Source organism: Varroa destructor, unplaced genomic scaffold, assembly GCF_002443255.2.
Source record: "Varroa destructor unplaced genomic scaffold, Vdes_3.0 BEIS01000002.1, whole genome shotgun sequence".
Classification (NCBI taxonomy): domain Eukaryota; kingdom Metazoa; phylum Arthropoda; class Arachnida; order Mesostigmata; family Varroidae; genus Varroa; species Varroa destructor.
This window is the reverse complement of record NW_019211455.1, coordinates 23,210,108-23,334,134: the sequence shown is the minus strand read 5'-3', so window position 1 is coordinate 23,334,134 and position 124,027 is coordinate 23,210,108. Positions and strand designations below refer to the sequence as shown.

General features: G+C 43.4%; 6 long non-coding RNA genes across 14 annotated transcripts in view; 3 read left to right on the top strand and 3 right to left on the bottom strand.

The window, feature by feature from the left end:
• Window positions 1-5,350: 5,350 nt before the first annotated feature.
• On the top strand, window positions 5,351-36,927 carry LOC111245757 (uncharacterized). Of its 6 annotated transcripts, none has more exons than XR_015321479.1 (3): window positions 5,351-5,941; window positions 6,815-6,951; window positions 35,001-36,927. It is a non-coding gene; the product is annotated as an uncharacterized LOC111245757 (long non-coding RNA). The 6 variants fall into 6 exon arrangements; XR_015321475.1 differs by lacking the exon at window positions 5,351-5,941 and adding an exon at window positions 5,948-6,099; XR_015321476.1 differs by lacking the exon at window positions 5,351-5,941 and adding an exon at window positions 5,948-6,099 and having other exon boundaries at window positions 6,815-7,000.
• Window positions 36,928-39,779: 2,852 nt separating this feature from the next.
• On the bottom strand, window positions 39,780-47,411 carry LOC147757538 (uncharacterized). The gene is made up of 3 exons (XR_015321539.1): window positions 46,649-47,411; window positions 46,132-46,349; window positions 39,780-43,811 (listed from the first exon to the last, which is right to left on the bottom strand). It is a non-coding gene; the product is annotated as an uncharacterized LOC147757538 (long non-coding RNA).
• A 9,469-nt stretch (window positions 47,412-56,880) lies between these two features.
• Window positions 56,881-59,794, bottom strand: LOC147757537 (uncharacterized). The gene is made up of 2 exons (XR_015320422.1): window positions 58,492-59,794; window positions 56,881-57,576 (listed from the first exon to the last, which is right to left on the bottom strand). It is a non-coding gene; the product is annotated as an uncharacterized LOC147757537 (long non-coding RNA).
• Window positions 59,795-92,127: 32,333 nt separating this feature from the next.
• Window positions 92,128-99,348, bottom strand: LOC147757536 (uncharacterized). The gene is made up of 3 exons (XR_015320913.1): window positions 97,884-99,348; window positions 92,867-93,106; window positions 92,128-92,573 (listed from the first exon to the last, which is right to left on the bottom strand). It is a non-coding gene; the product is annotated as an uncharacterized LOC147757536 (long non-coding RNA).
• Window positions 99,349-110,513: 11,165 nt separating this feature from the next.
• On the top strand, window positions 110,514-113,016 carry LOC147757535 (uncharacterized). Its single transcript, XR_015320427.1, has 3 exons — window positions 110,514-111,097; window positions 112,459-112,534; window positions 112,910-113,016. It is a non-coding gene; the product is annotated as an uncharacterized LOC147757535 (long non-coding RNA).
• Window positions 113,017-122,763: 9,747 nt separating this feature from the next.
• Window positions 122,764-124,027, top strand: part of LOC147757533 (uncharacterized) — a 99,277-nt gene continuing 98,013 nt past the window's right edge. For 2 of the 4 annotated variants that reach the window (XR_015320426.1, XR_015320425.1), the window contains exon 1: window positions 122,769-124,027. This exon is cut by the window's right edge. This is a non-coding gene — a long non-coding RNA (uncharacterized LOC147757533). The other 2 variants (XR_015320423.1, XR_015320424.1) reach the window with 2 other exon arrangements.

Sequence of the window (124,027 nt, the reverse complement as noted above, 5' to 3'; positions counted from 1 at the left end):
TATATATATAAAGGTGCTTTATTATCATCCCGATATCGTCAATGTCACTGTTGTTCTAGAGTTATATAACATAGCTCTTGGAATAAGTAGTTTGTATGCGTGTATTTTGTTTTCAATATTATAAAGACTATCTGTTTTTGTCGAAAATCCGGCGGGGGACGGGGGGTAAATATTTATGTAGTACCGCTCGTCCGCGCTACTACTTATGTATGTACGTGGTTCGCTTGTTGGGATACATCAATCTCCGACAAAAAAAAATAAACAAGAATAGGTATTTATTCAAGCGAGCTGATAATATGATAATCCAATGCTTACAGATATAATGTGTATGTATAAAGTGAATAGGAGCAAAGAGCCAGAGTTAACGTCTGGATTGCTTTCCCAGAGCAAAAAGCAACGACGACAAGCAGATTTTTTTGTGCGGGATGAGAAACGCAGCAAGAAATCATAGCCGAAGTTGAACGCTATAGAGGTGCCGATACTGTGAACAGATACACAGATAGAGGTACAAAGGGACTAGTATCAACGGCGGCTGTAACAAAAACGGCAGGCACAGCTCTAATGTTAATAGCATCCGCCGGGTTCGGTATTCCTGCGATAACTAGTGTTGGCGTTAGCAGGTCTGGCCCACTTGGCTGTTGGTGCGAAGGGCTCAGCGAACAAGTGCCATCTGTTTGCCAAATTAACGCCGCACTCCAAGAATTCCCCTTCGGCGACTTCGCCCACTTGGTCTTTTTTGTCCACTACCCACAAGAGCTGAAGCCTCCAACAGGAGATTTTCCGCTAAGACGGAAGGTATGCGTGTAAATGCCAGAAAGAGATAGGCAGTGGACCATTTCGCAGATATCACTGTAGAAGTATTGCTATACGTTATAGTGTTCGGAGAAGTTACACTTGCGTTAATCGCTCGACCCGGAGATCAGAAGGCCCGGACTCACTCTGAACGCGTGCGTTCGCATTATGTAAGAGCTGAATAAGACAGGCACCCGGGTGACAGTACATTATTTATCGCATATCGTACACATATAGGAAGTGCTGGCAGACAATTGGGACAGAATATCTTGCAACAATCAACAGCGAACGAACAAATAGATGCTCTATGCTGCGGCAGATTAAATGGCGTGTATACATTTGTTTCGCTCGGCAGTATGGTAATAAAATCCTTGATACTTTGAGGGAGTTCGCAGGGCGCTTGTGGCAACAGACCGATGATGTAATGAATTTTTTCATAGACACTTAGCGAACTATATATAATGGGCCATGAGTCCTTCAAAGAGGCGACCAAAGAAAAAAGCAAACTTAGTTATTAATTGTATATAATTCGTTAAGTATCTATGAAAAATTACGATCTGTCTTGATGCTTCTATAATACCGAATAGAACTCGCTCGAAACTAACTTATTTTTTGTTGTAGACAACAATTGATTATAAGTAAGTTGACGATAAGAACCAGATACTTTGCACAATGAAACGTGAATGGATTTCGATATGTGTTCCGTGCTAAAATCCGAGGTATGTATGTATGTATGTATACCTCGGATAAATTTAATCGGAGTAATTTTCCTGAATAGACAGATCAGTTAGCAATTAAAGGTGTGCTTTACGTGTGTACTGCGTATTTTACCGGAAAACGTATATATTTATGCTATTACGCTCAAGTAAGCATTGGAGCTGCAAATGAGATCGATGTTTTCCGGCTGGTTAGCACTGATCCTTAGCCGTCATCGGTTCTCAAGCACGTGCGATGTAAACCGGCATCTCTATTACAACACGCTATTAAAGCCAATTTTTTAGGGGTGTGTCGTTATCTTGAACGAATGACAAAAGACCGCTGTTCAACAAACTTGAACGATTAGATAGAAAAAACACAACGACCCGGGTCACTAACAGGAACAACCCGAGATGCACCCACCAACGCGACCACGACAACAACCACAACGACAATAACAAGCACGCTTGACCAAAATATATATCTTTTTCGAATTGAAAACTACTGCCATTGTTATCATGTCGTCCTATTGAAATCATTCGGTCTTGAACTCCTGTTACGCATGATATGAGACAACTGGCTTTCGCCCCAAGTACCATGCCTACTCCGCGTAGCTACCGTACAAATCAGATGTGCCCCTAAAATTTCTAAACAAAAACGACATTGAAGCATCACGAAGGCTTTCGTTTTAGTCAGTAAGCAAGGTCAAGTGTAAAGCTCAATACAATCGGTCTCCAGCATTTTATGCCAGTGTCCATTGACAGCAAGGATGGAATCACCGGCCGATCGTCGGCCTATTAAATGGTAAAATACAACTAGGACAAAAAATTATTGTTTATGTTTCGCGGGATTCAACGCTAGCTGGTCAAGCTATGTCATAAATTTTTCGATGATTACATTACCCTTCCCACCCTAGTATTACATGACTACTACAGAAATCTTCTCATTATTAAATGAGTATGTCGAGCGTTTGGTATATCGATTTCATACTATATAGCCACGGATTCTATTGAAATATCATTCAGAAAAAAAACACACAGAGTAATATATTAAGACGATTCTTTGTATCTACCCAACGTGCAACTCGGTACCTATATGGTTTCTATAATTTGACGGCATGTTCGGGCGCTTGTATGTAATATATCCTTCGAAAAATCTGTTCACTATTTCTGATGGATTTTACGTTTCTCTCAGCGTTTGCATGGGCATTTCTATCATCCATCACGGGTATCACCACTACAATTTCAATTTTTGCATACGTCGTCATAGCAAGCACGGCGTTTTCCTGCCGTGGGTTTCGAGTGCTTTTAGGTTTTTTGTTGTTGTTGCTAATGCGAACGTTGTCTTGATTGACGCCACGGTTGACGCGGCCTCTATTGTTGCACCCTGTTTTGCTGATGCTGCTGTCCTAACCAAACGGAGCCTCTGGCGCCGGCCCTTCCCCAGCGCTAAGTGTTTGAGGATCCCGCGCCAGACTCTGGAGGAGTGAACGGAAAAGAATTAGAGATAGAGATCGGCGACAGGCGAATGCTAAACCGGCGATAACTGCTGATCGGCTACTTTCTCTTCTCGTCCTGTCTCGCTTTCAACTCTCTGATCATCGCTCCTTCTTCTTCCTTTTCACGTCGTTGTCGTCATCACCATCATCATGATAACCACAATCAACATGTACACCATCGTCATCTAGAGAGTAAACGCCCTCCAGCATCAGCAGCAACAGTAACAACAACAACGCCAGCAACAGCGGCCCCAGTAGCTACCGTTGTAGAACCCACCGACAACAGACCCTGATCATCTGGAGACCATCTGGATATACTGGCTCCTAGATAGACAGAACGCCTTTTTCGGCTACTGCTGCAGCGGCGTCGGCGGTCGGTCGATCGCGACCACGACAGAACCGGCGCTAGTTGTAGGCAGCCGCAGCCGCTATCATCAGAATCACACTCAGGTCCATATTCGCATGGAAGCATTAAAAAAGGGAGGAAAGGGAATGATCGAACGACAGAAGGCCTAAGTGCCAAAGTGTGGCAGGCGAAATTCCGAGCAGAGATTTCAGCCAGAGAACGGAGAGCCACCATTGTCGTTAACCAGTTGGCATTGCCTCACATCGTAACCGGAGAGCGCTCCTTTGTCTCCGAACTTCGTCTTTCGACGCTTCCTGCCACTCGGAACCGTCCTAGTCCCTAATGTCGCCACTTCTGACGCCAGCCTCGTTGGCTGGCACCCAGTGCAACTGCGACTGATGCGTGTATAAATGAGGGATATGCCATCAAGGATTGTACACGCACAGGCAAGCGAGCAGTTCGCCAATATCGCATGCGAGTGTATACAGACGGTCAGGCACACACGCTCCCATACGTCCATGTACCCATATATATCAACGGACATACATCATACATAGAGGGCACTCGACAGGCGTTTGCAGATACTAACGCACACAGAGACTAAATATAAAGTATTTAGACGTTGAATACGCTCACTGTTGCTATCTTTCGCTTCTTCTATCTTTCACACACTAACAGAGCCTATTTGAGCAGCGTGTTCTTGGGACCGATTACCAAAGAAAGCTTAAAGACGTCGTAAGTGTTCAGCATACTAACTGTCCTTAAATTAACCATTCACAGAGCCAAAGCAACGAGTTGGTTAGCCAACGCTAGATCGTATTAGAATGTATGGAAATGTTATTCCTCGCACCTTAAACAATGAAGTGGCCTCTATATACGGACGACCTTGTTATGCACAGCAGGAGTATCTTGTGCCTACAAGAAGCGCCAACAAACCTGAACAATTCAATCGTCGGCCTTAACCTTCAAATCAGCAACGCTCTTGGAGCTACTATTGGGCCGTAATGAGGCCGAAACACGCAGTCATCTAGAGTACCAGTTTATATTCCTTCAAGAGACGATATATATATATATATATATATATACATAAAAAACAACACAAGTAAATGCTTTAGCTTAGGTAGCTAAAGATTGGAGACTAGAGGACAGAGTTCCTCGTTAGATGATACTATATATATATATATATATATATATATATATATATATATATATATATATATATATACTACACTTCATATTGCTTATTTATGAAAAGCATGTCAAATCAAGACTATTTGTATCGTAGATCATGTGAAAGAGGAGATGCGGCAGAATCCAAGATTAAAAGCTATCGTCTTTTTACAATCCGTTGGCCATAGCTAACATTGCCACGGGAGCGAATGTGCGAATTAGGTCCGATCGACGATATTGAACGCTTATGGAGACGATCATGATGTCGTTGTCGCCATTTTGAATGATATTTCAAACATTTTTCTGCATCAACTGCGGCTTCCGTTCCTGTTCATAATTCTTCTCCTTTCTTCTACTGGATCCACCGTTGTCGTTTTTCGTTGATCATTCGAAATCAATTTTGCCGCTCCTTTTTGCCCTTTCCCTATTCATCTTTTCATCGTGTTTTTAGCCCCTCTTTTGAATCCTCGCGCCCGACTGGACGAATCCATCTATCGTCCGAGTATTTTTTGCCGGCCGGTCAGCCAAGTCGTTGAAGCTCGTAGCGTTGAGGCTTGCCAGAGACAGCAGCAGAAGCAGCAGCAGAATCAATAACTAGAGAAACATCAACAAGTGGCATTGCACCCCGCCGAAACGAGGGCTGTCAGGCAGCACAACCACGATGACGCGAGTCGAGAGCGCGCACTAGAGCTCTGGGGCCGGGGAGCTGCCGCCTGTCCGGCAAGGCGCCTGGCTAACGATGCTTTAATCGTAATCTGCTAACAGGCGATCCTGCCAACTTAAGCGAAGGCTATTGAGACATTCCGACTTCAATTGGACTGAATTCGATAGCAGCACGAGGGTTTACAGGACAGGTTTATTCTGATGACTGCTTGACCGAGCGCACACTTTGCGCAAGCCAGTACTGACGGCGACCAAATACACAGCGTCGCGTCTGTCGCCGATGCGAATTCTCGTTCGCGACCGGCTATATCGCCTTGCTTCGATTTCCCCTTCCCAACGCCCGGGTCAGACCGCCCATTCGCTCAAAAATCGGTGATCAGCATGGCATTGGACGAAGAGGCTGTCACTGAGGACGGAGAACCTCTTGTTGTCGGCGGAATGCGCTTCAGCTCGTAGCACCAGCTGTTATCAGTTAAACAACAACAACCACAGCCATCTCGATAACAACGACAGCAACAGCATAAAGGACAGGTGGTGATTTTTTGTAACATAGAGAAGGATTCAGCCGTTCGATTTAGGCCTTCTCGATAAATCGACTTCTCTTCCTTTGATTGCGCGACTGACTTCAACTGCTGGCCTGCGCGTTCATGATCCCGTTTAGAACGTCGAACACTTTTCGAATTTTACCGCCGCTGCCGCCGCCGCCGCCGCCGCCGCCGCCGTTAGGGCGCGAATATGCGCAAACATTCAGCCTCGCCGGTTGAGAAATCAATAACGTAACTCACCAATACATATTGTACAGACGGCATGTAAAGTATTTGCTTTCACCATGAGAAACAGCGAGCGACCTTGTTGATGTCTATGCTGTGCTTTTAGATGGCATTTTTTTTGTTTGTCCAACTCGTTGTTGGCCTCGTATTGTCGACGTGAATATGTAAGAAAGCAACGGCGCATATAGAAAATCTCTGTATCTGTAGTAAATCGGCCGTTAGCTACCAATTAACTGATAGCTTTAACCGAAACGATTATACAAAATAACCCTTTTATAGTTGATGGTGTTAGTCTGTTGTTTACATTATTGTGTCGTGTTAGGCAGATTATGCTTGATGTTGTTGTTGTTTCTCACACATGGCCCCATCTATTTAGTGTTTTTTTCTTATATAATATAATGAGGGTGTTGTTTGTTAGCTCTTTCGAGATCATTGGTTGTCTAAAAAATCAGACATTCTCTTGTTTATACTGAGAAAAAAAAATCAGCCTTCTAACCGCCCTCCATGCACAGCTAAATGCTCCAGTCGTATTCCTGTGTTTCGCAGACTATTTTTGATACACTGTATGTACTATTGGCATTACTGTTATATGTACTAATAGCTGAAATCTTGCTTTACAGAGATCAAGTGTACTTTTAAACTTGTAGAATGGACAGGGGTTTTCGTGGTTAGTACCGAATAATCCGGTCAGGTCATTTCGAAAGCTGAAGCCAATGACAGACAGAGATGCTTAACAATACTTTACCTTAACTTCAGCCTTACACTGTAGATTGTTAATGATGAGAGACGTTACGTTGGTAAACGAGTTCTTTAAAGGTGAAAAAATTGGCCACTCAGTTGAAGTCTTCGTGGGTAACGAATCTGGCTGCTAATTTTTAGGGACTCGTTGTGATCGAAGTTCGAACCCGGACATAGACACGGGTCATTTTGTGCTGGGAACGAGCCATGTGACGAAATTACGCCCGACGACTCGAAGCATGAAGAAGTGCACACGGCAAAATCCCGCTGATAGAGTGGTGGGTAGCGCGTTTGCATGCTAAATGTGCGGAACACGTGGTTGTCCAGGTTAGAATCCGATCGCAGATACAATTCGTTTAGTGTTGAAGCAAGCTAGGGTACCGGACGGAAAACCCGAACATCTAGGTACACATGGTTAAGTCATGAAGGTCAGCGACGCAAGACTGTTACTTAACTTTAATAGCAGAAAATAAGGTTCACGAGCAATCGCAAGGAAGGTTTTATGAACCTTAAACGACGACATAGAGCTCACTTTTGGAGGCTGTTAACTAAATTAGTCATAGCTACAATGTTCCTGAGTGTTTTGTACAATTGGGTAAATGGGAAATGATGATTTCGGTTAAAAAAGGAGGCTTGTAGAACATGCTATCATTATTCTTTTTTATGCAGCGTATTTACGTAGAGACACATAATAACGTAGCTATTAGCTAAAATAGAAAAGGAACAAAAAAAGAGTCACAAAATATACTTATTTTTAACCAACGTTAATATCGTCGCAATTGGTGCAGAGAAGGACTTTTGTTTAACTGCTTTTATCTTAAAGTTCGAACGAGTTGAAGTTAACCAATCTGATCTCATTCCTAAATAAAACCACGTTTTCGCACTTCTGTTTCACACTAATTCTCGCTCTCAGTAAATCTCTTACAAGACGGCACCCCTGATAGCAAAGTGCACACACACATACACATGTAGCTGCTATATGTTATACGGCACGCAATAACCGAAAAGCCGTCTGAAAGCAGGTTCTCGAGTAACGAAAGTTGATTCACAGTCACCGATGACCCCACGACAAAGGTTCCGCGTTAGAGATTTTTCCCTTCCAATTACGTTCTTCTGTGGCATAATCTAAGAAAAACAGAAGCATCCAGAACCCCTTCGCTCCCACTTCCCCAATATAACAACAGTCATTCAAATACCCTATACGAACGATTAGCGAGCAGACGTAAGCAGCAGTGGTGTATATTCGATATGTTGGTTCTTTTTTTATACCTGGATTCTGTTGCGCTGGCGACTTCTGCCGAGTCACACGGATTGCTGTTACCGAATGCCCCACAGTCGAGCGGACACCTTCGTGCTTCCCGCTCTTGTCCTTACTTGTCTATTTCGTTCAACGAGCTCTATCCTTCCAAATGTCCTGTGTATCAGGGTGTGTGTGCACACAAACGAATATCGACCTATGAATCCTTATGCGTTATGCATTTGTATTCTTTATTCTCGTACTTCCATCCTTAGGATGATTTCACAGCCCTCTGCCGCGACTCAACCGAAATGCCTTGAGGTTTGCTTCAGTCAGATTCGATCCGATGGAATTCATCTGACAAAGCACGATTGAAGCGGAACGCCACCGTTTCAATGAGACATTGGGCACCAGGCGGCATAGCTCCTCGGGGAACCAAGAGAGGTTCGTTTGCCCCATTGCACTTCACATGAACGAGTCCATCATATAGCTCCGGACGAGGAAGGGAGCACACAAAGGCTCACAATTGGCGTTTCAGACAGAACTAGAAGAAGGCTAACGCGGCCCTAATCTCTGCACTCGATAAGGACACATGCTGGGTAGGCATCGTGAAAGTTTTCGACTGCAGTTCCTAGTCTAATGGAGACGTGCTGCTGGTGAGCGGAACCTGTCGTCAACAGAAGCGTCAGACAGAATGAGATAAAACGAGAGCGTCAGTGAGAGATCGGCTGGGCAGAGGCTGCCGTTGTTGTTGTTGCTGCTGCTGCTGCTGCTGCCGCCGCTGCCGCTGCTCAAGTCAACCCTTAGCACATCGGAGGCGCATTCTAGTAAAAAATGCCGTTGGTTCCGGGTTGCCGAGTGCTTTCACAAAAGGAAGAGAAGCGCTTAGCCTCGTGTCCAGTGCATCTGTCGCGTTTCTGTGGTGTCGTTAAGCGCCTTCAGCAAATACAGTAACAGCTGCAGGAGTGCCGCTTTCATTGCATTCGTTGCGTCTACGCTCCGACTGTATTACTATCGTCGACACAGCCAGGGTCGTCATGCTCATGCCAGTGCAAGGTGCATGCTACGTGCGCTGAGCCTCAACACAATTGTAGCAGCATCGACAGATTGTTCGATATCTGTTGAATAGAGAGAAGAGCATAAAGGACGGTTTGTTCTTCAACTTGTACGCGCTAATAAGCCGGCGAGGGTCATGACTAGCAAAAGCAGAAGAAGGTCACAGAAGACGCGAGTCAATCTAGTCCGGACGAAAGCCAAACCGACGAGAGAACAGGTCGAATTCCGTGGATTTTTTTACTGCTTGACCTGGCGAAGGTCGAATCTGGTCTTGCTCGCCTGTCGACGAGGCAGCGCAGATACATTTATCGAATGGTGTTCATCACGTGTACAGCAAGTTCTGCCAGCTTGCTTTGATCAGCTGATAGCACAAGGCGGAAACGAGCCGAACTAGGTAGGACGGGACGCTTGCGGTCAGACTTCAAGAAGAAAACTACTTGCTGGCTTTCATGAATGCCAGCCCCCCTTTATGCCCTTTCTTTGCTCTTGTCTTTTGTATCGAAGGCGAGTGAGGACAGACGTTCGCCATTGCAAAGGAGGGCATACTCCTTATGTCTGGCATAAAATCATTCTTAGAGTACCTATGATGAACCTTGTAGCCATTTGTACCTGTTGGCCGCAGAGTCACAAATCTGACCGGCTCTATTCGACTTTCAAGATTCGCTGACGTTATTTTTCCTAAATAATGATATTCATATGGTATACAATGTGATTTTGAGTATTTACTGACAACTGGAGTTCTGTCACAGCAGCTAATCAATCCAATTGAGGTCTGTGCTATAGAATGGAATGAAATCATGTGCTATGATCTGTCTATGGAATTTGTCTACCGGAATAAATAGTTATCTTTCGTTTTGTGTCTAGGGTGAACTAGACTGAAGGGATGCTTTGAACACAATGAGAGTACGCGCCGTTAACTCTTGAGGAAAAGTTCTTCGAAAGCTAAGTCTTTCTAGGGGCTCGTCGTTTGACGAATATTGAAGACCTAAAATCAACGTCTACATTTTCCTAATACTCAGAGTAGAGCTTTCTAGAAAATTCAATCATAATGTCAACTACGTATAACGTATTGCACGATACTATCGTATGCGTATCCCGTTCATTTCTACTAACGGTAAACATTGTTAGACTTATTATTATAATTAATATTTTAATCGCCACTCATTCTGCCAGCATCAAATCTACAAAGGGCATTTTAACTATTATAGGTTTTAGTAATGAAACTCTAAACATTAATAATAATAAAACGCGTGTCTTTTCCTTACGCTCGTCAACAACTCCTGTCTCTCGCTATTTTTTCTGGTCTTTTTCCGCCCTGTTCCAGATTGGCTTGTTTAGAGGCGTGTCTTACCAGGTGAATTGACTCGCGATCATTAGCCAAACGGAAGAGTTAGAGGCAGTATGCCTGCCTGTCAAGCGCGACATCAGCCGCTCAAAAGTAATCGGGAACTCCCCGGGTGGCCTCTGGTTAAAGCGTCGTTAACGGTAAGCTGCTGCTAACTAAGTTACGCAGCAACCTAGCGACTCAGTCGTGATTCACCCAGCCAGCGGCAAGAGGATAAGGGATCGTTGTGAAAAGAAGTCTCAGTCGAGCTGACTACTGAACTCTCGTCAAATCGTCTTCTCGGAGTAAATGCCGCAGCAGTCTTAGTTCCGCTGAAGTGGCTTCTGCGATGGACAAATTCACGGGGTCTCTGCAATGGTAGTAGCTGTTTGTCACATTTGTACCCAAGAGGATCGTTGCTTGCATCGTCCTTACTGAAGCACAAATTAGGAGATGCATATACTTGGTGTGCGTGTAGAAACAGCTGTCGCGATCCCATATAACTGTGTAACCGATTTGGTATGACGCCAACGCATTCAGACCTTTGTCTTATACAAACGCAATTCAATGGATCAACGTCGAGACAAAATCCGCAACGCAGTAGATGTTTACACTGGCTACTACTTGTAGCGACGTAGGTTTTTCCGCTGCTAACTGTGTGTGCACGTCAGTAAACGCCCTTGCAGGACGTTTAGCATCAGTTCCTCCGATGAAAGTAACTACAGGATATAGCAAGCACAGCTGGTGATAATGCACTAACAAGCTTAATAATAAACTAAATTAAAAGTAAAACAAATATTCAGAACGGCTTCGAGTGATGGCCGTTTGTCGAACATACATGTAGGCCCTCCTAGTCGACGCGAGAAAATTGCGCTTGACAATGGAAACTGGACTCTAATCTTCCATTTCTCGTTGCTTGTTTAGCAAGGTAAACGCGCGACACGAAAGAAAAGAGTCGCGCATTTGCTATCGCTCAAATCACTGGTGCTCCTCATGCATTTGCTGATGATTGCTGATAGTAGTTAGTAACAATGACGCTCTTGAGCAACAAACACCCCGATAATGGTACATGTGAGTTCCTATATCCTTTTGTCCTTAAGAGATGGAGTGATAAATAGAAACGGAGAGACAGAGATAAATAAAGTTGAATGATGGCTTCCTCCAGCTCCATTAGTTTCTGGCCATTTAGATTTCACTTTATCGTTTGTTAGGTTTCGGTTGTCTATCTATCCGTCTTGAGTACCGCTAAACATTGTTTAAAGATCTTCTGGCTTTGGTTCCGCATCGGATTTAGCATGCTAAACTACTCATCTCTCAAGCTATCTCCGCGGTAGCTCACTCGATATGAAATCTCGCAGTCGTAGCGAAGAGGACAACGACGTGAAAGCAGACCCCCAAAGAGACGAGAAAAGCAAACGCAATAGACAAGCTTGTAGAGTGCCGTCACGATTCCGCACGCCCCGATTGTATACGGAGCCATAATCCAGTTTTTGTCCATCCGGTGTTTTTGGTCCGGCGCAGCTCGACAAGCCGATTCCGACGGCTGCTTCTGGCAGCGAGTGTGGCCTCCTCCATCTACTAACCCAAAAGTGCTTTGCGTTCATTCATTCGACAGGGAAGACGATATTTCGAAACGATACTTTCTAGCTTCGTTAGTTCTATGTGTAAAACGCTATAGCAGCTTCATAGTATATTATGGATGATTGCATATGGATAAAGTAAGAAGGGCGCGACCGGAACATCACTCAAGTACATCAACTCATAACGTCCAATGTATGCATAAAAGAACATCTAGAAAATATAGTTGTGCCTGTTGTATCTGATCGAAAAAAAAAAGGTCATTGTGGTTAAGTACATGTATACACATATGTACATACACCATTTGTTGAGAGGAATCTTAGTAAAATTCAGGAAAACAGAGGATCAAATGGTTTGAACTATATATGCAGAATGCATAACAGCGACTGAATGCTGTTTAGGTCAAAGACCAGTTTCTGTCATTTTCATTTATATGCGTTCTTTTCTATATTTCAGCCTGTTTCGATTAATTAATTAAGCGAGTAATCAACTAATTAGCCAATGTTTTCGTAAATCTAGACCTTAACCTCAAGTGACCCCAAGAGCAAGCCTGAACACTGGCCTTCGCGATGATTTTTCTCCATGACAAGTGATGAATGAGTGTGAGAACGTAGTTTAACAGTTCTCATGCTGGTCCAACGTAGGTGCACGATGAACTTAAACTAGTAACTCAAGTAATTGGACAAAATGTTGAGTCTCAACTAAGAATTTCATGTTTGCAAGACATACATCCGCCCTAGCCACTATGGTACAACGTAAGTGATTTTAGCACATCTAAATAGAGATCTGTAATATCGAGCCATACACTAAAAATAAGAGATAGCTAGAGAGACCTAATATGTATGGTTTTTTGTAGGACAAATAAAGACGTGTTTTGTCATACCCATAGCCACCAATAGACATCCCGAATAATCTATATAGGTGGTTTCTAGGTTGCTACTAGAAATGGTTTCATCTAGCCGAAAAAGCCGGCTAGCATTCTTATAAGAGGCTCGTAAGGTTTATCCAGTGGGTGTCAATAGGTTGTAAGTCAATTCGTCGTCCAATCTGTCGTCGCAATCACAGTCTAGAACAAAGGATTGCTCGTATTTCTTTACTTGGCAAACTCTCAGTGCTAGTTTCCTTGTTATGCAACAATAGAAAATGTAGAGGTAGCAGCCCATAAGACGCGCATCTTCTTGGGTAACAATAATGTGGCATATTTACTGCCCTCATTCCCTATCCTGTCTGCGCTCTAGCCTGTTTCTGCTGCTAGCGGATGCTAACGTGTCACGGAATAGGTTTCTTCCCCGTGCAAGACATAGGGGAGGTGGAAGCGACGGCACGACAAACAGCAGCCAATCTATTCATTATGGATACAAACATATAGATCGGGCATAGAACATAACATCCCGTGTGTGCGCGTGTGTGTGTGTGTGTGTGTCTGAAACAATTGTGCCTATTGTTTGTAGACTCTTCATGTCTGTGTCGGACGTCAGTCAGCTGCTGTGAATAATTTTGCTTATGGCGTAAACTGAACATAGTAAAGCACCACCATATATCCGTGCCCCGTACGGGTAAAAATGCGATTAGAAATAGTACTGCATGGATATTCTTCTATAAACACTGGGAACAATAAGAAAGATAATAGTTGAAAAGCGAGGCATCGATTCAAACATTTATCTATGACTAAGCTTTCTGGATACTACAGTGGGTAGCCATTAAATCTAGATGTTTTGTACTGATTAAATGCGTAGAAGCATAATAAGAGGAAAAAGACGATGACGACAGAATGACGACTTTACAAAAGCCAGAAATCTACTTTATATTACATGTCTGCCGGTATCCACTACTGCATGCTCCCCGTATACACGCCGTACTCATGCTCTAGCGCTGTAGCTACGTTTTGCCTTGTGGCGCTCATCTCACTAGTAATAGTTGCAGTAATCACACAAAACACGAATTCATTTGCCTGTGCTCTTTTCGTTCCTATTCAAGAACCAAAGACGACTTGGCAAGTTTGTATAGCCTCCAACTCCCGCTATGCCGCTTAGGATCGCTGCATTAGTCCCAATGGGATGGGTCGACCAACCAATCGACTTTGTTTCTAAGTTACTCTGCTGGCATTGAAGCATACACACATAGACCGACACGCGTTATTGTGGATGCAGTTGTTCTTCACTGTCGGGGGGGGGGTGGGGTGGGGTGGGGTGGGGGGAAAACCCACTAGAACAGAGAATGACCATAACAATTACAATAAGAAAAAATAGCGAAATCATAGTTGTCATCTACGTCGTCGTCGTAGCAATTTGGGAGGCCACTCCGTCTCAACATGATTAGAAACATATCAACGCTACGTTCATATGGTTCGTCTCCTTCCACAGTAGCTTACTTGTGCTATAGCCAACGCAAAATTGTCATCGTCGTCGTAAAGATCATCACACCAAGCGTGGCCATCCGTAGAGGAATAGTGCGACGATCCAAGGAATAGTCGCGGCAATAACAGCGTCAGCGGCAATATCACAACTTTGAATAGTGATGGACGAAAAGCCTCTTTCATTTCTAACTAAGTTATGTTTAGATAGGCGCTAACCGACTGCTTTATTTCTGCTACCCTTTATCACAACAGAGTTCATTGTACAATACCGTGCGCTCTAATGCGTAACTGCCTACGTACGCTCTGATGGAGGGGGTATAGTAGTCACACTTGACGACCCGCTAGATGCGTCAACGGTGAACGTAATGCCTCAAACTGAACGACTTCCCTGTGTGTTATATCTCTGGCGTCACGAAACTGTGATGAGTATGCTAGAACGTGCCGTTTTCACTCTGTATTATGTTTTTTAAGGAACACACCGTACTGAACGGGCGCGCCAACGACAGTTATAGTAGGATTCATAATATATCATAGTAAAAAGTATAACTCTAGCAGTATAATGAACGCCTCAACTGGCTGTAGACGTGAATAAGATGTGCCAATGCAAAGAAGGTTGTGCACTTTTTTCGGACGATATGAACATGACATTGACAAACGATCCAAATGAAACTAAGCTTATCGTTCGCTTTCTCGAAGAGACTAAACCTGACGCCGTCACTAGCTCATCCCGTCAATTGTTTAGTGGACATTTAAGCGTATTTTGACATTTTATGTCCGACCACAAACACAAAAACTAATACCTAATAATCTCCAAAATAAGTATAAAAGAAAATAGTAAAAACGCGGATGAAGCTTCTCCGTACCGCCTGTGTAACTGCTCCTGCAAAGAAAATCCTTAACGAGGATCAGAGCTGTTGATATTAAGAATGCGTCATTTTCTCCCTTTTTCTAAATGCGTCTTTAGGCATTCGCACCTTTCTGCATCGTGAGTTGGGCCATTTTTCCAGGTTTCTCCCATTCCGCCTATAAGACTAGACAACTATTACAACTGAACAATCATTACTACTGGCGTCGCGGAACTGTGCGATAGAAACACGAGAGAACCGCTTCCTTCTGTCGAACAGGAATTGCTTTCTCGGATTTTTTTTTCAATCGGCCTCCGGTTTTTTCCTGTCCGGGCCAGTTATAAGCGAACAACGAGTGAACGAAAGCAAAAGTAATTACCATCGACCTTACAACCGTCTCATCTAGATCAAGCTTCTCTGGAGTCAAAATAAAGATCTGCCCCTGCTCACGCGCAAATGGAACAACACGGAACCAACTCACGTCATGCACATCTAATAGATCCGGACGGGAACTGTGTGCATACGACTTTCTAGGAAAACAGAGAGCTAACGAACTAAGCGATTACTACCAATCGAGGATACGCCTATCCGAACTGACGCGGTTTCGTGCCAGGACCTTCAGAGTTCGTCCTACAGCTGCGCGCAGCATCGTCCTAAGAACAGAACGTGATTTGTCGTAGCTTTGCCTGGCGAGGGGAACATCGAGAGAGAGAGAGAGAGAGAGAGAGAGGGGGGGGGGGGGTATATGAGGGAGAGCGGAGGAGAAAGGAAGAGGGGGAGGAAAGACCGCAGAATACTGCTGCAGTGCGTAAAATGTCGGCGAGTTAAAGATAGCATAGCCTTGGTCTTTAATAGTTGACAATGGTAGGGTGTTTGGCTCCGTACTAGTGACACTGACAGTCTTTCAACGGAAAGGAAGAACGATACTGCATCGGGGCCGGCAGCAATGCAGCAGCCACAAAACGCTACTAGACTCTTTTAGAAGCTAGAACAACTGGGCAGTGACGCGAAGCCATGGATAATTTTTCAAATCCGCACGCCGGCGTGATCTTATACCCGGGCCAAGTACCGGCGACAATGATAACGGGACGGCCATGGTCACCGCAGCCGCTCCCATAGAAATCGTTTCTTGTCATGTCCCTTCTTTTTGCTAGTCCCTTATTTGAATGGCCGGATGTTTGTCAGATACTGCCGTTAGTGAGCGCATCTACACAGACGCACACATACCAGTATCAGTTCATCGCCCTACAGTTATCCACCCTTGCCCCATCGGCCCTTTGACACTACAATATATAGAAGTATATATGGTGGGCACATACGGAGAGATGTGGGACCAGCGGGAAAGTTTACTTTAGAGTTTGTGGTAGCGTTAATAAAAGGTCGAAGACTAAAAAAAACACGAGAGCGAGCGAAGCTCAGTCATAATACATGAAAACCTATATTTGTGTGACTCCACGATACGTTCCTTAAGAGCAGGAAGTTGTTAGAAGTAGAGAGGCGAGAAACTTCGATCGAATTGGCTGGCCTGAGACAGGAGGGACCATATTCAGATAGTACGCGTTTGAACAAATCGATAATTAGGTTTTTTCGCACGCCTGCGAAGGCAACGACGGTAATATCTGACTGCTGTTTTCATACAGACAATATGCTTACACATATCAATAATTACAATAGCTTTTTTGTCATTCGCATGAGCTGAGCAAATGCAAGAAGCTACGCTCTACCTCAACAGGTTCTGAAGGCGACATGCGCACAACATCCAAGGATATTTTGTTATTAATGCTATGACTTGACAACATTAATACTAAATAGAATTAATTTTTGGCAAGGCAGTCCGCACATGTGTCCTGCTGGCTCGTAAATACCTCATGACATTGGAACCTTACCTTTCGGACGGGAAAAGTGTGTTCGAATTCAGGTACAAATGCCGTATGTACGTAACACTTTGGCGCAGGTGACTGCTTTCACTTGTCAGAGCTTTGGCCGATCAGATGCGAGCATAGCTTCAAAAAAATCAATTCATACTACAATATTTAGATAGTTAGCCGCTCAAAGCCTCTTTTGCTATTGGACGCCATGGCAAAAATGGCCGGCAACCTATAAGAAAAGATTTGTCTTTACTTGTATAGAGATTTGCCAGTTGTCATGGGCCGATGAAGTTTATCACTCGGCTTAATACGAATACGGCCACATCTTGGAGTACGGTAACAGACGGTATATTAATAGCACACTTACTAGCATGCGGCTAAGACTTTTTCCTAAAAAGTTCCTTCAAGTTAGCCAAACAGCAGTTCTAAATGTAGTTCCATTACGTTTTAAAATCGTTCTGGCTTGGATATCAGCGTAGCGGTGATTTTTAAGCTTGCTGCTGAAGTTCTAAATCGAAATATGGAGGATGATATATGGATGACACGTTTGAATTGCGATATGCTGCTGCATTACTATCCTCCGATTTGTTGAGTCAAGCATCTCGGCAGTGCTTTCGCAGCAGATAGGAACTTCTTTCTGTCAGTTCTGTAACGTAGTTTCTAGTAAAATGTAAAATAGAAAGCAATAAGTAACGTATCGTATTTAAGATTATGGGGGAACAGATCAAGTTCTTCATTGCGTTATTATAGCAACTATTATAAACATCACTATATCCGCGATGTCAACAATACTGAAGATTTTCTGGGGAACAAAAGTGATGACAAAGCAGACCTGTCACTGCACTACGAAATGCATTGGCGTATCTCGGACAGTCAGTATCGATGCGACAGTAGAAACTACCAAAGATGACATAAACTCCAGTTTCATAAATATGTCTGATCTACTTTTTCCTTGATCTCTACACCCTTGTGCAATCACTGCCAACATATATAACGGCTCCTTAATATCTCTTAGTGTGATTGATAAGTTTAGAAATTACCTTAAACTTAGTAATCGTATACTTTTATTATTATTAGTCCTCTAAAGTACACCTGGCGTATCTCTTACTTACCAACGCAAAAAGCGATAACACGAGCGCAATATCAGTATGGTACCCCATGAAACTGTGATTAGAGTGCCGGTATTTTCAAAGTCTTAAGTTGGTTAGCGTCAGTCTAGTATTACACGGATTGCCCACAGTGGTTCTGCCCCCTCCCTTTCTCCAATCAGAGAGATGAGTCAAGTCAGCAACGATGCTTAAGAGTTACGTTTCGTTGCGGTCCACCCTACAGTACCCCCAGCAGACCAACAAATGGCGATTGTCAACAGTTAGAGAAGGGAACAATACATCGCATATATTGCTGACCTGTGCAGACCTCTCTCTCTTTTTCTTCCTGTTTCACGCTTTCATTCATCGATCGTTTCACGCACCCCACCCCTCCATTATGTCATACATCAGTATTACGGCACTGCCTACGCATGCGATTATCTAGTTACCGTATCCGTCAATCATGGAAGAGGTCTTCATGGCCAGCTAGGATCGTCATGATTCAGTGCCATCACTGTATTTGTATGTTTGTGTGAATTCGACTAGCACGGTCTCTCTATAGCTGTGCACATACTGTCGTATAAATTAGGCTACGCAGTTTAAGCTTTTGTGATAGTAACAATAACGGTAGCCAAACATGACCCAAACTTGTCCTGTGTCATAGTAATTAGCTATATAGAAAGGTAAGTGTTTTTATAAAATGCGCTTAAGTATTAATTTTCGGGCAACGGTTGCACCTGTCGGCTCATAGAGGCTCCCTACGAGTATCCATATCATTGCAATTGAAACTCAACAATTCTACGTACTTTGCACTGATCGGTGATACTGAGTATTGAACAACACGATGCAGTGTTCTCTTCGCGAGTTGTTTCCCACTTTAGCTAGCCATTATTATCACTATTCGCGTTTTGTCATCGCCTTCTTCCAGAGATTCCTGCTTGGCGTATGTCCCACAATCTTTAGCCATCATCGAATTTGTGAGCAGTAATAATACCCCACACGATCACCGTAACCGACGCCGCAGCCTTTACGCATCAGCGCGACCGAGGTGGTGAAATACTTCATAAATGACGGGCAGTGCAAACAGTGGGGACCACACATACAAACCTATGATACATGCCTTTTCATAGAGGCTTGCGCGGCGCCGACGACACCCCTGGGGAATGTCTGCGCGAAAGCTAATGCTGTGATAGGGTACTGTGTGCAGCACGCAAGTATGTGCGTGTATGCGCACATAATGAAATATGCATGTCGCATCTCCGGTCTATGCCTGTCTGTCAAAATGTCCCACCGTTTTTTTTTCGATATAGTTTCGTCAGGTACACAGTGAATGAATAACAGCCTTAGCAGCAATTTTCTTTGCAGTATTGGGAGCGATGGATATTCTTGAGCCTGCCATATTCGCACTGCACACCGATTTTTAGCCCGGGTCTGAGTCTCTCGCGGAAACCATGCAACTGTTACCAAAGTGATGACTGCTTGTTCTAAAATGAGAAAGCCTTATTCTCTAAGAGCTCGACAACATCAGCGGCAAGCATTTGTCGTCACGCAACGCTGTCCGCGGCCTTTTGCTCTGCGGACATATCTAATGTGTTATTTTCGAGCCTTTTCTATCTCTTATTATTATGGCCGTTGGTAGGACAATAACGGAACAAACTGACGCCGCCACGCGGCCTGTTATAAGGTACAGTCTGAGCGCATAGTTGCCCGGTCGTTTTCTGTTGGTGTCGATCCATTGGGGTAGATGATCTGTGCTGATAAATAAAAAACACAAAAACACCAAAGAGACTTAGCTGTTAGGAGAGAAAAAGATGTGCCAACGTCAAAAACGGCCCCAACACTGAGAAATTAGGAACAGATAAAGAAACGAATCGAAGCATCAACATGACGAAGAAGCACGCTTACCTACTGTCGCTTGCTACCAAACACGTCCATGAAAACATGTGATTTGACGGTGGAGACCGCAAATAGGTAGCGAAGATTTGTTGTCATTAATGTTAATTGAAAAGGACCACTTCGCAGCGGCTTGACCATGAGGTACACAAGCCAGTTAACAAAGCTCGCGCGTGTACCCAGGCAATGATACAACGGGCCTCAACAAATGCATTTTTACAGTTTTATGTATATATATGTATATATATATATATATATATATATATATATATATATATGTGCTGGAAAGCATTCCCATTGGTTTACTTTGCAAAGATTATTCTTTTTCTTCTAAGAAATTTGCTTTGCGATGAAAAAGAAGGCTTCCCTCTGACACGTTTCCCCAAATACGTTTAATTCCACCGCTGCCCTTTCTGATGAGGCCTGCGCATACCGGACTCCGAATTGTTGCGCACCGGAAGCATAAATGATAACTACTTTCAATTCAAATATCTACCGCTTCACCTGTCTCTATCCTTGAAAGCCTTCTCCGCTGTTTTCTACGTTCATTTCTTTTGCACGCGTAAATATCAGAACCTGGAAGCCGTTAACGGCTACTGCTGCTATCTGCAGTCGAAAATCTCGTTCAGGTCACAACACTCTTCTATTTCGGGTAGTTTCCACTGCTGATCGGTTCTTTCCGAGTGGTAACCGAGTGAGGAAAACGTGTTATACTCTCTCTTTCTCTCGCTTGTTCTGTTCTGCCCTTCTTGGCTGATTGGTTCGTCATTGCGTCATAGTTGTATTTGGTACCGTCGCTAGATTCTTCGAGATGTCCAGGCTTCGCGCACGACAGCTGCTTGTCTGTGCCCTGCCTATACGCTGCTGTTGCAGTAACCGGGGACTGGTGCAAATTTATTCTCACCAGCCGTCTTCCTCGTAAAGATGATGACTTAATAAAGAAGAAAAGGCTGTCTAGTAAGCTAGCAAGATGAGAAGCTATCGTTGGTAAACGACAGCAGTCGCTTGTTGTTGTCACGGAGCCGACCATTCCGTTCTTGTTGGTGTTGAACGGCATTATGTTCTCTCCGCGCGGCAGTTCCCGTTTGCCTGCTGCCTGCCTGCCTGCCTGCCTGCCTGCATTCTCCAAAGGTCAACGAACAGCGATTTCTCCCGGTATCGCAATTTCTTTCCATTTCTTCTTTGTCTTCCTGCTAGCCTGTAATAGAACAGTTGTTGCCGATGCTGCTATTGCTGATACTACTGATGATGATGATGTTGACGCCGATGACGAAGACGTCAACCATCCGTCCCCAGAAGTGAATAAAATAAAGGTTGTTCGTTGGGCTGTTCATGGATGCCCAACGATGCTGGCGGTCGCCGACTTGTGTCGGTTTTGTCGTTGTCGCTTTCGTTGAGTGGCATTAATGATGAAACCGTACCCGCTGCAGTGACTGACAAATACATCCACGTCTTGTTCGTAAAGTAGCGACCTCGGTTTTGTTGCGTTGATGCGCCGAATTCCTTCTTTGGCTTTGATGATGTCTCTTCACTTAGCGGCGGCAGCAGCGACGACGAAAGCAGCGGCTATAAGTACCAGGAAATAGGAGCGAACGTGCATCCATAAACACGCACACACATAGTCTTAAAGCCCAAACTCGTCTCGCAGGCAGCGGTAGAACGAGGACTCGCAATGAATTCCACAATAGTTCACAGTGTACTAAACGCCGACTTAATGAACCGAACGGCAATCAAGGTACGCCTGCGTATTGCACATATATCTTGCTACATGTCGGACATGTAGCAAGATATATATCTATTACAGGCATACAATCAGATGTAATCGATTTTTTGTGCAGGTGCGCATATGCTACTGCCATTATCGGTACGAATGAAACCATTGATTGAATTAGCCCTCCAGCTACTTGGCGAGTAGTCTCTTATACGTCAATTGCTCAGAAACGTATAAATTCATATAGATACTTACTCCGGTTGTGAGACGATATTTGTGGTTAGGACTATGGCAAGTTTTTCGTCCAAGCGTCATACAAAAACAGTTGTAAATACCGCCCCTTCACGAAGTATAGCCAGCTCTTAGTTCATGAGGGAAAGTCATGCTCGATAGAAATTTGCAAGTACCTCAGATATGTTTTCAGGACAATATGTGATAGTCTACACTGAGGATGGTCAGTTTGGAAATAGTCTAAGTACGTATAAACTATACATAAACTATATGTACCGGCTTAACTTTCACACTGGAACTCTATCGTCCTGCCGACGCTCTCGTGTTTCGAAGCTCTGACGCGTCAAAACTCCCTGAGTTGGCTCGAGCCGTGCGAATCGCTTTTGTACCACCTGTTCCGCATAGTCATCTTTATGCTTTGGCGGGGCTGTATACACCTGGAAATAACGGATACAGCCAGTGTTTCAGGTTTCCTCAGCGTCACCATCGCCTCGGGGCACTCAAACACCGAACTCTGCAACAGTCCCACACTATAGCTATTGCCGCCATCGTCGTCGCCGAACATTTCCCTTGGCCAATGCTCCGTACTGCACAGCCATTTCCCAGTTGCTCCGATTCTGTTCTCATAAGCAAAATTACTGCTGTACTGTGCCGAGTTCTCACAGGACGCAACGACAGGACGTTATTTGCCCCATCGGTTTCTTCTGCTTTCTGCACCATCTGTGTTCCTCCATAGCCTAGTGCTCGTGTGAGGTGATCATTTTTTTTAACCACTCGTAAAAGGCTTACTATAGCTATTACGAACACTAGTATATTCCGAAAATTATAACGCCCTACTCAGCCCGTAGTCGGTCTCGAGCCGCTTTTTAGCCCATCGTAGCGCGTTATTCGACGAAGCGTATCTAGCTCAACAACCACTCTCTACCGGATTTTCGGTAGAGAGCTCTATTTTACGAAATAAGAACAATATGTCAGCTGCATACGACAAGACTTAGCACATCATACATACAACAACGAAACTACTCAGCAACATCATCCGGATCACCTCGGACAACAGCCTGCGGTTTCTAGGACAAATCGCCTCCGACTGACAGGCTGTGACACGTTGAGGCTTCGATGGACTGTCAATCAGTTCGAAACAGTATTGTCAAGTCTGCACACGTGTTTTAGTTGGCATCACATTTGACGATCTGAGTTTAAATAAACAGAAAATAGCGTGGCACAACGAAGATAATTGGCTGGCATATTGCCTTTATAAGTATAGCAGTAACTGACCCAACTAAGTAAGTGTCGTCAATGAGGATGGAAATCGAGCTGACATAAGTTAAGTTTGGCTACATTAAGTATCCAATGCCTTTTCATTTGACGACGATTTGGCATCACCTCTGATAGATAAGCCCGACCGAAAATCGATCAGCCATTTCAAGATACGTTTCGACCTTCGTACGCGTTACACCATGCCATTCAAATATGAGCAAATTTAAAAAAAAATCAAAATATATTCATCTACATATTATAATACGAATGCTACATAGCCTATGTAAATGAGTAAGGTCACATTGTAATACCATTATCGTTTCGATCCGTCTACGTATCTGTGACCAAGCGCCAAAAGAAATCGAGGACGCTTACGTTAACCAGATTGATACTGTATGAATGGATGAAATGCGTACACTTGTTTTGGTGCGTATACCGCTCTTCGCGAACCCTTGTACATTTGTTCGCTGGCGACAAATTAAGTAAGATCTGACGCACAAAGTTCGCGCCGGCCTCCAGCCCAGCGGTGCTCCAGCTAGACCCGTCTTCGTCGGGCCTAGGCGCTGCTAATTTTTTATTGAAGCCAAGAAACACTTCGCTCGATCAAATATTAAGGACATCTTAGTGAATGATCCTCAAGATGCGCTCAATGTTGTAGAACATAGTGAATACGAGCTCAGTTGGCTGGCGTAAATGACGCAAAAAAAAAAAAAAAAACGCAAATGACAAAAAGCTTCTCCATGGCATAAAGCGTGTATAAATATACGTTAAAAATTCGATATTATTGCTAGTATCTTTAGTAGTATATTTAGATATCTGTCCTAAAAAAGGAATAATTTTCGGCTAGCTTTTGAAACGCTGCTGTCCTTCGCTACAAAATTTAATATTCTATGTGGGCAACTTTAAAAAGTCTGTGCTCTTAACTCGAACATTAGAATCTGTAATAATACTAAAAAAGGAATGAGCTACAAACATGTACACTTGTTGGGATAGACGGCCGGCAAGGTTATCCGGATTATTAATTGTCATCTCTACCAACAACGTTACGGCCGCATGAATCTGAACTTTGGGATTGTATATTGTAACTGGCAATTTTTTTTTATTTAACTTTCTTTAACAAGTCTATCAGTTTCCATCTACTAATTAACTAACGGTTTACTGCCAATAAATTATGTAAACATGGAAAATCACCACACAACGCCGCATAGGACGGCGTTTAACTAGAGTCTTAAAAGGAAAAAAAAAGTTCTCATCGTCTATCTGGACGCACCATTCTGTTAACGTCTTTGTGGCTTCCATCTAAGTAAAGCATCAGATCCCGACGAACCCTTCTACAGAAAATAATAGGCAGAAAATAATAATTAATAGGCAGAAAATTGCATTGAAAAGATAGCAGTCTCGATATTACACCTATGGCTGAATACATTGTATAATTTTGTGCTCACGTCAACGATGCTTATGCTACCATCATCAATATCATAATGTGATTACGGGAAACTGAAAATAGCGTAATTGCTTGTTTCATAATTACGTTTAACCTAACACCGTACCCGATACTACTGATTGTTCCTCACGATTGGATGAACATTTGATAGATGTATTATAGTTGTTATTATTGGCGTCGTAGGGTCGTGCCAACGCGAACGAGCCTACCGGACTGGCTTGTAGTGGCCAGCAATTGTACAATAATTTACCCCTCTGGACTCTGCAGAGCATCGTTCTATAGCAATATACTATAAAGGGCTGGGGTACAATGGCTGTGAATCCAGCCAGACATTTAATTTGGAAATATCGACAGACAGCATAATGATCTTGTTACCTGGATGCGTAGAGTCAGTGAAGACCCTTTCGTGCACTGCTTTACGATGAGAACATATCCACGGAGTTTCTTCTCCAAAAACATTATAAGCCAATAACATATACGAAAAGCATCATTACAATATCACTAGAGTTAAATTCATGTTTAAGCCTGCACCGTGCTTGGACTTTCAGTTAACTGGATAAATTTATGTTGGATCCTTACAATATTAAGTTGGAGAATTCGTAAGAAATTACAAATAAAAAACCAATTTGCCTGATAAAAAAAACTTTAATGAGACATTTCTACCGTTTTCATAGCTGCATCTCAGTAAACTAGAAGTAGGCACATGTATGTATTGCGCATATAGATACGTAGTATAAAAGTTCTGAGTTAATTCTTTGGCCACGCCAAATAATCATATGTGATTATAATACAAGAAGCTACCTTTTCACTCGGCCCAGCCATTTAGAAATGAACTGATGCCCCGAGCGTACGATACGTACACAATAGCGCGTCACGTAAATGAGTGTGGATCAGTTGTGTGTAGCACGCTGTTTACCCCTCGCCCCATCTCTTTTCCCCACGCCTTTTTCTCGTTTCCTTAGGTGGCGTTCGACTTTGCCTATCTTCGACCTCTTCTGGCATTTCCATGCTACCTGACGCTTCACGTATCGAAGAAGCCGCTAGCGTCGTCCTTTCAAAGCGAGGTCTTTTAGCTTGTTTCAAGTCTCTGTTGTTATAGCAGAAACGACAGCGCCTGAGCCATCGTCATTCGAAACGGACTATCTACCCTATAACGGTACGACTAGCGGTTGTACGGCGATCGATACTGCTACCGCTGGGTAGTATTAGCTGGAGCGAAATCAACAACAACATCGTAGTTAGGTTTTCTGCTCGCTAACGTTACTTTTGTTGTTGCTTTTACCGTTCTTTCTACATCTGCTCGTTCTCTGGACCTATTATAAGAACGCTGCCTCTTCTCTCGTTTCGTTGACTTAGCGCATATTTCTCACCGGAGAAAACCGTTTGTTGGCTGCTGCTTATGTGGCGGCATATTAGTCGACCGCTATGTCTAAAGTCTCTCGTGTGTTGTTTTGTCGTTTGTTCTCTATTTGTTTCCCTTCGTATATCCTTTTTTTTCTCCTCAGTTTGTGCTTCATCGTTTCCGTGCTGGTTCGCTCTTCGTCCTGTAGTGGGGGGTGTCTTTTTCTTTTGCTTCGGCCTTACTGGTTGCCTATCTCCGCGAGTTTCTCCGTGTTTTCATTTTTAAATCCCTACCGGACATCATCACATCGTCAACCAATACCACTAAATAGTAGAAATAAAAGTTGTCGTCGTTGTTGTCATCATCATCGTCATCGTACAAGTATTTTAGCAGAATACCATCGCGCAGGACGCAGTCGGATCGGGTCTGATAGGAGCAGAGCGCTGGCGAGTGCGACATGCGCTCTGATTGGTCAGATTTGGCGGGCTTATTTTCAAAAAAATTCCTCGACGACGCTTCGGAGTAGCGGCGGCTGTTGCTGTGGCGACAACAACAGCGTTAGCAGCAACAAGGAACGCCGGTAATATTCAACGTGCTTTCTTGCTAGAAGCCTATGTTACCGCTAATGATGATCATGATGTTTGCTAGCTGCCGCTGCTACTGTCGGCGGCGCTAGTTGGCTTTGACTATGTGGTGTGTATGACTACCTCTGAGACTGTGTGAGTTGGTGTGTACATATGTGTGTGTGTGGTTGTCTATGTGTGTGTTTGTGTTTGTTTGTTTCTGAGTGTGTGTGTTTGTTTGTTTCTGAGTGTGTGTGTTTGTGTTTGTTTGTTTCTGTGTGTGTGTGTGTTGTGTGTGTGTGTGTGTGTGTGTGTGTGTGTGTGTGTGTGTGTGTGTGTGTGTGTGTGTGTGTGTGTGTTTGTGTATGTGTGTGTGTCTTTGTGTATGTGTGTGTTTGTGTGTGTCCGTGGGTGTTTAGGTGTGTGTGTGTCTGTTTGGGTGTGTATGTGTTTTTGTATCTGTGTGTTTGTGTGTATGTGAATGTGTGTCTTCGTGTGTATGTGTGTTTGTGTGTGTGTGTGTGTTTGAGCGCGTGTGTGTCTCTGTGTGTGTGTGTATGTGTGTGTGTTTGTGTGTGTCTGGGCGTCTCTGTCGGGCCGTCACATAGTCGCATCACTGCAGTGTGATGAAGTAGCGCTTCAAGCAAGCACTGCGTCCGTCGAATATACATGGTAACCTACGACGGCGACGATGAAGCGTAGCTAGCGATTGATAGCGTTTGATACTACACTAGCATTGCTGCCGTTGCCTAAGAGTGACCTTTCACCTTGGAATCGAACGGTAGAGTAACCTGCAACAACATCGACGGCAGCAGCAATAACGAGCGTCATAGAAGAAAACGCGAACGAAAACCAGATACGCTTAAGGGCTAACCTACCTATGAGATACGAAATGCAAAAATAAAAAAACAGAAAATAAAGAATACTTTTTTTTTTTTTAATTTCAGCATTGCTGTGATGTTTGATTTCCTTAAAACTTTTTTGCTATACAAAGTCTTTCAAGCGCGTTTTCAAGTTCAACTTTTTCTACGAACTCTCACTTTGGACAGTAAGATTCCAAGATTTAAAAAATTGGCGCTACAACCTCTAAATGCCGATTTTGGATAGGTTTTGTTTTTTAGTAAAAAATAGGTTTGTTGAGAGAAGAATATCCATGCAGTGGGAAAGAAAAACCATCTGTGGAATACATGTGCATTTAAAAAAAGCTAGAGGGTAATAGAATTTCTCTGATGTAATTTTACATAGGAATTATTAAACTTGAAAGGTTCGTCTTATATTTAGATAGATACATGAGACGAAAGGTTACGTTCGGTTAACAATGCAACTATGCGACTGACGGATAGCTTTTTGCAACGTAAAAGTTGTAGAGGTAACGATAAATTGATTCTGAGTTCATTTTATGTGAGTTATCAAATGACTGACTGAAAATGTTAAAATCGATCTAATCGCAGAAGTTGTCTTTCGCCACAAATTATAACCAGAATTCATGATAGATTTCGTGCAAAGAATTGGCCAGTCTGTCCCCCCCCGACGAAATTCATATTTGCGAAGCTAAGTCCGGTCGTCTGTGCTGGGTTTACGGCTCGCTATTTGCAGGTCAGTTACATAACACAGTATAGAACTCCATACTTTTTTCAATGATCTAGAAGTGGTCCTTGCTCCGTGACCTTTTCACGGCCTAAATCTCGCATGAACGAAGACATTTCAAAAGCAAACAAAAAAAAAAGAATGACAAAATGTATGAAGCGATAAAATTACACCAAGCATTTGAGTAAGCTACAGGCGATTTAATCAGAATGAAAAGGAAAGCTCTTATTAGAAAAACGATTGATTGTCACAAGATGGCCGCCCAAAGTTTTCTTCCTCTTTACGTTCGGATCAGCTCGCGCCAGTAACCAACGTGGCGTAACGCTGTCATTAAGCCGGCTTCGTAAAGTAGATATAATTTGAGTAGGTGGTTTCTCAACAAATAATCACACGCTTTATGTTTACCTTATTCTTTCTGTTCCGTTCTCTGTTCTTTTTTGTCTATTCCATTTATGTTTGATGGCTAGAATCCTTCAAGTCTATCGGATAGCCAAAAGACCTAGAAAGCATCACCAAATCAAGCGAATACACAGACTTTTTGCACACTTCTCAAAGACAAACTCCTCAACAAGTTGTTGTTTACATCTCTATGTGTATGACTTCGAATGCAGAACACTAAATCTACTAATAGCACATAAAAATGTATAAGTTGAATTCGTTTAGGGAGGAAAAAGTGACAAAAACGTTCAGATTCAATTTAAGCTTCTACGAATCCGAAACGAAGTGCTGGGAAGCTAGCACTATTTTCGTTAGTTCGCCAATTCACATCATTCATTCTCTGTTAAATCGACGTGGGTCAGCCCGAATGTCCCGTGTATCACATCTCAGTGGCACAGTAAAAGTCGTCATGTAAGTTTATTATCGGAGCTTGAATCTTCTATAGACATATACGAAAGTCTATGTAAATGTTTGACATCTATTTCGATAATAACAGGCATGTGCGCTGATGAAGTTCTTGCCTACCTGCCTGACTGGCTGGTGATGTGTTTAGACGAGCGCCCCACGATATAATAGTGGTTGCTACTATTGTCGGCCATTTTTCTGTTTTCCTTTTTGACGAACAATCCAGATGTTCATTGTCTGATTTATTGTGAGGCTCTCAGGCGGCTTTTTCTTGCACTTTTATATAAGTGTAATGTACGTTAGCTAGACTCGGACGTCTTATACGGCTTGCATGCTGGCTGATTTCGATATTTCGAGATACATAGAAAGCATTACAGCAGCAGCAGCAGCTAGTCAAGGTACTCTCTAGCACGGCTCAAACTTACGCCATTCAGAGCTTAAGCGGCCATTGGCCGGGCAAGCTCTTCTGTCCAGTGGGGCAGTGTCTGGTGGCATCGTTCTGCCGCATCTCAACTGTTGAGCAGCAGAAGTACAATAGTATCTATTGCACAATCCAGTCAATCCACTGTCTCAGCCTTTGACTGATCAGGTAAACGAGTAAAAGCTCATTTCGGTTCTGAATTCTTCAGAAGACGGAAAAAGTGTGTAGAAAAACAAATTGTGTAAGTGACTTCATTACACGACAAGAAAAGCCGAGCCATGACACAGCAGCTGGGGCTGGGCAAATGACGAGCGATGTATGACAGACCAATGAAATCGGCGACCGCTACGATTTGTCCACGTTGTTTCGTCGTATCAACGTTATTATTGTTGCTTGTGTAGTCTTTTGCTACTAAGAGCTAGTTGTATGGTAATACCTTAGTTTGGGGTGCCGCAGGCAAAGCCGCCGCTGCCGCCTCCAGACGGCTGAAGAACAATGAAGCGCTGCGATAAACCGCTGGCGTCAGTTTGTTGCTGCTCCTCCTGCCGCATTGTTTGAAGCTCAAAATGTCCTGAACAAATTCCGAGCGAAGAAATATAATAGAAAAATTAACTTTACAGGATCTGTGAAGTGCTGTCTTAATGGGGCCTTCGTGATGGGCGGTGCTAGGAGAAACAAAAGCCACTGTGTCCAGTATAAACATTAACACTAAGGTCGATAATAACCACTAAAAGTGCGGTTCCCATTGCGAGAATCTAAGAATAACAAGAGGGTCAAGAAGAACTCCGTGTAATGTAACAACAATAGAATCAAGGATAAGCCAAAAAGAGCGGATCAAACCGCACAAATATGATTTAGGCGATTAAACTGATAACAATTATATTCCGCAGTGGAAAAAAATTATGGACAATAAGGAAAATTTGCTCTCTACTAAATACATAGTTATTTTTTTCTACGAGATGGAAAAATGTTACCGTAACAACAAAATGAAAAGACATTTAGAATGTTATTTAGATTCGTTTATTACTTTCTATTCTTTCTTTACTTCAGCATTCCTTGAGAAAGGTGTTTGCTAATTATACTTGTCTATATCACAATGCTTTTTCTGTTTGTTTACGTGCCACTCACCTCATTTGGTGTTCACTAGGACCTCACTAGGTGCTAGGTCCACTGACAAGACTACATCGTTAAACTGTTTTCATTGGCTATTGAAACAAATCGTATTCATTTGAATCTTGCGCTTGAATTTGATATTTATATGTAGGTCCATAAATTATACTGCAACAGTTTGAGGTCCGATAGGACAGAGAGATGCGGCTGCTAGATGGAGCTCTAACCATATTCAATAGAGTACTGCTTGCCTGTGTGATACCGTTACTACACTTCATTGTATCGTCTGTCATCACTGAGTACGGCCATAAGTTTTGTGTCTGTATACGTTAATCCGCTGATTCGAGCGGGCAAACGTCAAAATGCAGATTGAGCCTTTATACAATCCTTGTAGACCCGTAGTCTCCGAAGGGGTGACCTGAAGCACGAGATCCTTATGGTTCCGTTTATCTTCTTTTGATATCCATCACAACTGGACAAATCGCACATTATCCAAATGTTTGCATTTGCTAAACAGCCATCAGTGTACAATCTGTCCAAGTCCTCTTTGGTTATTCGCGCTCGATTTAGTTTCCAAGGCGTTTGTTGACTCGCTGCGCTTTGCTTCTCTTTGCAATAACGAGCACTAGCTCCATCGATGACGATATAACAGCAGCTGGGTAACGACGTCAAAATGGTGGTATATAGCACCGGTTGAAACAGCTGGCGAGGCGGCATCGCCTGGGGGTCAGACTAATGGGTTGTTTTTGCCGAAACGTGTCCTTGTCTACATATTAAATGTGAACTGTGTTTGAACTACGCATCGTTCGCAAGGGGGCTTAGCCATAGACATGTATATCCCGTATCGGTAGGTGTGCCTATATATCGATAGCGATATAATGATTGGCGATCCGCTGGTCATTGCAAGAGCGGATCCGTTCAGGCAGATATTCGATTAGCTAATTATGGACGATACACAACGCAAAGTGCATATGTATTGTTACATGTGGTAATATTTAGGTATACTTAAATATGGTATATGTGTTGGGGTCAGTGTGGCATTATAGATAGGCACGTTCCCGAAATGCAGAGTCATTGTCTTGGTCTAATCCTTATGCTTACGTACAGAATAAATGGACGATCATTCATTGTTGCATTGTTTTGCATCGAACAACAAATCAAGTATATCTTATCTTATACGTCTTTCTATTCTCACCAAGTGTTTGTCTTGATTATGAAGGATAGTCTACTCTACGTACTGCCACTACGTCTGTACCCGTGGCATTATCTTTCTTTCTGTCTTTTTTTCCATAAGTACTCTGCTTATACCACAGTCGGACACCTTACAGTTAGCTCGGCGTTACCCTCACTGAACTTCGCTACTTCCCGTTTGGTGGGATAAAATTCTCTAACCCGTTGTTGCGAAACCCACTTTTTTCAGGGCCACGTACTCAGCCTACGTATCTCTATATGTAATAGTCCCGAATGCTTACTCGCTGACGTCTTTTGTTCATACAACGAATTGTGTACAACGAACGTAGCTAGCTTGCACTTCGCAAAATCTTAACAATTGGCCAGAGAAAACGGAATGCGGGTTACTAACTACTTGCAAGTTCTAGAAAGAAAGACATATTTACGTATAGATTATGGAAAGATGAAAATACGGTCCAAAACACTGATCGTCAATATATAGCTCAAATGAGTACTGACATGAAGTCATTCTCCAAAAGAGACGCAATTTTTACTTGTGATTGCAAAGATATCAGCATTACTATTTCGATGAACTCAACCAGAGGGTGCGAAGAGAGGCTATAGGCAAATGGATATTTTTGCATCCGGTCAGAATCCGCCAATTTGTATCCGGAAAGAGTAACGATAGGTCCTAATTGACGGACTATGCAAGGCGAACAGGCATATGATTGTAAAATATGTAGACACCTTTTACAATCGACTTTGCCATCTTGATGGTGTCGATAAGCCAAATCTCGTATATGTTTGTAAATGTATGTAACAGAGCTGATCAATAAGATTGCTTATAGTAGTAGTAGTAGTAGTAGTCACGTGTTGTTCTAATAATGGTATGAACATTTAACTAAATTGATAACAAACTTTAACAAACATTTATTGATATGTTTTTTCTTATTTTATTAGTAAGAGAATCTCGATTATCGGTACTCATACTGCCGTAAACGGTGACGCAGTCTTTCTGGCAAACCCAATGGCAGCGTTCGTTCAAAGAAGCATCATCTAATGGAGCTGGCATCGCCATTTGCTACTCTACAGAATAAAGCCAAACTTCGTTACATTTTACAGTCTTCTCTTTTTGCGACCCAATCATCTTCCCATTATGCACAATTCCGAATCAATGAAGTTTGCTTCAATTCAAGTTAACCAACTTTACTCAATGCTATGCAGTCTTTCCGTCTTCCACCCCGCTATACGATGTGTGTTCATATGTCCTTCTATCCAGCAGTTCTGCTTCGTCAACCGAAGCTCTTCGCTTCTCGTATTCCGTTGACGCCTGTACCAATGAGCAGCAGCAGCAGCGGCAGCAGCAACGTCTATTTGGATTACGAGGCCAATTGCGAGCCAGAAAGATTCGTCGAACGCGTCTCGCATTTTCGTGTTGTGTCTATGATTACCTACGGCTGAATCATAGGTCGGACCATCATTGCCGTCGTCGCTACCATCATCCCCGCGGAAAATAGAATATGCAGCAGCAACAGCACAGACGTGAATACGAAAAAGAGTAGCGAGAGTTACAAAAGACCAAGACGAGACGCCAGACACCCGAGGATACATAACCGTAGTGGTCGTGTTAATATTAGCATATAAAGAATCGCGCGATTGCCATGACACTGCTACGCCGCCACCGCCGCTGCATGCTCTGAACGAGGCCCTTATTTCGGCGGAATGATGATGGTGACGTCATTTTGGCGCCAAAATTCAAGGCTTCGATGGGTCTGACTAGCAGCCTGGCAGCCGAGGGATAGAAGGGGACGCGGTGCGACGATATCTCTGGTAACTGTCGCAACAACATTAGGCACAGTAGCAGAAGTAATATGACTAATAGGAGGGGAATACCAGATGAAGAGAAGGAGGCGTAGGGATGGACAAATCAGACAAGAAATTTTCATTTTTTCTTATTTGCATTATTGCTTCGTTTAACGTTTTTAGTTGTTGCTGCTGCTGCTGCTGCAACGGAGCTCAGCGAAAAGCAATAGAGAGAGTGCAGTATTATTCCATTATCTATAACTGCAGAAGCAGCAGTTGACTGTATCGCGCTCCGTGTGGTGGTAAACACTTATTGATTCTTGATATCCTATATTGCTGCTCTCTGGCTACCGCTGCTGCTGACCTAATATACGCGCCGAATCTCGCTTCCGTCAAATGTATCTCACGATGTCCGACCTCTAAATAGTACTGCTGTCGGCAAATCTGCTCTCCACAGGCCACTATCGAGCCCTCCATAAGGTACCCTATGACCACCAGCGTCGTGCCTGCGGCGGCACAAACGGCTTCAAGCGGCATCGCTTGAAAAATCAGTTGAATAATGAATATAGACGATTGGTACGCATTCAATAACAACAACAGGACGACCAGGCACGTTTTTGTTGCCAAGTCTGCTTGCGTGTACAACAAACTAGATATCATATCTTGAAATAACATTCGACGCAGCCAATCGCAGTAAGATGCCACTATCATTTTTGTATTCAGTCTATCGTTGCGTAAAACATGAAAACCTATGGCTAAAACATACCTTAAGATTGAACACACAAGAACAAGCTACACTAAAGTCACGTATATGTTGGATGTCATACTGAAAGATGGGCTTTGCCGCGTGGCGAGACTGATGCGATCTGCTTAAGCTCCATGTATATCTTTGTCGCGATACTAAAGTTGAAAGCTTACGATTCGTTGTATTTTGTTATCTTGATAAGAAAGTACGCTGTCTGCCGTAAGTACTGGACTTATTCAACGATACTAATGCTATTGATATACAGACAAGTTAATGTACATATCTCTAAGACATGTATAGTTGGGTTTGAAGTTAATGAAGCATAACTGACGTGCCAGGGTGATGCCTGTCAAGAATATCTCTGACTCCGAGGCTGGATTAGATAATCACCAGACCAAATGGTGACCAAATGGGCTCGAACCAATATGTTTACATTTCCTTTTATCGACAATAAGTTCTTAACTAGCTGGCCTGATGATATTTTTTTCAAAACTATTAGATAAATAGATATAATTAATATACGTTAAAGGTACGAGTCCAACAAGCTGATGACATTCATCATCGAAGCATTGTAGTCGCGGGTGGAGGTAGCCCGTGGTTGCTGCTAACTTCGAGTGACCTGCACAGGAGACTCGGCAGGCGACTCAACCTCGTTGTTAATTAATCAAGTTGATTATCAATCACGGAACAACAAGGACAACACGAACAGCCATAGCTCCTCTACATGTAGCTACATTTAAACGAGTCGTATGGACAGGTGCTCTAGTCTAAACGTTAAGTGTTCGGAGAGACGTCTGCTTTGTATTAATACGTGTTTGATTCAATGTTTCTTTTTCCCCGCTTTGGTGCTTCCAGGAGCAATCTGACAATCGCTCTTCTGGAAATAAAGGATTCCATCACAGCCATTGATATCGGCATAGTCGCCGCTAGGGTGTTACAGTGGCATGGCCAACTGGAGGTTACTGATAAATCTGTGCAAGCAACAAACAGGACCAATGACGACCGTCGGGACCTTCAGAACCGCCCGTGCAACAAGAACTGTGCACAAGAAAGTGATAGGCAAACATACCTTTTTGATGCTCTATATTTTTATACAAGTCCGTTTGTAATAATAAAGATGAAACACAGTCTGGCACAACAAAAAATATATGAGATTGCCATGTTCGATGTTAATTAGTTGTTGACAAGTCGAGTATGTGTCGGTATTCGTTAGATATTAGTTCATCGGTGGTGTGCATGTTCAGTGTGTTAGCACATCCATGCATCCAATAGGTCAATGAGAAAGCAAATCTATAACAAAAAGAGCAGAAAACGACGGTTAAACGATGTACAGCGTTTTATGGTGATGAGCGGTCCAGCGGACGACGACGAAAGCCGAAGAGCGCAATTTATACGGAATGGCAGAGAAAACGAGGCAAACAGCATCGGAGCCATTGGAGAAAAGTTGCGCAGTGAAGGTGTTTGTTAGTGTAGCTTGTTGTTATTGATATCTGCCGCACCTCTCGCTACGGTCATTGCGTCCCAAAATCATTGAAACTACGGAACAGCCATCGCGGCCTCAATCGTGTTAGCTCTCTACAGGGATCCATCGTTCGAACAGCATCTGACACAGTGTAAATGCTTTTTCTTGTTCTTCTTTTTTATCTTTCTTCATCGCAGTCATCGATGGCGCTGGGGTTACAAATTATATATACTGCACATATATTACAGTGAACTGGTATCAAAACCGCCCCCGCTGTCGACTACTTGTGCTCGCTTTGCCAGGAAAGGTCAAATGAAAATGCAGCGAGTCTGAACACATACGTCACCACCACTACTGCTGCTGTTAATCGAGACGACGACGACGACGGGAGGCGTCATGGACTCGAATTACCGGCGCGGCATGTGAGGAACGCGCCTTTGCCTGCCTCACCGTTCCCGCCATTGATGTTACTGTAGCCCGTTATGTAGCTTACCTACATACGAACACTGACTAACACGAACAACTTACTGGCATCGTCACCCGTACCAAGAAACTGAAAAAAACCAAGTCGTTGCTGCTTCGTCCGAACCACCGGTCCTGTACGGGCAGACATAGAGGCTCCTCTGCCGACTGATTGATTATTGACGTCGAGAGCGGTTACTCGGCTTGATTCGTTGTGTAGTTTGGTCAGCTACGTCGCGACGGCGACGGCGGCGGCGGCATTGCTGTCGTAACTGGACGATATAAGTAACAGGGGGTTGTACATTAGATTCTTGAGATATACATATACATAGCGACACAACTAAGCCGGAGCCGAGAAACACACGCGTGCATATATATCGTACTTAAAACAGAAAAGCAACGGTTAATAACACTAAAGGCTTAATCTTGAATATAGGTGCGGTCCGGATAAATACATGCAGAAAACTGTCGAGCTCAGACGAGATCGCGCTGAAAGCTGTTTAGTTTTGTCGTTTGTTACGGCAATAAATGTGCCAATTTTTCTATACCTTGAAGAAGTTTTAAGTCCGGAAATGCTGTTGAGCATAGTTCCGTCAGAGGGCCAGCTGGCTCTCAGCCCGCGTTCGATCTCGGACCATAACGTGTTCTTAAGATTAGCAGACATATACGTTACCCACTAAACTGTTGAATTTAGACCATCTCAACTGACTCTAACTTTTCTAGGTAAATACGTTACTGATGCATTATCACGGTGCCATAGAACCATAATTATTCTTGTATGTGTATGAACGTTTGCGTGTGTGGAGTCACGTCGGTTACCTTAATCGAGCAGTAATAAACCAAATGTGTGTATCCAAATCGATTGTTCACTATTTGCAACGTACCGATACGGAGAAATGTTGACTATGAAGAGATACCCTACGACTTTCAATGAGAAAAATTGGCAAAATCTATGATAAACGACCCAAAGCCCAAAGAAAACACAACAAGCAAGCTCCCGAGAATCAAACTAAAAATCGTCTTTCCTGGATAAAACCAAGCTCCTCCTTTCGATAGCTATAACCCTGATGAGAGTCGACACAAGAACCGATTTTCAGCCGGAGCATCAGGACAATACTTGCATAGGATTAGTACGGTCAAGCTGTTCACGTAAGTTCAACCCATTTTGCTCTTGCTACAGTTACCACTACCTCAATATGATCTTCACTAATCGTAACATTTTTTTGCGTAATAATCCTCGTGCATCCACATTGTATTGTTATTATTAGCGTTCATGTTTTTATTGTCTCGTTTTTGTAGCAGTTTCTATCGTTGTCACAGAGGCGCCCACTGCTCACAGACTTGTCGGCGCTGTTCTTAGTATTTCTATTAGGGTCACTATCAACTTTCCCAGCAGCGGACGCCGCAACGGCAGTAGCTTCGACGTCATCGTCATTGGCAATTGTTGATAATAGAGAACTTTTTACGAGCTTGATCCACGCTTCATTGAAGTTTGCCTTCAGTGCCGCGTAGTGCAGCGTACCTATAATGTGACTGCTATGCTGTCATTTGCCTTTTTGGCTGTCGAGACTTACTTGCTTTTCGACACTTGCTCCCTTGCGACCGACGTCACAAGACGCAGAGTGCGTGCCTGCCTGCCTGCCTGCCTGCCTGCCTGCCTACCCATCTGCCCGCCAACTATTGGGATCGAAGGTAGCGACGGCGGCGGAATTGTACTGACGATGCCAGTCGTCGCAGTCGGTATCAGGAATCGCAGCAACATGTCCTGTATAGTATTTTGCTTTCCTTCCCTTCTAGCTTCATGTACACTATCTAACTGCCTACAATGGGTGTGATGAAGTCAGCGGTTTGCCGGTGCAGATACAGAAATCGGCCCCGTCGACCAGCTGACTCCATCGGTTTGATGCTAATGGCCCCACTGTCAATTACCTCAGTATCACTATGCTGCTAATTGGAAGTGCTATGGATAATTGCACAAACACTACGGCTACGACTGGTAGCGATAGCAGCGTCCACCCGTACCCCCAAACACAAATACAACTTAAGGCACAAACACACAGTCTGCGAAAATGAATCTACTTATGACTATATATAGCTGCTTGTATCGCCATTGCAACTACTAGCGCCGTCGCGACAACTACATGTACAGTGTGTTTCGGCATGGCTGCGTGCAACTGTGTACACGTGTACTTCTTCGTAGCGCGGTCGAGTAGTCGCTCTGGACGCTACATCGGAGTAACAGGCGTCATATGCTACCACTGACAGTAAATAAATATATAGAGCCGATTGGGAAAAGGGCACGGTGCGTCCTTGCTGCAACAATGATGATACAGATCATTTTAATATCAATAAACGCAGTCAAGGAGGACTTCGACTATGGGTGCAGATTGTTATACCCATTATCTAATATGTTTGATGTTGGCAAATTGCATTGTTGTCATATAGGCCAGAAATCTGCTTCAAGTTCCGCCGACAAAATACTAATGATCAAATATCTCATGTATCGTGAATAGATTCAAGCTAGCTCTCACTGATAAATTCGTCTCATCGACGTTTTCTAAAGCTTGCTAGGCCGAATATTGATGTATTACAAAATTCCTTGATCTTTTTCCTTCACATTTTTCCGTATAATTCATTACATAAATCTCGGAGCTCTTTAGTCACCGTGTTTCAGCGATGCTTCTGTAAGGAAATTGTTTGTCGAACATCTTGGGCATCAGCGTGGTGATCCTAGTACATGTATATTTTCCCATAGCTATAAATCAAATTACTGAATTTTTGTTTTTTGATTTCCGATGGGTAACAAACAGGTCTACAAAGTCAATGCGTCCCCACGGAACGTGTAGGTTGAATATTATTGATGCGCCTGGGTCGCATACTGTCAAGCAGGAATACGAGCAGATGTATGATATCGTTGATCGTAAATACCTCAATTCCTCATGAGGTACCTGTTTATAAGGTGCTTACTACGTAGCTTACTAAAACGACGCGTCTATTCAGTGAACCTGAAAAATCAATCGATTTCAGTGTCATTATGCAATATAGCCGACACATACGACAGTTAATAGCCGTATTTGCCATGCTGTACCATATATATGTATATTCACAGAGAGAGAGAGAGAGAGAGAGAGAGAGAGAGAGAGAGAGAGGGAGGGAGGGGGAGAGAGAGTCTCATTTGTGTGCGACACTTTTTTTTATTGTCAAGAAAAACTAAGAGTTAGACCGAACTTCAGAGAAATTATTTTATCTAAAACAGTTGTCACTTGTCTATGAAAAATATTAAACAAGTACAAAATAGATTATATTAAGTATAAATTTATGAATGCATTATCATATGCTCCGCTCCAAGGACACACATGGTGCATCTACTTCAGTCAAACAACGTCCTACGGATGAAAACACTAGCCATAATATATGTATCGATTAAAAATATCCATGCACTAAGGATGTCTGCAACAACTAGTAATGGGAGTTTTGCAAAAGCAAACAAGCATCTGATTTACAGACGGAAGCCAACACGAAAAAGTTTAATGTACCTTATTAGAAAAGCAATTGTTATTGCCTTTTTTCGCAGACCAACTTAACTATGAAACGTATCGCATCCTATGCAACGATGATGAATTCTAAGTTGGGGCTCATTTTCAGCTCTAGGCCAAACAAAGGAATACGAATTTCACTTAGAAGTAATCTAAGATAATGGTTACCTTTATTTCATTGAACCGAGGAATACTTTTATTGGGATCGTCAGATCTTTTCGTTCATGGAACACAATATCCTGTCTGAAGGTACGATGTTGACACGGCAAACGTCAACGTGTTGCCCGGCAAATGGAAGCGTGTGCAATGCCGATCCATATAGTTCTATTCAACGTGGTATAGCAGCCAGTATGAGTAGACACAATGCCAACAAGAAGTATTCATTTCGATGCAAAGCTCTCTTGCCTCACGATATTCATTATTATTAGGTTGTTTTTGTTCATTAAGGAATGTTTAAACACGACGACGCTTATATTTTACACGTTCAAGCGTAAGTATGCAGTACGTATTATAAGACACCGTAATACCTGCGGAAATATCGGCTCTAGGAGCTTTCTTGCCAGACAATAACGTATAAACCATCGCTATAGTAGTCTGCAACTATAGTGCACGAGGTCTTCGTGCAACAGCATATGGTAACACATAAAAAGATCCTTTTCTTTTGGTTTCCAGTTATGGTCTAGTTATGTCTGTCTAACTAGGAAAGCTGGGTGATAAAAATTCTCCTGGTCAAATCTACCACTTCCATTATGAGCTGAGGCTGTACACACGGTGTATAGATCCTGCAGCAACGATATTCCCAGCTACATATTGAACTAGAAGTGTTATCTCGCAACCTCAGATATAATCAGCGGAATATCTGCCGTTCCGAGTTGAAGTTACGAAGAGGCTAGGACAAGGGGTAGGAAGAACGCGGGTCAGCTTCCATTACGTCTTTTTTAGCCGTACCAATGTTACCGCCCGCCATTTTTTGCTCCATTCATGACTGTTGCTGCTGTGGCGCGACAACCACTCCACTATTGCCGTCAAATACCTCTACATATTACTGTGCTTGCAGGACAGCGAATTGCGTAACAGGAAATCTACTATTGTTCTGCCCCCTGGCGATGTCTGCTATTGCTGCTGTTGTGCTTGTAAACCGTAAAAACTATTCTTCATTAAACTCAACGATGAAATGGGCAGTTTCCCTGTGGTGTGATCTCGTTCTCACACGAGTGTGAAGAGATGTTTCATTTGTTACACTTAAAAACGGACGTGTCTCAGGCCGAAGGATTTATTGTCCTGTCAAAGCTGCTTACATAGTAGTAGCAGTACTGGTGCGGGTCCCTAACATGTGGGGCAAAATCCTCTAAGGGGACATTCTAGTGAGGCTAAGTGTTTGACTGTATTTTATGCAATAACTCTTTAAATGTTGATACAATTGACATTACACACGAAAAAACTATCTGTTATTTTTTTTCCAAAATTTATTGGTGAATAGCTTCAACGGTGCTGAGTGCTTTCAGGCTCTTAAGCAGCATTATTTTCGTGATCCTCATTGCCTGTGCACTAAATGCACAGCATTAGTATAAACTGCAGTGGGCGTACGGTGCAGCGGAAACAAAAGCTAATGTTTTCATTTTTTTTTTAGAAAATTGTTTAATCTATGAATTTAAATTTAATTTTTTTTAACACACTCACAACAATTTTCTACAATAGCCGTGTTTATACGCAGTATTAGTGTTACTATTCAGCGCAGAGGTTAAAGTTATGGTCTTCCGCTATGATCGGAAACCCGATCGTAGTTTGTTCGGGAGACTTTTCTCGGCCCTGTACGAAACAGTGATCTTGGAACGAGATTAGCTCGAAGCGCAGATATCACCCTTCAGCCTCACAGCCGCAAGCGAGCATTTATCATCACTGCGTATTGCTGCGGCTGACCGCAGAGAGTACATCCGGCATCCAGTGTACTGATGGTGAAAATAGCTTTTCAATCAGCCTCGGTCGTCCATTGCAATCGAGAACTCGGCCATAAGAACAATAGCAGCTTAAGCACAGTGGGTTGCACTCTACCAGTTATGGTAATAAGAGTAATGAAAAAGTGACGCTAAAAGTTGCTCAAACACTAGCCTGACTTTTACCAGAGAAGAGACTTCTAGGAGATTCGTCAACGTTCTTGCATACGACTAGTCGAACTGCCTACATATGTAACTAGCCCGCAGGCCACTGGCCAGCCGGTTTCTCTTAGGACGTCATAACAGGCCAGGCGACTGGTCTCGACCGGTCGCCTAGGGCTAGGTAGGTTTAGCGAGGCGGCAGTATGATTAAATGTCGCAACGAGCCTAGCAGCTGCAAAGCTGCTACAATCATGTGAATTGTTACGCGTCAAAATTGTTAAGCGGCAAGCTATGCTGAAGAGCTCTGAATAGCGAGTTCGTGTTTCGCGCAGTCGAATGGCAATGGTTTAGTGCTGTTACCACTGCCGCCACCTCCCGAGAGGGCGCCGCAACTGCCGCCGTAAAGGTCGTGCGCACAGTTGATCGTCCGTTAGTCTCGAGTGGGGTCGTACTACGGGCCGCGAATCAATGACTGACAAGAGTACTCAGTCACAATTTTTTTTCAGAATAGAAGACGTCGTATCCGACAAGACCCGGATCTAGTATGCAGTCGTTGCTATTGCAGCTGCCGATGTTTCTGCAGAGAATATGTGACTCATTACTAGAATGTTTCTGAGTGTGTCTGCAAACATAGGTATTCCATTGACTCTGCTGGTCCTTGCTCTATTCTCGTGTGAACTATGTTTACCTTGTCATACTAAGCCGTTAGCTAGAGTTGTACTAGGCTGGATGCGGCAGACCGGTGTCGTGTAAAGTAGAAAGAGCCGGGCGTGATGACGCGCTACAACGACGTTGTTTGCTTTGGTAAATTTTGGCCATCAGCTATAGCGTCAAATGGTCATAATCAAAGCGCTTTTGCAGGAAGTCACTGATAGTCATTGAGCTTGATGAGTGTACCAATCAAGGCGTCGAACGAACAGATGTTTAAAAAACAGCCGTGTACCTTAGAGAGGGTTAGTTAGTAGTACCTATTCACATGGAGTTAAATAGGTAATGCAGTATGTGCAATTGTTTACATTCTTGACTTACTTAATTGAAAACGTTGGTAGCTTTAATAACTAAACGAATGTATAATATGATATAATACAGCAGTGTTTAACAAACCCATTCGAACTGGTCACCTTTTTATGACATGACATGATAAGATAGCTTCTGTCATACAACATATTACTGATAGACAACTTGGTAGATTTAGACCTGGCTTTACAAAAAAAAAAAAAAAAAAAAAATAGCTTTTCACAAGACCCAGCGAAGTCGTTTGTATTAGAGTATAGTATACTTGTATTCTCGCGCTCCAGAGCGAACATATGGTTGAGGGAACGCCGCCGACATGTAAGAGAACTATGCAAAACAGCCACCCTGTTAGACTGTGCGCGTCATAACTGCACAGCTAGATTTATTTTTATTTAAGGATGAAAATCTTGCCCCCACAGATTTTTTTTTATCACTGCCAATAACAACAATGGTAATAACAATAATAATGGTAGTAGTAGTAGTAGTAGTAATAATAATAATAGCAAATCTTCAGTAAAGCATTGTCTTGTTGTCGCCGGAAACCGATCGCCAGAAGTGTGACACCATAAAGGACACCCACTATGCATATATGTATGTGACTACTAGTACTATTATATTTACTCGGAAGGTCAACGGAACACTTCCTATGTGCATCTAGCATTAAAATAGGTCCGATTAAAATAGGTCCAGTTTGTACCACTCTGCAGCTGCGATGTTACCTGCTCAGACAGCACTGTTGTTTGCCATTCGCGATATTTATTCAGCGATCTTCAACAAACCACTTTTCATTCTTACAATATGAAGTCCATATACTTACCTGGTGGCCTCGATCACAGCGCAGCATCATACCCCCATTCACAGATGCTATATATTTATGATTTCAAGGCAAAATTCACGGTCGGCTTCGTGTTGACATTCCACTGAAGGTTTCGGAGTTTGGGCAGGGCGTCTAATTAAATGACCCACGTTAATTGAGTCGGTCCTTAATTAACGTAAAACAGCGTAAACGCGTTGATCGAAACCAGCGGCCAGTGTTGAGTGGATACTACCAGCTTTAGCCGCGCGTATGAGGGGTAGATATCCTCAATGGCTTCATCTAATAGCGCGAAAGAAAATTGCAATGAAGATGTTACTAATATAAACTACACCAGCTACGCCGATTGATTGTGGTCTGAATTAAAACCTTTTCCCTAGAAATAATAATCCCATTTTAAAATATTGATATTTCGAAATAGGATTGTCCCCGAAGCCGGCGCCCATGTAATGGTGATACTTTGTCAGATCGGGTGGACTATGCGGCCGAAAACTTCACCCGGCCGCAACCAGATGGCGCCACATGTACTATCTTCTATGAGCCTATTTGAATTCTTGCTTATATCAATAAAGAAAATGTTGAATTTCAGATTATCGTACCAAAATTTAGAAACCGACATTGAATTTGTGGGTAAGTTGAATAGGAATACTATTCTCAATTTTACGGCTTTAGCTGAGGCTCTGAGTATATTCGAGTCAACGTATTCATTTAGTATGTCAAGAAAATGATATACTTTAATGTTGCTATTGTTCGCTCGAATACGGGTTGTATAACGTATATAAAAGTGTAAAATCGAGCTAACTATGACAATTATTAACGTATATGAATGTCATTACTGTGTTGAGATGGCACTGTTATATAAACAGTCCGTAACAAGCATATGAGAAATCCATTGCATGAGAGGTCTTAAATCCAGCGATAATCTGACAAAATAACTTGGAAAAATTTGCCATACACGCACTACAAGTTATAGGTTAAAGTTTTCCGCGCAAAACAAATTAGCTTTTATCATGATATATGCTGATACGGTCCAAATTATAACGGCGAACTTTAGTAAGCTTTATAAGACATAGTTTATATTCTAGCACAAAGAGGGCTCATTAGCATTATAAGTTGTTAATGATACGCAAAAAAAAATTGTCCCAAGCTCATTCGCACGGAAACTCTTTAATATAAATCAAGTTATTTGAGGACTAGCACTACCATTAGCGTTATAATCGCCTTTTTCCTTTCGTACAAATTATGTTCATTAATGTTCATATGTCACTTTAGCATTGCTTTTGGTAACTGCAACAATCTTGTAGATAATCGTCCCATTCCGATACATTTTTCAAACGTCTGTTTCGAGGTACGTAAATATCCAAATGAATTTCGGGTCGATCAAAGTCATTATTCGGTGTGACCCAGTCATTTGAGTTCAACTAGATCAGAGAACCGTACAGATCAACTTTATTAGCCTGAATATCGTTTTCCAGCCTATCAATCTAGTACTGGGTCTCCCGCTGCACCCATTTCGCGGTTCAAATGTTAAGTCAATGGTAGTAGCAGCAGCAGCACCAGAATATACAAAAGCATTACCCCGATTAGTTGCAAATATGATCGTTTGCACTTGTGTTACTGGTACAAAACAAGCGAACGCCTAATGACCAGAGTCAATGTTTGAAAATATCTCACTGCCTTTTGGGCTGAACAGATACTCTGTAGCTTGACATCGGATTCTCTCCCACTTGAGAGAAATTAACTAGTTTACGTAATAAACAGAACCCGGATCTGTTTTTAAATCGTGAACCTGACGGCTGGTTGGGTTTCGCCGAAGAAGACTCTTCGCTGAGTGCTCAGGAGGCGGCCCATAAGCTTAATGGCTTCGTATCTATTCAATATATAATAGCTCTTGCCCGCTATTGAAGATACTGATGTTAAAAAGATCGCGCAGTCTAAATCTAGTCAGATTAAACCTTTTTTCTGTCGCTGTATCCGAGCAGCGAATATTCAAAACTATCTAAAGATTCGATAGGATCCGTTACGCTAAAAGAAATCGTATGTGACCAACAGAATATCTTCTCATTACATAATTCAAAGGAAGTCTTTTAACTGTCCTCGAGATTAGTTAGATGCTTCAAATGCACGAAGCCATTGTTGGTGGTAGTATACGGTAGTGAGTTACACTGCTACTGCGCCGGGAACTGATTAGAGCCCTCACTATTCTGTCCGAAGGCCTAGTATTACAACAGATCCTGAGGTGCCTGTTAATTGAGCTATTCTAGTGGATTAGCAAAACAGCTAGAGATTGTCTGAAATCAATATATAGCATATATTTTGGATTTATCTAGCTTTTTATGCCTATACAAGAACTATAACGCATATTATTAAAGTTTATATATAGACGGTCTTCCTATATGTAATATGGGAGCATAATTTTGTCGTACCCGATCCCTTTGAGCTTCCGACTTTGTTTTTGTGTTGTTCCGTTTGAATAGTGAATATATAATAGATATTGTGGGTTTTTGGGGCGAGACACCAGTAACTGGCGCGTTGCCTATAAACGGCTCGCTGTGATAATTCGTACGCGATTAATAATGGTAGAGTTGAGTTAACAACTTACCGACAACACGCGGTACAATGTGACACTTCAAGTTCGAACGTGTGCGCACGCCTCATGGTCGTTCTGAAACGCTGGTCAGCGTTTGTAGATGGGAAATCGCATCGCACGTTATATCATGTTATACAGTCTTCTGTGCTCCATCAACAGAAACAGTTTCCCATAGTAAGCATTATTTTAGTTGAAGTCACCCCCACCCTTGTCCTGAAATATGCATACACCTGCACACAACAGGACACAATAACGCAGGCAGCGAATTACCACCACTGGTGCCCCCTTCTTAAAAAAACTCCAGACAAACGGATAGAAAGGCGTTTGCCATTGTGAACTGTAGAAGACATCTATGTTTGTGTGTTGTGATGAGCTCTGTTATCTTGCAATCAAGTTATAATGGTATTGCGCTTATGGAGGGTGGAAACTTTTCACCTTGAATGATTGTCTGCGTAAGAGGTAGTGCGTAGCTCAGAAATAGTAAGTACAATATGTTGGAATACTAGCAACACTGGTTGTGAATGATAACCTGATGGCCATTCTGTCGACGGCACTCTGGTGGTAGCCGTAAGTGACGACGGTGTTCTGACAGTGACAGCGGCGGTAACAACTTCGGCGTAACAACTCAACACAGCATGATCACCTTCAACCAGCCGCGACCAGAGCGTAAACATAGCAACTTCATTGTGTGTTACACTTGTCGTTATTGGAAGAGCTGTGATCGGCCGTAGCCGGTTCCTGGGAGTGGGGACGACTGGCGCTGCAGTGAACACTCCAGCGACGGCCCTGAACAACGAGCACGCACGTCAGCGAGCACACAAAATGGCGAAGGGAACATTACACGATACGAAACAAAATCAAATGGCCTCTAACAGCCCGCTGATACCCATGGCACCACCTTCAACACAATTCTATCAAACTGCATTTCTGTTCGATGGTGGCAATGGCAACAACCGGTAGTATAACAACTCAATCGGTGTAGGTAATAAATTCAAACTGCTCAGATCCACTTGCGCCATTCGCACAGTCGGTGTCGGGCGGAGTGGCTGTGAGAGCCGGTTAGAAAGCTCGTCTCGTCTCGTCTGTTATATCATACATCTGTGGGTGTGCGAAAAGTTACTGAAGAACATATATACATATATGTGTGTGTAACGTAAGTGATATGAGTAATATTGTTATCTGAGAGGGTTCACGACATAGATGGACGGAAGGGCACTTATGCGACGAGGAACTCGGTAGCATCATCAGGCGTCGTTATTATCATTATCGACGACGTCTTCGCGGATGACAACGACAGGAAACGAAAACGCGAGCGAGGGAGGGAGGAAAGGATTGCTCTAAGCTGTAAACAGCAGCTACCCAGTTTACTGTCGTCAGGTTTTACAACGTCACGGTACAGTGATGAGATTCAAATGCGATGGCGCCTGCGGTCAAGGACGAAACCTACTATTGCTGTTGCTCCTGAGTTGAAAATGTCGTTCTCAGGCATAGGGCAAAATTCTCCTTCTTTTTTTCATTATCGCTCGGTGATCTGGTGAGACAGCATCAGCAGATGCATGAGGACGACTCGCTAAAACGAGCAGCGGCAGTAGCGGTAGCTGTAGTTACAGATAGTGGACTATGAAGGAAAAATAGCAATGCGCAAACAGACACATGTGCATGCTTATACAACGGATATATATAGAGGGGAAAAAAAATGAATGGTCATAGTAAAAAAAGGCCGAGTTTGGAAGCTCACGTTTTCTATACGTAGTACTGTTAGACGTTATCGGCTTATTCGGATCTGTGTATTGTACCATGACTATGAAACCGACGTTACTAAGGGTCGAGTTACGGGAGTTGGTTGGCAAAGTTACGGGAAATGTAGCCATGGAGTGGTCGGCAGCGATCGCATAGAAAGGCGCGTGACCTTTCAGCAGAGGTACCGTTTCGGACCGGCAATTACATTCGGCGAGAATAACATTATGGTATCGCTGATCGCAGTCAATTGTCAGTCAGCTCAAAAGCATGACCTGCAAGGAACCAGGCTCTATCACTGAGTTACCGATTCCACTGCTGCTTGTAACCGTCCGGTTGGGCAAAACTTTTTTAGATACACATTACCATTGTAGCTTGTTTGAGACAACCCCTCGGTCGGTCCATCTGACTTTTGGTTGGTCTAACCAATCTGTCGATAAGCGTGACCCTATTGCTGCCGCTCGTCCTGCCGTTGTTACCAACATCGCTAACGACGCCGCCGCCGCCGCCGCCGCCGCCGCTGATGCCAATCATCATTTTCAGCGAGTGGGAGGGCAGACAACACCGCACTCCCTGTTAAAAAAAATACAGCTTCCTTTATTACGACATTCGAATATGTCGTATTTCATCGACGCTATATCTAACCATACGTTACATCGCATCACATTTGAAAAAAGCCTATTCACTACAACCGCCGGCGCTGTTGCTACAGGCGGTGCGAGTGTTCCCACCTCTCATTTCTCGTTCCCGTCGCTCACTTTCTGCCGTAGCGTTAGTTGATCTAGGCAAAAAACGGACGGCAAAACTGGCCGATTTTCCCGTGGTGCCCCTGACATGTCTTCAGTTTGCTGAGATAACGTCACTGATGTTGCTTAGATGTGTGTGTACTTTTGCCTAGTTAAAGTATCTATAAGTTTAAAATTGATATAAGGTAATGTAACTTGAAAAAAAAAAAGAAAAACACGAACAAATGAAAATTTTACGCGGTGATTCTGCTAGTCGCAGATCGCTATTGGCCCGTTCTTGTTGTACGGGATAATCGTTTCACAAAAAAGGTCGACGGAACGTTTTGGCCAGCATATGGGGTCTAAATCACGATAATGTAGACGATGAATTAATTCAGTATATGAAATAAATGATGGAAAAAGTACTAAGAGATTCTAGTGTTTTTTTTTTTTTTGTAATTTTGATAGTTGCTTAAGATACAGATATCAACAACAATAGTTCATTTATTGCTTTTTTTACTCTTGCAAGGCAAATCGTGTCGATCGTCAGCTATCAATTTTATTGAAAATTTCGTTACGCTGCTTTTTGCAGTACTTTCAACCAGTCTGGACTACAGTTATTATTTGTGTGTGTGTGTGTGTGTTTTTGAATAGTTTTTCTAGCCAATGCGAATTTAATTCTAATTGATACCCATACAAACGATTAAAAACTGTTCGTCCTGTTAAAGATAAAAAAAAATCAGGCAGCTAATCAACGATGACAGTTAGCTTTGCTTCATTGAGGGGACTCGACGAAATAAAACTAATTGTCGTTTGTTTGTAGTGCGATATCATCTAAACACTGAAAGGCTCGTAGCGTCGATGAACAGATTGAAAACAAGATCCTCATCGTCATCGAGTGATTTCAAGCGTGAAGCGCATCATACGCCTATAGCCGCACCCGAAATCTTTCGTGGCAACGCCTTTTGTGTATTATCAAGCATTATTTTAGTAAGAGCACGAAGCAAAATACGTGTTCGTAGCGGAAAAACGGCATTACAAAATAATCCCCGTCGCCAGCTATGGAACACAGCAAACCTAAGCCCATGGATCACGTAACGAAACGTTAACGATCATGAAGTTATCAATTATACGACGCTTTACCATTATTATTTGGTCGATTGACAATACAACTTAATACGAATGACGCGTTTATCTTGCAAACTTTCGTCGCTATATTCTGTCAGGCTTTGCCTTCCCCTAAAATCGTTAACATCTACGAACGCAGCCAGTCAGTTACTCGCTGAGATCGTACAACTTCCGTAGATGAAACTTGCTAGATTAACTAAAAGCAATAACCAATCGACTAAGCCAGCCGAATATTCCAATTGTCTCATGTTATTTCAGCTGCAGCCCGTCGCGATAGTCGTACCTATCGGACGAATGGTGTCCGCAACCCAACGTGTGCCGTGGGTTCTGTCATTGCGATGTGTCGTTGAATTTTGTTCGTTATAGTACTGTGCATTTGTTGTCAAGCTTCGATCGAGTAAATGGTTCTCCGTAGTGATTGGTCACTTCGTCGGGTCGTTGAGTCGGAGCTGTTGATCTGTTCGTTCGCACCCGCGACGCGCCTCGTAGCCGCAGGCCATAGCTGTTGTTAGGATTGCTATACGGGATTGCTAACCGGCAGGCGTCATTCCATCCATACGCCCGGCTGGCCCGAAGCCGTTTACTTATGCCACAGCAACTGCACTCGGCGCTGTGGTCATCGCTACCGCTGCCGCTATTGTTGTTATTACTGCATTGTCTGCGTCGTTGTCGGAAATCTGTGGTGGCACCTCGGGCAACAGGAACTCTTCCGGCGATCGCTAGCTGACTGTCTGTCCGTCCGCGGCGGCGGTCCTCGTGATTGCTGATTAGCGCCTCCTGTAGTGTGGCCGTTGCGCACTTGAGGCTGTCCTGCTGTGGCTTTCTCCGATCTATCCCTGTCGATAAATGTCGGCTTGTACTGGCACTGTTACTAAAGCGATATGTGGTCACGGGCATCTGTTTCTCTGTCGGTCTAACAGCGACAGCAGCCCAAAAACGGTGGGTAAACGTTTGTCAACTTGCACCCCGCTCTTGACTTCGCCCGACGTTTGGCCGCTGTTAGTGTGTAGTCGTTGTCGTCAGACGGACGCAGTCCCGACCGGCAGCCGCGCTTGTCCGTGGCCTCGTCTCCGACGTAACAACTTCACTATTCGCCGTAGCTCACACGTGGGTTGGCGTTATTTACGCGCATCCAACAGGAAGGCAGCAGCATAAGACGCTGCAGACAAGTGGAGACGATGTTACGATGCCACTACGGTCTTCATTCATGAAACCAACACCAACTACAGCCACAACATTCGCTTGTACACACTTGCAGATGTACATGTGTATACATCTACTCACAGTTATAACTGAGTTGAGTCGAAGCAGACGCCATCACCCGACGTTTGTTGGCCAGATACGAAATGAGAGATGGCCGGAGATTAGAACAGCGCTAGCTTTTGCAGTAATATTAGTAGGTATTCATGGTCGACGATCATAGACCGCTGACGCTCAAAGCGGCCGGCCAAAATCGAGTGATGATCGTGCCAGCAAGAATAGACTAGCAAACGTTGCCGCTGTTGCAACCAAGCTAATAACATCGCCAATAAACGAAAAGTATCAGAATGACGAAGGAAAAATTTTTCACCCTTTGCTATCATAGATACCGAAAAGGCCACAGGTAACATTGGAGTCAGAGTGGAGCAGATTTATAGTTTACCATTGGTCTTACAGTAGAGTTAATGATGAACAAGTGGGTGGGTGGGTGGTTGGGTGGGTGGGTGGGCGGAATAGTATATGGCATTACTCCTGACGAGACAAATGAGTAAACTAAAACATAATGCGTACACTGTTTGGTGCTATGGGTTGTATTGTATTATGCACTAACCGCAGATGCCGCTAGCAGACACTTTAGCGAAGCTCTCAACACAATCGAAGTTCGGTACAAAAAAGATTATTTATATTTTAAGTTACTCTGCTGCGATTTACATCGACTTTAAATGCTTCGAGGCATTACAGGCCGAGTATGTCCGTTATGCTCTATCGAGTGGTGCCCCAAATCGCTATATGTCTGAGTGGTGCGGGTGGACCCCAACGTATCCGTTTCGCGTATGACGTCTACAATCGTATCTTACTCGTCGTCCGTCTGATTAAGCTAATACACTTATGCTCGAACTCTTGCTTTTATTGCTCCTGCTGCAGTTGATTTCTTCATTGGCGTCATAACCGTTATTTTAATCTTCGCTGTTACAACTACAATCAGTACCGAAATCGTCTGCAATATAGAAGACCTGTATCGGCAGCTTAGCGGCATTACCGGCGCCGTCAGTCGCCGTATCTCTGGCCTCGAATCAACTTAAGAGCGAAGTTTAATCGTTTGTCATTGACTTAGAAAGGAACGCAGTGGATAAAATATTAACAGGTAACAACGGCTTTATGCTTTTATCATCACGGCTAGTTATGCTTCGTGGGATGCTATAGTCCATTTATGCAGTAATGGAAATTAAAGCGAAACGTTAAAGTACGCGAAGTGCTAAATAAGCGTTTCTGAAGCACCGCGATCAAGGCCAGACATCCACCCCAAAAGCCGTTTAGTCCAGGGCCATCACGAGCGGCATCCGTTGCAAGGGATTCGAAAAAAAAATTCACGCGCGTACGATCAATGAAATGAAATGAAAAAAGTTCGGTATAAAAGTATATATACAGTATAGCATTATACTGTGTAATCTAGCTTTTAGCTGGGTTTTTGCGAAGTCAGCAATGTCTTTTGTTCCCCGGCCGAATCGTAAGAAAAAAAACAAGCATGCGATACGTATCTCTTCCGAGTATCGTTTTGGACCATGGTTATATAACCTATATAATTAGTGTTCTCCAGTCGTCTGCTGTCTTATTGTATCGCGGCGCTAAATTCTTGTTCTAGTTGCTCCTCCCGTCCTGTGGAATCCAAAAGGTCAGGATCGGCGAGCGCCCAAACACCCGCAATATCAATGCCGCTGGCTGACTATCATCGTCTGTAGCTGTGGTAGCCTGCTGTTCTTGTGACCTAACAACTTAGCAGGAATCAACTTTCCGAGAATCATCACTATTGATCGTAATTCGTTGTTTTGCGATAACGATCCCGTTTGCTCGCCGCCCGTGTGCGTTCGTTTCCTAGTTAATATCGTCAACAGGCGAAAGAAGCCTACGAGAGGGCTATGGTGTTTCTGGAAGAAGAAGAAAAATAATAAAAAAACAAAAAATTACTGACTGGTTTTCGTTATACAGCCAGTAAAATTAAGTCGCAGTCACCACAGCCAGCCCCAGCTGTGTTCCTGCCACTGTCGACGTAGACCTTGGCTTTCTTGTGTTTGCCAGTTGCGGGCTCACGCGCTCCCTCCATCGAAAGAGGTGAATATTGTCGCCCTTCCTAAGTATGGATCTCTCTTCATTTCGATCAGTTTTTTCTCCGGGCGCTCTGTATTTTTCTCCATCATATGGGCACCCTCTTGTTTTTGTCCTCTTCTATTCGAAGCGAAAGGCTCATTTTAACCGCGCGAACTATCACCATGGCCGCCAGCTAGCACAGCTTTTCGTGAGCTCTTCCTGGATCGTCGTAGGAAACTCAGTTTTTTTATGCAAATGAACGACTGGGCCCAGCAGCAGCAGCAGCAGCAGCCAGAAAAGAAAAAAGATAGTCCCAGAGAACACCGATTATGGCAGCCACTACCGTTCGTCCATAGAAATTTACTCACCATCCGTCACTGTCTCATCGATGCTGGTATGCGCTATACAAGAGCGCGCTGGTGCTAGAGGTGCTGCTTATAGGTGCAGCCCCTCCCACCATCCAACCACCGACCCTGGCTACACCTGGATGATTGGTAAATGACCCCCTTCTTCCAATACTACTACTACTTTTGTCCGCCATTACTATTAGAAGTCGTAGCCATTGCTTCACAGCCCTCTCTTCTCTCTAAATGTGCATGTATACGTACATACCTCTCCTTCCTTTTTTCTCCTCTTCTAAAGGCGTTGCCTTTGCAAACCTAATCCTCTGCCACCCAGTTTAGCTTGCAGCAACAACAACAGTAACTGCTGTAATCGCGGAAGTGGCGGCGACGTAGTTAAAGCTTTGGCGATCCGAGCCAGGGAATCCGTGAAAGGCCGATCGACAAGTTGCGTAGCTTCTTTTTCTTTTTCTCTTTTAATTCCTGTTCATTGCTCCCTGACGGATTGAACGCGAAATAAAGCCATTCTTAACTTATAGCTCCAGCGTAAACGGGAAAAAAAATATTGCCAGAGAGAGAGCGGGGGAACGAGGTAAGAGAAGTTTAAGCTGCACACTAACTTGACAGCATTTGTAGCTGCAGTGGCGGCTGCAACGGTGGCGGCGGCGGCGGTGGCGCTAGCCACGCGCGCGTCGTGACTTGTAAAAAAACAAAACGATGATGAAGACACCACGAAGACGCAAACAAGTCATTGTTGTAATAATAATAATAGTATCCTCGCGATGGCGCATTTGCTATGTGTTTGCCTAATAAAGTTAACAACATGCGAATCAAATTCTGGAACAAACATGTTTATTTCATGCTAAAGGTCGACCGCCTGATGCGGTGCTAACGTTAATCTTAAAACACACACATATATATACATTATTGTATGTATTATATATATTATAGTTTATAGTCGGAAAAAAGCAACAATGGTCTTCATCGTAGATATAAGTCAGTAGTTTTTCAGTCTTTGTATGACTGGTTATACTTGTAGCGTTGAGCATAGCGTTTAGCCGACGACAGTAATTATGATGGTAGTTATGACAAAATAACAAATTAATAAGGATGACCATGACGACAGTGGTGACCTGTTTGGCCAGTGCTACTTGGCCAACTCGTCACGGGAAGCTGTGCCTTACCTAGGTAGAAATCGATCATAGGTCGCAAAATCGCTATTGTTAACGTTGCAGCAGTTCTCATTTCCCATCGTTATTGTTATCTTGCACTATCGAAATGCTTCGCTAATTCGACCCTGATTCCAGTATACGGCGGAGCTATGGGTTTAATAATGGGGAAATTGAAAGGGGGATCAGATAGAACTAAAACAGCCGTAACGGCAACGACGGTAGTAGCTAGAATACGAAATCGGACCTGTCAGTCGCCAAACGAGATCAGCGTCTATAGCAGGAAGCTGACCACCCATTCTCGCGGTGGACACAGCCTCATGAATGTATAACACCTCTAGTACGTCAACTTGTGCATGTCTTCTACGTATGGGCCCAAGCACTCGAAGAACTTCAAATATACATCACATTTGTTCACTTGACTGTTTGTTAATACGGTATCGCAATAAATAATAACAAAAATATCCAATAGATATTTTCCAGCGATCCGGTAGGTAGTCTCGATTTGCCCCCCTTGTTTATAATACATATACCTATTTGAACAGAAACAGAACATCCCCCCGTAGCCCGACTAAAGTAACAAACGCTATATGTGCCGTGTCATACAGCTGCATGTTTCAGGGGGCCGGGGGGAGAATATTACCAGCCTCCTTCGCTTGACACGTTCCCATCTCTGTTATACGCGTGTAAATAGCGGTTTCGAAATAACCCGGTGTGAATGATGTATGAATATATTTGTGAGACTCAACCTCGTAATGAAAACTATATTAAAGTCGGCAAAACAGCTGTCGTTGTTTCCGATAGACAAATTGGACGAAAAGTAAACGATCAGAAATGCAAAACTGAAATTCCGAACTACTACTGAAACTAGTAAGCAACATTAAACTGTATTTAAATGAAGATAGATGAGATTAGAAAAAGATAAAGAAAGAAGAAATCTATTTTGGATTAGGTTCGCACTGACTGAGATCGTTTTGGTCGACCGAAGCTGTTGAACGTTATGCCGCAGCCTAACATGATACGACAAAAACTAAGGCAAAGACAAAGAGTTGTCATCTTGTTATCACTGCTGTTGTGGAATTGCTTCTGTTCAAAGTAATCGAGTTTCTGCACTAGAAAGATGCGCCCCTTAACGAGGGCCCCCCTGCGCATAATTGAGATGGTGGATGGGCGGGTGGGTGTCGGCGGCGGCGGCGGTGGTGATTGCGCGGAATGATGGCAAAGACAGGTAAAAAAATTTCATCTCTTCCACTATAGCAGCGGCTGCCATTGCTGTTATTGTGCATTTTGTTCATGGCGGTAACGACGTCGTTGATGTGGATGGCTAGGGCACGGGGCTGAGCACGGCTAACAACAAAATGGACCGACACGTAGAGTTCCATCAAATCAGCCCATCATCAGCATCACCATCTGTACTGCGCATAAAATGGCTCCAATGAGCCTGTTTCAGGAAAAACGGCAGACATTTTAGGCTAGAACATATGTAATTTTGGTTGGTTTTTTCTAGCAGAAGAGCAGTGCTTCGCTCAAATTTTGGTAACAAATAAATATACGATGTGTTCGTGCTCACTCGCTGCGACTCTGTTCCCTGTGTCAGCCAAATTTTTATTCCACTTCACTAGAAACTGGATTCGGCAAAAGGCGAAAAAGAGCAGATATTTAAAAATGAACTTTTCTCTTGAGCTTGAACTCGATAATTTCGTCCGCCGCAGCACAACGAGGTTACAAGGGGGTGTCAGAGGAGAGGCAAAGAATCTCGAACTAAACAACCGGAAAGGAAGTGTTAAGGCAAACTAAACGTATTTCTATTATTCTATATTACATGCAAATAATGAATGTGGAAAATAATTAGGAGGCGACGAATCAGCGGCGCTCTATGAGGGGTCACAGAGCGAAATAATCTTCACTTCGAGGAAATATTTAGAAGGGCTTGAATGAAGCTTAAGATCAATCTGGAACTCGTGAGAATGAGCGTGGACAATATTAAATGCAGGCAGTCGAATATGTATTCGCTATACGTGTTTCTGAAATGTGATGAGTTGGGCGTCTTTAAAGTGAAGTCTCTCTGATTGCGCAGTAAACGATCCCCGCGTCCACAGACATGTCGACGCATTACGTCGAACAAAAAGCCCACTCAATCACCCGTTGAAGTTACCCACAGGAACTTGTTGAAAGCCTTCCACGCGACACGCATCTGCGCAGCTTATGTGAAGTAAAAACAACATCACAATATATGCGCATATATTTTAATAAGCCTTTAATTGTGGTGGTGACAATCACTGACAATGTTACAGGATTATACTAGCTAGCATCTAGGGATGTGTTTAATTTAGCGTTCGTAAAGGCCACAAATGTAAAGAAAAACTAGCGGAAACGTCACCATGGAATTCTTATTAATTTTATTATTTTTAAATTAATAATAACAATTAATGATAGGCACAGGTACTATTTAACACACGCCGTTGGAACATATGTGCCTCCCGTTACTTCTTAATCTAATTAAATTTAATTCTTAAATAAAAGAATAAACCTAATAGTAATTAAATATTACGCTCCTTTCTAGTCCAACTATTGTTCAAAACGATTTCCAATGCGGCACCATTCTATAAGCTACTGTGTATATCCAATGTGTGTGTTGGAACAGAAGAAATTGAAATCTTCCCTATCAATATATTCCAGTTTGTATGTAATGATCTTTAAGAGCCGTCGCTCACAGATACTATTTCGTGAGTAGCTTGGCGCGGAGCGATGATCTTTGAACGCTTGCTATTGTTAATCTACAGTTGTCGTCATGGCGTCAGAAAGGACAATAGCAGTCTCATCATCATTTTAACACTCTTCAAGCGAGCGCGTGAGCGGCATTTTTGCAATTTTGTCGTCCGTGTCGACCATACAGGCTGCGAAGATATTACTGCTCTCCTATATTATTGTTGTACGATCGCGTTCTAGTCGCTACGGGCTGTAGAAGCCGCTTTGTTGGCCAGCAAATATGTCGGAGTGCCTACATTGGTTCGGAACGGGATAACAGATGCGGTAGAGGAAAACTTCTGCCAAGTCAGTTATATGTAACACCTGCAATACAACACGCAGGGCAAAGTTCAATCAGTCTAATAGTAGATCTATTTAAAAGCAGAATACCGATGTTAGTAAACTTTAGAGTATTTCGATTAAAAGCTTCTATCATAGACGGAGCGTTTAGCAAAAGGTTTATGTAACGATAGTACAACACAAGGGAGTCCTTATTCCTCTTTTGCATATCCGTGATATTGGTATTGGTTTTGTTTCCTATAGTAACTATAATCGAAGTCGTTGCTTCACAGACCCTCTCAATGGGTAACCGGTTTCGCTACCTCGTACTGTGTACCATAGTTGCACGTACAAACGAACCAGAACGATTTTGAACGTCACATAGCTTCACGCAAACGTTCCTAGTGATCTGTAAAGCAGTCATTTGGCTATGATAATATGTGGAACCCATACAGCTGCACGAACTTTCATCCATGTTTACAACAGTTAACATGCGTTACGTTTGTCCGTATAATAGTCGAGGAGCTTCAATATTCAATGGCTGTGTTATCATTCTACTTAATTTTAGGGTTCTTTGTCGAAGATCATTCAGTCCGCGGCTCGAGTCGACGCTCTCGCTGTTACTATCAAGAAATCTGTCACAACAAGCGTTTTTATCGCCGTTTTACACTGCCGCGTAAATACTTTCAAACAGGTTATGTTACATCTGTTCAAATAAATATCGCCTTGGTTAATATCAGCGGCTGGAGCAGATAAACTATTCCAAACGGACGCAGACGGTACTTTCTAGTCAATGTTCTGTTGGTACTTTGTCAAGCTACATCGATAGTTTGTATCGTCACGTCCAGGGCGTGCCCAGCGGATATTGCATGCACACGGTCATCGAAAAAACGAAACCCCAACAACAACAGCTACGGCAATTGCAGTAGCGACGACAACACACGAAATACAGAAACATACCATTGTGACTATCGTCTGCTGCAGGAGCACCACTATATTTCAATCACAGCCAGTTCAATTACAACCGTATCGATCCGAACCTTAAAGGGCAATATTTTCCATTTATCACTACCTCCTCTTTTCATATCGTCCATCTAGCAGTCACACCGAGTTATTCGATGCTAATGATGAGTCGTACCCTGCCTGAGATGGGATGACAGAGCCATCAGTAAAGCACGCTAAAGTTAGTTAGCAGGCTGATCCTAGGCGGTGGCTTGTCTGGCAGAAAGTCCTCGATGACCTATCCAACAGACTCGGCTTTGCCTGGGACTGCACATTAGTTCAGCTGGTAGACGCCTATACTGAACTGTTACCGGACACAAAGATAATGATGACTGTCGTCAGCATTATCAGTAATATCGTCATGAACAGCGGCAACATGAGCTTGACTTGTTTTCACTGCTTCTTTCGGAAGTTCATAACGTCCGAAATGTCTGCAAGCGCGTCTGCTACCGCTCCTACCATTGTTGTTCAAGATGACCGGCTGCGGGAAACGTTGCAAAACCATTTCGGAAAGGTCAGGTTGGTCTGCTCAGTTGATGCCATGACTACCGCTGCCGCCAGATCAAAATTAAAAGAATCGACCTAGCTCCTCCGGTTGCGATCGCTAGTGGCGTAGGTAGTTGCACGATAAACAAGGCTCGTCCGCTATTAATCCACGCGGACTGGCGCTGACCTTCGTTTTTTACCTATGATTTTTCCTAAGCCCAAAAATTCTTGATGAGTCGAAGTTTTGTCGGTGACGATTGTCTGCAAAATACAAGCGCACGCGCATGTGTGATTCGCGAATGGGGAACGAATCATACCGATGAAGGTACCTTTAGAGCCACTACCACGGACTGGCGTATTACTGTTAACATTGTAATAAACACATTACCGCTCATTGACGGCTGTATCTATATCATACGTTATATATTGATTCGTCGTATAAATTTACAGCCACTTGGTAAACGCTCTGGGGTATGATAAGTACATCGTACAGATAGCCGAAACGGTCAGTTTAGTTAATGGATCTCTTTCTTTGGTTCTTTTTAAAAGTAAACGATTCTTACTGTTATTTGAAATCTTTGATCAATGTCTGAAATCCGATTCAAAAGCCCATGTGCTTCTATGAGTGGCAAAATCTATATCATGCTCATGGAGATAAAGCACGGAAAGCTGTCGATTATCGTTCCTATTTGACTCATGATCACATACATGCTATTATTTTCATTTGTTCAACCATACGTACATATTTATTGTATATTCTCAAAAGCAAACTGTCTCAATTAACGCATAGGTGTTCAATACGATATTAGGATTAAAAAGATAGCTTTGGAAAAACATTAATAAATTTTTATTATTCAGTTATATACACGTGTATATATACACAGCGGCAAACCGAACTGGTCATTATTAGCATTAGGAAAAAAGCTTTTTATATAGCATATATATATACAAGGAAGAGTTGCACTTTAATCCCATAGGCCACCGTAAACTAAAAAGGCCAGGACGCACTAAAGCTCTGCGCAGAAAGCGCTGGTTAGAGGTTTACCCGTGCTGAGCAGACTATATGATATGCCACCTTGACAACTTTCTAGACGAAGGTAGTGTCCACATACGGATCCGTAAGGATCTGTATATGATAGGATTCCAGATAATTTGTTACCAAGGGGGGACTTCAAACGCGTTGCAGGTGCACTTACATGTATCCTCCTGAGCATTGCACTGTCAGAAGTGCAGGCCGATGTGTTTATTCTCAACTCCTGCTTTCAGTCAGCTGAAACATACCTTGGAGAGAACAAGGTCTCCCGCAAGAGGTTCCCTCTTCATTTACTCTAAATGATTCAGGGAACGTCGGACAGTTCGTATCAACTCACAAAATTAGTTAGCTTTTACGGGCACCAGCAGATATTCATTACGTTGCTCTGTTTCTGAATTCAGTGTACGTATCTCATTCATGCTGCACTATTGCCATGCCGATTTAACCCATTTTCTTCGGTTTTCATTTCAGCTCGTTTATCGTGCGCTAGAAGACCCTTAGATCCTGACTATACAAGCCTCTCATGCTTACGCCTATAGAGTAGCCTCAAAATAGACATACGGACACAAAAGTTTTGGACATTTCACTAATTTTTCACAGTATCAGATGAGAAAATGCCCACACGGAACTAGCACGAGTCCCGGTATTGAAATAAAGAAGAGTAAACAAAACTGAACATTCTCTGACATTATTTGATAGAATGCTCCGTTTACAGGACTGGCAGAGCTTGCTAAGACCCGGCTCGTCCATCGGCTGTCACAGAGCATAAATATTTTAGTCCTCGTTACTACTTCAATAAACTTTGACCTCACTTTGGCCTTGTTGTACCGATTTCGCTTCTTGGTGAAGCTGCAATATTCTCACGCACGCGTACATACCTAGCTTATACATGACTGGTAGATCTGTTGCAGTGGGAATCCTTTGACAGACGAAGTAACAACAAGAACGACAGCGACAGCAAAAATGAGAATCGAAATAATAATTATTATAACAGAGCGATAATTGTTATATTAATAAATTCAGGACCGGTGAAAACGTCGATACGGTAGAAGCAAAAATAACGGCCCAACTATCGGTGACACCATGAGAAAGTATATCGAAGGGCCTATCAGCGATGTCATAGCACTCGCTTGTCGAGAAAGCCAAAATTTCGTGATTCATTCTATTTTGTTATTCGAGACTGATAAATTTAAAAAGAAAAATGGCTGATCTGAAAATACGGTAAGGTACATGCGTTCACGTAGCGGCGCAGACACCCAAATAGAGATATATCGACGTGCATATTTAATATGTCCATAATGATACTTTAGATGCGCCATGTTGTCGTTATTGGCTTGCAGATACACTTCATTCCCTCACATCAATTGAGTAACAGTTACTCTCTCTTTCGAGAAGACATACCGTATATATATATATATATATATCTATCTTGAGTTTCAATACTTTTTTTTTATGATAGTGATAGTAAATAGATGATTGTTTAGCTTTTACCGGTAGTAATTCTAGCCACAACTATTGATGTACCACTAATGCGTAACGGTGATGTAGTAGGTCCTGTTTGGTAATAAGTTTTTACGTTGGTTTTTCATCTCTGCGATCCTTATCCTCGAAGTCATGCGAGCAGGGCTTCAATCACTCAACGGCAAAAACCAATCAAGTTGATGAATTTAGAATAGGTTTTCAGATCACCCCTATAGAAAGCCCCATTCAAAACTACTAGAAACTGGAGCGTAAATCCGGCATTGATTTCATTCTCCAGCATTTTCGTAATCATTGCTGGACTAATTTAGGGTACATATATACAATGAAATATAACCAGTAAGTATTCAAAATGTCGCTTCGCATCAATTTCCTTAGTCTTTATCAAGAGTAACTTACAGTTGAGCTTCTATGTATGCGGGGCATATTCTATCGGTTCTCGGACAGCAAAATCTGACTTCTGCCTCCTGTCTTCGATGGCCAGCCATTCACGATAATACTATCAAAAACTTTGTAGGATTCTATCTATAATGTAACCGTAGACTTAATGGACATAGAAGTATGATTCAAGCAAATGATTGCTTCTTGCGCAATAGAAATGTAACGACGAAGTAAGTTCCATCTCACTTCATAAACTTCGTGCACAAAAAGGTCAACCCTATGTTCTGCTGAATTTTTCGTGCGATAGGTAGCCACTTCTAAATACACTGTACAGTGTATCTTTAGCTTGAGCTGCTGACCATGTTGCCTGCTATTTACGGTAGCGGATCACTGGCAAAATCGAATTTATCTTTAGATCATCTTGAAAGTACGCTAAAAAAAAGTACTCTAAAGCTAACGCTTATAGTTGGAAACGTCTGAGGTCTGTAATTAATACTTATTTATAAATAAATGAATATTATAGCCTAAATGATCGATCGTATGCCGTTTATTATTCGTTGAATTGATAGCATGCCGACAGCAAAGGTAGTAATACTATGCAGGTGCCAGCGTTAACCTGCAACCACGTACAACTGCTGGTACTGTTAATTGTGCCGCCGCGCTGACTGGCTCGTTAAAGAATCGCGGCCTACTGTTAGGTTCCTTTCATTTTCACCCTATCATTACATCTGGACATCGTTGTATACCTATTTCCTTATTATCCCTCCCTCCTTTCCTCCGTCTCTCCCTACTCGTTTTTGGGAATCGTTCATCTACCATTACGCGCTGCCTAAAACCCACATCCGCCCATGCAGAGGTTACTGGTTATCATTCAGCCTGCTTTACGTTCGCTTGCTCAACTCTAACAGCATCTATGAACAGGGCACCTGCATACGACAGCATGTACCACAGCTAGGCTTGAGCTCAGCTAGCGGGCCAGTTAGGCCAGCCAACCAGGCCAGCAGTGTTTGCTAATAAGGAGGATTTTATCAGACAGAAATATACTCATATCTGCCATAGCACCTAGCCTTGTGCGTTCCTCTCTGTCGTATATATGTCCCGAACGCTGACAAACATGACTGGGAAGGAAGGGCATTAAGCGATATTTGAGGGCCTGTTGTAAGCCGACGGGCCGCTGACTTCAGCCGAGCACCATGCTGGCCAAATGGGATATTCATATTCTTACAAGTAGTACTTGAACGTTTGACTTGATAAACATATACATACGTACCGACACACTCATGATTGGATTGTACCGTTCGGTGTCGTTCTTCGGTTTAAAATACCTAACTACCCAACATCTCACAGCAAACAATAGCCAATTAAAACGTAATGGTGTACATGCTGACGCAGGCGCTGAGACAGGCGCCGGTACACATTCCGGTACATAACAGACACAAACATATCTATATATATATATATAGAAGGAGTAATTTATTTCCCAGAATCGAGAAATGAAGCTTGAGAAATGAGACCTTTCCGGTGTTTTCGTCGATATAATAATCTGATAACCTTCTAATGATAGTGACATTGAAACAGTACAGGTCCGTTTATTCTAAGTTTATCCGTAGTTTATAGTACAGTCCGATTATTCATCTAAGTAGCGGCGGCTCTTAACTCTCTGACTATAATAATAAAAAAAAAAACCAGGACAGTTCCTTGAGCATTACGACTCACTTGCGTCAGCAGTAGAATTTCTCTATTTGTACAAGTCACTGCATTTCAGTCAAACTCGAACGCGCACGTAAAATATTCATAGGCGAAATCGCTTATTTTTCTAATTTTTGCTAAATGTCGTATTTGACAATTTATCGTACTACAGTCTATAAGGCTAGCGTTTTTCTATCAGTCGCCTGTTAGCTACCTAAATACCTCGCGTTCTTTTTTTTTTATTGAAGACTCAAATCAACTATGATAAATTTTAAGTAAAAATTTCCTCAGCACATGTTAGAAAGCGGCTCGAAGAACAGCTTGCACAGCTGTGCACACAGGGGGTGCGGAAACACATTGAACGATCGAACAAAGACGAGCGGCTACCCTCAAACTGACGTTCAGTTTCCCCGATAGAGAAAAAAATATTGCTAAATAACAACTAGTTTTTCTAGTTTGCTGTACATCCTCCGCTGCATGCCCTGCCTGTGGTAATAATGTAATCGATGGTAAGTATGGCGATGGCAAAGCAAAACACCTGACAGCAGTTGAATAAGCATAGAAAGGAGCGGTAAATCGTATTCCTCGTCTCTTTTCTCTAATGCACCGAGATTATTTGAAGCAATTTTTTCACACCCAGACACTTTTCCTAACTATTATATATATATATATATATAGAAAATGATGGCTGGTATATGAGAAGAAGGCTCTATCTTACCCTGATTCGTGACCGGGAATTGAGCACTTTTCGACTGAGTAATTCTAGTGTTTTTGTAGATCAGGGGATTTCAGTTATATTGAAGCACAGCTCAAAGTGGCGTTTAGGCTGTAGTTCAAATATGTCTTCGACCTTGCATCGCAAGGCCGCAAGATGATTTTTTTAGAATACTAGAACCTCTCGTCAGATGCGCAATACCGAACATGTACGAACGAGCGTGACGTCTCGCGTCGACAAGGGTGTTTCTATCATCATGTCAGATACGTATTAGAAACACGACGCCTCTTTAATGGATCGATTTACAGTAATAGAGAAAAGCACATGCCGGAGAGCTGAACGCATACCTGTAGAATATTTGACCCATTTCTATATTCTGAACCAGTTGTAGTGGCATTCAGCGAAGGGATTTCATTCCTGCTACAACTTTCTCAGACAGGACTCTATACAGCGATCTGCCCAACATGACAAAAGAGGGTTACACATCGTCAGATGGCAGAAAATATGCTGGGTAAAATGAAGGCACAGTCCATCGCCACGTGTGCACACGTTTCCGTCCCGATTTGACTTAACACTGTCAACAAGGGGGGCGAAGCGGGAATAAAAGTGCCAAAAAATCAATGCTATTCTATCGGTTTGATTTAGAATACAACGATTGGAGTCGCAACATATATACTCGATGAGTCTATAGTTTTCGTTTGAAGCGCACATAATCACTCTACACCAGTCGTTTCCTGTTCCTCCATAGAGGCCAATTGGCTTCGCTGATTTACGGCTCCTTTTTGTGTCACCACAAGTGCTTGTCGCCGAATTTCAAACGTTTGATGGCTATATAGATGATGTATGTATATATATATGACGGACGGCAGCAGACCAGCGATTATTAACTATTGTCTAATGCCCTCAAACGAGATGAATCATTCTTTGGCCATTATATGGCTTCCGAAGCATCCAAGAGAAAATTCTGAACGGAACTCAATTGAAAGAAGCAAAAAAAAGGCACTTTTAATAATCCTGCTATTCTTAAGCACACATTAGTCTGTTTTCAAAATGAAATTACCTATGGCCTCGCTCATATAAACGCTATTTTTTTTTGGACTACTTTACCTCTTCAAGATGGCTATCTCATCTTTATACAACCTTAAAACGGACAATTTGCCATGTTTTATTCGTATTAAGTTAGGTGATATTTACGATTTAGCGGCAGTAGTAAGAGGATATCACGCGTTGACATGTTCCCGTTGTTTTAAACCGCAATCTCGCTCGTCCGTATTTATTTATCATTTTCTGTCATCCACTGAATGTACAGGGCTCCAACCTGATCCGGGTCGAAAATAGCAATCCTCGATCGTATAAATCCATTGAGGGCATCACTTTCGAAACCTAAACGCGACTATGTTATCACGCGCCTACCGATCATTGGTGCTTTTGAGCGTACGACCCCCTTGAGAGATGCTGAACACAGTTGAACCTACTTGATTGTTAACAGGCAGTACGCACTACCTAATAGTTACGGCTATAGTAGATCGTGTGCTGGTAGCTGAGATCAAGTTTTTGAGGAAATTCATTATACTGCATTACCGACCGCTCAACCTGTGTTTGACGCAAAAGAGCATATTATATGCTTCGTACTTGGCTAGCTGGACTACTTCTTGCTTAGGCTGAAACGTCATATATGATGTTCATATAGAGGATAATAAAGTATCCTAAATTAGCGACCTTTAGTTACGAACGAACAAAAAGCCGGTCTAGAGCAGGCTTGCTATATGAGATTTCTTTTCAAAACGGCCATACTTCGAAGACCTGCTGCCTTAGGGCGCCGTTGTCTTTGCAACAACGATCAAATTCTCCAATTCTACCTAGCCGTAAAATGATCTAGATAACACAGTACTGGTGAGAAAGCTTTTTACCAATGGATACCGTTATCTACCTGGCCTATCGACTGGGGATCCTGCCACTGGGACACACGGCCCTGCCCGCCAACGTGTGTGAAAACACACACAAACCAATGGCGCACATTTCGTTGTTAATGTTAGCTAATAGCGGTTGATGTAGGTGTATAGAGCCTCAAAAATACCTCTGCACATATGATGCGTATGAGACGCGTTCGTTGTTAGCTGATTGCTCTGTTCTATCCTAAATAAAAATAAAATCCAGGAGCACTCATCGACCCCGGTGGGACTATTCTATGACTGATGAGCCATTCATCTGTATGCTTAACAAGGCTCAATAAAGAACACATTCAGATTTGTTCTACTCAAAATTGCGTTCTGAGAACTGCAACCGTCGACCAACTTTCTTGATAGGACCGGCCGACAGACGCGGTTACAGCCATATTCCGAGAGCTATGTTTGCGCCATTTGTTTTGAGTGGCTAACCTATTTTATTAGCGAGAACTACATCCCTTAATACTTGGATGCGCGAGCTTTGTCTGCACAAATAGTATAACAAACAAAATTCAAATTCGTTTTATTATTTGGAGCTGGCGTGAGTTTCCACACAGTAAAGACTCCTGAAAACGTTCCATTAAGCAAAGGTTCAACTAAGGGTAGGCCGTCCAGCTTTCCATATAACGCTATTTATTTCGACCGGTACGGCGTTTAGCGACTAATATACGTGGGCCCTTATAGATATTCAATCGGTTTCGAAAATGGCATCGTTCTACACGTCTGAGACAATTGCGAGAGAGCTAAACTTCACGACGGGGTGATAGGTCTAATCTATCTAATTAAGTATTAATAAGTCTATCTAATTAAGCCGTCTCACCGTACATTTGTTTTTTCAGAACAGTTCCATATGCCAACACACCCCAAAGTGCAAAACGGGATGATCTGGCGCCGCCTAGCTTCAGATTCTTCACGCTAAGAGAAGATCGATAACGCACAAGTACAAGACCAAACGTTTGCCATCGAAAGTCGAGCCTTTCTTGTCCCTCGAGATGTGCATTATTCGTTGTCCTATTAACGAAGTACCGATTCACTGTCTGCCGTGTCCACTTCATGACAAACCTTGACGTGGTAAATGAATCACACATTTTGCCTAAAATTGCAATGCACCAGTAAGTAGATTTGCTTAACCGAATGGCCTCCATATTGATCTAATAGGAGGAGAGCTCAAGGCTCAGATTCATTTTTATGGAAAACTGTTTTTTGTTAGGTCCTATTAGATAAATCTGCAATAAAGTCAATGATAAGCCGTTCTGCTCTGGAAGACAAGGTGACGTAGCTTTCACAACTATATCGTACTCGATATTTAAGTAATTCGTTGATTCGAGATTACTCAAGCCTAGCTCATTTCAACGCATATTTAGAATTATTTGTACTTTATTGATCCCTGCGTAAAAGCGATTGATATATTGTCTCGGTAATGCTCAGATCGAAAAATAAAACCGTATCTCTATGCGTGGAGTCAAATTTTCGACCCTTTTCTTATTTGTGCTAACATATTGGGGCCACGAATTAAATGGCCGACGTCCCTTTGCGTTTCATCGAAACAGACGTCGCCATTTATACTTGAAGTCAGATAGACCAGGCCTCATTTGAGAGACGATCTTCACAGAGGATGGATTCTACGGACAGTCGGTTATCAACAACTTACCAATCTAACTGTAGCAGATATGCAGTATAAAGTGAAAATCTTTGTTGACACTGCCTTAGACGTTTTGTTTGCACCCATTATTACAGTGGGTGCACGCTGCCACTAGTTTTATTAGCATGGTTAGGCAATGTCTTACTCGTAACGGCCAATAAGCAACCCATAGTGACAAAGAAAGTATAGTAGAAACCGTATCGATACGTCTGAATCGCATGCCTGGAAGTGGATTTGTTATATGGCTAAAGCTAACCGCCGTTTCGATTTTCTTTTTAGTACATTTCTTCAGCCAAACCGTAGCCCACTTAGCGTACCTACTACGTTCAACTGCCTATGTTTCAGCACAGAAAATAGTTAAATCATGATCAGCGTCAAAATGGCTGTGGCTTGACAAATCCTTTTTCTTTGTATCCACGACTTACTCTTAAGTATCTAATGGAACGTAGCGTTCAGAGGCCGGGCAGAACAAACAACACGTTCTTCTTTACGATTTCCGAATCGCAGCAAACTTACTTCGTTATTATTTTGTTTGCCTTGCTTATTATCAAATGTATGATAATCCAACACATAGTACAATCCACAACGGAACAAGTTTCAAGCGTTACTTCAGTCTGTCGTTAAAATAGGCTATTTCTATATATATTCAAAGCATCAGCGCCTTTCATTCAGAATAAAAAAAAAGTAGTACCACCATTACTACCCTTGAATCTATTGGTATTTGATAGACACGATTTAAATGCATCATTAATTTTTCTGGTTAATTTCGAGCTACATGCCCGGCTTTGCAGTGAACCGCTGGTATTTGGCAGACCCTTGGCCCTACTGGGTCCGGAAGGGGTTGTCCGCTTACAACCGACTAATTAGACAGGAACGAGTGTGCCAACGGTCAACAGTAATCGTGTAAACGTGTTCTATTCAAGCCGCATACCTTCTTGCCGCCACCCACGATTGGCCTCGTCTGTACTATTTCGAACGTCGCCAGCATCTACCGTAGAAAGGAAAAGAAGTCATTTTGCTGGGCACGCAGTTGGCCGCTCACTGGTAGCGGATTCATGCCTGCTAATTTTGTTTCACCATTGTCGAAACGGCCATCACAGTTTCCCGCAGCAACCGGCTCCACTCTATGACGCCATGCTACCGTGTAAGGAAGTTGGCAGCAGCGACTATGCAGATGACAGCAGAGACTGAACGCGTTGTTTACCGCAGATGGAAGGCTTCAGACTTTGTTGTAAAGTGGATTGGGGTACGGACGGACGGACGGACGGACGAGGGTAGTGGGGAGCGTAATTGATTGAGCCTGGTTAACGGACTAATGCAAAATTGTTATTGGCTAATTGACAATACTGTGCTAACTGAGTAGATGAACATCTCCGTTCGGATACGGTTATGCTATCACTTAAGTGCTGAACGCGAAGACAACGTAACAGAGAGCTTTGCTGAGCAGAAGACACTAATATGTTCCGCTCGTAGCTTACTTGTCTTTATCGAAGCAACGTACGCGGTACTAACCATAACAGTCCTATGATCACTTGACGCCCCATATGTGCCTCCATGCTGTCTCCAGGTGGAATTAAGCAGAAGAGGCAATCGTCTGAGAAGACAAATAAAAATTCTCTCAAGTGTACCCACATGCAGCTATACCTAGCTACATGAGCTACACAACTGTTTACTATGACTGCGATTATCTGACTGGCTTGCATGACGCTTGAAGCTTCGATACGAAGCGTGTGGGCGTAATTAGTCACGGATACATCTTTCTCATAAGCAAGCTTCATTTCGGCATGTTCATCATCCGAATTCGCTGCGCAATCGAAACTTTTCGATAAGAACCGCTTTTTGCCCCATTGCTGAACGGCCCTTTTAGAAGAAGTTAGACACATAGGTGATGGATTAAGACCATAAGAGTGATTTACTCTGTCTCAAGTATTTATTACATATACAAATGCCTATATAACAAAAAAAACCTAAAAAGTAACACTGACGATTTAGACTGCCACGTCATCATTGTCGTCGTCGTAATCACAATTAACAATAGCAGTCACAACGCTGATTTTCACTCGACCAGCAGATCTTCTAATCGTGATAGTTTAAAGTGGCTCCGCATAGGATAAATCGGATAGGAGCGTCCAGCAGAGAGTTGAGCAGTGTATCAGGTGCGCCTTTCTGTAGACATATGCGGTGGCCAGGTCATGCTATCGCGCAATCGGCACTTGTTCAGCCGTCGCCCATCCGAGTACCCCAACAACAAACGGACGACAGATCAACGAAGCACAGAGCTGACTAGAGTAGTCGGGGGGCGTCCCGCTCGCTGCTGTCAGGTGGTAGCTGAAGTAGCTTCTGTGTGGCCGTCAATGGCGGATGACCAACTAGAACGTGTAAGAGACCATATCAGCATGTTTGCTTATCCGTTGGCGTGCGTGTATGTGTACATACACGATTCAACGAGCCCGATCCAACTGCCTTACGAACTGCTTAAGGGAGGTCTCGTGTCAAAGGATGTCATTACTGTTTGTTACCAGATGATCTATTGTAAGGTACCAGTTGTAATTATTTTGTGTGTTACTCAATCTGAGGTGTGGTTTTTTTCTGATTAGAATAGTCCCGTGAAGCTAGAATCACAGTTACATACCGTTTTCCATGTTAGCACTTGTACCGACGGCCAGAATAGCCCGCTCCTGAAGAGTTCTATATCAGTATTTGTTATACTTAAAGGAGGCAGATTTGTACCCGCTGCATATGTTTTTATTTGTGTGTGAGCGTGTCCATGTGCTTAGTTATAGACAGTTCACAAAAGATTGCTTTTAGCCAATCAACGGATGGGCTACATCACAAGCACCATCAATGCCGGAACAGCTGTCCAGAGAATTGTGCGAACTGGCCTTAACCTATCCTAACTATTCTATTTCGCTTTACATAGCCTCTTTTAGATCGGTTTCCTTCTGTGACTGGAAGGATTAGCCCAGCATTCGACGACTGTCACAGCTCTTTTCACTCGATCAGCCCTGTGGTCACCGTTTACCCCCTGTTTCACAATACTCCGTAGAGTAGTATAATCGACCACCCCTAGAGAATCTCTGCGGACGTGCGCGACACACAATAACAGCAGTGGCGAACAGTCTCTCCCTCTTCATCGCTTTACTTAGGCAGTTCCTGGACCGGTCGGTATGCTGCCGGGGAGACCAAAACGAGCAGCTTTCCGCCATTTGCTGCTGATCAAGTACGCGGAACGGAACAACGAGATCGAATTGACGGACGGACGAACAAACTTTGTAGGTTCGACTTTGGCTTATTTGGCTCCGATATATGCGATTGACTTACCAGATAACGACTAGTTATCCCTGTACGGTTGCCTTTGTCCTGAAAGCGGGCAACCAGTGCGCACACATTGTTACTTAGCTCTTTTTAACCTAACTTAGTCGTTTCCTCTCCCACTGTCCCAGTAGTGTAGCTCGGGCACAGTGTGACACTGACTCCCGAGACACTGCCAGTTGCTGCCGTCCACTAGTTTAACCAAAGGGGTAAATCTACCTAGAAAACGAAATCTCCTATTCAACATGATCTAAGGACAGGCAAAAGGAGATCCCCCCCCCCCCCCCCCAAACAGCTAAAAGGAAAAAGAATCGCCAGCACAAATCGGCGCTAAGAACTGCTAGTTCAACTGAAATGGCAGAGCTTATCTCGGAGTGAAGAATCCTCAAAGTTAGAGGCTGTCAATAGCCGTTTGCGGCAAGAGGGACCGGTAAGGTCGAAAGGCTAAGTCGTCTATAGCGACTCGGTGGGGAGAAAGTCCACTAAGAGATTCAACTTGCTATATATTTTTACGGATGAGCGCAAGAAACTGGGATCAGAATATACCAACCTTGTATATGTTTTTTTTTTTTTTTTTTTTAATCATATACAGCGTGGTTTGTAGCGCACAGATTCGTAGAGTCCCGCGGTTGTTTACATTATTTGACCTGATCAACTAGTTAGCAAGTTACATGTGAACAAGTTCCGTTAGCGGCTGCAACAACAATATTTATTTACTCCGAATAACTAAGCGTACTCGTAAACAGACGAAGAGAACTATCTGATTCGCCGTGCTCGTACAAAACGTTACTTCATTTATACGCTGTGCAGAGTTCAATGCTGGCAAGGCTGAACGTCTGCGCAACTATACAAACGGAATTAAATATTGTTTGTGTATTTTAACGAACATTGTACTGCATACACAGGTGTCAGGCAGAGAAAAATGAGCGCAGACGACAAGAGACTTACCCGCTTTCAATTCCTGCTTTACCTTAACAGATCTATCTAGCATCAAATACCAGATGTTTCAGACCATTTTGGGAAGCGCCGTTCGTCGCATTACAGCTGCCTTTAACTACCCCGGGCAAAATATCGCCTCGGCTTTCATGTGTCTAGCACGTTATATATAGCGTTCAGGTTTCGTAACCGACGACGCATCCGCCGGCGCACCATCATCGAGGCTTTGTTTTTCCCGGTGACAGCTTCAGTATGAAGTTCATTACTGCCGACGTTCTTAGCCCGATTTCTGCCAGGAGAAAGAAAAGGCAAGGCCGTTACCACAAAAAGACGCCAACGTATCGATGTGTCGTGCGTGCACGTAACGAATGTCAACGATCCAGATAATAGAGCAATGTGACAGAACGTGCTTTTGTCGCTAGCTAGGTTTCCGAGCACGCATACAGCACGTGTCGCATTATGTTGCCACTCTACATAGCTAACAACATGTAAGTACGCTAGTAGTAATAGCATCGGTAACAACAATAACAGCCATATCAACAATGGTAAAAATAGTAGCGTTTGGGTCGCCGGAAGAGACAGCATCTGCACAAAAACGAAATGATAACGTTCCCACGTACACTATACAGTTTATCGTGCATTCTGAACGAGTACAGCAGCCATAGAACACAAAGCTAAATATTGATCGCACAGATTAGCTTATCAGCATCCGTAAATAACGGTTACGCAAACGGTTAGCACAGAAACAACAACAACAATTGCATTGGGGTAATACTAATTCATGCTGAACTGTGCTTTAAATAGAGACTAGGCGGCGTTCGGCCCGTTGCCTAACATATCTATAAAGCCATTATAACCGTAAGAATATTTACTTACCGATGGAAACGCCGAACGATACCCTGCTTTGTTAGTTCACGCGGGTGTTTTTCGAGAGGACATAAAGGACCACTGAGGACGTGCAGGACGGCAATTTTTTTATCGATAGTATTTACTAGATTCGCTCACAGCTCAGCATAACGGTACCTGTTTCTGTTCTAACCGATTCAAATAGTCTACTTATGCAGTCATCTAATGCAAATTAGATCGTCTAATATTATTGGTCTACCTATGGTGAAGCACAAGGAAGACCGATAAGGAGATATCACATGTATTTAGCACAGCCGACGGAACAACAGGAACTTGCACCACGCACTTTTCCCCTTTGGTACATAACTACCGTCGGCGCTTTGAACGACGGCCTCAGCAATAAAAATGCCGCACATCGACGGATCTAGATATCGCTGTGTGGATAGATTTTCGAGATATCAACTCGTGGTCTATATACTTAAGTGTACTGTAGAAGGTTCAAGCCTTTACTATGTCAAACACCATGTTGACAACACGTTGACTGCTGTATAATCAGTATGGAAGTTATTGTGATCATCAAAAATAAAATGAAGGCTGTGTTTTTGCTAAACCTTTGATGTAGATGGGACTTTCCCTCGGCTCGACATTGCTCCAATCATTTTCTAACTTATATTAGTAGAGTTAATTCTAGTATATTCTATATAGTTGTCCTTGTAGGACGAAAGATCAATTGTTAAATAACCAATTCTACGTGCTCACTTCATAGAGAGTCACTGTGTACCTCGCTGTCCGCATACAACCGGCTATTTACGTAAATATACTTTTGATTCGAATTAGGAAGACAACATTTGCATGTCCATCGTCTGACGAAGCGTACTTTCCGAGCGACGCGTCACCGGATCAGAGTCGTGTTACCGCTACGGATAGTCCAGCTCGAGTAACGATATTAGCTTGAAGGAACCCTCACCTGCCTATCCGGACTGAACGAATGGCTAGTTCAGGGAGTGGGTGACTCAGTTTAAGCTGAGGATACCGTCACTAGTTTAGCTGCTACGACGACTGCTACTTACTACCCTCTATCCGCCGGACAGTCATGGGAACGCGCTCATTCGAAGACGGTCACATTTGTACTAAATAGAGGATGGGGTCGTGTGAGGTAATGTGAGAAAATTAAGAATATTATTACTTTTTTATACTATAGTTTTTGATTATTAGTTAGTCTTTTCTGTATGAAATTTTATATTACTCCTAATAACTTCGCTAGGCTATAGCATCAGGCTGCTAATAACATTAAGCGTCTGTTGTGCAAAAAAAATGGACAACTCGAAGCGATAAACAAGGTTATCTTTCTTTCATGATGAACTTTATCTAATGGTAAATGGTACGAGTTATTAATAACATAATAACTTAATATTGTTGGAAAATGAAACTCAACCAACTTTACTAAAATAAGTAATCAAAACGTTGCTCGGTTTCAGGCGATAGCGTGAAACTTGTCAGCTGTTAAGGGGTTTCTCAGTCGAGTCGTGTCGGCCGCAACAAGTCGCGTCAGACGCCTGCCAACCTTCAACTCCATATTATCGTTATCCTGCGTGTACGAAGATATCGGCGACAGCGTACGAAATGACCTAGATACGCTCAACCCCAGCTTACAGTTGTTGCCTTCTGTCCAAATAGTCCGGATAGAAAAGCAATAAAGAATAGGCCAACAGATAATAATGATGGCTGAGTAAGTCGCTCTGTGATGACGATACAAGACTGTATAGAGAATGGATCTATACGGCGCTTTGTGATAAACGGTACAGACAGCCAGTCGTAGGAGATCCGGAGGCAGTTTCGAAATTAGCAACTACGCGCCAACATTACAGCCATTTCTCTCCAGCGCCTCTAAGGTAGACATTTTGCAAATAAACCTATCGGTCCCGTCAACTTGGATCATGCAGCTCAAACGGCGTTTGACACATGGACGTTCGGCCTAATCAAACAAAGCGTATTGCACCACGATACTGTGGTGTATTCGGCTGTGGGAAAAGCGTTGACTATCTCTATAGTTGGCTGGCCATTTCAGATTCACGTAACCGCGTGAGGTCGACGCCAGTGTGATCTGAAAGGGCAATAGTAGATGTACTAAAATGCCTTTACCGAAATCTAAGGTGGATAGCCTTGGAGATTGGTGAAATCTCTGAAAAAGTTCACTAGATTTTTTTGTTACTATCACAGGACAGATGAATAGCTCTGAATAATCGGATGACACGAAGAGCTCAAATTGATTTTACCACTACATTAAGTAATCATCATTAACAAATCAGAGACGCGTGACAGGATCAGCTTAAACGCGTGTTGCATAAATCTTCCAACACGTATATTATATTATAAGTTATATTACAAGACGTTTGCGGTCTAGTGATTTCTCGTAGAACAACGAGTTGGATAATCTGTAATTGTTAATGTCTCTGCAAAATACTCTTATAGTATTTTCGTTCTTATTAGTATGCGCTACGTGTTACGTTCCACTTGGCGACCCGAAAAGAAGCTCCGTTCCACTGGGTGGCACGCAAACTTTAAATGTTATTGTACATCGATACCTGCGTGTGCGCGTGTAAGTTAGCTGGGTATAAACGTCGTTAGGGAGAGAATGTGAGAAAAATGTGTTGCCTTTGGCGTATTTTCTTTTAAATTTTCCAAGACACTTACCAAACAGCCCGCCCTGATCGTCTCGGACGGTGCGAGGGGGCAGACACCAACGTTATTTACCGTTGCTGCTTTCCTCCGCCGTATTTGCCTCTGGAGTCGCGGGCCTGAGTCGGTTCGGCCGACTGCCAGCTGGACCCTACTTTGCGATGCGTCCATCGTGACAGCGGTAAGCATAACGTGCTGCTACTTCTACTGCTAACTAGCTTACGGTTTCAAATCCGCTACGTGAACTGTTTCTATTACTGCACCGCCATCGAAGACGCATTAGTGAGCCAACAACGTTTTTCGCATCGCTGTTTCTTTATGTGGCACGATCGCGTTTCTCTAAAAGCCACCCGCTTTCATCATTAGCGCCACCCGCGTCATCACCGTCAACATCTCGTACGAAAGAAGACTGCGATGGCAGCGACGACGACGACGACAATGTTTTTGCCTATCGCACCTGACCCCGTCCGTTTCTTTCGTTCACCCCCCGTTCCTCATTTACAGTGCTTATACTCTTGACTTTTTAATGCTTTTAGTTGTGCATTAAATAATCAACAGAAGTATTAGCTCGTCATGGCATCACTGATACGATCATTGATGCTGACCGACTCGAGCGCTATACGGCAACGTTTACCGCGTCGCACGACGCGACTCGCATGTATTTTCCTCTCTTGGGTGGGATATGCTCTTTAATTTTGGCGCTGTTCCTTCTTCCGTGCACTGAGCTTACTAGTACTTGTGTGTGACGGCGGAAAGCTAAGGGAACGAGGCTACAATATTGAGTAAATGTGTTTCGCGTAGTTCGCTGCCGGTCTATGTGTCCTAGTATGTAGGTACATATACGAGGGTGTATTCTCGTCGTAGTGGGGTGTCCCGATGCTGGCCGAATAGTGACCTGCAACTGGATGGCGCGTCAACCAGCGTTCGTCGTTGATTCAGCTAGCGCTGATTCACTCGTGCCGATTTATTTTGTCTTGTTTTAGTTGGCATGAGACTTGTGGTCGAAACACAGTTGTTCCAACAAACGTTCTGCTTCACTCTTTTCAGCGCAACGCTGATCGGTGTTGATCAACTGTTTCTAGCGGCTCCAAAGCCTGGAAGGTACCCAGAGAGGGAGCGGTTTGCTTCTTTCGATGCGATTCGACACGGTGATATTAAAAAGCAATGAGACACCTGTCAGAAAATAATATAGATAAAAAACATATTTGTATCTCGGGAACATGTAGAAGGAAGAGCGGGGTCAGTACGCATGCGCGTCACAGCCAGAGAGATCAACGTTGGTGATGATAACCGTGGCGGGCTAACAGGCAAGGCTCTTCTTCTTGCTGCTGCTTTTGCTGTTCTGGGCATTATAGTTATATCAGCAGACCCCCAGAAGCAATCCATGTTGAACTCGAATGTATACTACCTGGTGAGTAAAAAATACTTACTCATAAAGCGAGCGCCATTGTTGTAGCCGCTGCTGCAGCCTGTGGCGGCATCAGCGCTTTTACCGGCTATTTTAGACAACTCAAACGAACAATTAGCAATATACTGCGGGTATCTGACAGGTGCGCGCTAGTTCTTGATGAATCGCTACCGGGATCACAGGATAGTTCTCGTCTAGCTGAAACATTCGGTGATAGAACTATATTTCAGCCCGCAACACTTTTGAGGGCCGCATGTAATACATAGGATGTTATCGTCTCAGATGGTCACGCGTTGAGTGTGCGTATCTGAATTCTGCTTATATACCTCGATATAACTTATCTGTGTGTATATTTCGATCCAACAAGTTCGCTCCTCGCAGTCGTTGAGGCAGTAGCAACGTATGACAGACGAACACTTATTGAACAGAAGGACAGCTGGAGATAATTCGGAGCACCTAATTTTCTTGGATTATATTAACATATTTTGTTCGTTTGAGCAGGGCTTAATATAGCACTTAAAATTAACAAGGAGTAACAATAGGAACTTACGTGCAACATTCAAATATCTTCGCTTCGTTACCAGAGCGATTAAGAACGCTTCATTATCTTCACTCAGCGTCGAAGTAGTGAATTATCAGTGCAACGGATCTGTCGCTTTCCAATTAGTAAATCTTCAATACTGCACAATGCTTCCCTACGGTCTTTTCACTATCGGAAACATATTATAGCAAACTTAAGTATATCTCCTTTGTAAATACTCCTTTAAAGATTTATCAAAGGAATTCAAGGGAATCCAAATAGCGAATGAAGCCCCTGGCAAAAATCAGATGTCGAGAAGCCTCTTAAAAGCTTAGAAGGACATACGAACGACACCACTGATTAGGCTACCTACCTACGAATGCTAGGAATAACACGTTTTACAACTTTTTGGCGAGGCATAACATGAAAGTAGCACTTAATTTCCACTATATTTTCGTTATTTTTGGCCAAAACACACCTATTCGCATCGCTCACCGTATACAGGGACCGTTCAGTCGCGTGATGCTGACGATAAACCCCCTGTCTTTTTTTTTTTTAGGAGTTTTAACTCTATTAACGCTAATCGTTGGTTGGTCTCATGGAATTCATTAAATAGGCGGAATTTTACCCGCCGTATCGTTCATACCTGTTTAATTGGAAACGGCTAATTGTAAAGTATACGCTGCGTTCGCTTATTGCCGGCTCGTCTTTGAGATATCTATGAATTTGAACCAACAGAATCGTTTTCTCGGTGAACGATATACGGTAGCGTAATCTATTGGATGAACGGTCAAATTACTTCTGTAGTTTTTATTACGAAAGCGGTTTTCTGTTGCAGCTATTGCACATTAGGATCTTCTGTCGTGAAGTAGCAGTCGTCCGAAGAACCGACCGGGGCTCTACAAAACCCCAATCTTTGTTTGGGGTAAGACATAGATCTTAATTTTCTTAACAAAGGGAAACTTTTTTTTCTCACGCACATAGTAAATTGCTCATTGAGCTGACGCCCGAGCGATAGGACTTCTTTTTTTAATTATAATTAATTTTAAATTGAGCTCGCATATATAGATAAATGACCACACGCTTCAAAGGGTCATTTTTCAGTCGTTGACTAATGTTTTTTTTTTTTCGAATAGATTTTATATTTACGCTTATTTGATTTACAGTAATTGAGTTTTTGCTACGCTAGTAGCCAGAGGTCCGTCTGAGGCTACATTTAGGTAATGGCTCATTAAGGCAGCTGTCCTACCGTTCATCAGCCATCATACCGAAAATACGTTAAAGATCTCTATCGATACATTTACGCCAGACAGGCCTTTTTTTAGGCAGCCTCACATAGCAGTGTAATCTTTCGGTGGCTTGTCGTTTAACGATGTACCAATACCAGCAGTGCCTATAACGGCTAAGGACAACATTGAATTGCTATCGTCCTTGCCGAACAACTGCCAACGACGATATCTTTGCACCAATGAAGCTGATGTTAGCAGTGGACAAACAGGATTGCTGTTTTTGCCAGTTCTCCTCTCGGAATACCGCACCATTTACTCATTGTTACTGCTTCTATGGAACGAGCTACGAAATTAACGAACGCCGCTAACAGCAGGAAAGCGAAAAATGCCGCCTAGCAAAGCGTCTGATTTCGTCCAATTGCTAGTCAGCTCTAGTGGAAGCAATCGGAGGAGCTGTTGTACAGAGAACATATAATCGCTATGCCACGCATAGGCAAACACGATCAGCGTCCGTATCGGCACAGGCGACGACTCCGTTGCCACAAGCGACCGGTACACAGGTGTATCTTTTTACAACGCAACAGCGGCAGATACGCTAGCAGAAGCAGCAACCTCGACAACAACAACAACAACAACAACAACATTTGTTGCTTCTGCTACAATAGTCAGCAAATCAACAACATCAGCCGGGCGACAGTAGCAGACGCGACAGCGGAAAGCAACGGCAAAAGTTCCAGGAAAAGGATGTCTGAATGGAAGCCCACTCTGGCCCTTTCGACCACCTATGCGCCCAACTCCCGTTCGTTTGCTGCTTGATTCACCCGTTTCCCGCAGAATTCCAACGGCTTGAAATTCCGTGCCGGCCATTGGCTTCATACCTCGCTTTTCTTCCTTCGCATATGATCGTTCGTCGTTGTCTGCATTGCTGTTGTCGTCGGCTCCTTCGTTCAGTTTCGTCGAATAGACGTTATGTATGTATAATAGCTTTACGAACGTACGCGATGCCCAGAGTTCGTTGCGGTCAAAGTGTAGACTCCTGCAAACTGAAGTCAGCGGAAACAACAGGAGCAGACGTCGCAACACCAACAACAGCCACAGCATGGGAGCACCGTGGCGGTAGAGGTTCGAATTCTTTCCGAACGCGTTGGTCGTACTGTTGCAGAGTAAACAATGCGCAGGGACATGAGATATATGCACTGATTGACTGACTGTACACTATATATCTTTGACTTTGCTTGTCGTACACACAAGCATGTACACAGATAACTTGTTCGATTGTGAGCCTCAGCTCATGAGAAAACATATGCTTGCTTTTACGGAATAGCTAGCAATGTTGCGTGATATTGTGATATCATATGATGGGTATCTAGGTGTCTGGGAGCTTGCATCTTGTCTCCGTCCGGATCCGTACAGGGTGTTCACGAGCGACCCTCGGCCCGCATCATTCACGTATGGGAACAGTGTATATGGATGGGTGTCAATGGCGGGCTTTTCTCTGAATCAGCTGATTGTGACTAATTTACCAATGTGCGACACAATGACTCAAACGATACATATGCCCGTGAAGGTAGCAATTTGCTTGCGACGGTGATATTATAACAGCAACGCGCTGGTAGTAGTCGAGGCACACTCACACACATTAATGCACCAGTGACTACCATGGTGACGTTATATAGGCACGTTGAAATGGGCCTATTGGTTACTATCACGACAGTTTTTGTTGGTATTTACGTAGAAAAATGCAATGAAACTAATTTAAGCAGTTGGTATCCCGACTGCCTGCTATTGCTAATGTCGTTTTCGACAAATGCCCATCACTCTGTTATATAACGTCTTCCCCACGTAGTCCATATACATCTACATATATGGAGAGAGAGAGAGAGAGAGAGAGAGAGAGAGAGAGGTGCAAGGTACAACAATCAGGCACCGTCGTTTCAGAATTAGCTATGTCCTATCAGCGGCGCTTCGCTAATACGCCTGTCTTAAAAGACGGCATGCGTCGTCGCGAGATTGCTTGGAAATTATCAGAAAGCCGCAAACCACGTTAAAGCTTGAATATTAGAGCAAGACTAATTGCAAAAAAGTATATTACATAAATCTAATTATTGCTTTTCTTTGAAACAATCAATTTACTTATCAAAAATAAAGACACACAAGGTCACAATGTTGCTTATCGCTATGCAAGATGATAACGCTTGAGATACCCTAGGGGTAAACATCTATAGCATTTCGCCAGCGCGCCGTTAGGTTAAGTTCGAGCAAAGAGCCTTTTCATATTCCTCTCTGTAAGATTGGGCCTCAAATCAAACAAGTCCCTAGTTTTCAGTAGCCTTCTAAGCATACCTCCAATCTACAATCCTATGTAGATCTGCTACGATTTCACTAAAATTGTTACAGCTTTCTTTCAACGTTACATTCAAATTCCGTAATACTTGTAGTTTGTATAAAAACCTACTTCGTATCCTTTTAGGACGAGCAAGCTCGCTATCGATTGCGATGGGCACCATATCTTACTAGTATAACCACTTCCACGATCGGACAGCATAGGGCTCATCTTACATAGTGTAATATACATATATATACGTTATTCAATACCGTTATTCAATAATATAATAATATACAGTATTCAATACCTCAGTACCTAGTTGTTTCCATGGCAAGCGAACACGGACTAGCCACAGGCATACTTTTTTCAGCAAAGTTGAAAAGTGTCGCTCTTTTAAACCTCTAATTGCATCAAACTTGTTTAAAGTTTGTCTTTAAAAGCTTTTCCTGGGAGCCTTTGAGCCTGGATGCCTTACCTCAGATTTATATTTGTTAGCCTAAAACCCATTTCGACAGACCAAGGTGCAAAGTTTCTTGTAGTATCTTGTAAGTTTACTTCATTTATCAAAGTCGTACGTTTTGGGCGACTCTGTGTTGATACATCTTTTTTTTTCATAAAGAATGCTACGTATAGTGGCCTTGCTATTTCAAGATGAGCACTGATAGCTTCTAACCAAAGCCCAACAGCGAATAAGCATGTCATGCTCCCTGGACATGTGTAAATCTAGAAAAAAAAAAAACTCTACAAAATTTTTCATTTACCTTTAGTTTTTTTAACAAAAGGTAAACACACTGTAGCATCCCGTGACGTGGTCCAGAAGGACGAAATGGGAGGTACCACAGAGGTGCCAAAAAATTTCATACGACAATGAAAATTGTAAAGAGGTATAGCAAATGCTTTCCGGAGCCAGTATATTGCTCAGTGAATTTTTTTACGTGCTTTTCCGGCAAAGCGATTTACTACCGCCGACGCAGGAACCTAAAAGCAATGACACAAATATGCACGAGCGCACCATGCAAGACAATGATGTGGCAGAAACGTGAAGATCCAAATCATCTACTTCTCACCTGATTTCCATTCTTTTCCTTATACTTCACGACACTTCGAAACCTGACATAGACTTGCAAAAAGAAAAAGGCGAGAAATTTCAACTGATTCCAAATACAAGCAAGCTATAGTCAATTTTCAGCCGTTATCTGTCGTTCGTTACCTATGGTCATCGTTAGTAGAGTATTCAATTGTAGCTCACAGAAGTGGAAAGTCGGAAAATGGCGGCATTTTTTGGATGCGCCTTTTGTTGCCGAAAAAGAGAAACGAACTGCTCGTTGCCCTAGCTAGCAATGGTCTCCGTTCTAGCCGAGGATGATCATCGACCCAGCGCGATTTCGCCGCCATCTTTGGCGGGATAGATAAACTCGGGTCCACTGAGCGAGAAAGTATTGATCAGCGAAGACTATTTATTAAGCTGCTAGTTCCGACGGTCGCCATCACAGGGATCAGTGGCAGGCTTAAGCCAAGTCGAATCGAACTGAACCACCTAAGACGATTCCTAAAGGGCAATGTTTCGCTATGCGCTGTTATATATTTTCTTAGATTGAAGATCGTAGTTGTAGCATTACTCATGCCGTTAGGCTTGCATGCTGTATATTGCTACCGCCGCTGTCGTTATTGCCGTCGCTGCCGTAGATGCAACAACTACGATGGTTACTACAGCAGAGTCTCCCATCACGATGTATCAATGTATTTCGTTTGTATTGTCGACGGCGGTGGGCTCACGGGTTCTTCAGCGTTTGCGGACCGGATCCGCTGCCGCTGCCGCTGTTGCTGCGTGCTTTTTTTGAGGCTAAGTCGCTCGGTGTTTTTTTTCTCTGTGACGCGCGATAAATTCACCAGTCGTCGCCGCCGCAGCCTTAGCAGCGGCAGCGGAAGCAGCAGGACGAAGAACAGTACTAGGAGACAATGACTGTCTAATATTTTCCTTTTTAGCGGTCATAAATTGACTGTGTGTCAGAGAAGCGATGCTATGTCGGCAAAGAGCCGGAATGCTGGAAGAGCAGTTTCGCTAGACTCTTGCAAACGCACTTCGTCTCATGCAGACGGCATCGTTCGCTTGCATGAGGTCGCTTTCTTGCCACGAATGTTCAGTGCTGCGTATAGCCGTGCTGACGGGGTGGTCATCGCGATGGAATAACACTAGTTTAGTTATTGATCGCATAGAATCAACTCTCCCTTGAGAAGCGGAGGTCGCCTGCGCGATTGTTTCCAGCCTGTCTGCTTCGAACACCCAGTGGCGTTTGTAGTTCAGAAGAGCGCAAGGAGTCAGGGGGAGTGCGTTGGCTAAGACGAGCTTATCTCTTCGCATTCTGCATAATGCGTCCAGTTGTCGCGTTGAGTTTTATTGTTTCCGTGAGCCATGCCTGATTACGTCCTTGCTCCCGTATCTGCGCCCTATAGCAGTTCAGATGAAAGGATAACGACGAAGGTGCCGTCAGCTATCTTTAATTTCTAAGCTTTAAAATTCAGTTTGGTAATAATTCATACACAGTTTAAGCATCAGGACTATATGCCGATGACCTTCGCGTGAATGTAAACATTATCAGAACCACTCGAATCGTCACTCGCTAATCGACATCTTAAACAAACAATCAATGATAGAATGTTCGTTTCGGTAGAGTACCGCCAATACAACGGTAACGTTCAAGTTCCGATACAATCGTTTGAGATCCCCTATTACTGTCATCGATTGCACGTCCTACTCGCATAACTTTCTACAATAAATTATTATGTTACATACTCCACATGGGTGCGGACGGGTCTCAAAACCAATCTGTTACACAAATATGGAAATAATACGATGGTACTCTTCAATCGGGGACGCAAACCGAGAAGGCTCTTCTAGCCTTTTGTTGTCCTGTCTTCGTTGGAACGACGGCAAGCATTTCTAACTATTTCATTCAATAAACAACATCCAAATACGTTTCGGTATGTTTGTTCAATGGAGATGAACACATTTACAAGTATAACAATGAAAAGTAACCGTTAACGTGACATATCACAGACAAAACGAACAGACCCATTTTTAAGTGGGCTAAAAAAATGTGCGTTGGCCGAGACCGTTTCGTATACTAATTTTCGTTATTTGCATCGATCAGTGTCGTACTTTGTATCGATGTCCCAGTTGTCGCTCACCGCAAGCAGTTCCAGTAAAAGACGAAGCATCGTGAATATAAGTTTCTAGAATAGAAACATGGAGATGAAAGTATCGAAATATAGGACGCATTCTCTGGTGGGCACGAGTCCTCGTATCAGAGCTTCGCCCGTCTGTACGATGCTGCAGCCGTACCTCGATTGAACGCGTTTCGAATAAGAAAAGACTGAGGGAAAAAGAGAACCAGGACGACAAAGACGCGTGTAAGGTCTCGTCGAACCCTATGAAGATAGCCGAAAGCGGAAACTGCCACAATCAATGGTGGTTCGCTATTTGCTGAAACTAGCGGATCAGGATAAACATGGTTCGGAGAACCTTAAGCATGATTTTGCGCGCGTAATTCTTGTGGAAGACTTTCTTTCAACTGTGGTAACAGGGTGAACTGAAATCGGTTTAGGGCGTAAGTTTCATGGCACATGATCAATACCAATGGACTTGCCCCTTCTAGATCTGTCTTCAGCACTCGGAGGCTTTATGCTAACAAACAGGCGACCATAGCAGCGTATTGGTATTATGACCTTATAGTCCATACATAAAAAGAAGAATAAATGACGAACACGATCGGGAAGAATGGTTGTTCATTCAACTAGAGTTTCTGAACTCTTCACTACATTTATCTTCATAGTTCACTGTTGAAATCTTCCATTTCTAGTCTGAATGCCTTAGTCGGTTACCCGCTAACCACCTACATTGGATAAAATATAGACATAACTTTTTCGCTTGAAGGTAAATGAAGCTACGTTCAAAATAACATGGAATTGAAAGTTGCATGCAAAAGTTCGTGTACGTGCATTATGCATAATCAGTGACCTTGGACGTTGTACCTGAAAGATAGATTTCATTTGCTAAGACCCGGCAGAGTCGATCTCGAGCCGGTTAAATTCTTGTTTCGCTTAGCTTGACTAAAAGGGGAAGTTTTTTTGCCGAAACAGCTTTTTTTTTTTTTTTTAGAAGTTAGCACAAAGTTATCAAGTTACTTTGTAAAAGAATTAATTCATTTTGTGAAACATTCTAATTCTCTAATATTTAGTCGGGTTCTTTTCTAACTGTCTAGGCAAGATTTAATGATATTGACCAACCTGGCCAAGTATACATCGAAACTAGCCCATCGTCGCATTACCACAACAATACCTCCTTCTATAATTTCTTACTTGACTATGTGGTGAAAATTTAGCTGGAATTCTAATTCAAAATCAGGCTAAAAGCAGCGACAACAGTGGACTATGTGTTAACAAATGGCCTGCGATATATGTCGAACAGGTCACTATAGATACCTTACTGTCTAGTGTAATAGGAATAAGTGCGTATACAATTGCGCGGTCAAAAAGGGTGTATATATATGGTATTTTTGAAAGCAGCACATAGCCAAATAGTGCCATACTCTTTACCGTACTGTTTATGTGGACAAGCTGATCGAACCGCGTTCATTTTGACTATTGAAAAATCGTTTCGTATGGATCGGTTCCACGTCCCTTCGACACTCAAAGCGCATGATTTTGATGACCGACAAAAAATCTTTTTATTTTCCTACATAATTTCATTATATGCCCCCCTACCCTTCCTAAAGGCTAACTCCCAGCAATATGTCATAAAGTAGTGGCGTTGAAAATGCGATCCATATTTAATTTACAAGAGGGCAGCCGCATAACATGTGGATAATGTTTGTGATTAACAAATAATAAGAAATACTTGTTTCTTTCAAAAGGTGATAAATAAGGTGATTATTAGTGGACTATTGTTATTTAGTGGAGACCCCTGTGAGGTGCTGAAGACAATGTCGCGTTCTCAGTTCTGTGAAGTTCGGCTCAGCCGTCTCGGCGCCTTCCCCAATCTTTCGATTTCTAGTCGCAGACTTAAGCAGAGGTGGCATTATACAGCGCCGTTACGACCCTGATGTCACTTGTTCGGTCTAGGTAAGCGGCCGACAAGCTGTGTTGCCCAAGAGGTTGCAGGACCTAACCTGTATGTACCTCTTGAAGGCCATTAGAATGGCTCTAAGTCTGCCATGCTACTGGTATAATGCTACAATTCTGCCTCGCCTCGTCGAGATCTGAGTTGGACCATATTCCATTTCTGTCCCTCCTTTTCATCTGCCGGGCTGGCGGAGATTCTTGGTTTTTTGCATTGCTGCGTCAAAGACAAGATCCTTCGGCTGGCTAAATGTTTCGATCTCCACGTTTGAACAAACTGACATCGGGCATAACGTCCGAACTTCTAGCCGACTATGTATTATGTATTGTAATAATATAGGTTATTACGTCAGTCAGAGGAGTGCTGTACCCAGTATCAGAACAGTGATGAGTGGTGCCGCCATGAGATAACGCGGTACCAGGAGGTAAAGTGCTGACAGTTATACAGCTGATGAAACTATTGTTCGTCTGCACGTAACGGATTAAAACTAAACATAACTATTGGCTATATGTTAACTTACATACAGATCTTTTTTTTTTTTGTTTTCTAGCCAATCGACCCTGCAGAGTCGCGAACAGCGTTCTATAATTTAATCGAAAATCTTCCATGTATACCGACGTGTTGAAAACCTCATAGGCAGCTTAAGCCTGAAGTCTGTGTGCTTGCATGTATCCCGCCGTCCCATGCCGACGAACTTCATACCTTTTAACGCCTCCAATAAGTAGCTTAAATCGCGATTACGTGTACAAGTAGCAACAATAAAGAGCACATTCCAGCACATATATATATATATATATATATATGTATAGACGTTTGATTAAACTGTATGCTTATGTGGGTATATGGGTGTGAACGTATGGATGCTCGTTGGTTACCGCTGTTAGGCCGCACAATTGTATTGGCCTATTTTGTATTGATTCAGTCGCCAATTTGCTGCTAGCTGCAGTGAAATAATTCACACGACAAAGTCTCTATACATCCAGTTATTTTGCCGCAATTGAGAGAAAACTGATAATCACAGTGGCCAGGTTGTCTCTATCTTTGACAGCGTCTTGATCATTAGTAGCATCGGCAATCCTGATGAATTTAGTCGGTGGGAGAACGGAGGAATCGTGTCATGTATATTTACCCGAGATGAAAAAGAGCAGCGCATGTTTGTTTTCTTAATTTTTTTTCCATCTCCTCTGTTTGTATTTCCATATCTGTCTGTCCTTTGCAATTTTCGACTACGCAAAGTGCTAGCAGAGTGACTGTGTGACTGTGCAGATCTGTGCGCCAGCAGTAGCGGTGTCAAAGTGTCTCGTCTGCCTGTCTCATCAGAAAAAGACGAAGGCGATTTAAGTCGATGAAAATGAAACAGGGATCTCGTTCGGTACGTCGAGAGTTGAGCGGATAATCTAACGGCTGGCGAGTAGAGGATGCGCGACGCGATTGGTCAAAGACAGTCACGGATCAGAGTGAGACGCGGCGACGTTAACGTCAACAATGATTGCGATAAGTGACATTAGATAACCTTTGTCACCTTCGGGTCCCATATGCCGCAGACGCAGTCACAGGAGGTACGGCAGCGCAGTTATACGGAAAGGGAAACAAACCGACTAACAGACCGTCAGCGTCAGATTTAGATACATACGAGCACATACACACAGATGCACTTGGCCAGATTCCCATCGAAATGCGCGCTCACAAATGCAGCGTTGGCTTCGACTGCAGCGAAACGAACGACGCAGAAATGCTTGGCGTGTCGTCATACTATTAGACCGTCTCATTTTTTCTTGCTGCCTGCCAGCACTAAGCATCGAGATAGACATTGGTAACGCTGGGCATTGGTAATAGAATGAGGGCAAGGGCGATTTTTACTGACTCACACATATCGTAGTATTTTCTGAACGAATGACCAAGAACGCACCGCACTAACAACAACGGCTGAATGTTTCGAATAGTAGTAGTATGTATCGTAGAATAGAACCTATGGGCGACCCCTTTCTTGGGCTACTTTCGACGCTACCGGTTTCTTCGAAAGCTCTGCAACGCCTAGAGCTTGATACGGCGACAGCGTCCGCATCACTGAAATAGTAACAGCAAAACCGATGAAACAAAAAAAAAGACTGACAAACATGAAAAAGAAGAAAAAACGAGATAATAAAAACCTTGAAAGATACGAGCAAATAAAGTACTACTCGTGGGTAAGAGAAGCTTGCTCTGTTTCTTGCTGCTACGGCTCCCGCCATTGCGTCTTACAGGGCAGCCAGTATGCAGCACCGGGGCCGTGATGTTATTACTCATGCTCGTCTCAGGATAGCCACTGTTGCCGCCATTGCCGCCTACGCCAACCGCGCGCTACTCTCACATCACGTTTCAGTTTCGTATTCTTGATGTTAATACTGTTCCGGATGTAGTCACTGGTTACATTATTGCCTTCATCGCACAACCACCGCCGCTACTTTGCCCCTACTGCTCTGCCCTGGCTCGAATTCCTTCCCGAGCTCGCACAAAATACACGGGCGACGTCAGCGGCGTCGTCATCACGGTAGGGACGTAAGTAGCTTCAAGTGGAAGAACCTCTGTTAAGCTCTGGCCAGCATAGTCTCTCTCGCTTTTGCTCTCTTTTCGGCTTCTCGATGCATCCTGATCTCACGGGCCCGTCCGTTCCTTTGCCTGTTGGCCGGATGCTTCGTAAGCGTGACTCGTTGCAGCGTTTCTCTAGGCGCTCAGCGAACAACGCTGAGAATTTATCTCGCATCGTCTCGCTTGCGGTAGACACAGCGCGAGAGACTTTGTCAGCGCTGGAAAAAGCGATAACCATGAACTCACCACGCTCGCTCCCCTGGCTTCTTGCTCAAGCACGTACGTGCAACAAACACGCACACACGCACGCATAAAAAATGAAAGATCCTCCCGATCATTCACTGCTAGCAAATAACTTCCTTGCTCTCCGGTTGCTAAGCATGCCCGGTAAGTTTCTTTCTGAAAGTAACATCCATGTAAACTTTAAGAAGACGAACAGAGCAGGCGTACGGGTGTCAGCCAATGCGCCCACATTAAACAGTCGATCGTATAGGCCTCAAATGAGCAGTGGTCTTGTGTCCAACCTTGTTCTTTGCAGTTTATCTGTAGGTTTTATTTCTTCCGATGCTGGCTAACCACACTACCTAGCAGTTCGAGTTGTACCGTTGTCACAACCTACTGGCATTGGCAAGCGCTTTGGATCGTAAACTGTCGCAACGCGACCCTTGTTACAACGTACTAGCATGGAAGAACCAGTGGTTAGCCGGCGTCAATGATATTACACTAAGCAGTGACAGACAAGAAGCGTTGCCGAAAGACAAAATCTTCAGAAGACGACGGCGGTGGCGTCTGCTACTTTAATGACGATTCTTCTGCCAGCCATGGCCGAGTAGAAGAAAGGCTGATCGTTGGACCGGGATACTCTATCTTATGAAACATCACGTCACTTATTATACTAAATCCTATTCGATATAAACTTTATGACAGTAGCTAATAGCGGTGGCTATATATAAATATACTAAGTACTGCGTAACTATTTTATTGTATAGCAAAAGTCGTTATCTATTTAATTCGAGATGGACCCGAGGAGGTAGTCGTAATGCTACGATTGCAAATGATGCTATCTTTACTAGTGACAGACAAACAAGAATGGGCGATAGTCGCAAAGATAGCGCCTTGCACTCATCAACCTGATAACGCTCACCAAGCGTTGTATAGATAGATGTGGAATAAGATCAAGTGTTTTTTGTTTGTTTATATAGCCAGTACTAATAAAAAAGAGTGTTGGCAGTTTTTCAGACTCTTACTTTGATAGCTTTGGGATTCGTCGCTTAATCTAGACCGTTGCGCTAATAACCTGACGAAATCTGCTTATAACCGAAAAAAAAAAACTCTGTTTAGGCCACGTGCAGCCTTTCGAGCACTTTCCAGACTGTTAAACGCTTCTTTTAAACGTTTTTTTTTTTTTCGAAGTACCTGCGGTCTCATTTTTATTGTTGTTGTCGTCTTTTTTTTTGGTCGTTTACACTACCTACAGCACTACAGGAAAACGTGCGCATGTCCGTTTGCCGAAATGTATGCAGTAGTACAGTTAACTATAGGCACTGATATGTACCCACTTTAGCTATGCAGTCATGCGCGAATCACTGCACGGCGCACAGTATAACGTATTACCTGGCACTATGTCGTGCAACGGTGTTCCTGACAAAAAGCGAAGAACAGCTGTAAGTACGGACTATACGCTGCCGCAACAGCGTGGTAATCCACCTGATCGACAAGTTGACACGGCTTCTTGGGTAATCTCTTCTTCGGAATAAGTTATTTACGGTAAAACATTTCGTCGCAGAATATCACAGCCGCAGTAAAGACTGCACAATTTTCTGCCAAAATGGAGAGGCAGGCGACATCAGCTGCCGCTATACAGCAATGCGATGCAGATCCTTTGAACTACGTTCTTCGTTATTACACACAGTAATAACAGCAGTATCACCATGAACCCAAACTCTCAATCAGAGGAAGATACAGCTGAGCCAGCCAGTCGACCAGTCAGTTTCTGAGACGAAAGCTAGTCTCGACTCATTTCAATACACCTTAAAACGTAGTTCGTCGCAGCCTTCGCGTCAGCCATCCAGCCGAACACTCGGCGCAAACAGTTGATGCATTCGATTACATTTTGTGGCTAGAGAAAGCGATAGCGAAACGCACGGCTTCCGATCGACGACACGTCGTACCTACAGTAAACCTACGACGTTCTAGGCGTACCCACCGACCCCCGTAGTCAGTGCCACCGACTGGCGGCGTAAGCGATAGCAGCTGCAGAAGAGGCACCGACCACGGCAACAGCTAATACATTGGCTGTTCAATGTCTACGGGTCAGATGCTCAGCGTTCGCTTCACGCGTGTACTCTTTCCGTCAGATTCCTCTTTGATGTCTGTTTGCCTGTCCGCGCTTGCGAAGGACGTGGCACGTCGAGCGGATCCTCGTTTCGGCAGCGGCCGGAACGAGTGCTGTGAGACGCTCCGATCGAAGATGGTGGACGACGCTGACTCTTTCAGTAAGCAGCCAGAACAAACAACGGATAAAGCCATAATTTCAGATTGGAAAATTAAGCCTTTTCGAAATAGTCATATAGTGTAAGCATATGATAAAAAAAAAATAAATGCGATGCTCGGAATCTCCGTTGCTAAATAATCGCCGAACCAAAACGTATGCGTCGGCCAAAATTGGCAATGTTACCTATCGTGTCTGCGCATTTGTCATATCGAAACGAGATGCAATGGTTTCAAATTGATAACATTTACTTAATGAAGACGGCCTCATATCAAAACAAGCGAAACAGAATGAAGAACTCCCATACATTCACTGTCTTGTCCTGCACTCGGAATCGGAATGATAGGCAAAAAGCAATATCAGTACTTAAATAGAATATTTCACATAAAGCCGCGTGGGCTTTATCCGAAAAATTGCATATTAATACGTTATAAATATAATTATTTATAAAATTATCTAATGTAACAACAAAAAAAGGACCTAACAGGTGATGTAATTACCCCAGCAATTGATTGCTCGATTGTAGGAGTGAGTGGGCCACACGTTCCGCGACTTCTAACAGAACCCGTAAAAAAATGTATCACCTGTACGTACAAGCTACGTCCTACATTCGAGTAGTGCCTGCTCGTCACTTTTTCGTTAACACATACGAATCAGTGTGCGCCGAAATCTCACACAGGTCTTGTGAAAATCATTCACGAAATACGTCTACTTTCCTTATAGCAAACACAACTTCGCCAAGCTAGTTGTACATGGCAGTAGAAAGTAGGTTTATTTTCGTTAGGTAGAAAGGTTATCGTTCACAGACTGAATACACGAATGCTCAATTTAAAGCTGATTCACCAGCGGCCCTCGGAGCTGCCTCAGATCTACTGCGTACAACCTCCCGACAACAATACGACAAATCACGATCAAAGTGGTCGTAGTTGACAATCATCTGAAGTCTTGGCTAAATTGTGGGAAATCACTTGACGCAAACAAACAAAGACGGGACGGGACGGGACGGGACGGGACGGAACGGGACGGAACGGAACATAACAAGAGATGGCGTTGTACTACGCGTGTCGCTTCGACGTTAACGTCGAATTCTCTAAAGGGATAAAATCTTACCACAATACCGAAAAAATAAAAGCAAGCCGGGTTCGCTGCAGCTATTGATGATCCAAGCGCAAGACTCCTGATTCCTTCTTCACCAGTTCGTGTCCCAGCCGAGAGCTTCTTATCTGCTCGGATATCTATCGGAGACAGGTAGATTTAGAATTTATCAGTTGGATTAAAAAATTATGTTAAAACGCAGTGTATCTGTATAGCTATAATGTAACATTTGTTCTAGTTTATTCATTTATCATTAGACATATATACTATTTTATTTGAATCAAATGTCAAAATGCCAAATATTCTATAATATCGCCTTCGTTTACTACGGGTGGTTCGATCCCTCTAAGCGGCGTTCGCGATCATTTGGTCTAGGCAGGACGCCGGTAAAAAAAAGACGATATGGCGCAATGCACTGGTAAACGACACATACTTGTTTTTTTTTTGACTTTGACGAGGCTGACGGCGATGTGCTTTCACATTTGGCGCCAAGGATCCGCTATAGAATGACAGGCAAGAGAGAAAGGAAAGAATCCACAGGCAGCTCGAAGTTTTCCGCATCCAAGATCTATTTGGGTTCCCGTCTTCGGGAATTATTTGCGTACACTACTACCTTTTAAAGGTGGTAGTAGCTTTGCAGAGCAACGCATTGGAACCGAATGCCATTTAGAAGCTGCAATAGTTAATAATAATAATTTATGGGGTTGTGCGCGTAATGATAGAACAGTTATATAGATTGCCTAAAGGTCTTAGTATAAGATGAACGGATCATAACTTTCGCGACGGGCTTCACAATGCTAGAGAGTTGAATCGTCATCAATGAGACGTTCCAGAAGAAAGAAACAGATAGGTTTCAACGACAGTAACATTAGCAGCAAAAACAGCTAAAGGCTGTTCCCGTGGCCAAATGCGGCGTTCCAAGGAAGATTTAAGATCTCGTGCATCTTTCGTCGTTGCACACACCATCTTGCTACTGCTGATCCTTCTAGTTCTGGGGCTGGAGGTGTCGTCGTTACCAGTACCACTAGCTGTCTTTACTACTTCAGGGCTAACGTTCCTGGGGGGTTTGTTTTATGTAAAGCTAATGTGGCCGTCTTGCCACCGAGACGTTGTGATCGTATCGGTAAAATCGTTCAATCGATTGCTGCGGTAACGGTTAGTTTGTCTCGAGAGGTAAAACAGAATCAAAAATGGACCCTCTCTTGAACGTACTGACCACCGACCATTTGAACACTAACAACCACTACACTTAGGATAGAAATGAGAATACAGGTGGAAACTAGCTAGACACCCATGTGCGTACAGGTGGCGGTCATCCTAACCTGTTCCAGGCCAGGAACAGGCAACGCCATCGAGGTAGAGACTATCGTCAAATGAGGGATGCGTATATAACCAAATTTATGACTAGACTATTGCTCGTTACATGCTGGTGCTATTGCCAGTACGATGCTAAAGTTGCGTCAAACAAACAAGGCTGGGAAAGTGTTTATTAGATAGGACATCAGCATTATAATTGCAGTGCGGCTGATTTCAAGTAATGTATCATCCATAATTCGCTGCAGATAGCGCCATTTTATCTGACTGACACAAATAAGGGATTGTAGCAGTGCCTGCAAATGAGCGTAAACGTATTTGCATCATTTGTCTTAAGATATCTCATAAACAAAGTACATTGTTGATTTCATGGCGCACATGTTACAAAAACTAGCATGCACGTGCTCCAACGGTTCAAAAGTCGCTCGCTCGCGTCGAAATCTATAACTGTCAGATTTGTTGTAGACGTACTTACGTTTTTTCAGTCTTTAAAAGGGTTCGTATATTCAATTATAAACGTTGGCTTAAATAACAGCTCTGGTTTTCTTAAAATTTTTCCACTGTTTTAAACCTTTCTTTTTAGAGGTGTTTCTTGAGCTTGGAGGAAAGGAACGAGCCGTAAGAGGCTAGGTCTGGCAGGCAAGGAGCTTTAAGGAATATAGGCTTTGGGCCTTTTACGGAAGACGTGATAAAATTAGAAAGGTGGACGGCAGTTCTTCCTCTGAGCCCTTTTGTCTTGAGATAATATTGCAGAATAGTCCGGCATATCCCTTGTGACGTACCCATTATTATGCGAGCCCTCTGAGGATTATTCGACAATCCTCCAACACGACTGGGTTTGTGTTCTTCACGTCCTCGATCATACTCGCTGTAATATGTCGCCAGAAACGGACGTTCCTTTCAGGGCTTTCCTGACAGTCGATAAATTGTTAGTTCCACTCGTTTACTCTACTTTTGAGTCACAACAACGACCCTAAAAACGCTCCGTACCGCACCCAGCACTGGCGAGCATTTGATTTCAATCCTAACATAGAATTTAAATAGCAAATGATATCGCATATTGACTACGAATGGATCGCTTGTAAATGCCAAATAATCTGAAAAATGATGGTCCTTCACGCCATATCCGTGTTAATAATCAGGTTTATATTTGTTTTGTCGATGGCGCGTTCTCAATGTTGACCCGCATACACCCCAACATGTCTGTGTGTTAACAAAGCAAAGTTTTAACACGTATGTCAGCACCTCCATTCCTTACGACATCTGTAGACAATTATACAGCCGTTACTGTCACATTTTGTAGTTCGCTTCTATACGACGCACGCTGTTATTTACGTCAGGCACGGCAAACCGCACCGTCTATGAATTGCATCACAATGCGTCGTTTTTACTGCTGCCTCTATTACTCTAGCAGCAGTACCATCGCGGAACAGAGATATAAGAGATTAGACGCTCGTGTCATCATCATCATCGTTATGACTATAATTCTCATCGTTTTCATGATCTTGGCGGAGACACCGCTATCCGGAGAGATCGGGCCATCATCCGTCACTTTCATAAGTCCATAAGAGTAGAAGAACAGCCTGTTAAATGTCCTATCTAAAGCTAATAAAGCCGTGACTGTGGCAATGGTCGCGGCAACGGTGGCGGCTGTTGTTAGCGATACCACCGGCGTCCCAGCAGTGTCGCTATTATCGCCGTGGTTCTCACATGTAGAACACTGCATAGGTTATTGTTGACAGGCAAAAGGGGAGCGAAATAGGAGGGGCAGAAGGCTGGACATGATATCATGATTAGCGTCGCGTTTTCGACGAGGTCTATTTAGTGTCTGTATATTATATTATACGATATTTACATGTGTATGCATTCGAAAGCTCTGTAGGGAACGGGCGACTTCATCACAATGCAACAGCAACAGAGCAACTAATACTCCACAATAACATCTGCATGCACTCGCAGTGTGTGTGTGAGAACGTAATTAATGGTAACTAATCGACCATTTCTGTATGTTGTTATCTCCGCCCTTGTTGACGTTGTCGTTATCGTTATTGTTGTCGCTCCCACAGCGGCTACTTGTGTTGCGCAATGGAGCACTATGATCGGAGCTGACAAAAAATCACATGGGGCCAAACTTGTCGTCACAAGCCCATTTAGCTCAATGCAGAAACAACCAGTACTCACTGACTGGGTGATATGGTTGGGCAGCTAACGTACGCATTGCCAATACTACCAGTAACGGAAACAGCACCGGCGGCGACAATGCCCGTTACGCGAAAATTATATGGACAGACCCATACGCCGTGACGAGAACTGCGCGACGCCCGGTCGGCGGCTAGCCGTCAGGTGTCTCGCGGCCGCTACGGTTCTGCTTAGCTTCGTCCATTTCATTCAGTCCGTCTTCAAAGCAGAGACGCCGCTACTGGCAGCGTCGAGAAAGCGATGGACAAGCGCCGTGGCATCAGGATGAACACAGCCGTCAGCGCCATCATCTGCCATGCGCAGGCAATACCAGCAGAACATGTCACAATAGCGAGCGCATTCGAGCGGCCGTTGCTGATAGGCGCACGCAAAGGACTGAAAGCAAAACGCCAGCGAAAGTTTACCGTCGATATGAATAGCAATAGCAGAAGCAATTGTGCTACTGCCAAGGTCAAAATATTTCAGCAGGATATCAAGTCCTAAGTACCTAATGATGAACTCACTCGAAGTTCCGTGGCACAAACAAACATTTCCTGGCTGTCTCAAATGTATGACAAATTCGTGCAGTTGGCTGTTATTTGCTGCGTCCGTATACCAGCAATGATTCTCTCAGAGTAGATTCATATCATCAAAATCTTCACTTCGAAGGTTGTTAGTAGCAATTAAATTATAGCTATATATATATATATATAGAAAGAGAAAGGATAAGAGCAAGAGGGCGTTCAGGAATACTTTTCTATTTCAATGTAAAAAGATATAAAACATACAATCATGTACGCCGTGCCAGCAACTGATAGCACTGCTATCGGCCAACTACCTTCACAACAGGAAGCACTTGTTGGGCGCATATCACGACCCTTGATGTATTAAAAACTGGGTGTCCGGAATACGCTCTGACTCGGTTACCCCTTTACTTTGTGTTCACGAGGTGAATGCATACGGCAAAATTTTTGATAGCTCAAACGGCTGCATAGAGTGGTACGAGCAGGGCAGTGCAAGGCCGAAAAACACAGAGGGAGCTAGACGGGCTTACCATTCGTGCATAACAATCACACGCATTTAAACCAGTACGTGCTTTTGAAGTACAGACAGACTTTATAGAACAGTACGCACAAATCTACGAAATCAAGGTAACCACAATAACCCTGATCGCAGTCATCTACAATCACACAAATGCGTACAGGGGTTCGTGTACAGTGCCTTACATAACGCACAAATCGGATCTTAAGAAATAAATGTGCTGATTTCGAAGCTGTCCGGTAGCACTCTATGAAATGCTGTTTCAGACTTTCTCCGATGACGGTTAACGTTGCAGCAGGTACCCTTTCTGCTGATGCTGCTGCCGGTAATAAATATTATCATAAAATTCACTATTGCGTTTTTAGTCTTCATTCATTTCCTCTAGTTTTCCAAATCACTCTTAGCATTTTGTTTCTTGAAAACAAATCTAACCTTCATATAGCGTACGCATTACGTGCTGACTTGTGCGCTGGCTGCTATAAGCCGTTGCTTTGCAAACGGCATTGGCGGTCAGATTGATAATGAGCAGCCATTGATTTTGTTTCGGCACCCCCATCGTTGCGGTTTGTACCACTGGGCCCTAGTGGCCACGACATATGAAGTAACCCCGTCTCAGCGAGTTACCTTTACACACCTCAGTATCAGTGGTAATACAATAAACAGCAGCAGCGGTCTCGCAAGAATTAACTAATTAATGGTGGTCTGGGTTCGAATCCGGACGGAGACACACCTCGTTCGGTGCTAAGAGCTATGGAATGGCTAACAGTGCTTCTGAACATAAAACTCGAAATACCTAATTTAGCTATCCAGTTCTACAGGCAACACTCGCGTGCAGTAACAATAGCACTTTTGTCGCATATGTTAGTCGTGACGGAAGCTCTGGTCGCATCGCAGTAAGGAAAAAAAGCACCATTTACCAATGGCGGACGCACTGGTCCCTTTCGATGACGCTGCGTTCGCTGGTGGCGTGTGCTACTTTCTTGTCGTCGACATCGTTTGTCACCGATTGCTCTTAACGTCATTGACCGCCGAAATGTTTACACAACTTTGTCTTCTGTTGGCATTTCAGTTCGATGGATTGCTGGATGGTTGAAGATCCGATGGATTTTCGCGTTCTTCTAGTTGAACTTGTCGATTAGCAAACCAGCTCTACAATGGGTGTTTTTTTTTTATCTTTCTCTCTCTACTACTGCTATCACAGTGGGCGCTACGACGGCCGCCGCCGCCGCCGCTCATTTTTGAATTTTTCGTCGACTAGATAAACTGTTCAGACAGCCATTATTGCCCTGTACAACTTTGCCCGATTTGTTTGTTTTGTCTGTTGATCGGCAGACGTTTTACGGCTTCGTTGTTTCTATCATTACCCTGTTTGTCCTCATCTGTCATCGAGAAATATGGCTTACTGCTCGCTTGTTCAACAACTCATATATTCTCATAGTAGATATACTCATATGATTATAGTGTCGATATGCATACGTTCTGCATATGTATGCATATTATAGTATATGTACGATTGGCGTCTACTCGCTGTTGTCCGTCTCTCCGTCCGTCCGTGGGCTTACGTACACGTGCGTTCAACGATGCAGATAGCTCTACTTAATACACCGCGCACACTGTGCCAAATTGAGAGAACTGCCAACGCAAAAGTACGATGATCGAGCAGTAAGCGCCACATTTCATCGGCGTAAAGGATAGCTAACGCCGCTGATGCCGAACCGTTGGTCGTTGATCGGAATCATTGCGCACCGCGTTCCTGCAGTGAAGCTACATTACAACGGTTAATGTGGTACTAAAATGATTGCTTCTAGTGAAGCCGTTCCTCGGAGCGATTGGCCAGAGGCGAACAATAAATTGGATTGGTTGAGAAAACTATCACGATTGCGACGTCAACACAGATGTCAGCGATGGAGAGCGAGCCAATGACGAGAAAAGGGGCGCAGCTTGAATCATTGCAAGCGAGGCGAAGCCACTTAAGGTAAAGGCGACCGTTGTCCTGTCGCTATCTGTGCTGTTAGAATCTGAAGCTTCGCGATGCTTACCTGATCCGAAGTGATTGTTACGGCACACCAGAGACTTTGCTGTGAACGTCGGCGGGCTGACGCTCATAAGAACGTCACGTACAGACGTCAAGCCGTAGCATAAACACAGTTACTGTGATTAAGTCGCAGAAATTCTAAGTTAGGTCGAGTTACAAGCAGGTCTTCACAGAAACCATAAGAGGGCAATAATAAAAACAGAAAATAGCAACAGGAGTCAAACCGCGCCGAGATGCTACACTGGGCTGGTATGTGGGCGCTGGGTTTATTTGGGATGGTGGACTCTTCGGATTTTGACGTCGTCTGCGCCCAAGCAAACGCTCTAATCTTAAGTTTAACCGTAACTGTCGATATTGAAACTATTCAATACCGGGAACACATTAATAGCAGCACTATCAACATCGAATGACTAAGTAAATGCGTGCAGTTTACAACAATAAAATACCCAAACATTTGTGCCTGTATCTACGGGTATGAGAATAAAATAAATGTCGTTAATAGATTATTTATGAGCTAGATACTGGCTCGAAACCGGGCAGAGTGTGCAAATGTTGACCATCTAGCCAGAGAGCACGTATAGTTAGAGGCAATTCATATGTATTGTTATCTCTGTATCGGGACATTGGTCGTATCAAGCTCCGCACCCCAGCTGATAGTGGAGCACTGCTATAGAGAAGCATCGACGTCTATTTTAAGCGGAACAGCTGAGAGTCAGCAATAACACCTTTTCCACCAAGATAGTCTTGAGTAGGATACAGTCACAACGCAGATTTCGTACTGATTCGATATAGTGGGGTACTAGGATGTCCTGTTCCATTCATAGCGTCCTAATCGATTTGTTTTTTTGCATCTCAATCTGCAGGCGGACTCGCTGCTCCGACGAAGTTCTATCGTGGTCAGCCGATACTCACGCGGTGGTTAGATCGCGGTTGTGCTGCGATCCTCCGGCATCTGCTCTATGTCGAAGGCAATTACCTATGTAGATATGCATCGTATTGTGATGACCCGTTGCTCCGTACAGGCGTGCTCATCCTTTCTTGTCTGCTGACAGCGGTGTCACCTATAGGATGCGTCGCGTCGCTCAGGCGCTTCAAAGGGCTTCACAACCCGCCTCAACTGCACTAACAATGAAATTGTTGCCTTGGAAGTTAGTTATCACACTACCGCTATTGCCGTTGTTCTACTGTCGTTACTACAGCGTCGCCCCTCGTTTGAAATTCACGTAGAATTCCCCTTGACGAGGAAGCCGGCCCATCTGCAATTGTCACTTGCTGCGCGCCTTCGTTGAAGCCTACAATCACCACACTAAAACACTACGAATCATTTAATGTCGGAATAGCAGCAGCAGTAATAACAATACAGATAGATCTTGCAGCCGCTCCCTATTCTTCTTGTCCCGAGTCTAGAGTGAGTTGATGTGCAACGCGTTGACGAGCGGCTAATTACGTAGCTAGTACCCTCTTCATTTCGAGGTTCTTATTCTCCGTTAGCTTATTTTGCTCCGGCTATCAGTTGGCGTTTAACAATGATCAGAAACAGAAATAACTTTTTTACCGTCAGACCCAGTCAGCCAACCCATCAGGTAGCCGACAAAGATAGCATCTACGAACACAGTGAAAAGGCAAACTGCCGCGCGAACTTCACTTCGAGAAGCAATATCACCCGTATGGTGGCTGGAGAGAGGTGGCGGCAGCCGTTGAAAACAACAAAACAATGTTGAGATTTCGGCCATGGCGATAATCAGTGGAATAGTAGAATAGCTAGGCGGACATCCCGCAGTAGGAAGCGAGTAAAAGGCGAGAAGTGAAGGATAAGATTAGAAACAGATTTTCAATTTTCACCTCTCACTTAAGTTTTGATAGGATTCTGAGTTCCCTGCACCTCAAGGACTTTGTCTACACTTCAAAACGTAAAATGTAAACGCATTAGATATAACTACATGCTAAAAAAAAAAAAAAAAAAAAAAAAAAAAGAAGCACATCGTAAATTCTGCCGCTGTAAATGCTAATGCAAATCTAAGTGCCCTATTGAAATATCTAAAACAACTCACGGGAAACTCAAGTTGCTAAGAATCAGGTACTTATGTCTCACTCGAGACTTAGTAGATTCACAACAACATGGCCGATATTTACATGAACATAATTTTCATATATCTAGTTTAGTGTCCTATTTTTGTTATTTCAACTCATCGCCTAAATTATATAGACTGCACCTTTTGTTTTCTCTTGAGTTCATGTTGAACTTTATAATCGTCCAGCTACGAGGAGGCGTTTTTTTCGCGACAGGCCGGAACAGCATTAATGAGATATGCTTCGAGCACATAGTAAGTTGCAAGCATGTAACTTGTAACACTTAGCGCTGATTCACTTTTAACTTCAATATAGAGATACTTAGCCTTCGTCATCTGACGCGAAGCGTCGTCGTTGCAGATGTGACCGCAGACACTCGGTAGCATAAGCTAGCTCAGTGACTCAGCTCACTGCTCAGATGTCGATGGAGTCCAGTAGAGATAAAACCGAAATCGACCGCTCCTAACCGCCATCGAACGACGCAACACTTTTCCTATGGACAAGCAGATATAATCGGTCATGTGTTGCTTTGATCTTACTAGGAAGCCAGCCGCACAAGTATCAGGTACATGAAACAGACGAGAAGAACATATACTTATGCGTTATATATCGGAAATTTTTATTCGTAAATACAGTAACGAAGATAGCGTTAGCTTCGCCGCCGTAAAACGCTACAAACATATAACTCATCCAGCAGCCAACGGGCCTACAAAGAAGGCCGGTCGGACGAAGGCAGGTAAGTGGCTAGGTAAGTAGGCAGGCGACCCCGATGAGTGTAGAGACAAATTGCTATCATTTCGATCAGTCTCTGCTATTAACGACGAAATAACAGCAACGTTTCTGATCTAAGGGGCCAGTGCTGCTGCGTGTGCTGTCGCTGTCGCTTCAACTAATACGCCTTTTATTTAAACTGTTTTTGCGCGGGAGGTCTTCTGTTCCGTCAAACGTACCCATCAGATTGACACGTTCTTTTTTCTCGCCTCTTATTTCTCCCTGTGAGGTCAGCAGCTTAAGCCGACCATGAACGGCGACGACAACAAATTTGCTGTAAAATTTGGCCTTAATAACTACTCAGTGTAATGGTACCCTTTGGTATCCCAAGATAGACTGAAGGCGATAGCGAATGTATCGCAGTGAGGCTGCTGCATCTAAAATGTACCCGTTTGGCTCAGAATTAGACATCTGTGATGGTCGCACGTGATCGCCTATTTGACGGATCACCCAGGCCTGAGTTTTGGACAGACGGTGGACGTTGCTGTACCAACTCTGTGTGTGTTTTGCAGTATTGCGACAACAAAAACAACAATAACAGAAACAACAAAACGTTAGATGTATCCAATCGAATGCGGGGTACCGTTACTACTTCAGCATCGCGTTGTTGTTAAAACAGATTAGCAGTGATGGTCTATTGCTTTGCGCTGTCGATATCCGTGATAATTGACACAAGCAACTTATGAGCTATTCCCGTATAGCCTTACTGACGAATTCAGTTTATACGCAAAAACTATCTATTCTTCCGTTCAGTATCACTGGACTATCTAATGTTAAACCTAAGACTGATGACACACCATATTGCCCTGTAATCTTCTGTGACCGATCTGTATGCGTACATTTAAGCATGGGATATAGCAAGTGGAAATTGTTAAAATGCCCAGCCATTAGCGGAGTAGAGATTATCCATTGGGACAATATTTTCGGAATCGTTGCATTTTTACACAGAGTATTAAGTATCGTAATGATAAAAATTACTTTTAAGGAACATCTAATTTTACCTCTGTGAGTTACTCATGTACGTCAACGCTTTAAAATCGTAGAACTGCTTGAAACCTTTAAAAAATGTCCTGCTTCAACCATATGTAGCCTGTCCTATTGGAACGAACAAAAGATTCTGTTTCTATTGCTGCGTGTCACTGTTAAGTTTATGGAAGTGATCTTCAAGCAGTCCACATGTAGCCTGATGACCTTATAAGCCAAATCGAAATACCGTGAAAGAAACGCTTGTTCCACAGTGGAGAGACCATGTGTCCCGCAAACTGCTCTTCATTTTGTCTCTGGAGCTATGATGCCTTCCTACGATGCACTTTACGAAATGCATCAGTCATTCGGAGCTAAATCTGTTAGGGTAAACTGAACTTTATAATCGACAGAACTGTAGGATTGGGTCACAGACAACATACGAAAGGACCGATGAATGAAAGATGTAGCAATCCGAAGCTTTTTCGATGGCAGTTCAGCATCATCACCGCTATAAACACGTATACTACTGAAACGGTCAACCTGCTCCGTGCATATTCTAGCAGCCGTACGACCCGAGCTGACTCAGTCAGTATCACTAGTACGCGTACCACTGCGGCTGCCGTTGCAAAGGCCGTCATCAAGTTCACGCCGCTCGCTATTTCCACCAGACTCACTCCCAGCTTTGTGTAGCCGGTCCTAGCACTGACAACTGATCTGACCTGGATCTGACTCTCTGATCTATAAAGAAGCTGCGTCATCGGCTCGAGTTGGTTCTTCTGGCCTAGTTACTGTTCCTATTTAGTACTAATAGTAGCACGTGAGGCAGACGCCGCCGCCGCCGCCGCCGCTCATGGTATGGCGACGACCGGTATAAGCCGGGTACATTTAGTAGCACATACGTACCCCAACCATGTGTGTTCGGTAATAATGGTACCTCGCAGAGACGTGAAGCGATGTGTATCCGAGAAAACAACGTGCCATTGACCCGTAGTAGTGAATGTAGTTAACTAGCAAGGACGGATGAAATTTTCTTGAATGTATGCTGCTTTTTGATACAAATTATAGAGCCTACGGGTGCTTCAAAGCCTGCGTCCAAATTCAGTCTGCGGAATCCAATCGCAATAGCAGTAATCGTCGATAAATGGAACGCCGATAAAGGATTCGATACGGGCATCATGACTTTCAAGGCGCAATACGATAGTGTGAAGGTGGCTCGCAAATCCGTTGTTCGGGCGGAAAGGAAAAGCCTGCACGATCCTTCGTGCCACGACGATGCGTGCTGCGTATATGTTGTGCGGGGTGAAGAAGGAATCGCAGTGCGTAGTTCGCTTGCGGTCGCTGTGTTAGCGCACGTAAAACAAAAACACTTTTGATTAGTCCGGCTGTGTCATTATTCAGTTTTAGCGAACTATCTGGCCCATCAATTCGGTGGGGTTCTATGTCATGAGAGTGGGTAAAAAAGTTCAGACAGTGTTGTTGCTACCTGTCGAAAAGCGGCATATGGGTTGCCCTGTATATATCACAGAAATACTAGGGTATAATAGAAAGCGTTTTGCGAAGCCGTCGTTCACCGCAGGCCGCAACCGGAAATCATGATGTGTTCGCTTAGCTCTAATCACAGGGTTTAGACCGTCAATTAAATGAACGAGCGCGTCTGTGTCGATGAAGGCGTTTATTGGCGAAGTTTTAGCTGTCGGAAATAATATTGTCGCTGGAGATGTTACTGAAATGAGCGGTGGTTCGGCTGCCGCCATTGCTGTTTTTTTATTACTATCGATAGAGAGATGTTTTCACTTCGCACGCTTCGATACAAATCACTAACCCCTTTATTCAGTGGTGATCCTAACGCTTTCTGCTTCCATCAGTGGTCGTATAGACGCGTATAGCTTCTGGACACATCTTTCTGAAAGCGCTATTGGTCGCCTGCTGCGTCGTATTTGTCGCCGGCGTCATTATGGCAAACTGAAATAGCCAATATTTGATCCTGTGCGAAGGCCAGCGTTTAGCCTAGGTCTGTTCCCCTTTGCGTATGTGCCGGACGAAGCGTCGTGTGGAAATGACTGTGCTCGATAGCATCTGATTTTGTTGATTTTCTAATTGGTTTAGACAGAGCATATGTTCACTTTCATGAGCCATATACTTTTATATGAGTTCGCATACTTAGACAAAGAGAGGACCCCAGTTAGGGCTGAAATCGTGCCGCAAGATGCAGACGAATGGATGTTAGCAGCTGCATACAAACTTGATACCTTCTCTTTTGAGTCCTGCGTTGCTGCTCGTCGATGAGCCTTTAAGCATTGTTTGATAATATATCTAAAATTATGTATAGGCTCAGTTTGAGAATGACTAGAATTAAACGGAATAGATACTTTAGTTTCCTAACTGGTAGAGCCTTTGAGAGATACGTGCCAGTTATGCTTATCATCCGTGTTTGTTTTCGTCGAAGCTGTAAATGATTTTAATCTTAAAAAAGGTTCACTCTTCTAGTGAATGTGATGCTTAGTCTCCTTTATATATCCTGTATTACCTTTCGTTCAACGATGACTTCTTCATCAGTTGTTTGTGCCCGTTCACAAGGCACTTATCCCATATGAGGCATACTTTTTATTAATTGAGTCCGTTATTTTTGCAGCTATAAGCTCGTAGCAAGTAGATTCTATTGGGGCGTCCAAATTCAGACAAACGTTTTTGTCTAATCTATTTTTTGTATATTTATTTGCATGTCTGCCGGCATCCATCCGTGCGCTATTTTCGGTGCTAGAAGAAAGCCACTTTAATCTAAAACATAACATTAAACTTGTCGTGGCAGAAAATAGCGCATTGTTTTCATTAATTAATTAAAGACCCTATTGTGCAACACCTTCACGCGAAGCGAATCACCTACCAAAATCAAAAACCGGCTTTTTTTTTTATCCAAATTAACACTTTATTACTTTTAAACAGTTTTTGTCAGGTCTAGATAAGATTTCTATCAAGTAACTATGAAAATCTTCGACAGATTCTAGATTTCAAAAATCAATAAAAACATTGAAAATGCCGTGAAAATCCGTTGGTGCTATATTTGCATTTTTTTTCCTTAAAAACAACGGATCATTTTGGAAAACAGAATATCAATTTCTAATCGAATCCAGTCCAGATAAGATCCAATAATTAGTCGTTTTGAAACTCCCTTCGCTATTTTGCACCTTTAGGACTTTTTGGCCGTTTTGAGCCTTTGCCTTTTTGGAACTTTCAGTTCGACTTTTTTTAACTGCAGATCAAAGATTTCAGTACTGAAGTGTAGTCGCACCGCATGATGCCTATATTGATAAACATAGGCGTCAGGAACGACATTTCCAGCATATATAAACGATTCTTTCGAAGTATCCGGTTTTCTTTGGACAACTCGTATAAAAAAAAAAAAATGGCCGGATTCAGATGTTCCAATTTTCGTACGTAATAGAAGTACGTAAAGAAACAAATCCGTACAAGATTGTCTCTTTCATCTTTACACAGCAGCAGAAATCACGAGTACCAACTACGTCTACGACATCATTCACCATTCGTGGTCGCATACTCACGATGCCGCTTGCCTTTGACCACCATTAGTGGCCGGTTACCGATGGCATATAAAACCATGCTATGCTTGTTTCATGTGGAAGTACGAAGGAAAAAATTGTTTCTTGCTATTATGATTATTGCTACTTTCTACTGTCTCCGCTAGCTTTTTTCCTATTGAAGCAGCTGTTCATTTCGCTAGTTTCGACGCGCCTAGAGCCGTAGTCTACCGTTACCGTTTCCGCCATTACCCTTCCCTCCCCACCCCGCGAGACCCTTTTTTTCTCAGCGCGTACCCAGATATAATTTGCAAGGTTCGCGCTCTATTTTGTTGCGGCCATTCATCGCTGCTGCCGCTGCTCATTGCCCCTCCAGAATGAAAGGATAGATCCAAGGAAAAACAATGCGTTCCCTGCTCGTCTGCGACTCATCAACGGAACGACAGCGGCGTCATCATCCGGGTGTTCGCGGGTCAGCGACAACCGACCGGAACGGCGACGGCGTCACTGCTGCCAGCGACAGTGGGACGCTTAATCAGTACGTGGATCACTTGGACCGATAGGCAGACGCATAAAAAAACATTGAGAGAGAATCGTTTACCTCATAACTAGTCGGTCTAACGAAGCATAGTAAATTACAAAATAAACGAGAGAATGGCGCCTGTGCCGAAGTGGCGGTAACTGGAGCAGACGCGGCGGCAGCGGTATAGCGCGGCAGGACAATTGCACTCACTTCTCGTTTATTGGATTGGCGACAAAATAGCAACCGTCTGTAAGCCAAAACCGAAGCCATTACTTTTAAATAGTATTATTGAACTTAATATGGGCCATTTTGATCCCCTGGCATTTTTCTGGTAACACCATATTCCCATTAACTTGTGTGATTTCTGGACAAAAAGTTGCGATGAGTGACTTTTGCTTCTATTGAAACTAAATTAACACTATCAAAGGATTTTTGCAGAGGCTGCAAAAATGATAGTCCAATGATGCACGACTCGGACTATACGGCGAACGCATTGAGATTTCCCGACGAAAGATATATGGCATTGTCACGGTGGAAGGCAACGCCTGTCCTATTCACTAGTTCCGGCTGATTTTCTTTAGTGGCTGGTTGTAATCTTGTTAGCTGTCGACAGTAGAAATCCGAGTGAAGCGTTTTGCCAGACGGCAGCAGCAACTTAGAATGCACGATTTCTTTCCAGCATACATAGCATCAGATTTTTTGGCACCGTTCTCGGCTTTGTTATAGATTATACAGTCATTTTTTTCCCTGATCTGCGCAATTTTCATCACGCGTGATCAGCCACTTTAGAAATGGCTAGCATTTTCGGAGAATTTTGCCCACCAATAAACTCCTTTTTTTTTTGTGCATCAACTCATGTGACACCCAAATGTCGAACTTTTTTTTCCCCCTTCTATAGCTAACTGCCTCCAAATGGGTTAAGATTGTTTGATGGCAGAGATTTACTTCCTTTCGGCAATATCATAGCTATTGACGTGTCGGTCCCGCTCAATCATTAAGTTTTTTTTTCTTAATGGGTCGACCACTACGAGAAGCGTCTTTTACATCAAAATTTCCGGAATGAAACTGGGTCTAAATCACTGTAGAGTATGGCAAAATTTCAGTCGTTTTCGGGACTCCTAGTAGAAATCAAATAGAGGCATTCAACAACATTCATTGTGTAAAATGTTTGTTTTCAAATGATACCGCCTGCGACCCGCCAAACGCAACCTACGCTGCTGATTCTAGGTAGAAAAACTGTCTATGCCTTGTCGACAATCCAATATCATGCTAACGCAGAAGTGGCAATTTGTAAATGTAGTTAGCTTCGGGTTTCGGCCCAATGTTAAGTTATGTGATTTGATCCTGTAATTTTACCCCCAAATTAGCATCTTGGATGGCTCTGCTAACAGGACCGTAGTTGTTCGCTTACAGCTATCCCGCCGTACACCACGAATTCTATTAACTTACTGCAATTATCCCGTTTGTATCCAGTCGTTGTCTTCCATTCAAATGTTTAACAGCCCAGCAATTATTTCATCATCTGGCTCGAATATTAATGAAGTTACTTCAAATTACGCCCAGCAGTTTCTCTGTTACGGCGGATCAGCCTCGTCGTTTATGGCGATGGACAAAAATCGGTTAAAAAGCAGATCTATGTTTTGTACACCTCGAATGCCGGTCTAAATAAACGAGCAAACGGTCACAGTTATCGCCACATTCATCACATATATACATATATAGTATCCCACAATTAAACCCTAAAAGATTAGGCCAAATTTTCTGATAAGGACTTAAATTTACGATTCTACGTTCACCATCGAAGAGAAGCAAATAAGCGTGCACAGTCACTTGCAGCTTCAAGTGAATTATTGATGACAGATATCGTCCAATGGCTCGTTGTGTTTTTCTGAGGGCTTAAGTGCTCCCTTATAGCGAAGTACGGAACAAACATATACACTAGATTGGCTCAAACCTATTGGGGCTGTCTTGTTCTCGGAATAATATAACGTAAAACTAAAGAGAAACCACTTCCTCGTACCGAAAGGTCTCGTGGGAGCCTTCAGATTACTCAGCGGGCACATTAAACAGGCACTTGATACTCTACCATTGGATGAGAGCCTTAAAATAATTATAGTACATGAATAAATATGTTCTTACGTTCGGTGAAACAATATAAAGTCAAATAAAAAAAATGCGGTCTTCCAAAGTTTCCTTGAGCCTTAGAAGACAGAGGTAACCTCGGATCAATTATTTAGGAAACTCCAGAAAAAAAAGCACACGTTAATGAGGCCCTCAGAATCGTCACGGTTCTTTTACACGTAAAAAAAATCGCACAATAAATAAAATAATTCATTTAAATTGTTCTCGCCCTATACAAATGGCCTTTAATATTTACGAACAGCAGCAACTGCGACGCTTCCTGCCAGACGTCAAGTAATATATACATATATATCTACTAAGTTCACTTTCGTGTAGGGAAAGAATATTTGTTTTATTTAGTATTTTATATTATTATGAATTCTTATCGGCGTTTCGAGACGTAAAGATCGAGGCAATAACTTTAACTGTACATCACGCTGACGTCAATTCTTAACTAGAACGTATTTCTCGATTCAGCCCATTATCTGTGACCATTGAGTATTAGCTCCGTGGAAGATAACCACGTGAATATTTAGTAATATCAGTACAGCATGTCTTTGCCTTCATTCTAGATAAACACGATATGGCCGATATGTGTTCTCTACAGAGTATTCTTCATCGGGATTCATGAATTGATCCTCAATCTATTCGCTTATTGAATTTTGTTGTCTTCCATACCTTTAGATCCCTTCCTTGACTGCCAGTTCCGATCGACCTGCCCACACCCGAACTACTTTAGAATTAAAACTTGAGTCGTTTTGTTAACGCCACAGAAAGGCTTTTTTTTCCAGAGATATGAGCAGCTTGAAATGCTCCAAATCGTTCGTGCTCGTCAAGCGAATGAAAACCGCGCCAGGACAAAGGAAGATCCTTAGTGTGGGCCAATGTGTGCGTATGTGTGCTGTATAACGAGATGAAGCTCAGAAAATAGATATAGAGCCTAGTAACCGCTGGAGGAATCGAAGCAGCGGTTCTTAGGGGCGGTACGTGTCAATCGACGGCAGTGACCCTTCTCGAGAAGTCGCAAATGTTCTGTTCTCAGCATTAGCCAGTGCGTGATCGCTGCTAAGAGACGCTGGCGCGCACGCCTAGGAGATCTCATCTGTCTGAGTCGGATCGTGTTGCCTATAGCCCATGCACAACGATCAGTCTTTAACCACTACGGCCAAATCAAGACAGCCAGTTGAATCAGACGAATGTAACGTAACGCTCATTATGGGCCCTGTTCATTGTAAAAACACGACAGATAAAATTCGGTAAAGTTCAAAGGATTGTCCAAATAAAAAAGGTAGAGTACGGCTATAAAACGGAAAATTTAAAAAATTTGACGCAAACTGGTAACCAAATTAGTTCCGTTTCTAATCTAACTTACTTCAAAACGTATTGGCAACAAACGGAGATGGTCAATCTATCCTGCGCGAGCTATGATGGTCGTTCAGGGATGATCTGGTTTGCCGCACCACTATATCAACCATCGAACCAGAACACCTCAAATATATTCATTCTCAATATTTTTGATCATTTTTCTTGGAAGTAATAAACGCTTTTCAGCCCGTGCTCCCGTCGTCAGCTCATTTCTTTCTTTTTCAAAGGGCGATTTTAGCCATCGACTGTAATATCAGTAGTGGTTATAGTAGCGAGAAAGTCATACGAGAGTCACCTTTCTCTTGTTTTTCGTTACGCCAACCATGTCGAGCGTAAGAAGCGTCGCGATGTTTAATGAGCCAGAGATTGCGCTAACGACGTTATCGTCGTTCCTTTCGTGTGTCTCTACCTACTGCAGCGGGTGCTCCGAGTGCTACGATAATAAACGAACGCACGTAGGCGAACCTTCTTCATGCGCGAGACTTCTCCATGCGCTGAGTCCACATCGCATGAACGTGCGGGCAAAACGTTGCAATCGTTGTCGAACTGAGAGAGAATTAGTTCGAATCGACGGCGGGCAAGCACCGTACGTCTACACTTTCCCCCCCTCTTTCTCTCTCGATTGTTGCTACCGCTACCTCCACTGCTATGATTGTTGCTGATTTTCGTTTTCCATCTCGACGGCTAGCAGCTGAGCAGCATCCGGATGAAGTATTATCTATGACTCATTTGTCTTGGTGTTAGGTTAGTGGTCTGGTTTTTCGGTCCAAATTTTTGATTTTTGTTTTTATCGGCTAAGACATCTTTAAGCCAGCCTTGTTCGTCCCTGCTTAGAGTGAGCTCAATGTACTGTTCGCATAAACAGCACGGAATGTACGGGAAATTGTGAGGTTTCACTTAGAAGTTACTTAACTAAGCTATACAAAACGTTTGTTTGGTTATTACACATATAAATCGAGATCCGTAAGCAGAGGTGGTCAGAATACTGGGCAGAGAAATAAGGCTGCTTTACCACCAAACTCGTAATCTACCGCTTATATAGACTTCGCCTTATATAAAAGTCGCCTACGGCGCTCTGCAAATGCTGCATTCTCCTCCATTGATATAACGCTATTACAGATACTATTATAAAGACGTACAACGACTAGGTAGCATCTGCCGTGAAATGCTATCTTTTTTCGTGCAGTTGGTTTTCCACGGTGATTTTATACGTTTTACGGTTCCGCAGCTATGGATACTTGTGCTCTGAGCGTCAATCCTAATTAAGGGAATTCCAAGCTCTAAAGCTTAGTTCGGTTCAGGTCTACATAGGTACTTTGCAGCATTAGAGCATGGAAGGTAGTTGAAGCATTTGACGACTTGCCATTCGATACGAGATACGAAAATGTTTCGTTGTTTGCCATCACGACGGCGGTAACGAAAAAAACACAGACACAATAGGAATGACAACAGCTTTATCTAGCACGGCAGCTTCGTTACCATTGTCACTACGAGTGTTATACTAGTGAATTGTTAGCGTACATTGCTAATCTTTTAAACAGTACGAACATATGACCGATAAGCTAAAAATACGGCGCGTTGTGAGGCCGCTCATTTTCGGCCAATGCTCCAACCGCCAGGAAATTCCATTAGCGGTTTGTACGGCTGACGTTCCTCTCTAGTCCACTCTATTAGTTAATGTTTTTTGTGTCATTGTGGCCTGTCGCCGTACAGGCCAGACCAGACCAGACCAGACCGACCGCAGCTGTCCTGTATGTGAATGAGCATATGTAATAGGGAGGTCACCAAAGCCACAATCAAATTAGCATAGGATAACATGTCGCTATGTGTTATTTGTGTCTATCTGTTCGTTTGTCTGTTTAATCGAGACGAGCTGCTTCGACCACGTCTCTTAGGTTATACCTACATAGCGCGCCACAAGGTCTGTCTCGCATACGGGGGGTCTCCACACTTAGCGACGTCTTTTATGATATGTTCAATGTAAAGAAGCTGGGCCGTTGACAACTACGCTAAGTTACGAGGTATTCGTTACTCTTCAATTAATTACAAAGTGGCTGCCCGTAGAAGCATTGTTTTGTAATATTGTTACGCTGTTTCTAATGCAGAACTCGACATAACAGATTCCGACTCGCTGTCCGTCGGTTTATAGGCAGCCGCCGTAACATAAGCGCAAACTATCCGGTAAGTTAACAGATCTCAACTGAGCTTAATTTAATAATTGAAAGGGATTGTCTTATACGTGCCAATGTCCACAAATGGGTTAGTGTAGAAGTACAGCTTCATGATGCTCCTAAGATGCGCCTCAGCTTAAATATATATAGAGCTACGATAAAAGAAGTGCAGCCTTCGATCTTCTTGTTTGAATTCGTATGAAAACAATAAGTATTTAAGCAATAGTTCTATATATTTGGCTAATTTTTACTATGACATACTCATTATCTTCTACACCATGCTGCTAGCAAACTCCGCTCCGTCGTTTAAAAGCCGCGCTAAGACGTTATATAGGATAGGGAACTTACCTTTTCCTTACTAAATAATCGTTTGTGTTTTCCTCAGCTGTAGAGTTCATCATAAATCGAAACGCCGGGTTAGCTCTGCCTGTGACGAGCAACAAAACTAGTTTTGTAAAGCTTACTAAATGTAATAAACGTATAATTATGATGCTTTTTTATTTTTATTTTCTCAATGCTAGTCTGCCTTTAAGTACGAGTGCATTACTGATAAGGAGCACATAGCCGTAGAGCGCATAGAGCTCTCATCCGCGTATAGTCATATAGTCAGAACAACCGCGATTGACAATTTCCATTTGATTACGCCAATTAGAATACATTTAACAGAAAAATAAGTTATGATTGCACCTTAGATTGGTTTTAATAATAAACTAATAACTAAAAAACACGCCTGTTAAGGCGAAATCAAAGAACTTCTTATTTGGAGATACCCTTTATATGCCGATTGGCCCGCTAGGCGGCATGTTCGGTAATATAGTTTATTTTATTAAATGAGACCAGTGGTAATAAATAAGTATAACATAATTTCAAGAACAGCCGTAGATAAATAAAGTTTTATTAATTATTATTACTGGCGGTTTTGAAATACTGAGCGTTCAAACTAAATTTTTATACTGACAACATTCATGTTTAGGTTACTAATATTATATACTAGAACTTTCTATAGCATCAATTCAAATTGAGAAGTCCTTATCCGAGAGCTCGAAGAAATCTTTAAGTTAAATATTTCAGTTATTCGTGATAATTACGGAAACGTATCAATGTGTCATATAGAACATTTTGAATTTTTTTTTCAGATTAACACTCGTTAATATGGCACGTCGATATTACCCTCATATAAAATCCTCTAAAGTTATGACGAAATCTGAAAGTTATGAGAAATGAACGAAAATCTAAGGTAGTTAAGTAGCGCTAGATGGCCGCAGCTGCTCACGACCTCAAGTAGACACAGTGAGCGAAGTACGCGAGTCAGTTTTCAATGTTCTATTGCTTACCGTTAGGTTGTCCTATCCCTCTGAGTACTCGCCATCGTATTTCTCCACTTCCTCACACCTTTGCCATATGATTCGAAGCCCGAACGGAGCAAAACAGCGCGTTAACGAAGTCAACCGTAGGCCTCCTGGAGAAGATCTTTTGTTACCACAACAGCGACCAGCGTCATCACTAGCCGCTCGCAAGTCGTTAAGTGTCTCTAACTCACGACCCCCAAAAGTAATATACCCTCGTGTCCGCTTGGCTTATTTAACAGAGTGAGCCGTTCATGCCCCTGTTAGCTGCAATTGTCACGGACGTCACCTCAGGATTGACCATACGGTTGCTTTAAATTCAAGCAGTAAACAAAAGTAGCCGTAGCCATGCGTTGCACCCTCACTCAGCGTGACCAACTGCGATATGCGTAACCACGACTACTAAAACATGGGCGGATCTTGGCGTCTGGATGCCCTTGACCGCCGTTTCATTTTCCTCTCAACTTTAACCTAATCCAATTAATTCCACTGCAATTACTCTAACCTAATTGTGGTCACTAATAAGGACAACAACAATAATGTCTGCTTACAATGTAGGTGGCATAAGACGGATATATGCCGTGTCGTCGTAGAGTTTCAGAGAATGGTGATACGACGCTATGTTACCCGTAAAGATAGGGCGAGCTGCTCCGAGATGACGACGTTCGATAATGTATAAAAATCTTGTACTTAAAAATTTAGCTTAACCTCGTAAGTTGCGTCAATGGTACTTCTCGCTCGCTTGGGTACGAAAGCATCCATAGCATTTAGACATTTTACGGGTAACTCAAAACGGGTAACTTCATGCATCTGCGCGTCCAAGTGGCCGCAATGCCCGAATAAAAACGTAGCGCAAACGATCATTCTTCACGCCGGCGTTTAACTAGTAGCACAACGGCATAGAGCGACTGGTACATGATAGTCTCGGGACATCAAACCGATAGATAGGCGCGCATGCACAACAACGGCAGTAACGCACGCAGAACTTCGATCTGTGCTAGACATTTGTACTTAGATCGTAGACCGAATGTACACAGTCTATTGTCGAGTTAATTTGTTGTAAAAAAAATCGCTGGCCTTCTTTTCATCTGGAGAATAGCCCCAGACGAACGCTACGATGGTAGGGCTCTGAAAAGCACGTGAGTAACAGGTGAAAGGCACGCAACGATACGATCATTACTGGTTATCGAGGTTCACTATCCGAACTGGAACTCCTAACTTGTAGTCATCTCAGGCCATAGCTCGGAATCAGGCAGAATGATCGCACTGGAATATGGGTGACTTGTCGAAAAACTATTAAAAATGAATTTTACTTGTTTTTATAGCAATATCACATCCAGCATATAACTGGTGCCGTACGACCCGCCTCTATAATCTGTCGTATGTATGTTTATAGAAATTATAAGCATTTATTAGACAAAATAGTTTAGCAATAACGACACATATAGAAACTTCATTGCACTTGAATAGAAGTACAGGTACAACCTCGAATTAGAATTCTTCAGATGTGTCTATATGCCGCGCGCAAGCACAACCCCTACGTTTAGTTGTACATGTATAATATCCGGAGACAAACAGAGTTGCTTGTAGGCTAATAGACGCCCCTTGTGATTTCTTTCCAACTGCTGGAGACATTGACTTTGCTTTAACAAACTAGAATATCATGAGCGAGACTCACCTATGTGATTCACGATAGAGATTAACTGAAATACGGACACTGGCATAACTCTAGGCAACGGGCAGCTATCCTACCCGGATAGATCGAGATTTTTTGACAAATTAACGGGACAATTCATTGCGCATGAACTGGGACTTTTTAACAAATTAAATGAATGTGTAGATACTAATGCGATCAGGACATTTTTTATAATTGAGCCGACTTCCCGTATAGGGTTTTATCGACATTTGTAGTTTCACTCGGCCTGCTCTAAGGAAAAAAACAGCCAGGAATATCCTGCTTTATTCGCCACCCCTTTGCCGGTTCAGTTCTACGGAACGGAACACATATGGACGGGTTGTACGTGAAAACAAGCCTCTCGCACGCTCCTCTCATAGCGAGCGACTTCAGAACGTCCTGCCGGTTTCCCTATGAGACTCCCATAAGGTAAAAGAACTAGAGAAAAAAGCAAATGCGCATAAGAACAAGTTAAAGACGGCGAGAGTAGCGTAGGCCGAAACAACAAGGTACATGAACTCGAAAGTCAATACCAATATCACTTCCCCCATTCCATAGCGTCTCCAATGCCTTTCTTAGGGGGGTGGACGCTGCCAAGCAAAGGCCACTGGGGTAAGTTTGCCGCCGGTAGACCGCCGAATGGTACGTAGGTCAACCCCGGTTATGGGTTTGAAGAGAAGCACCGTTGCCAGCGGGATTCCGTGCTGGTACATACCATCATGGCTGGCGAGTGTTTCTAGATGTTGAACTACACAAATACACGTCGAACGTAACAAGGCCTTTTTGGCCGGTTGGTTCCGCTAGGTATAGTAATAGGGAAAAGAGGACGACAGAAAGATAAAATTGGTTTCGGCCAGTCGCTTTACGTTTAACATGCATTCTCACTGAATTCTGGCGGCCAGCTCAATTGCAGACAAAATACACCAGTGTTAAGTTCAGTATTTAGTGGCAGTGCTGGAAGTAGTTGTTTACGTCTAGCTATATTCTGGTGGCGGCTGCCGGTTGTGATAGGGTATTATTTTGTTGGAGCTGCGAACCTTACAGAGGTCACCACAGCTAGTGGCGGCGCTGGCTTCGGTAGCTAGGCATACCTCTCTGAATATTGAGAGGGCCGGTCCCTCTGAATATTACCTCGACCTCTGTCTACCACTTTCTGACAAACCGCACTCCCCGGCGGCAACGCGGGGAAGGTTAGCAGCCGGCAAAGTGACGGCTAAGCTGGACGAGCCGAGGCGGATAAAAGTAGGGAGACCTTCACGTGGGCTTTTGGAAGGAACGGGGGAGAAAAACGATAGGACACACTGATTGCTCGACAGCCAAGGGTGGTCCAGGAATCATATATAAAAACTTAACTTCACTTTACCAACTCGGAGCTATATGCTGCATCCTAGACTCAACATGCGCTAAAACCTGCGCATTGGCCAGTGTCAATGGAATGGATCCGCCCGCGCCTCACATTCTGCTATGCATCTGAATGTCAGCTAACTAGGCAACGTGATGTTCAGTTTCATCGTAGTTCCCAAAGAGCAGGAAAAGAAGCCTCCAAAGCGCCCTAAGTAGGTCGGCGTCTGGCGTGGCCGTCGTGGCTGGTGTTGTCAATGCCACCACCAGCCGTTGTAAACCTTATCATGCGGTGTCGCCGTCAGTGGCGACGGCGGCAGCGCATAAGGGTGCGGCACATTCGTTGCTAGCGGTAGCGGGGGAAGCGATCGTGGGCGATGGCAGGGGCAACTCTAGCGTTTCCTAAACAGGGTAATGCCATCGCGTTTTTTCTGCTGGCTCCAGTGTGGCTAAGTGGTATGCGCAGAGATCGCCGTGGTAACAGGGTGGTCGAGGTATCCAACTGCCGCGAAGGCCTCCCCAAAATGGCGTCGGCGAACCCGGCCGGTCTAGACCAGGCATTGTCGAATCAGACTCCCCAGATAAACTACATGCCTTCGCTGCTAGCTGCATGCTGGCGCGCGGCCCGGCGGGCGTTTGAACATTACGCTGCCGTCTCTTGCTGCTATCCCGTCCTCGTCCCCTTCCTCCAACATGGCAGTTTCTGCTATTGCTAGAGGCCGCTACCGACGACCGTTAGTTTAGTGGGGAGACCAGGGGAAGTATCGTTTGGGATAGAAAAAAAACCATCGGGTAAGTGAGTTCGACCCTCTATATAGCCGCCCTTATTTTTTGCTGCTTATATATATGTGTATATATATATCACCGGCTATGTGAGGGCAGTATAATACATTGCAGGCGAACAACGAACTTGTACATTGATGCAGTGAAATGGACTCCTGTAGACGTCAAACCGCCAGCAAACTGACCTTCGAACTCGGACAACTGACACTGCACTATTCGTGCTTTTATTTCTGCTGCTAAAAATCCTGATACTGCCATTGAAACCTGCTGGGTCGACAGGCCGCACGCTGCAACCATTGCAACGGCTTGACGTACCCTTTCCCTACAGTTGTGGCAGCACTCCTAACTAGTGCTGCCACTACGTGTGATGCTGTACTAAAACTCGGCGGACGAATGGAGCTCCTGGCTTGTCCTTCGATTTTCTCTCGCTCTCCATTTCTGCTCTCTCGCTTCCGTTCAGCGACGTTGATTCTAGCCATGGCAGGCAGAAAGACGTTGACCTTGGCCCACAACACCCAATATGGACCCAGGGCCCCCATGGTCGTTGACTCCGCGCGTCCCTGACCACGTGGCAAGGACGTAATGCAGGGACGGCACTTTGGATGTACCGGTAAGATATTGAAAAGAGTAATGTCTAAGAGCCATAGATTGGAGCAGGTCTGGAAAATTGGCAGGCAGCGACGATGGCGATGGTGGTGGCGCTGCGGTTGCAACCGCCGCCAGTGGGCGCGGTTCGTGCCACGTGTCAGTGGCGCCAGCACAAAGAGAAGGGGAGGGTTTGAATAAAAATAGCCTTGAGCGAGCGGCTCTACGAACGCAGTACAGGGGCAACGAAACGCAGCGTGCGTCAGCCTAAAGGGCTTAGTCCACGAAGCAACCATATGGTAAACGGACGCACTTTATACATCGACGAAAACAGCCAGTGTACAGGGTGTCTTTTAGCATTAGCCTTTTGCCTCTTTTTCCAGTTGACTCTTGCTCACAACTGCTTTTTATTATTGCTTTGCGGAACAACGAGGGATGGTGCGTGCCACAAAAATGGAAGTCAGCTATGAAATCATCGATTTTCTCTCGCGCGTATAACATTTTTCAGGTACCCTGTCAAATGGGTAACGTCTATATGTGCTAGACAACATATAAGATCTGTGAAAGAATAATAATCAATACCAAGACAACCACGATTTGTCTACGACAACGTTGAATAAATGAGTGCTATGTATTCCTTGAGTACAGTTTATTAAATAACAAATCAATGTTTTTAAAATTTTGCTAAACACCAATAACTAGTCTAACTAGTTTAACTACTGTAATTATCAATGTAATACTAAATCTAAATAAAGCTGTTGTCCGCAATGACCCTGTTACTTTGTTGCACTAACCCGCTAAAATTATTCAGTTATAATAGTTTTATATAACTGATTCAGTTAATTGCTTACTATGTTTAACAGCTTCGTTACTTTAAAACTCTTGCCTTATTACCCTTGTCCAGTGATTGGTCGTTCTGCTCTACTAATAACATCTCGTCGGGTAATTCTGCTCTTATATTGTATTATAGAAACCATCGTGTCTGATCGTGACTGAATTTCGGCCGACGCCCTGCTGTCGTCGGTTTAAGACGTTGATGTCACACTTACGCTAACGTAGATCATAACTCAAGTAGCTACCAGTAGTTATTTTATAGCAGCTACCCTACTCAGCTTTTCCCCATCGAAACGCTATGGGGGTCATGTGGTTGTCTCATCAACCGGTTCTAATATGAATGGATTTGACTCTTGTGGAAATAACTTCACTATCTTGTTTCAGTTAAACACCTTATCCCGTCTCCCTGTTTTCATGCCAACCTATTACATCCTAGTATGGACGATTTCGGCAAAAATTACAATAGCACCTTGAAGAGGAAAAGTGTGATTTCCCAAAACCCGATATTGCGCCCACCTGGCAAGGGTTGAAAAGTAAACTAGCTTCAAAAGACACCGCTCGAAAATTTTTAACAGTCACGAGACAGATCGTCAAGGAAAGGTAAACTTCATCGAGTTCGATAAAAAAAACTTGCCGCTCGCAAAAATATACTTAGCTAATCGGCAAATCCCCATGCATACCCCAACTGAGGATAAACTTCTACCAGCCGACAAAAAATCAGCTCACGGCAGCGATTCGACGAAAACGATTCGGGACCGAGAGATGGCTGCTCAGACTAAGCGGATAAATCCTGGCAATATAAGTTCAAGTGATTGATTTGCATTTTTATTTAACTGCTAGTTAAATATTAACACAGGCCTAGGGTTTAACTTAGTTCGGCTTCGCTGTCCTGCCTAACTTCCTCACTTTTCAACATAGCTCACTCGTTTTCAGCAGCCGTGTTAAGTATTTATTATTCATCCTGGGAAAGTACTTACCAAGCTGCCTAAACTAATTGCCAAGGTTATTTATTAACGTATAATACCATATTGATGATTTATTCTTGTGATGACACGATTAAAGTGGGTTGACATTGACCGTTGGTGCACACCGTCCTACTCTCATCCGTTTAATTACTTTTATCGAATCTTATAGACTTTTATTTCAACTAATATATATCATTTGTAGATTTTGTAAATAAATGACTGTTTCAGCGTCGCTCGTATTCAGAAGACGCTGGAAACGCCAAGTTTACGCTTAGAACTTTCGGCCAGAAATTGCACCAAGGCAACCCTTTGCTCGCCCTGCATAGTAGCTTCACGGCCGCGTTCGAATTCATTTGTAAGTCCTTCTGGACAACAGGTGACCATCATGTTACCGTTACGCTGTCAGATTATCAACCTTAACGGCCAGCTCGACAAAGTAAATAATTTGTGGATCCGTTTCCGTACTGTCCGATTGTCGATGTGTGCTCAATACCTGACATCGGCAGGCCTGATTACGTTGACTTTCGATGTTCCTTTTATTGTTGGCTCTTTGGTGTCCATCGTTCATGTCGCCAGTATATCAATAATTTATATCTTTCTTACCCTTGTTTGCTATACATTCTCACGCTTTGTTACGTCCCTTTTTTGCCTCAGCTTCGATCTACAATAGTGTGGCATCATATGCATACGCATACGGCATACGCGTTGAGTCTGACACGGACGAGGCGGCGATTATCGCAGCTACCATTTTGCTAATGTTTATGTGTATTTGATGTGCGCTGTTAGCTTCTCTCGGACATCTCGGCCGTTGTACGTGCCGTGCGTCTGGGGTTATGGCTCACAATGCTGCTACTGACACCGCTGTCCTTTCGATCGTCACAATGCCCACTGAACGATATGTCCCTTCTTGCCCAATGAAGACTCTCCTCGTCGTCATCTTTTTGTCTTTGACCCAAGAACTAATTTTTTTTCCTTCCCGAGCCGAAAAGAGGTCGAATTTCGTCAAACTGTATTGTCAACCACCGTAAACTTATATCGTGAACCACTCGTTACTCGGGCACTTTTGACTGCCGAGCGAGTTCTCGCCGGCGTTGCCGTTAGCAACAGCAGCGCAACCCTTCCTTGACCGCCATTGGCATTGAGGCAGGCAGAGCCGTTGAGGCCAGAGGAACGTTGGACTCCAAACCACCCGATAGCAACTTCAGCAGCAGATCGCAATTGTGCGGTCGCTACAAGTAGCCACCGCGATCGCAGCGGCAAATCAGAGAGGGGGGGGATGATGTTGTTTTTAGCTGGTGCTATTTTACTTTACTTTACACCCATTCCGGTCGTAAATTTCCAATTACCTTTAGTACTTGCCATGACTGCCGTTGTAAGGCCTTGAGAAGCAGCAACGAAAAAGCCAGCTACCGACGCCGGACGATGAGTCGAAGCAGCCTTCTTTGAGGACTGAATATCGAGGGATGGACAAGCCGACCAATCAACAGTGAGGTAGCTTTCTACCAAACTGTTGCATTCGAAGACTGAACGATGTGGCGATCAGTCGACGATTGCCAAGCAGCGCAATCAGATCGGGTCATATCGTATTGAAACAGCCTCAATGTATACATTTGATGTCTGTGTGCGATGCGACTTCCAATAGCAACGGTGGTGTCTCGACGGATCGCGGTCTTACATGGGTTACACTGGAAAACTTCGTATTTCTCTGTTAACTAGTTCGGCCGGTCCCCTGCTCACGATGCTTGTTTTCTAACGGTTACATGCTTATTTATAGGTTAACATGAGTACGTATAGCACTCTAGCGAAGAACTAACAAGCTAATCTTCTTACAAAACTGTATGAACTGCTAGGGCTCGTCAGAGCGAGTTGCGGATGATGGAGATCATTATACAGCTAAGGACGAAGGCAAAGTTATCCTGACCGAGCAGTGGAGTTCTTTTCGAGCACAAAACGGTTATTGTGGATCGAAGTGCTCAGAGTTGTGTATGAAATATGTAGAATGAATGAATACAGTTCTATTTATTATATTGGCAGGTCCTGTCAAGTCCTTCTTTCGCTCAGTAAAACTAAGCGGCCTTGGCAGTAGACAAAAAGGATACCTACTCCGATATCTGTGAGTAGTGTCTATGATCATAAAATGGAACACAGAGCGGCGGTTAGCATTTATGACAGTCTCTCTTTGTTGTTTTTATCTATGCATTGTTTTCTATGTCCGGTACCTGTGCGCATTATTGTTGCCGTCTGGCGTTTCGATCACGCGCACCGATCGATACTAAATACCGATAACGCTAGTGACTAATACGATCGCGCGTAAGTGGACAATCATCCATAGAAAATTCCAGATATGATTTCTTGAGCTTCTTCTAGCGTCATCTACCGTCAATATTTTGCTTGTGTTACACACAAATAGTTGTAGTCTGAAAATAAAAAGCGCTAACAATATTACCTTTATCATAATCAGCGTCACCATCGTTTCGATCCGAAGCAGATTTTGTTGGCGCTATCAATACATACGATAATCGACCGCAGACGAGTATGTATGGATAGGCGTTCATATATTCTATAACTTTATATCGGACTTTCTCAAGAGTCATCTATGTGTTCGTATAGATATTGAGCAGCAGCTAAGCGACGCCGACGGACACGAGGACGACGCGACGAGATTATCTTGTATTGGAACATCGTAAAACGCAAGTGGCCAACAAGCGTGAAGGCGAGCACAGAGACACAAGCCACCGATATCATAAACTGGTTTCAGAGACAAAAAACAGTTATCATAAGCCATGTGTACACGTTCAGTTGTATTGTGATGACTAGAAGTCTCTGGTTATTGGCTCTTATAAGTCGACTCGTTAACGTACAACATCAATAACCTCTAGTCTATATCGGATTCAATGTTGGTGGTAAGATCTATATACAGACGACTTTCGGGTAAGATGCTGGTCAACCCTCGGAGAAACCTCCGAATGCGTCGATCGTTCAGTGTTAGAGAGCGTTAACGGCACAAATAGCGGCCAGGAGTTAATCTTTATAAGCAAGCTATCTCAGAGCCCGAACACGTAATGCGTATCGTCGTCTTTTCAAGTAACAGCAGCAACAGCGGCGCGAAAGCAGCAACCCCATCTCGCGCGTGTAACAATAAGAATACATTCAAGGAGAAGAGGGGCAAGCATGACGGCAACATGTACGCTACTCCCATGCCCTTGTGTTCGGCGGCTACAAAGCGCTCGAAGACGCCAACCTCATGACGACCGGCACCTTGTAACTTTCACACAGTCTACCTGTTCTAATTGCGCGAGTTCTTCGAGCACGTACTGCTGCTTGTCTTTAATAAGGTTCGCTACTCCCTCAACCCTTCGAATCGATTCATCGATGAGCAGGCTTGACGCGGGCTTGCATTGCTACTAAATACTTTGCTACTGTTGATACTGGTAATCGGTCATAGCTAGGTAAAGCACTAAACCGTCCAAGTTTTCGAGCTATGGCTGTACGTATTCGCTTACTGAAAAAACGCCAACAGACGGCGTGCACTAAATTCACAAGTGCTTCGTTCACTGTCTTCCGGTTTAATTCCTTTATTACTATTAATACAGGTACTGGAGAGTAGCAAGGAACTAATGTGCCGCTATCGCGGTACAATAGCGCAGCTAACTCGATATTCAAAGCTCGATCTGTAAAATAGGATCCCCTACTGAAGGCACAAATAACTTTCATTACCCTACGCGGCACCCGGTACCTCGGCGGCCTATCTTCTACATTTCTCTTGTTCTTTCGCTAAACCTTGGTGGTGAACCTTGACGTTGATGTGAAGTGAACGTTGACGATGATGAGCTTTGCATTGTGGCCGTCGCAAAACGATAAGACCCCGTGATGTGTGCTTGCGTGGGAATGTTAGAGGCACATGTGAGGTGTGTGCTAGCCACGTGGAGTAAAGACAGCGCTTTCGCTGGCGGATTAGTTGTGCCATAAAAGGT